Genomic DNA, 123139 nt, shown 5'->3' with positions numbered 1-123139 from the left:
TGGTCCGCGCATGCTCTGAGTACACATCCTGGTAATCCATCTGGCTCCGTGGCCTTTTAAATGTTGACATGTTTAAAGGTCTTGCTCACATCGGCTACGGAGAGTGTGATCACACAGTTGTCCGGAACAGCTGGTGCTCTCATGCATGCTTCAGTGTTGCTTGCCTCGAAGCAAGCATAAAAGGCATTTAGTCCATCTGGTAGGCTTGCGTCACTGGTCAGCTCGTGACTGGGTTTCTCTTTGTAGTCCCGTAATAGTTTGCAAGCCCGTCCACATTCGACGAGCGTCAGAGCAGTTGTAGTAGGATTCAATCTTAGCCCTGTATTGACGTTTTGCCTGTTTTTGTTTTGTCTGAGGGCATAGCGGGATTTCTCATAAGCGTCCGGATTAGTGTCCCGCTCCTTGAAAGCGGCAGCTCTAGCATTTAGCTCAGTGCGGATGTTGCCTGTAATCCATGACTTCTGGTTGGGAAATGTATGTACGGTTACTGTGTGGACAACGTTGTTGATGCACTTATTGATGAAGCCCGGTGACTGAGGTAGTATACTCCTCAATGCCACTCTCTTGTAGATAGTGTGGTCTACAGCTTATCATGAAGTACTGAACCTCAGGCAAGCAATACCTCAAGACTTCCTTAATATTAGACATCGCACACCAGCTGTTATTGACAAATAGATATACACCACCACCCCTCATTTTGCCAAATGTAGCTGTTCTGTCCTGCCGATGCACAGAAAATCCAGACAACTGTATATTATCCATGTCGTAGTCAGCCCTGACTTGGTGAAACATAAGATATTACAGTTTTTAATGTCTCGCTAGTAGGATAGTCTCGAACGGAGCTCATCCAGGTTATTCTCCTGTGATTGCACGTTGGCCAATAGAACGGATGGTAGAGGCGGGTTACCAACCTGCCGACAAATTCTCCCAAGCAACGTGCACTCCTACAGTTGACACAACTTTATCCCCGAAACTCCACAATCCTCTATCCCATGCCCTCCTGCACTCTTCCCACATCTTGGAATATTCGTCCTACACACTACTGTGACATGACCATAAACGTTGCACCTGAAACAGCAGTGGATTTGCCACAAACGCTCAAAGGATAAGTGATATATCCTAACATGAACATGTTGGGTAAAGACTGACTCAAAACTCAAACAGACTGACAGTGACTCCTCTGTTTTACCACGCTCACCATCGCACCAAAACGCGGGCGTCACAAACACCAGGAATTTTCAACTTCAATTGCTCCACCTCCACACTTATCACTACCCCAGAAATCACTCCATTCAATGGTGTCCTGTTCCTAAGAGCAAAGCAAGAAACAGATCTCGACCCAAGTTGCGTCACATGGAGCAATGGAAAACTTAGAGAGCCAATGGACATGAGTTTTGATGACAAGATATTTTGAATTATTTTAATTGGTCAAGGGGCTGTGAAATGTTCTTACAGATGTAAAGGGGAAACAGTTAATCTTATAATACTTGTGTAATATAAAAATACTTGATTGATATATTTTCTAGTTTCTTGAAATACTTTGCAAATGCAACTTATGTCTGAACTTAAATGGTCTATGCATTCCTTTTCCATTTTAGTAGACACTTATCCAGAGTAACTCACTCAGTAGTGATTGCATACATTTTCTTACTGGTCTAGTCCCCCATGGGAATTGAACCCACAACCCCAACATTGCAAGCATGCTCTACCAACTGAGCCACTTCATCACAATCCACTTGATGTCTCAATGTACTCAATTACTGTGTTGTGCATTGTTTTTTTCATGGTGATGGAAAATCTACAGGTGCAAACCTAGATGACCAGCCTATGTACACTATTTATACAAAAGTATGTGGACATCCCTTCAAATTATACTGAACTAAAATATAAATGCAACATGTTGATCCATGTTTCATGAGTTGAAATAAAAGCCCAGAAATTTTCCATCCGCACAAAAAGCGTATATTTCTCAAATTTTGTGCACAAATTTGTTTACATCCCTGTTAATGAGCATTTCTCCTTTGCCAATATAATACGTCCACCTGACAAGTGTGTCATATCAAGAAGCTGATTAAACTGCATGATCATTACACAGGCGCACCTTGTGCTGGGGACAGTAAAAGGCCATTCTAAAATGTGCAGTTTTGTCACATAACACAATGCCACAGATGTCTCAAGTTTTGTGGGAGCGTGCACCAGAGCTGTTGTCAGAGAACTGAATGTTAATTTCTCTACCATAAGCTGCCTCCAACGTTGTTTTAGAGAATTTGGCAGTACGTCCAACCGGCCTCACAACCACAGACCACATGTATGGCGTCATGTGGGTGAGCGGTTTGCTGATGTCAATGTTGTGAACAGAGTGCCCCATGGTGGCGGTGGGGTTATGGTATGGGCAGGCATAAGCTACGGACAACAAATACAATTGCCATCGATAAAATGCAATTTGAATGCAGAGATGCCGTGATGAGATCCTGAGTCCCATTATCGTGCCATTCCTCTGCTACCATCACCTCATGTTTCAGCACGATAATGCACGGCCCCATGTCGCAAGGATCTGTACACAATTCCTGGAAGCTGAAAATGTCTCAGTTCTTCCATGGCCTGTATACACACCAGACATGTCATACATTGAGCATGTTTGGGATGCTCTGGATTGACGTGTACAACAGTGTGTTCCAGTTCCTGCCAATATCCAGCAACTTCGCACTGCTATTGAAGAGGAGTGGGATAACATTCCACAGAACAACTCTATGCGAAGGAGATGTGTTGTGCTGCATGAGGCATGAGATACTGACTGGTTTTCTGATCCACAATCCTACCATTTTTTTAAAGGTATCTGTGACGAACAGATGCATATCTTCCCAGTCATAGATTAGGACCTAACTCATGTAACTCATGAAAATCTTTGAAATTATTGCATGTTGCGTTTATTTTTGTTCAGTGTAGTGGATTCGGCTATTTCAGCCACACCTGTTGCTGACAGACATATAAAATCGAGCACACCGCCATGCAATCTCCATAGACAAACATTGGCAGTAGAATGGCCTTACTGATGAGCTCAATGACTTTCAACGTGACACCGTCATAGGATGCCACATTCCCAAGAAGTCAGTCAGGCAAATTTCTGCACCGCTAGAGCTGCCCCGGTGAACTGTAAATGCTGTTATTGTGAAATGGAAAGGTCTAGGAACAACAACGGCTCAGCCTCAAAGTGGTAGGCCACACAAGCTCACAGAATGGGACTACTGAAGCGCGTAAAAATCGTCTGTCCTCAGTTGCAACACACTCACGAGTTCCAAACTGCTTCTGGAAGCAATGTCCGTACAAGAACTGTTCATTGGGAGACTCATAAAATTGGTTGCCATGCGCCTGTGACCTCAAATTGATTTTGTCCCCCCTCCACACTAAACACGATCACAACACACAGGTTGATACAGTGGGGCAAAAAAGTATTTAGTGAGCCACCAATGGTGCAAGTTCTCCCACTTAAAAAGATGAGAAAGGCCTGTAATTGTCATCATAGGTACACTTCAACTATGACAGACAAAATGAGAAAAAAAATCCAGAAAATCACATTGTAGGATTTTTTATGAATTTCTTTGCAAATTATGTTGGAAAATAAGTATTTGGTCAATAACAAAAGTTTATCTCAATACTTTGTTATATACCCTTTGTTGGCAATGACAGAGGTCAAATGTTTTCTGTAAGTCTTCACAAGGTTTTCACACACTGTTGCTGGTATTTTGGCCCATTCCTCCATGCAGATCTCCTCTAGAGCAGTGATGTTTTGGGGCTGTTGCTGGGCAACACGGACTTTCAACTCCCTCCAAAGATTTTCTATGGGGTTGAGATCTGGAGACTGGCTAGGCCACTCCAGGACCTTGAAATGCTTCTTACGAAGCCACTCCTTCATTGCCCGGGCGGTGTGTTTGGGTGTGTCATGCTGAAAGACCTAGCCACATTTCATCTTCAATGCCCTTGCTGATGGAAGGAGGTTTTCACTCAAAATCTCACGATACATGGCTCCATTCATTCTTTCCTTTACACGGATCAGTCTTCCTGGTCCCTTTGCAGAAAAACAGCCCCAAAGCATGATGTTTCCACCCCCATGCTTCACAGTAGGTATGGTGTTCTTTGGATGCAACTCAGCATTCTTTGTCCTCCAAACACGACAAGTTGAGTTTTTACCAAAAAGTTATATTTTGGTTTCATCTGACCATATGACATTCTCCCAATCTTCTTCTGGATCATCCAAATGCTCTCTAGCAAACTTCAGACGGGCCTGAACATGTACTGGCTTAAGCAGGGGGACACATCTGGCACTGCAGGATTTAAGTCCCTGGCGGCGTAGTGTGTTACTGATGGTAGGCTTTGTTACTTTGGTCCCAGCTCTCTGCAGGTCATTCACTAGGTTCCCCTGTGTGGTTCTGGGATTTTTGCTCACCGTTCTTGTGATCATTTTGACCCCACGGGGTGAGATCTTGCGTGGAGCCCCAGATCGAGGGAGATTATCAGTGGTCTTGTATGTCTTCCATTTCCTAATAATTGCTCCCACAGTTGATTTCTTCTAACCAAGCTGCTTACCTATTGCAGATTCAGTCTTCCCAGCCTGGTGCAGGTCTACAATTTTGTTTCTGGTGTCCTTTGACAGCTCTTTGGTCTTGGCCATGGGGGAGTTTGGAGTGTGACTGTTTGAGGGTGTGAACAGGTGTCTTTTATACTGATAACAAGTTCAAACAGGTGCCATTAATACAGGTAACGAGTGGAGGACAGAGGCGCCTCTTAAAGAAGAAGTTACAGGTCTGTGAGAGCCAGAAATCTTGCTTGTTTGTAGGTGACCAAATACATATTTTCCACCATAATTTCCAAATAAATTCATTAAAAATCCTACCATGTGATTTTCTGGAGAAAAAAAAATCTCCTTTTGTCTGTCATAGTTGAAGTGTACCTATGAGGAAAATTACAGGCCTCTCTCATCTTTTTAAGTGGGAGAACTGCACAATTGGTGGCTGACTAAATACTTTTTTGCCCCACTGTATATCAAAACAAACTCTGCACCAATTATATTAATTTGGGGACAGGTCGAAAAGCATTAAACATTTATGGCAATTTAGTTAGCTAGCTTGCAGTTTCTAGATAATTTGTCCTGGGATATAAACATTGAGTTGTTATTTTACCTGAAATGCACAAGGTCCTCTACTACAATTAATCCACACATAAATGGTCCAAAAACAAATCGTTTCTAGTCATCTGTCCTCCTTCCAGGCTTTTTCTTCTTTGGACTTTATATGGTGATTGGCAACTAACTTTCATAATAAGGTGTATTATCACAACTGACCTCAGTTCATCTTTCAATCACCCATGTAGGTATAACTAATGAGGAGATGGCACGTGGGTATATGCTTCTAAAAGCCAATGAGGAGATGGGAGAGGCAGGACTTGCATCATGTTCTGCGTCACAAATAGAAGCAACATCTATTTTAGCACCTGGCAACGCAGACGCTCATTGGCGTGTGCGAGCAGTGTAGGTGCAATGATTGAATAACATGTATGTGTGCATTTATTTTGCGACTTGTCCGGTTTAGGCACCGTATAAGATCACCATGCACAATGCCAAGTGTGGGCTGAAGTGCTGTAAAGCTCACCACCATTGGACTCTTTCCTGTTTCAGCATGCCAATGCCCCCATCCACAAAGCGAGGTCCATTAAGGGAATGGTTTGTTGAGATCGGTGTGGAAGAACTTGACTAGCCTGCACAGTGCCCTGACCTCAACCCCATCGAACACATTTAGGATGAATTGGAATGGTGACTGCGAGCCAGGCCTAATCGCCCAACATCAGTGCCTGACCTCACTAATTCTCTTGTGGTTGAAGCAAGTCCCAGCAGCAATGTTCCAACATCTAGTGGAAATCGTTCCCAGAAGATTGGAGGCTGTTATAGCAGCAAAGGGGGGACCAACTCCTAATTAATGCCCATGATTTTGGAAAGAGATGTCGACGAGCAGGTGTCCATATAATTTTGGTTATGTTGTGTACAATACAGTCATGTACATTTTATATGAAGTGGTTTGTAAGGATGGTAAATTAATACGGCACAAAAAGTGGTTGTTTTCCATGTTATTTGGTCAAGCATGTTTTGTGGATGCTTTTTGCTCATAATCTTGCACCTGTTTAAGGACAGGGTTTTGTTCTTTCTGGATTCCATTAGAATGATAATCCCAGAGAAAGGGACAGGGCAACAACTCTTACAATTCCAACTGTTGAATGCAAGATTACTGTTCTTAATTATACAACTACCCTTTTAGACAAAGCAGAGATGCTGCTTTTTTTTGTTTGTTTCCCACAATACATACATCTATATCAGTCTACTAATACTAGTAAAAGCCTAATGCACTACTTTTGTTTAGTATATATCTTTTCTATTTAGATTTTTCGGGGGGTGCTGCTGCACCCTCACCACCCCTACCTCCCGCGGCTATGCTAGCGAAATCGTCAGTTTAATAAAATAAAAACAGCACTATTTCGATCTTCTAGATTTACCTTTAATCATTTCGGGATGATTATGAGTACAACTATGTATTCCATCCCTGGATTGAGGTACGTTTTCCCAGCCATATATCGCGCTGGGCTCTGGCTGACCACCGTTCCCGGCATAGCACGGTTCCGACTCAGGATAGATAAATTGAGGAGTCGGTTTCTTTTGGCTAAATGCAATATACCTCTCATTGACTGACTATATATGAAGGTACCTTTCCAGAATCCAAGGCTGGAGTTAAGAAAAGGGCTGAAAGTGCAATGCAGCCTTATCAGTAAAGAATCAATTTTACATCACGTCTATTGCCGAAGCGATGCACTATACTTTATAACACGTCCCCCCTTCTGTAACTGTCTTTGATTGATTGGTTACATTTGCAACTTTTCATTTCGATCATTTTGCACAGCACGCACGCACGCAGACGCGGAGAACAGCTTGACCCGGGGGAGAAGGTATTCGGCCATTTTGGTCTAAAGGGGGCCTTGGCTGTCACCACGTGAGGAAGAAGAGCCCGAAATAGAGCAAGACAACTCCGGGAACTTTGCCTCAAAAAGACCGAGAGGGGAGAGAGAGGAAACGTCGATTCATGCTTGAAGCTACAGAAGAGTAGCCAGTTTACAGAATGCCCTCAATTACTCTACCGCCGAAGGAGAATGCTCTCTTCAAGAGAATATTGGTAACGTTAAGTGCCTAGCAGTCGCTAGCTAAATCCATTTCAAGTAACTATAACGTTAAAGGTTTGATTCGAGTAGCGTTGCTTGTAATAAAACGGCATGCAATCATGTCGTCTTGTTAGCTGACATCTGCTGTTCCTTCCATCGCCTGCTCAACGAACGTTAACTTTAGCTAACTCGTAGACTAACATGTTTCGAGGCACTCGAAATGGCCTGCCGGGTTGTCATTAGCCTGCTAGTTAGCAGTTTGTTTGCAACTGGCAACGTTAGGTAACATGCAACATGGCATATAGCTAGGTAACTTTGGCTTATGTGTGGTCCCAGTTTGTTGTAGAGTGATAGTTTAAAATTAAATGTATGACTCAAAAACACGGTTGGCAAATGCTTGCTAGCTACGGCTATATAAGTTAGCTAGCTACGCGAACTAGCTATCTGCAAACTCATTCTACGTCCAAAAGCACAGGTGTTTCGTCATTACTCAGCATTTTAGCAACACGATTATCTGTAACCATGTACGCGTTACATTTCACATGCACAACGTGTTTGCATGATGTCCCCAACTATATTACTGCAAACTTGGGTGTGTTAGCTAATGCAATCATTTGCCACTGATTGTACAACTACTAGAGTTAGCTAGCTAACAAAACCTTGCTAGCTAGCCGGCCAACTAGCTGTCACTCACGCTTTGCTGAACCACAGATCAGATGGGGACTAATTATACAGTTTGCGTCCTATGATGCCAACGAACTGCACACATTTAGTCGACTTTCTCTGCTGAATATTGAGTACCATTCACACGTGCGTCCTATTTCTGGGCATGGTGTTGAACAATTGTTGTAGTTATTATCCAGTTAGGTGGTGTAATTAGCTCGCCATCTCTTAGGGCCTGCAAATTAAAATAACCCACACCTACAGTGTGAACTACAACCTGTTGGTTACAAACATATTTTTTCATACGACTTATATATTTATTTCAGCAAAGTACACTACATTACTAAAAATATGTGGACACCTACATGTCGAACATCTCATTCCAAAATCATGGGCATTCATATGGGGTTGGTCCCCCTTTTGCTGTTACAACAGCCTCCACTCTTCTGGGAAGGCTTTCCACCAGATGTTGGAACATTGCTGCGGGGACTGGCTTCCATTCAAGAGCAGTGGTGAGGTCGGGCACTGATGTTGGGTTTGGGGGGGCTTTGCTTGGCTTATTGCCCTGCAGGCTGACCTCCGTTGAACAGTGTTTCCGCCGACACATTGGGGCAGCTGGCATCCGGGTTAACCATGCGGGTGTTAAGAAGCGCTGTTTGGTGGGTCACGTTTCAGAGGACACATGACGCGACCTTTGCCTCTCCCATGCCAGTTGGGGAGTTGCCGTGATGAGATGATTGTTATTGGGTCAAATTTAGGGAGGAAAAAGGGGTAAAATAATCTAATTGTATGCTGTAGCATTAAGAGTTCCCTTCCCTGGACTAAGGGGCCTAGCCCAAACCATTATTCCTCCTCCACCAAACTTTACAGTTGTCACTATGCATTCGGGCAGGTAGCGTTCTCCTGGCATCCACCAAACCCAGATTCGTCTGTCAGACTGCCAGATGGGGAAGTGTGATTCTTCACTCTAGAGAATGCGTTTCCACTTCTCCAGAGTCCAATGATGGCGAACTTTACACCACCCCAGGCACACTTGGCATTGTGCATGGTGATCTTAGACTTGTGTGCGGCTGCTTGGCCATGGAAACCCATTTCATGAAGCTCCCGACAAACTGTTCTTGTGCTGATGTTGCTTCCAGAGGCAGTTTGGAACTTGGTAGTGAGTGTTGCAACCGAGGACAGACCATTTTTACAAGCTTAAGCACTCAGCGGTCCCGTTCGCTGCTGAGCTGTTGTTGCTCCTAGATGTTTTCACTTCATAATAACAGCACTTACAGTTGACCAGGGCAGAAATTTGACTAACTGACTGGTTGGAAAAGTGGCATCCTATGACGGTGTCATGTTCAAAGTCACTGAGCTTTTCAGTAAGACATTCTACTGCCATTTTTTGTCTGTGGAGATTGCATGGCTGTGTGCTCAATCTTTGGTTGAAATGGAGGGGTGTCCACATACTACTGTGTGTATAGACTGACTGATGATATTTCTTCAGGGTTTGCTCTATACCAAAATAACACCACTCTGCTGCAAAGCAAACTTGTCTTTACCATATGATCTTTGCTAGATGATTAAACTCAACCCGCAATTTATGATTGAGTTGAGCGGCCACTAGTGTGGGCGGACTCAATCTTGAACTTCACATAAAATCACGTTTTTGTCAAAACTGGTTTCAGCACCACAAGAATAGCCCGCAATTACAAACTACATTGTTCTGTTTAATTGCGGGCTATTCTTTGGGTGCTGAAATCAGTTTTTTTTTTTTTTTTTTTTTTAACAAAACACAATTTTATGTGAACTCTGCGTTTGAGTCTGCCCACATTAGTCACCGCTCAACTCCATCATAAATCGCAGGTTGAGTTAAATCGTCTAGCAAAGATCATATGGTAAAGAGACGTTTGATTTGCATCAGTGGTCTTTTTTTAACCGAGCACACACTGAATAAATATCTTCAGTAGATCTATATATACACAAGTGTGTGGACACCCCTTCAAATTCGTGGATTTGGCTATTTCAGCCAAAAATTGAGTCGGTGTTAGTCCGCCCACACAAGTCGCCTCTACTCCATTGTAAATAGTTGCGTTTAGTCGGCTAGATCCTTGCATAATTTTACTCTGCATATGGGAATATCCACTGCTGTTTTTGGAAGCGCTTAAGGTGATGGTGGGCGGGACTAGTTTCCCTGTTAAATACTCACCACAAGTGTAATGTTTTGCATAGATGTGAATTCTGCTCCCACTCTTTCTGTTTAACATTATAAAAACGTTTGTTTTAGTTGCTGTGTTGAGCACTCCCAAGTTCTATCGTAGCCACTTCCCTCTCCCTATGCCAGTGGGGATTCCTGGGCATTATCTTTGTGTGGGGAGCTGGCAGGCTGGTTACCGGGTTGGTAGGCCACCGCTGACCCAGGCAGATAGGAATCTCTGACCGATTCTCTAATCACTGCATATCAACACCCATCTGACCATACATTCCCACAAAGAAGGCTAGCTGATTTTTTTCAGACTCAATCAAGAGACGTCTTACTGTATTGGGGTTGTGACGTGCTACTGTGCTTGCTTGCTGGATATTATCACCAGACAATCTACCTGCAAGTGTTCATGCACAACCCTATATAGACAGTCAACTAGGACTGGGCGACATGGCCAAAATATCATTTCTTTTTTGGTATTTTTCAAAATCGACTTTTATTAATAAAAGTTCTAAATTTGCTTTATGAGTAGTGTGTGAACCAAGGGTGGCGACACATATATTTATAAATTATTTCAATGGGTCGTTCTCCATTCTGATTGTTTTATACTGTTCAATTCAACTTCAACCTAAAATAATTTCCTGCATTTCCATACATTTCTGCATTTCCTGCACTCATGTAAGATTATTTCCACACTGCCACGATATGGGCAAAAATACTAGTCCTTATTTTTAATCAAAAGTTACGATTTCGATCAAAACACTTGGGTGAATTTTTGGAATCATGGCAAAAGAATGTTTATTCTAATTTTATAGTTAGTATATAAATAATAGTGGGTACTTTCAATACAGTGTTTGACATGACAACGAACGAAAAATGCCATGGACGAGTTATTGTGACAGGGAAGGAACCAAAGTGATCAGTGTTTCCTAGGTGACTCTGATCTTTGCCTACATTAAATCTTTATTCATATAGGCAACATATTCATGCTTCGTCTATTCCTCTTTGATTTAGAAGATACTGTTGTACAAGCAATATGCTGATTTTTAAGCCTCCACCAGTACTGCTATCAGGCTGTATTAGCTAGCTACGTTTGCTCTGACTCAGTACTTTTATTAAGCTTGTTCGCTAACTAGCGATTAGCTTTAGTGGTTAACGATTTAGCTTAACTTGCTAAGAAAATACAAACTAGCCGTTTGCAGATGTAATAAACAAACTAATATAGTATTTATAGAATGCTTGTGGATTTATATTAAGATCAGTGGAAACATCGTTGTCATCAACATTGTTGCATGTGCTGCATTGACCATGCAGACTGAACGAAAGTGTCTCGTGGTCAAGCAACAACAAATGCGCTCCTTCAGTGACAGTGGGTGGGACCATGTCTGTGGGGAGAGAGAGTTGACTGGTAGTGGAGTAAAGTGTAAAAATGGACATTACACACTGCGTATCACATTTAGCAAACCAAACATTCAAATGCTGTTAGATCGGTCTGTGCAAAAACATCGGTATATCGTAAAATACGGTATACTGTCAACCCCTCTAGAATATTTGCGTACATTTTTGTAACCATATATTTGGGGGGTTCCTCAGATCAGAACTCTAAGAACAAGCTTTACAAAAACCTTGATGACAACACCTCTCCCCTGTTGCAGAGATGCTACGAGCACAAGCAGTACAGAAATGGACTCAAGTTCTGCAAACAGATCCTCTCCAACCCAAAGTTCACAGAGCATGGAGGTGAGGCCCGCTTCAACAGCTGCTACTCTCACTTGTCATTCAGTAGTTGGAAAGTGTCTCGTGGTTGTCTATTCCTCTTTGATTTAGAAGATACTGTTGTACAAACAACATGCTGATTTTAAGCCCCCACCGGTACTGCTATCAGGCTGTATTAGCTAATGACTCAACAACCGTCTAGTCCAGGTTTGATATCCAAACTGGGTGACCATGGACATTTTTCATATCCTTTACTCAGTTTAGAACATGAGTGATGGTAAATCCTCTTCTGGTGTAGTGTTTAGGCTGTGACTAACACTAATCCCTCTCTCAATCATCTGTCCCTCAGAGACACTGGCGATGAAAGGCCTGACCCTGAACTGTTTGGGGAAGAAGGAAGATGCGTATGAGCTGGTGAGACGAGGCCTGCGCAACGACCTCAAGAGCCATGTCTGTATCCTTCTATACTAGGGCTAATGAGGTGAGGTTTTGTATGAAGTTCCTACTCAGAGGTGTGAGGACATTCACCAAAGGCTCATAATAAGCCCAAACTTTCTACTCCATCCCACAAGCCCTTACTGCGCCATGTCTACTCCACGTAATTCAGACAGGGAATGGGAGAGAGCTAGATTGGCTCTTATTGTTACTGTTGAGGCTAATAGTCTAGGCCTGGTTGCATTAATACAGGATCCAATATTTTGATTTGTCACCATAAGTATTACGTTCTCTCTGTTCCCATGTCCTTTCAGTCCTCCAAATGTTTTTTTGTTTTTTTTGCAAGGATTTTTTTTTTCCTCCGAGGGTATGTCTGTTTTGCCTCCTTAACCCATCCTCTCCCAGGCTGGCATGTGTACGGTCTGCTGCAGCGGTCGGATAAGAAGTACGACGAGGCCATCAAGTGCTACCGCAACGCTCTGAAGTGGGACAAAGACAACCTGCAGATCCTCAGGGATCTTTCACTGCTCCAAATCCAGATGAGAGACCTGGAGGGCTACAGGGTGAGGACCGGGAGAGAGTCTGTCTCCTCTGAACTATTCCCTCTTGCTTTGTGTATCATTTTGTTCTCGCTCTCTCTGCAGGAGACCCGCTATCAGCTCCTGCAGCTGCGTCCAGCGCAGAGGGCCTCGTGGATCGGCTACGCCGTGGCCTACCACCTGCTGGAAGACTTTGAGATGGCCGCCAAGATTGTCGAAGAATTCCGCAAAACACAACAGGTGAGCTGGCCTTGACCTCTCTCTGACCTCTGTTTTTGAGTCTAAGAAGTATCATTGATTACTCTGTGATGTTCCTGTATCACCTGTCTGTCAATTATTCTGATTGGGCACCCTGCCTGGACCAGTACACCTGATTTTTTAAAAACTTGTCTGTCAGTAATTTATTTGTTGGTTAAGTATTAGTGAATCTCATTCGTCCCCCTGCCTGTATCAGCAAATCTGATTGGTCACACTGCCTGTTTCAGTAAATGTGATTGGTGGTGCTGTGTTTCAGACATCGCCGGACAAAGTGGACTACGAGTACAGTGAGCTGCTGCTGTACCAGAACCAGGTGCTCAGGGAGGCGGGGCTGTTCAAGGAAGCACTGGAGCACCTCACCACCTACGAGAAACAGATCTGTGACAAGCTTGCTGTGGAGGAGACCAGAGGTGTGTGTGTGTGTGTGTGTGTGTGAAAGAATGCCTGTGTGTTGAGTGTTTGCATCTGGGGGGGAAGAGATGTGTAGATCTAACATGATTCTGTATCCCTGCAGGAGAGCTGCTGCTGCAGCTAGATCGCTCGGAGGAGGCCACAGAAGTCTACCGACAACTCCAGGAGAGGAACCCTGAGAACTGGGCCTACTACCAGGGTCTGGAGAAAGCACTGAAACCAGGTAACCTTTGAACCCCCCACTGCTACCCACCCCATTCCCACTGGACCCTCTCACCAGTCCCCTCTTTAGCATGAGTCATCTCACTACGTTGACTAATGTGTTTGGTAGATTTTGTGACCAGAATTGAATCGGTGTATGAATGCCATGCTCTGACTGTTGGCTTGTTGTGTGTCCCCAGCTAGCATAGAGGAGAGGCAGAAGCTCTATGAGGAGGCATGGGTGAAGTATCCCAAAGGACTGGTTCCCCGGAGGCTGCCTCTCACCTTCCTCACAGGTACATAAGCCTGCCATTATCATTACTGTGTAATTATCCCTGGAATGAGGACCTTTCAAGACGACGGTGGGTAGACACAAGCATGTTGAAACGTGTGGTTTGTGGAACGCTGGAGAATGGGGTGTATGAGCTCCATTCACTTTTCTTTTCAGGTGAGAAGTTCCGTGAATGCCTGGACTGCTATCTGAGGACCAACTTCAGTAAAGGCTGTCCGCCTGTCTTCACCACTCTGAAGTCCCTGTATCACGACAAGGAAAAGGTGAGGGCGAACCACCGCCATTCCATTGGCCCATGCAAGTCACTGAAATAACATGCCTGCCCTGGGCTGAGAAGTCTGGGTAATCCTGCGTATCCTTGTTCCCATCCGTGTAGGTGTCAATCGTTGAAGAATTAGTGGTTGGATACGAGACGTGTTTGAAAAGCTGTCGAATGTTCAATCAAAATGGTGAGTGCAATCAGATTTTCATGTGTTATGAAATCTAATCGGAGTAGTATTAGAATGTCATTGTGTCTGTGTAGATGGTGGTAAGGAAGAGCCCCCCACCACACTACTGTGGGTCCAGTATTTCCTGGCGCAGCACTTTGACCACGTGGGCCAGCAGACGCTAGCCCTGGACTACATCAACACAGCCATCGAGAGCACACCTACGCTCATAGAACTGTTCCTCATCAAGGCCAAGATATACAAGGTAACACACACTTTCTAGAGCTGCCATCATGGTGAACATTTTAGTGTGGCTCAACGTGATTATAGCGCTCTTCTCTGCTAAGGTATCTCTGTTGATTTTGACTATTACTCTCCATCTTTGTGTCTCTAGCATGCAGGTAACATAAAGGAAGCAGCCAGGTGGATGGACGAGGCCCAGGCTCTGGACACTGCTGACCGCTTCATCAACTCAAAATGTGCCAAGTACATGTTGAAGGCCGGCCTGGTCAAAGAGGCTGAGGAGATGTGCTCAAAGTTCACACGGGTCAGTCAGTGTGTGTTAAGCTGTCTGTGTAGACTCCACATAATGCTTGTTGCCTTGAAACCCTTTGTGTGTGGCGCTATCTATCTGTCTGTGTTTCAGGAGGGTGCGTCGGCGGTAGAGAATCTCAATGAGATGCAGTGTATGTGGTACCAGACAGAATGTGCTCTGGCCTACAAGTCCATGAACAAGTTTGGAGACGCTCTCAAGAAGTGCCATGAGATCGAGAGGGTACGTTTTCTAACTTGGGTGGGAAGCAGGCACTTATTTTTTTATGATGAAGGTGATTAGTAAGTTAGATTTCCTCCCCCTTAAAATGTGCTCAAATTAAAAAGAGCAATGTGGTCCCTGTTTTTAAAGATGCTCATGCAGATTCACTGAGGGTTAAACCTGTATAGATGGCTCAGTGGTAGTGCAGGTCTGCTCTGTTTGGATTTCATCATAAACCATCTCTGTTCTGTGTCCCATCAGCATTTTGTGGAGATCACGGACGACCAGTTTGACTTCCACACGTACTGCATGAGGAAGATGACACTGCGATCCTACGTGGACCTGCTCAAGCTGGAGGACGTGCTGCGCATGCATCCCTTCTACTACAAAGCTGCCCGCACCGCCATCCAGATCTACCTCGGCCTGCATGACAACCCCCTCACCGACGACAACAAGGAACACCAGGCCGACGCCGGTACGTGTGTGTGTGTCAGCGCCAGTCTGTGCGAGAGGGAGTCTGTCTGCGACACCCCAAACCGCCACTTGTTTTGATTATCACTAATTTGATGTTTCCTACAATGTTTTATTTTTGGGGGGTTTGGTGTAGTTGTGATCTCTGAGTGAACCCATGTGTCGCACAGAGAACCTGAATGACAAAGAGCTGAAGAAGCTGAGAAACAAGCAGAGACGAGCCCAGAAGAAAGCCCAACTAGAGGAGGAGAAGAAGAACGCCGAGAAGGAGAAACAGCTGAAGAACCAGAAGAAGAAGAAAGAGGACGACGACGAGGAGATCGGAGGACCCAAGGAGGAGCTCATACCAGACAAACTAGCCAAGGTGCGTGTGTGGAGCCTGTAGAAGATGGAAGGAATCACTGAGGCCTATCCCGGCAGACTCCTCCCAGTGAGCCGTAGTCGTTGGGAATGTCTCAAAGAACAAACCTGTGGTTTAACGCTTTACCCGCATGGCTACTACCATTAGCCTTGTGGGATATCACTTCTGAACATGGTGATATTACACCAATTAGGAGACTGAGTGTTTGTTTGTTTTTGGAATAAGACCCATTTGGTTTCTTCCCCCTGTAGGTGGAGAACCCACTCGAGGAGGCAGTGAAGTTTTTAACCCCCCTGAAAAACCTGGTGAAGAACAAGATTGAGACCCACCTCCTGGCCTTTGAGATCTACTTCAGGAAAGGTAAAGGAACAAGACGTGGATTGACATTCTGACACAAAGAATCCCGGTACCTTTTGTCAGTGAAAACAAAGTCTCTTTCCCTCTCGTAGAGAAGTACCTGCTGATGTTGCAGTCAGTGAAGAGAGCGTTCTCCATGGAGCCCTCCCACCCGTGGCTGCACCAGTGTCTAGTGCGCTTCTTCAAAGGAGGTACGGTAGAGTAGGTCTTCTGTCACACGGCCAGGCTGAGGGGCCTTGTCATTACCCACAACTCTCTCTGTCTCTGAACCCTTTTGTTGAATAGTTGTCTGTGTTCTGCTACAAAGATCTCTACCACGTTCTGATTCTATGCTGTAATGCAGTGGTCACCAACCGGTCGATCGCGGGGCATTCCTAGTGGATCACAAAACATTTCTGTAGAAAAGCCCATGATAACGGCTCGCGCTCTTTATTTTTTTTACTCCACCAGAGGTACATTCATTTCCAATGGAACGCTGCGTTTGCCTTGCAGCGTTGCTAGAAGAGCTAGTTGCAGTGCGTTCTGGGTGGTGCATACGTTGGATTTATTGAACGTATGCCTCAGACTGTATGCGTACATGGCTTGACAGAAATGGTAGCAGAAGGTGAATGTTGAACTTTTGTTGCACACATCCAGATGATGCTGCGTAGCAATTTGCGCAACAACTCTGTCGGTGTGATCAAGGCATTTATTTGTGTTGCGCTGTTGGAGGTAGGTGCACTTGATTCAGGAACCCTGCGCACCAGGTAAGCAAAGGGTTCCCATGTTGAACCATTTTGTTTTTCTGAAAAGACAAACTCCTCAACTTCCTGGCAGACTGGAAGATCTGTGGCCAAATCGAGTGTGCCTACTGCGCTGGCCAATCGTACGGCTCAAATCACCGTGCCCATGGCCGCTGCCATGACAAAGTTTGATACTAGCCTACATAAGATTTAATAACTTAAAAGTTCATGTTGACTCTTACATCCAGCACTGTTTTTATTCAACACTATTACAAAACAACATGCTTCTCCCTCACTTGCACTGCAATCAATGAGTAGCCAAGTGTATCGATAGCCCTGCGTTGTGCATGAGGTGGAAGACGGGGGCCCCTCTGGTCAGTCTCACCGGAGGAAAGGAAGGAGAGAGCAGGGACTGTGAGAGGCAGACACTCTGCTGCTCTTTCTCTCCCTCTGCTGAGACTGTTCAAAACAAGTGGGACATCTGAAATCTTTGACCTCTGTGCATTCAAGACAACTGGGAACTGGGGGGGGGAATGAGGTCCAACTGGGAAAAATAGTTTTGAACGGTTATACAACTCGGAAACTGGCATCTTTCTAGACCTCTGACCTGAAGAATGTTGACGTAATGTTTTGACCTCGTTTTTTTCCCCTCAAGTTCCATGTTGTCTTGAAAGCACCATGATCCTCAGATGCAGGTACCGTCAGTACAGTAAAATAAAAATCTAATTTAAATTTATGCTCAGCTGTGCCTCGCAAGTGCTATACCAACTGATCTCCTGAGTGGCTCAGTGCTTGAAGCGTCACTACAGACACCCTGGTTCGATTCCAGGCTGTATCACAACTGGCCGTGATTGGGAGTCCCCATAGGGTGGCGCACAATTTGGCCCGGTGTCGTCCGGGTTTGGCCGGTGTAGGCCGTCCTAAATAAGGATTTGTTCTTAACTGACTTGCCTAGTTAAATAAAGGTTAAATCTATTTTCTAATCAAAGCTTGTTTTGAAATATAATCTGGTCTGAGAACAACAATAGACCGGGCATATAGCCAATATGCTGTGATAATGTATTACGCCTACTTTAACAACGAGGTTTGTACAGAACTGTTTTTATTAGGTTAATGTTTTAAAAAATTAAGTTTTAAAGAATATTTAAAAAATGTGTCTGAGCGGTAGATCTAAGCTTACTTTTTGAATGCGAAAGTGATCTTGACTCCGATTGGTGACCACTGTAATGGGTGTGTTCCTCAGTGTCAGACAGTAAGGACCTACCACAGGCTGTGCGGACTGTTTTGAAGCAGGAGATATCGCGGCTGTTTGGGGAGAGCAACCCACAGAGCTTCAACAAGAACTACCTGAGCCAACACTCCAACTCTATACCACACCGTGTGGCTGGTACGTACACACACTACCTGAGCCAACACTCCCAACCAAGCCCACATGAGACTGTACCATTACCACTCACACACAGTGTGAACTTGTAACTGATCAGCACCATGTTGTCCTCCTGCAGCTGCTAAGATGATGTTCTATCTGGACCCATCCTCGGACAAGATGGCCTCTGAGCTGGCTACAGCGCTGGATGAGTCCCTCAATGGGAGAAGCATCACGGTGAGCACTTACCAACTGCGCTTTTATTTGAACAAGTACCTTTTGGCATGGTAGTCCCATAGATGCGGTAAAGAGGTCAATGGAACGTAGACCAGGGGGATAGGACAACAGATTGGTGCACATTCAACAAATCTGATCTAACATAGTAGATATTTGTCATGACTGACAGACCCACAATGTGGTTACTGAAGTCTGATTTGTCTGTTTTCGCTGCATAACATTTATAAGTTGTCACTTTTTAGGTTTGTAAGAAGTGACTGCTAAATGCTAGCTCCTGTTCGTATAAATTGGTTGAATAGCTAGCATACAAAAATCAGTAGCGGTAGTCAGTTGTTGTTTTTAACTGTAATGCAGTTGATTGGTTAAGATGACATGAACATGGCTTGCGGTTGACATCCGTAAAAGCATTTTACTCAGATTTTTACCTCAACATAGGCTAATTTTGCTGGGGAGCAATGGAGATTTGGGATCTTTACCCCAAATGTTTCCATGGCATTTTCCATTGTTTTGGTCGAGTTCCATTGACCTCTTTACCACATCTATGCCTGAAACAGTATTTGGAAAAACAAAGGCAAGGAACAATTGTGAATGTGGTGTGACCCAAGTCTAAGGAGACACCCTATCTTGTCTTTCCTGTCAGATCTGCACAGAGGTGCTGGAGGCGCTGCGTGATGGGAATCTGGGCGACGGGCAGCAGAAGGCAGCGGAGGTGTACCGCGCCGCATGTAACAAGCTGTACCCCCACACCCTGGCCTTCATGCCACCTGGTTACGAGGACAACTCCTCCACCATCAACGCCAACGGAGACCTGTCAGCCGGCGAGCACGACGACATGGCAAATGACATGTGAGAGGAGAGCGAGAGAGTAGAGGAGCACACACGCTGCCAGTCGGCAGTCTGACAAACCCCAGTAAAGGTTGTTTGTTCGTGAATGCCCCCTGCAGTGCACTGACCTGGACTGAGAGCCGCAGAGGGAAGAGGAGGAAAAAACGAATGCCTATTTTACTTTTTTTAAACCCTGTTGACAACTCTATTCTTTAACTGAAACAAAATAAACAGTATGGGAAGAGTGTAAAGTGGTTAGGGTGGCTGCCGTTAAGTCAGGTTTTTACTCCTGTGTTTTCACGCCTGTATTTCTCCTGTATGTGCATCTGCTTCTCACGTTTTTAAAGGTAATTTATATATTAAAAATGACAAAGAATAAAAAAGTTTGCAAAAGTTGAAAGATATCAATTGTAGTAGTGGTGGTGATGGAGGATTGTGGTTGTACTTGTGGGCTGGCGTGTGCCAATAAAGAAAGGTGGAACTTTTAAAAGGAGACATCACTTATTTGGGGGAGGCGTAGGAGCGATGCACTCAAACGGTCCTCTGCTTGGCCACAAGGGGGCGCAGTGGTGGTTCCTGGCGTGGCCTGCAGGAGGGGACAGGACAGCTGATCTGAATGCAGGGAGACAGAACTCAAAGCTCACCTGGACTGCTGTATGACTGACGTGCAGATTTATCGGATTTTATTTTCCGCTCAGTATTTTCCTTTCTAGTTGTACCCATGTGAAAGTCCCATAAAACCACCATGATAAAACAAATGTTTGTTTTGGGATCTGTTTGTTGATCAGATGTTGAAAAAGGCTTAATCCAAGTTATCCCCCTTTTTTTGTGGGGGGCGCCTTCTCAATCATACTGAATTCTGCACATAGACCACGCCAATCTAACACCAAGGAGTTCTCAATAAAACTAAAGTTAAATAAAAATATATTTCCTGATTGTTTTTCCTGCAGAATTTGTATTTTATTGTAGGATTCAGGATCAGCATTCCAAATGCCAAGAAAGACTAAATAGTTTGATCTTCAAGAGGAACACACGCATGGACTGTATGAACTATGAGGGGTGTTTTTTAATTGAACCCTTTGTTTAGCTAGGCAATTCCGTTAAGAACAATTCTTATTTACAATGACTGCCTACAAACCCAGCTGGCGGATGGTGACCTGGGGTCTGGTGACAGCTGACCCAGGAGGTCATGGGGGAGATGAGGGGTGTAAATACCATACTAGGTTGGACGGGGTCTTTGAAGTTTCATTCTGGGCACGTCCCCTACTGCCCCAGCCTTTTGGCTTGTGAGGTGAGGATGGTGTTGTTGGTGGTGAGGAACTCTGGGAAACCTCTCTTCCCCATGTCTGTAGCCGTCAACAACTATTGTTCCTCCTTGGAGGGGGAAGAGAACGGCAGAATACATTTCTAGGATGGTGGAATGTTAAAGGAGTTCGAAGTTATTTTGGAAACCTCAAGCGCTTGTCCTACTCCTACCTGACAGTGTGTGACACGCCTCAGCTTCCCCATGACCTCCTGGGTCAGCTTTGTCACCAGATCCCAGGTCACCACCCTCCCATCATCCTCCAGCTGTGTTTGATGGCAGATCCACTGCCACACCTGGACACAAAATACTACACAGACATCTTTGATGAAATGGACCATGGACTCTGCAATGGCAGAATCCTCCACCTGTCCCCTGTAATATAAGTGACCTCTGCCTAGGGGAGAGCCATGGAACATTACATCAACATTACTCAATCATATATCCGTTCCAAATAAGTACGATGGTTCATCAGGATGATGCATACCCTTGAATTCTCACCTGTGAGCCAAGCATCTATGAACAGGTTTCCTACAGCAATATACTTCAAGCCGGTCAGGGTTACTCCACCCTAGAATAACGTTTTGAGCAGTACAGTACATGAGATGTGGAATTGTATTCCAGAGAAATGTATAGCATTGTGTAGTACAAATATAGAGTAGCACAATGTTATTGAGTAACTATCCGCTGGAATCCAGAGCAGCTCATCAGGGGTAACCAGGAGGTAATCTCTAAGCAGGTGCATCTGGTTGTCACCCTGAGTATGCAACTGGAAGGGCTGAGGAGGAAGTGGGAGAGAAAGAGTGGGGATACAGATAGTGTGAGACTGACAAGTGAGAAGGACAACAGTTCCTTGAAAGGTATAGCTTGTGCACAACAGCTCATTGAGTCAAACATCAAGGACTTACTTTCTGCATGGGCTCTATCAAGCCTAGGTCATACACCATGAAGCCATCAACACCAGCTTTGATCTCCAGTAACTTCAGTCTGAAATGACTGTGTAGAACAGGTCCTTGCCTGGTGATGTTTACCAAGGCTGCTCAATAGGGGTCCTTGTCCTGAGGCAGCAGCAGGGCTGCCATTCCCCCAGTAGCCAGGGCTCCTCTACGATGACACGTCTGGAATAACTTCTCCGTGTTGACGTACTTACTGTGGTCACCTAGGAGAGAATCATACAGCTTTTTGTAAACTAGTAGTTTAGTGATGGAGCACGATATACCCAAAGAGATTACCCATGTTAAAACAATTGGTGCATTCCAGTTTGGGACAGAATGGCCACAATCTAAAAAACAACACTTTTGGTTGAAAGATTGAAATCTGAAAGTTCTCTGCTCTAACATTGCCAGAATAGATACATTTTGTAGTCCCATACAAACCCTTAGTTTCCATGGAAAATACACTACATGAACAAAAGTATGTGGACACCTGCTCGTCAAACATCTCATTCCAAAAACATGGGCATTAATATGGAGTTGGTCCCCCCTTTGCTGTTACAACAGCCTCCACTCTTCTGGGAAGGCTTTCCACTAGATGTTGGAACATTGCTGCGTGGACTTGCTTCCATTCAAGAGCATTAGTGAGATCGGGCACTGATGTTGGGCGATTAGGCCAGGCTCGCAGTTGGTGTTTTAATTCATTCCAAAGGTGTTCGATGGGGTTGAGGTCAGGGCTCTGTGGAGGCCAGTCAAGTTCTTCCACAATGATCTCGAGAAACCAATTCTATGTGGACCTCGCTTTGTCATACGGAAACAGGAAAAGGTTTTCCCCAAACTGTTGCCACAAAGTTGGAAGCACAGAATGGTCTAGAATGTCATTGTATGCAGTAGAGTTAAGATGTCCCTTCACTGGAACTAAAGGGCCTAGCCTGAACCATGAAAAACAGCCCCAGACCATTATTCATCCTCCACCAAACTTGACAGTTGTCACTATGCATTTGGGCAGGTAGCATCTCCTGGCATCTGACAAACCCAGATTCGTCCGTCGGACTGCCAGATGGTGAAGCGTGATTCATCACTCCAGAGAACGCTTTTCCACTTGCTCTAGAGTCCAGTGGCGGTGAGCTTTACACCACTTTAGACGACGCTTGGCTTTTGCATATGGTGATCTTAGGCTTGTGTGGGGCTGATCGGCCATGGAAACCCATTTCATGAAGCTCCCGACGAACAGTTCTTATGCTGACGTTGCCTCCAGAGGCAGTTTGGAACTCAGTAGTGAGTGTTGCAACCGAGGACAGACGATTTTCCCACTTCACAAGAACATCACTTACAGTTGACCAGGGCAGAAATTTGACAAAGGGACTTATTGGAAAGATAGCATCCTGTGACGGTGCCATGTTGAAAGTCACTAAGCTCTTCAGTGAGGCCATTATACTGTTTGTCTATGGAGATTGCATGACTGTGTGCATGATTGTATGCACCTGTCAGCAACGGCTGTGACTGAAATAGCCGAATCCACTAATTTGAAGTGGTGTCCACATACTTTTGTTTATATAGTGTACACTGAGTGTACAAAACATTAGGAACACCTGCTCTTTCCATGACATAGACTGACCAGTTGCATCCAGGTGAAAGCTATGATCCCTTATTCATGGTACTTGTTAATTCCACTTCAATCAGGGTAGATGAAGGGGAGGAGACAGGTTAACGAAGGATTTTTAAGCCTTGTGATGTGTATATGTGCCATTCAGAGAGTGAATGGGCAAGACAAAAGATTTAAGTGCCTTTGAAAGGGGTATGGTAGAAGGTGCCAGGGGCACTGGTTTTAGTGTGTCAAGAAGTGCAACACTGCTGAGTTTTTCACGCTCAACAGTTTACTGTGTGTATCAAGAATGGTCGACCAACCAAAGGACATCCAGCCAATTTTACACAACTGTGGGAAGAATTGGAGTCAACATGGGCCAGTATCCCTGTGGAACGCTTTTGACACCTTGTAGAGTCCATGCCCTGAAGAATTCGAGGCTGTTCAGAGGGCAAAAGGGGGGTGCAATGCAATATTAGGAAGGTGTTCCTAATGTTTTGTACACTCAGTGTGTTTGATCTGACTGAGTGATCAAAGTTACTTACCGAACTTGTTGACAAAGGAGGCTGAGTAATCCCAGATCCCACAGTTGAGTCCAGCGAGTGATCCATGATCTCATACAGTGCCGTCAGAAAGTAATTACACCCCTTGACTTTTTCCACATTTTGTTTTGTTACAGCCTGAATTTAAAATGGATTCAATTGAGATATTTTGTCATTCACCTACACACAAAACCCCATAATGTCAAAGTTGACATATCTTTGAGTCAATAAGTATTCAACCCCTTTGTTATGGCAAGGCTAAATAGGGGTAGGAGTAAACAAGTCACATTATATGTTGCATTGACTCACTCTGTGTGAAATAATAGTGTTTAACATGATTTTTGAATGACTACCTCATTTCTGTACCCCACACATACAATTATATGTAAGGTCCCTCAGTCTAGCAATGAATTTCTAACACAAATTCAACCACAAAGACCAGGGAGGTTTTCCAATGCCTTGCAAAGAAGGGCACCTATTGGTAGATGACAAAAAAAAGAAGCAGACAGTGAATATCCCTTTGAGCATGGTGAAGTTATTAATTACACTTTGGATGGTGTATCAATAGACCCAGTCACTACAAAGCTACAGGGGTCCTTCCTAACTCAGTTGCCGGAGAGGAAGGAAACCGCTTAGGGATTTCACCACGAGGCCAATGGTGACTTTAAAACAGTCACAAAGTTTAATTTCAGTGATAGGAGGAAACTGAGGATAGATAAACAACATTGTAGTTACTCCACAATACTAACCTAATTGACAGAGTGAAAAGAAGGAAGCCTGTACAGAATAAAAATATTCCAAAACGTGCATCCTGTTTGCAACAAGGCACAAATAGTAATACTGCAAAAAAAAATGCGGCAAAGCAATTAACTTTTTTTCTTGAATACAAAGTGTTATGTTTGGGGCAAGTCCAATACATCAAACTTAGTCGTGGCTGCATCATGTTATGGGTATGCTTGTAATCGTTAAGGACTGGGGAGTATTTCAGGATACTAAATAAACGGAATGGAGCAAAGCAAAGGGAAAATCCTAGAGGAAAGCCTGGTTCAGTCTGCTTTCCATCAGACACTAGGAGATGAATTCACCTTTCAGCAGGACAATAACCTTAAACACAAGGCCAAATCTTGCTTATAATTATGTTAATGAGATATTTCTGTATTTAACTTTTAATTCATTTGTAAACATTTCTAAAAACATGTTTTCTCGTTGTCATTATGGAGTATTGTGCATAGATGGGTGAGAAATTGTTTTATTTATTACATTTTGAATTCAGGTTGTAACACAACAAAATGAATAATGGAATAAGTCAAATATTACTTTGGAATATGTATTAGTGCTTTGTATCCTGCCTCTTCATAATAACTTGAGACTAGTTCCTGTAGTGAGATACTTAGCCTTCAACCTTGGGGGGCTCCAGCACCAGGCTTATTACTTGTGTAATAACACACCTCAACTCATGGGTCTATGCAAAGAAATCACTCAACTTGGATATGATAGTGTGTATACAAAGTACTGTAATCTGTGCTTGAATATGTTTTATTTTACCTTAATTTAACTAGGCAAGTCAGTTAAGAACAAATTCTTATTTTCAATGACAGTCTAGGAACAGTGGGTTAACTGCCTGTTCAGGGGCAGAACGACAGATTTGTCAGCTTGTGGGTTTGAACTTACAACCTTCCGGTTACTAGTCCAACGCTCTAACCACTAGGCTACCTTGTTGCCCCTTATGTCTAGTTGGTTACTGTCTGTCGATAATAATGTTACAAACACAAGTTTACATGGTTCAAAAAGTCACTGCAACTCAACATCAATAAAAACAAGGACAGAGTGGAAATTAGTGAACTTTCACCAGTCATGACGATAAAGATAATGTTGTCATTTATAACATTTTTTCAAACTGTAATAGGAGGGAACGAGTACTCATGGACATGTTGATGCCTTTTTCACTACAGGAGATGACTTTGGTAAGGAAGGAGCACTGACCACTGTTTGGCCAGACACAATGTTTGTTTGAAATTGAGGTTAAAAGACACTTTCTGAAACATTAACAGTATTTCACACTTTTATATATTTTCAACCATCTGAATAACTATTATTATTTCATGTTAATTGTATAAATATTTAGTACTGTAGTTCATTTATTTATTCTCACTTGTGTAATGCTTATTTTAGCGTTTGACTGGACTTGGTAGGGAGGTGGGAGGCGGGCTGGTGTTGTAAGCAACGCCCATTGTGTCGAATCTGATCCAATCAAGAAAGGCTTTCACTTTCTTGGTCCCCTCTCGCGAGAGTCTTGTTTTCTGTCAACATTGTACGAGACTGTATATCTAACGTAGGCAGGGAGGGAGTTAGAAGATTGCGTTAGCTAGCAACGTGAAATTGTCAGTACGAAACTAATGCATGGTCATACATTTATATTTGGAGCTCACAGATTTGTCACGAATGTCCAGTTGCATTTGTATTGGCCGAGATTCCTTGTCTAATTTTAACAGCCCATCCAGCTAGCATTTGGAGGGGCAGTTTTGCAAGCCACAACAGCTCTGTTGGTTAGCTAGGCAGTTAGCTAGCTAGTATACCCTCGAAAATTAATAACTAATCAATATGGCAAGTGTGGAGTCGTCAATGGAATTCACCAGTTCGCTGACTGTTTCGTCTCATCTCCCGCCACCACGGACAAGGATTTTCAAGATCATAGTGATTGGGGACTCCGGGGTGGGCAAGACCTGCCTCACCTACCGATTCTGTGCTGGCAAGTTTCCGGAGAAAACCGAGGCCACTATCGGGGTAGACTTTCGGGAGAAACTTATCGAGATTGACGGCGAGACAATCAAGGTAAATTGTTAGTTGACATAAAACATGCAACATTTTTGTTTGGATTATTCTAAAACCGCACAATATTTAACACCATGGGCATGAACGCAGGCAGGTTACCTCATACACATGGGGGGGGGCATCAATGTTGTGGCATCAATTTCATACATCTATATATTTGATCTCAAGGGCAGTGCCTGATTGATGTCAAGGACAGAGAGAACTAGCTATCTGTCTGATGCACCGACTGCTCTCTGTAGAATCATACACATATTACAGTTGAGTTCATCCTCTAGCACCTTCACATTGGACATTAGGTTTAGCTACTGTGTTTCAGTTTTTGAGGACTTTTAATACATCCAAGAAGCTGTTAAGTGTCATTATATTTTTTACTCTCTTTCTCCTCCCTCTCTCTCCCTCTCCAGGTCCAGCTATGGGACACGGCGGGCCAGGAGCGCTTTCGTAAGAGCATGGTACAGCATTACTACCGCAATGTGCACGCTGTGGTGTTTGTGTACGACGTGACCAGCGCCGCCAGCTTCCGCAGCCTCCCGACCTGGATCGAAGAGTGTAAGCAGCACGCCCTAGGCCAGGAGGTCCCGAGGATCCTGGTGGGGAACAAGTGTGACCTGCAAAACTCTGTCCAGGTGGGCACGGACTTGGCCCAGCAGTTTGCAGACGCCCACTCTATGCCCCTGTTTGAGACGTCCGCCAAGAACCCCAGCAGCGACGGTAGAGGAGTCAGTATCCGGGGGAGCAGTGATCACGTGGAGGCCATCTTCATGACGGTGGCCCACAAGCTGAAGTCCCAGAAGCCTCTGATACTTAGTCAGCTGCCCAGGGGGGACACGGTAACCCTGATAAGGGGGAGGGACGAGGGCGAGGAGAAGGTGAGCTGGACCTGCAGCTGCTGAGAGAGGAGGGGTGAGAGAGAGCATCGGGGGAAGCAAGAGAGGGAGGTTAGGGGGAGATAAAGGAAGGACTATTATCATATAACGTAAACATCTCAGTGATATGGGAAAGAAAAAGATCAAAAGGGAACTTGTTTGAAATTAATCTTGTTGACTGGTTCCACTGAACTGTGTTTGAGCTAGAATACTGTGAGTTTGCCTGATTGATGTACAACATACTCGATTTACATGTAGGAATAATGCACACATACCTCTCATAGTTTACAGCAGGCTATATCAGTGCACATCACTCAGGTGTTTCTGTACCAAAATTCCCATCCATAGGGTTTATAATTGTGCCCCTGCATAAAGCAGACAACTATAAAATGGTTTCCTAAGCAAAGTTACATTATGCTGCATGTCTTACATATGTCACATCTATAAAACAACTATTACAAAATACAACAAATACATTTCTAAGTAACCACACACGTATTCAATCCGCTCTACCCTAGTGTGTTGTCATCCCAAATGCCTTTACTATCGTCATCATTTCTTTGTGTGTGTTTGGATCACAGCCGGTCCTGTGGTCCATCGCAAGTGTGTGAGTTTCAGCTTTACGTGTGTGACTGTGAGAAAGATGTGTGGCATAACATCAGAGAAATGTGCAGTAAAGTACTGTGAGTGAAACACAACGTGATGCTGCACTTACCACTCCTCCTGATGAGATCATTGTTGATGTGGGGAAAAACTTTTTCATTATTACCTCTTCATAATCTGCTTTGGTTAAAGCTGCAGTCCGGGATCTTAAGCACAACAAATTTGTAACATATCGTACGAATTGGACCCCCCAAAATGTGTAGATCATTTTTTTTGCAGGATGTAATATCATACTAAATGGATGACGGAGTGCACAATTGGATGACTGCTATCAATGCATCTTTCTCGTTACAATAAGTCTGTAAAATGTGTCAAAAAGAGTTAAGAACAGTACCTGTGTTATTGCCTATTAAGCTTAGCTAATGCACCTGAGGGGTATACGACAAATAAGGATCAATGAATTAGCCAGCTAACTGATTTTTTAAAATATTTTTTTTACAATTTACTTTTTGTTACTTAAAGCTAAACTAAGATAGTTTTAGTTGAGTCATTTAGACCAGGCACATTTCAAGATTATCCTTCTAACATTATTTCAGGATATCTAGGCAAGTTAGCTAGCTAACTCCTTGATCCTGCTTTGTAATACAACCCCTCTGCTTGTTTGGACATGGGACAGTTGCAATGAAAACCCACCAGTGAAATGACCCTCTAATGAAGACTTGTGACTGTGTTTATGTGCTGTATGTCAGATTACCAGTAAGTCTTGTCATAAAATGACTGTAGCCAGTAGAACACAGATGCCGCATCACATTAATCAGCTGCTCTAAAGTACTGTGGGCTCAGATAGATGGCCTTTTCTCAGGATACAGTTAGAAATGAATTACAAGATTAATATTCACTCTGACCTGTTGCGCTTAGATTGGTCTACAACACTAGACACAGAAAATGGTAGGCTTTATAAATTGCCTTGCACTCTTGTTTTACTTTCATATGGTCTTTAGTGTTATTTTGTAATGTGTTGGTGCTCTCTGCAGTTCATACATTTAAGTTTATTTTATTTGGACTTTTTGATAGAGGTATGTGTACTGCGTGACTCTTTTCAAGTGCCCCGATAAGTATGTTTGAGAAAGGCGCCATTTATTGCGTCGAGAGACAGAACACATCAGGTCTGAACTTTTGGGAACACAAAAAGGGAGTGAAGCTTTGCATTACAAATGTTGTGTAGCCTTACAATAAAGCATTCTGTACATTAAGGCATTGTTATTTCATGAAAACATGTCTGTGGTACGGGGCGGTTAAAGAAAGATCACCAAAAAAAACATTTACAGAAGATTTATTTAGTTGAATATAACATGGCATGTAAAAATCACCTATAAAACAGGGCAACAATCCAAATGTGAGCAGCCTCACAGAAGGACCATGTACATTTCAACAGTCACGGGATACCACAAGGCACTTCCAAGCTGAAACTTTGGCAAATTCATTAAAAAAGGCATATTTACACTAACTATGTGTATATTACACAGGGATTTATACACATACAAGTAGATGGGTAATAAGTGGTAAAAAAGAAACATATTTGAAATGGCAGTTTGAAATGTTTGGTATATTGCGTCTGTTATTCTGCCTCTTGGTTCTCTGTTTGGTGAAATGCTAGTGGACAATAATATAATTAGCTACTCACTTAAACATAACAATCTTCTATAGCTGGGTCTGCTGGTTTTCATCCTAACCTTGTGAAGTCCCCTTTCATGAGGTTAGGTTAGGTAACCACTGGCCTAGAGGATTCCTCTCAGGTGAGTCTGCTGTAGGGGGGGAGTTTGGAGGGCGCCTCCTCTTCCTCAGGACATCTGTCGCTGAAGTTCACTGGAGAGTTTAACACACTGTCTTCGCCACCTGCTGGGGGAGAGAGCAACTATCACTACAGTCAATACCAAACAAGTGTCTCAACATACAGTAGCAAACTCTCAGCCTAAGACTAGCCAGAGCTCGACCACCTAGCTTTCCCTCTTCCTCGCTCACCTAGATAACTTACCTTGCCATGTACACACAAGCTCAGTCTGTGGGCTGGGGTCATTCTGAGGGACCAATATCTCCTGAAACACACACATACACAGTCTGAAAACATGGGAGGATTAGGCAGACAACTGCATATGATTAGCAGGTATGATTATCTAGTGCTGTGAAATGGTTTAGTGTAGTTTAGCACTACTACATGTTCTTACCAAGCCAGTGAGACCATCGTAGCAGCCACAGAGGGGCAGACTGCGACAGCCTACAAAGGCGATGAGAGAGGAGAGGACCAGGCTGACGATACAGACCAACAGTATGGTGGCATTGGCCCCTTTCACCATCCGGCTCAGCATAAACCTCTGTAGAGCAGTCAGAAACACACATTATTATTGCTGAACCATCCAAGGTGTGTTTGGGGTGTAAGACAGGTATTTAGGTACCTCCTTGGGATTTAGAGAGAGTACTTTCTGCTTTAGTCAAATCCTTTGTAACCTCATCCCCAGGCTATCAGGGAGGAAGTGTCAGATATACCAACCTGGTCTCAGAGCATTTCGTATTATTCTGTATGTAAATCTGACATTCTTGATTTTGAGATGGTTACTTAAGGCAAATGTACAATGCGAACGTCTAGCAATCCAACTTCAGGATTTCAGCAACTTTTCAACTACTTACTACTTTGCAACTACCTAGCATGTTAGCTAATCCTTCCTTTAACCTAACTTCTAAATGTAACAGTATTGCTTCCGTCCCTCTCCTCGAACCAGGGACCCTCTGCACACATCGACAACAGTCACCCTCGAAGCACCGTTACCCATCGTTCCACAAAAGCCGCAGCCCTTGCAGAGTATGGGAAACAAATACTTCAAGGTCTCAGAGCGAGTGACATCACCGACTGAAATGCTATTAGCACGCACCCCGCTAACCAGCCAGCCATTTAACACTGGTTACATAAACTTAACCCTAACTCCTAACCTAGCGAGCTAGCTAACGTTAGCCACCTAGCTGAAATTCGTAACATAATACTTTTGGCAAATTCGTAACATATTGTACCTTTTGCAAATTCATAACATATAATATGAATTGTAATTCGTAACATATCATACGAAATGGGTGATGGACATCCACAAATTCATAAACACCAGCCAAAACGTAACATATCATACTAAATAGAGCAGGGTTACTCAACTACTATTTGAACCATTGTACACGGGCCTTGAATTAAATGTTTTTTAAATAAAATAAAGTGCATGTTTTCTGGAGAACAAAGGATATTAACAAAAATAATCTGCTTTGAACTTTGGTGCAAATGATGCTAGAGAAACTCTGAGACACTGGTGCAAGTGTTCATTGGGGAGCCTGGTGCTGTATTTTTTTAAATAATAAACTTAATTGTGGAGTAGGCTGATTTACAGCTGTATGTGGAGCTAAACATGGTCAGGATGTATAGTGCCAGTTTCTTGAGAACAGGGACATCAGCTGCTGGCACCATCTTTTCCCAGAATGTGACAGAGTCACAAATCACCAGCCTGCTCCTTCAAAGCCACATCTTCTTGCAGCTCAATCGACTCCATTTGCAGTGATGCAACATCTCCTTATTTAAAGATCTGTTTTCCTTCTTCAGACAACTTCTGGATGAGCAGCAGAAGTTCTCTTCCAACAATAAAGTTATAAAAGCAAGCCTTGAAGTTTTACATCAGCTTCTGGATGTGATCAACATGGTTGGGAACATCTTTGTCTCCCTGCGTTTGCACCAGAAGATTGGGAAAGTGGACACGTTCTCCCTGGAGGTCATTCTTGAAAAGCTCCAATTTCTTCTGGAAAGCCCAGACTGCTGTTATCATAGCACACATTGTGTTGTCCTGTCCCTGCAGCTTAACATTCAGTTAATTAAGGTGTGATGTAATGTCTGTCAAAAATCCAACTGTTTCCATCTTCTCATCTTCCAAAAACTGAGTTGCCATGTCACTCTTTTGCTCTGATAAGAAAACTTTGATTTCCTCCTGAATGGCCCAAAAGCTTTCCAAAACCCTGCCTTTGCTGAGCCATCTGACGGTGTTGTGCAGTAGTAAGTCATCAAAACTGGCATCGGCCTCTGTCAGAATGTCTCGTAGCAAGTGGTGTTGTAGGGATGATGTTGCTCTCAAAAAGGTTTATCAGTTTCATCATCGTTGTCATGACCTCAGAATACTCTTCTCCCAGACTGACACACATTGATGAATGATGTGGTGATATTTCAGGTCAGGGTGGTCCTCTTTCAAACGTGCAACCAGTCCCCTCCCTCTTCCTATCATGGCTGGAGCTCCATCTGTGGTGATGGAGACCAGTGACTTGAGATCTCTCCCCCTTCTTGTCAGCATCCCTTTGATGACCTCATGGATATCCTCTCCCTGTGTGTGTGTGTGCTTCTAGATTTGTTAAGCCCAACAGCTTCTCACAGAATTCCTTTGTTTCGTTATAAAATCTGACAAACACCAGAAGCTGGGCATTATCAGTGTTATCTGTTGATTCATCCACAGCTAATGAAATGCATGGTGCATTCTGAATGGCCTCATCAATTTGTGAAGTTAAATCTTCAGCTTATATTCCAGATCTCCTCATTGCTGTGGAATCTGACAGTGGGATATGGTTGATCTTTTCCCTGAGCTCATCTTTTTGTTTACCTTCAAGCAAGGTGTCAGCAACTTCACACATGCATTATTTTACCATCTCAGCATCTGAAAATTGTTTTCTGTGTTTTTCCAAAACCCAAGCTATCCTCAGTGAACACATTGTTGGGCTGTCAGGGAATTGACAAGGACTTTGGTGGACCTCTCATATTGGGATTTGAGTTGGTTAATCTTGTTTGTTCTCACCTCTGTGTTCAGGGGATACATCTGATCGAATTGACTATGCCTGGTGTCATAATGGCGCTTAACATTGTCACTTTCCAAGAGAGCTACAGACTCACTGCATATCAGGCACATTGGTTTTGTGCTAGTTGCAGGGAAAATTAATAAATACTGTTCCATCCACTCGTCTTTGAAAATACGGTTTTCAGGGTCAACTTTTCTTTTTTTTTAACAAGCCATATAAATATATATACTGGTAACTAAGCTCCTATCTGTGATATTTACAGTTTAATCGAGTTCAAATCTTTGTTTCTTTCTGACGTTGAGTTTGGCTAAAATAGATTGCCTCAAATGTATGTACAGAACTATACAAAATGCTGTGAGACCAGGTTGGATATACCAGACTAAATCATTTGTGACAGAAACTGACTGACACACAGACCAGACTAGGGGCTGTGTGTGAAAGAGTTCGTTGTGTTGATCGTTTGTGGTAGGGTCGGGTATTACCACTTCAAGGTTGTTGTGATGGTGGAACACCTCGTTGTCATTCTCGCCATAGGTCAAAGTTAAGAAGGCGTAACCTGACACCATCACCACGGAAACACAGGAGCACACTGAGACAGCGATCATTACATTCACCTGAACAGGGTCAAACCACGCTATTAGAGGATTTAATATTATTTGTCACCTTTGTGGCATTCAGTCAGACAAAATTAACAGTCATGTTTGGTGTGCTTTAATTATAATTCAATAGGAGGAACGAAGCATCAAGCCAAGGCTACCTTTATCACACTTACCAATACTGGGTTTTTCCTTTGGGAAGCAAAGAGCGCCAGCGCACCTGGGCAGGCCATAATCTATAGGAGGAAGTCATTATGAATGACGACAAAACAGGCACAGTCCAATGTGTCACCACAAAATCAATATAGTCAAGTGTCATCCTCTATATTTTGATGAATCAGTAAATCTGTTTCGATGAAAGAACACTCATACTCACCAAACCCGCCCACACAGGTGCCCTAGTTTCACTGAGTGTGGTGTTTTTCCGAAAAAACGCATCAATGAATCCGCACACCAAGCACAGCGCCGCACATGCTACCTGCAGAATGCCCAGAACGACGACACTGCGCTGGTTAAAGATGAAATACCGGTAGCGGTCCATCTCACGACGCACTTTCACTTTGGCGCTTCCAAAGTCCTTTGTCCTATCGAGTTCACAGAAAAACACCCAGTCCGACTTCCACAATAAGTTCTCTCACTGCAACATTTTTATAATGTATTATACTTTTGTTAAATAGATCAACTGTCCTTTCACCCTGCCCGCTCATTGACTTTCTTCCGGGCTGTTGTGTTGGTTTCTGTTGACTCACGCAGGACAGGTGAACTTCAGCGCGTTAACCATTAACCCGCCCACGCGCAGGTGCACAGCAAAGAAATACAATGCAAATATTTAACCCCTTCTCGGCCATCATTCTGGTAGGAGGTAGTTCCTTCTCGCGATGTTGCGTTTCATGAGCTAATACAAATCTGGTTTTGAATACTAAACTATTGCCAAGAGAGATTAATCAATACATGAATAATTTACACATACTCTTTGTTAAAACTAGCACGTTAGAATAAAGAAATCTTTGCAAGTCACAGTGGGATGGTTCATGTAGTCTTTATTTGTGTTTAGTCTGGGCTACTTCCATCACAGTTGATCTTTTTATCCAAAAGAGAAGCAGTCTCCAAAGATGAGCTCACTTATTGGTCTGAATCATGTGCAGAGTTGACAATAACACAAACCAAAAGGTGAGAAGTGTTGATAAATAAATGTAACTAAATAACTATAGACATCATTGGTTAGTATTTAATGCATGTCAAAAAAAGGTTAGAAAGCCAACCATGTCAATTTACTCTAAGTGGCACAAGAGGCCATTTAAAATCTAATTTATACTATACTCAGGTGATGTTGGGGAAATTATTTGGCAACACCAATGTCTTGAAACCTATTTAGATTGACACAGGAACAAGGTTTAAACAGCCAGTACACATCCTGTCACAGCAGAGTAAAAGGAATAGGGGTCTAACTTCATCACAATTACCAAACTAATATCAAGGACAGTCCACATACCAGTTCATGTCCATAGGTTGTATAAAAGACAGGTTGGTGAGAACAAGACTCACAAAGCAGCAAATACAGCAGTAAACCTTGTACATTACATCTGATTGGTCTCTTGACGTAAACCATTTGTTCCTGTGTTTAAGTGCAAGTGTGGCCGGGTTAGTGCTGATCTCCATAGCACCATAACATCCTCACCCACGTACAGACAGCAGTGTCCCATTCCTATATCATACAAAGCGACATATCACACATTCCACCTGATGCCAAGCTCTGGAACAACCCTTCAATGTTTGGAAAGAGTCTGTGCCATTTGTCCTCAAGGAGCAGCCGTAGCAAGACTGGGGGCTCAGGCAGAGGGGTTCAGTCTAGAGGAGGGCGGTTATCAATGAGTAGGTGGAGGTTGAAACAGGGCTTCATTGAGAGCACTGTTAAGGTAGAGGGTGTTTAGGTGTAAGGGTAACATTAGTTCAGATCGGGAAAGTTGCCCCAACTGGGTCGGTATTTTGAAATTATTTCATTTTTTTACATTTTGGGACTTATTGCTCCTGTGCAAAGGGCAGGGAGGTGGGTAGCAGTTATACGAGTAGTAGTTGTTTGGGTAGATTGACTGGAGTAGTAGTTGTTTGGGTAGATTGACTGGAGTAGTAGTTGTTTGGGTAGATTGACTGGAGTAGTAGTTGTTTGGGTAGATTGACTGGAGTAGTAGTTGTTTGGGTAGATTGACTGGAGTAGTAGTGCGTTTTTTTTTACTGCCCGTTGGTAGCCTGTCTTTGCTGGAAGGCCTGCAGTTCCTGTTTGTACCAGTCTGGTGCTTCTGGACCGCTCTTCCCCGATGGCTCGTGGTCGTAACCATAGGCAACAGTCAGCTCCTCATCCCTCTGCACCGCCTGCAGGGTGCGGACGCACTTGATGGGTCCAAAACGAGGGTGGACGAATCTGAGAAAACAAATGAACAACAGACAGACGCGTTTTTAATAATGGAACATATACTGTAATAGAACATGACAGAATACATTAGGCTCGGACGATATATATCGTTTATACCAACGATATGATTTTCAATACTGTAAAAAAAACATTGTGGGTTTGGGGCACCCACGCCTCACGGGGGCTGTGTGCTACGCCACTGCTTATAATTATAAGTTAAGTATAACTAAGAAATAAATTATATCCAGCAGAGGGCTCCAGCTATGAATTTGGCTTGCTACCTTACTTGCGAAGTGATTAGATGTAAAGATCAAGCTTCATGGTTACAGCAGACATTCAATCTCAAGATCCCTGTTGCCGAAATTGTTTTGTGCGTTTAATTATTATTAATAGCACACCTTGTGTGCACTTTCGGTTACACCGTATACCCCGGTGTGGTACAGAAATGGTATGAAAATCTGCATACCATCCAACCATAGAATACATTACATTTCTATCTTTACTCTTCAAAACATTGTACCCTCCTGAACATCATGTTGCTCTCAAGTTGGGTCATATTTGTTCCTGCTATGCTTGGATTATTCTCACGGGTCGTATTTGCAGTTTGGGGTGAAGGAGTGATTGGCCTTGTGTCCCAGCGAGGCACAGTATCTGTCCATCTGGTGGAAGGGCTGTGGAACGTCGATCACCGTGTCCTCATCCAGGGAGATGGTATTCCCGTTCAGGGACCAATCCCTAGTGTCTACCTGGGAAGCACCGTTGGCAACACCACAAACAACAACAACAAAAACAACAAGTATTTAATTTGAAAATTAAGTTGTGTTTAGCACAGACATCTATATACACAGTATTTGGTTTGCCATGTGAATGATTATTGCCCATACCTGGTCTTTGTGAAAATTTTACATAACATCGACTAGAGCTTAAGCTGGTTTTGCATGAACACACACACACACACACACACACACACACACACGTAAATAGTTAACCAAATAGCTAGCCAGACTATCTGCATTGACCATATTTGCATGAACTATTTTGACTTATCACATACACTGCTATGCATTTTCTATTCGGTTGCCTAGTCACTTTACCCATACCAACAGTGGTTAGTCCTTTAAAAGTTGCAGCGTGCTGCGGCGCAGCTTGCATGTTGCTGCAGAATTCTATGGCATGTTATTTAAGTGTGAACCACTGGTACCATTAATGCTAGTTGGTGCTAGTTTGACCACCAGAGGGCATCTTTGAGAAGCATTTGATAGCCTTCAATAATGACACTACTAGAGAATGCGGACACACGGGAGACAGGCGTTCAATTCCCCGACAGGGAGGAAGGAGTAGGCTGTCCTTGTAAATAAGAATTTGTTCTTAACTGATTCCATACGTGTTATTTCATAGTTGTGATGTCTTCCCTATTATTCTACAATGTAGAAAATAGTAAAACTAAAGAAAAACCCTGGAATGAGTAGGTGTGTCCAAACATTTGCCTGGTACTTGCTTAATTCATTAATATTAATCTATGGTATTTCTATTCCAAGAAAAACCTTCTAGGATGGAACGGAAAATATGGCGCTGTACAATGTGATGGTCAGGAGTACTTTACTGGGCTATTTAGCTGAAGAATCGGTGTCGTGCGGGTAGGGCACGCTCGTGGGAGACCGGGGTTCAATTCTCCAACGGGGAGGAATGAGTAGGCTGTCCTTGTAAATAAGATTTTGTTCTTAACTGACTTGCCTAGTTAAATAAAAGTTACACTAAGAGCATAACATTTCTACACCCTAATTTTGTAATTCTAGTCTAACCAACACCCAAACGGAGATCCAGTGAAAATAATTCTCATTGATTGCTTGTCACAGAGCAGTGCGAAATGGTAGTAAAATTGTTGTAGGCTATTGCTTCTAACGTCAATATGCTCTTTAAATAAATAAGACCTAAACCACTTTTAACAGCACATTACTCAACACTGAGACTCATGTCGCCTATGGTAGGTCTACAGTATATTGAAAAATGTGACTACGCCAACAATTACATATAGAGGATGAGAATATTTCTGTAATTCAGTGATATTTATTCCCATAGTAAATCGTTATGGATCCATAACTAAATAAAAAAATCTAAATGCCAGAGTATTTTTATCATTATTTTATTGATGAAAGCATAAAGATGCCATTATTACACTGCTCAAAAAAATAAAGGGAACACTTAAACAACAATGTAAATCCAAGTCAATCACACTTCTGTGAAATCAAACTGTCCACTTAGGAAGCAACACTGATTGACAATAAATGTCACATGCTGTTGTGCAAATGGAATAGACAACAGGTGGATATTATAGGCAATTAGCAAGACACCCCCAATCTTTTTTCCATCTACGTAACATTGCAAAAATCAGAAACTTTCTGTCCAAAAATGATGCAGAAAAATTAATCCATGCTTTTGTCACTTCTAGGTTAGACTACTGCAATGCTCTATTTTCCGGCTACCCGGATAAAGCACTAAATAAACTTCAGTTAGTGCTAAATACGGCTGCTAGAATCCTGACTAGAACCAAAAAATTTGATCATATTACTCCAGTGCTAGCCTCTCTACACTGGCTTCCTGTCAAAGCAAGGGCTGATTCAAGGTTTTACTGCTAACCTACAAAGCATTACATGGGCTTGCTCCTACCTATCTCTCTGATTTGGTCCTGCCGTAATGCTGGTCACAAGACGCAGGCCTCCTAATTGTCCCTAGAATTTCTAAGCAAACAGCTGGAGGCAGGGCTTTCTCCTCTAGAGCTCCATTTTTATGGAACGGTCTGCCTACCCATGTCAGAGACACAAACTCGGTCTCAACCTTCAAGTCTTTACTGAAGACTCATCTCTTCAGTGGGTCATATGATTGAGTGTAGTCTGGCCCAGGAGTGGGAAGGTGAACGGAAAGGCTCTGGAGCAACGAACCGCCCTTGCTGTCTCTGCCTGGCCGGTTCCCCTCTTTCCACGGGGATTCTCTGCCTCTAACCCTATTACAGGGGCTGGGTCACTGGCTTACTGGGGCTCTCTCATGCCGTCCCTGGAGGGGGTGCGTCACCTGAGTGGTTTGATTCACTGTTGTGGTCTGTCTGGGTTGGCGCCCCCCTTGGGTTGTGCCGTGGCGGAGATCTTTGTGGGCTATACTCAGCCTTGTCTCAGGATGGTAAGTTGGTGGTTGAAGATATCCCTCTAGTGGTGTGGGGGCTGTGCTTTGGCAAAGTGGGTGGGGTTATATCCTTCCTGTTTGGCCCTGTCCGGGGTGACCTCATGGGGCCACAGTGTCTCCTGACCCCTCCTGTCTCAGCCTCCAGTATTTATGCAGTAGTTTATGTGTTGGGGGCTGGGGTCAGTTTGTTATATCTGGAGTACTTCTCCTGTCCTATTCGGTGTCCTGTGTGAATCTAAGTGTGCGTTCTCTAATTCTCTCCTTCTCTTTCTTTCTCTCTCTCGGAGGACCTGAGCCCTAGGACCTGAGCTCCAGGACTACCTGACATGATGACTCCTTGCTGTCCCCAGTCCACCTGGCCATGCTGCTGTTCCAGTTTCAACTGACCTGAGCCCTAGGACCATGCCCAGGACTACCTGACATGATGACTCCTTGCTGTCCCCAGTCCACCTGGCCATGCTGCTGCTCCAGTTTCAACTTCCACCTGACTGTGCTGCTGCTCCAGTTTCAACTGTTCTGCCTTATTATTATTCGACCATGCTGGTCATTTATGAACATTTGAACATCTTGGCCATGTTCTGTTATAATCTCCACCCGGCACAGCCAGAAGAGGACTGGCCACCCCACATAGCCTGGTTCCTCTCTAGGTTTCTTCCTAGGTTTTGGCCTTTCTAGGGAGTTTTTCCTAGCCACCGTGCTTCTACACCTGCATTGCTTGCTGTTTGGGGTTTTAGGCTGGGTTTCTGTACAGCACTTTGAGATATCAGCTGATGTACGAAGGGCTATATAAATAAATTTGATTTGATTTGATTTGATTAAAGGAGTGGTTCTGTTCTGCAGGTGGTGACCACAGACCACTTCTCAGTTCCTATGCTTCCTGGCTGATGTTTTGGTCACTTTTGAATGCTGGCGGTGCTTTCACTCTAGGGGTAGCATGAGACGGAGTCTACAACCCACACAAGTGGCTCAGGTAGTGCAGCTCATCCAGGATGGCACATCAATGAGAGCTGTGGCAAGGTTTGCTGTGTCTGTCCGCGTAGTGTCCAGAGCATGGAGGCGCTACCAGGAGACAGGCCAGTACATCAGGAGACGTGGAGGAGGCCGTAGAGGAGGCCGTAGAGGAGGCCGTAGAGGAGGCCGTAGAGGAGGGTAACAACGCAGCAGCAGGACCGCTACCTCCGCCTTTGTGCAAGGAGGAGCAGGAGGAGCACTGCAAAATGACCAGCAGGCCACACATGTGCATGTGTCTGCTCAAATGGTCAGAAACAGACTCCATGAGGGTGGTATGAGGGCCCGACGTCCACAGGTGGGGGTTGTGCTTACAGCCCAACACCGTGCAGGACGTTTGGCATTTGCCAGAGAACACCAAGATTGGCAAATTCGCCACTGGCGCCCTGTGCTTTTCACAGATGAAAGCAGGTTCACACGGAGCACGTGTCATGGTGTGGGGTGGCATTTCTTTGGGGGGGGCCGCACAGCCCTCCATGTGCTCGCCAGAAGTAGCCTGACTGCCATTAGGTACCGAGATGAGATCCTCAGACCCCTTGTGAGACCATATGCTGGTGCGGATGGCCCTGGGTTCCTCCTAATGCAAGACAATGCTAGACCTCATGTGGCTGGAGTGTGTCAGCAGTTCCTGCAAGAGGAAGGCATTGATGCTATGGACTGGCCCGCCCGTTCCCCAGACCTGAATCCAATTGAGTACATCTGGGACATCATGTCTCGCTCCATCCACCAACGCCACGATGCACCACAGACTGTCCAGGAGTTGGCGGATGCTTTAGTCCAGGTCTGGGAGGAGATCCCTCAGGAGACCATCCGCCACCTCATCAGGAGCATGCCCAGGCATTGTAGGGAGGTCATAGAGGCACGTGGAAGCCACACACACTACGGAGACTCATTTTGACTTGTTTTAAGGACATTACATCAAAGTTGGATCAGCCTGTAGTGTGGTTTTCCACTTTAAATTTTGAGTGTGACTCCAAATCCAGACCTCCATGGGTTGATAAATTTGATTTCCATTAATAATTTGTGCGTGATTTTGTTGTCAGCAAATTCAACTATGTAAAGAAAAAAGTATTTAATAAGAATATTTCATTCATTCAGATCTAGGATGTGTTATTTTAGTGTTCCATTTATTTTTTTGAGCAGTGTAGTTACATTGTTTTAGTTTGAACGTGCAGACTGACACTAAGAACTGAACAGCGGGAACGTTTCCCTAGTCAGCGCCATTATTAGTGCAATACCCCTTAAATATTTTGGAGATTATTTCATTTTCAAATAACGAGAAAAAGGCCATTCTTGGACATGGGGTGAGACATTTACTAATTTGTAAATAAAGCCAGTTAAACAGAAATAGTTATAAATTACTTTATAGGCAGAGAAACCAAAAACCTACAGTCATCTCATGGGTCTCCCAGTCGAGGCCAGCACGGGTATTGAACCAGCATTTGTAGCAACACAGCTTGCATTAGACCGTTGCGCCAGTCAAAAGTAAAATCAGTGCTCTAACTCCCCATTGCGCTGGTCTGGAGCAATGAAGTGGTGATGCAGAGTACCGTACTAAACCACAAATTACCTAAGTCTCACGGTGTTCGCTCGCAACTTTTAAAGGAGGAACCACGGTACATATCTATCTCAATTACATTGACTTGGTACTGGTACCCCATGTATATAGCCAAGTTATCATTACACATGGTCTATTATTTCCTTGCGTTATTATTTCTCTATTTTTTCTCCCTCTACATTGTTGGGAAGGGACCGTAAGTAAGCATTTCAATGTTGGTCTACACCGGTTGTTTACAAAGCATGTGACAAGTAACATTTGATTTGACACACAAACACAGCTCTGTCTCCCTCTTACCTCCGAGTGTGTGATGCGTACTCCGTTGTAAAAGGCCATTACAACATTGGCCTCAACATCCATCTTGGCAAACAAGCCTTCTCCTGCACCTGAGATCAGTGAGTCTGCCACAAATACCCTGTGACACAACAGGGAATTAAGCAGCAAAACTGACTTCAGATCAGCTTCTCCCTTTATACGATAGCCGAAGGTAAACCCATAGGATATGTCTATGCAAAAACAAATGTATTAAAAATGGAAAACAGAAATATCACATTTACATAAGTATTCAGACCCTTTACTCAGTACTTTGTTGAAGCACCTTTGGCATTGATTACAGCCTTGAGTCTCCTTGGATATGACGCTACAAGCTTGGCACACCTGTATTTGGGGAGTTTCTCCAATTCTTCTCTGCAGTTCCTCTCAATCTCTGTCAGGTTGGATGGGGAGCCCAGCTGGGCCCCTCAAGGACATTCAGAGACTTGTCTTGAAGCCACTCCTGCCTTGTCTTGGCTTTTTGCTTAAGATCGTTATCCTGTTGGAAGGTGAACCTTCGGCCCATTCTGAGGTCCTGAGCGCTCTGGAGCAGGTTTTCATCAAGGATCTCTGTACTTTCGTCTGTTCATCTCTCCCTCGAGCCAGACTAGTCGCCCAGTCCCTGGTGTTGAAAAATTTCCCCACAGCATGATGCGGTCACCGCCACACACTCTAGGAACTCAGATGCAAAGATTTAATTACCAACGTTTCGACAGCCAAGCTGTCTTCATCAGGCTACGCTTCATACGTGGCGCTTGGCATCAAGGAAAAGGTTTTCAATTTTGGTTTCATCAGACCAGAGACTCTTGTTTCTCAAGGCGAGCTGTTCCTTTTGGCTTCTGTCTGGCCACTACCATAAAGGCCTGATTGGTAGTGCTGCAGATATGGTTGTCCTTCTGGAAGGTTTTCTCCACAGAGTGGGTCACTCTCTGTCAGAGTGACCTTCAGGTTCTTGGGCACCTCCCTGACCAAGGCTCTTCTCCCCCGATTGTTCAGTTTGGCCAGCTCTAGGAAGAGTCTTCGTGGCGTCAAACTTCTTTCATTTAAGAATTTTTTTATTTTACCCTTAACTAGGCAAGTCAGTTAAGAACAAATTCTTATTTTCAATGACGGCCTAGGAGCAGTGGGTTAACTGCCTGTCCAGGGGCAGAACTACAGATTTGTACCTTGTCAGCTCGGGGATTTGAACTTACAACCTTCCGGTTACTAACCCAACGCTCTAACCACTAGGCTGCCCTGCCGGCCCAGAATGATGGAGGCCAATGTGTTCTTGGGGACCTTCAACGCTGCAGACATTTTTTGCTTCCCTTCTCCAGATCTGTGCCTCGACACGATCCGGTCTCGGAGCTTTATGGACAATTCCTTCGACCGCATGGCTTGGTTTTTGCGCTGACATGCACTGTCAACTGTGTGCCTTTCCAAATCATATCCAATCAATTGAATTTACCACAGGTGGACTCCAATCAAGTTGTAGAAACATCAAGGATGATCAATGGAAACGGGATGCACCTGAGCTCAATTTCAAATCTCATAGCAAAGGGTCTGAATACCTGTAAATAAAGTATTTTTTAAATATATATATATATATAAAAATGTTTTAAAAACTGTTTTCACTTTGTCATTGTGGGGTATTGTGTAGATTGATGAGGACTTTTTATTTATTTAAAACATTTTAGAATAAGGCTGTGACGCAACAAAATGTGGAAAAAGTCAAGGGGTTTGAATACTGTCTGAATGCACTGTACCTACCTTTTGCTTTCATAGGGGTCTGGAAGAAGAGTGTGGGTAGCGATACAGGTGGAAGTGGATTTATCATAGGAGTACACAGGGCCTAAGAAAGAACAGGAAATGCTGAAATTTTATAAACCATATAGCATTATATTTGACTACCAGTTTACTTGTGCTGTGTCTCATGTCACTTACTGTCAGATGAAACGTCAAAGTGTGGTCTGGTGGTCTCCATGGAAACCAGGGCGGCGAGTCGAGCCTCGATCAGCTCCCCCTCCACGAAGCTCCCGTAGAGAGCCGTTTGGCCATCAGGGTAAACATATGCCACTGCTTTACCGGTCATCTCGCCATCCTCGTTCACCTGCCCAAATACACTGCCACGGTCCTGGACACACACAGACAGCAATTAGTTGAGTGTTCAATCAATTCATTCTTCATTATTGAATATGGAAAAGCAACCAACTTTAGTGGTAGGTTCTCCTCCCTATAACATCTCAATGTAACTTGTGTAGTGTAACATAAGTTACAGGCGAGTATGATGACTCACAGGGTAGTAGATCCAACACTCCCCATAGCGGCTGTTGTCTTTGTACTGGCCTTCAAACATCAGCCGGCCCTCAGAGTCAAACTCCTGTGCAGGGCCGTTGAGGTCCCCATCCATATAGGTCCCACGGAGGACCCCTCCATCCTCGTACGAGTATACCCCCTGACCCTGTAACGCATCGTCCACATAGAACCCCTCCAAGGTGCTGTGGAGGGGAGGAAGGGAGAGGGTTAATTAAGGCAAGGCAACGTAGCTTGATAAGAGCCTGACCGAGCGAGTGAGATCAGTCACACTTGAATGGACTGTATGCTTTTCTATCATACCTGCCATCGAAAAAGAAGAACTTGCCCTTTCCATTCTTTTCTCCATGTGTAAAATGTCCTTCAAAGCGATCGCTGGAGGAGAAAGTGACTGTACAGAACCCGTGAGGCTGGTCATCCTCATCCAGAGGGCCTGGATACGCACACACATCAGGATTGGACAGAGGCACAAGACAGTTTACACTGGAGTTCAACAGCCTCCATTGCTACAAATCGTCTCGGAAAAAGAACCACACATTTAGGAGTCTGCATTATTGCCAATTCACTGTATTTGGGCCCAGTTTTTCAAAAGTTATCAGATAGGATTAAATGCATAGAATAAATAGAATGGATGACTCATCGACTTGAATGGGGACACCGGTTCTATTCCTATGCATTTAATCCTATCCAGTTGGCGAAAACGACCAGATAACTTTTGAAAAACTGAGTCCAGATGATAAATGCACCCTTCGCTGTGCTTGCTGTCCTGATCCAGATCAAAGTCTGATGATATTCGGGCAACCTGACCACTTGTGTGCCATGGCAGCACCACTTCAGGGTCGGTAATACTATACCTTGCTTCTCTTGGTTTCCAAAGCGACATTTCTTTCATCAACCAAAGGCACAATCCTAGTCATATAATATGACTAGGTTTGTGCCTCTGGCTAGTGAAAAATGTTGATTTGTAAACCAAGAGAAATGCTGGTTTCAATGGCATATGAGTAATAATTCCCTCAACGTTACTATGGTCGGATTTTGGCTAGGCTACCATGAAGCAAGGTAAGACATGCCTTATTAAATTTGGTAAAACGTCCAGGTTTCAAACAATTACATAGTGTGTGCAGTAAATCATGTGTGGGTTGCGAAATGCACTGGCCTTTCTCTGCTCTTGTGATCATTTTAACTGAATGAGTAGCAGGACCACATCAACTGATATGAATTACTATTTGGGCCATGGAGTAGGAGCTTTAAGACTAGTTGGTTCGGAGGGTGTTGCAGCCGAACCTAACGGTTTTTCTGCTATATTTGATTATTTTAGTTTAACTCAACCCTAAACAAAATAAGTAACCAGGTGCCAGCAGCTACATATGGAATTGTCAACATGTACAAGAACTCGCACGCACGCGGTCGTCTGACCCCTATGCATAACGAATTACCCCTGATATTCCCTAAAAACAATGTTACTGCGTCAGCACATGTTGGCTGTGAATAACAAAAATTTGTTCTAAAAGTAACAATTTTGTGATGTAAAATAAAGTAGGCCTACGGTTAGTAAAGTGTCACGGATTTAGCGCAGCACCTAATATGACAAACTTTAGGTCAAGTCTACAATTTTGGCAAACGTATTGACGTAGCCTACGCGTCCAGAGCGCACGCAAATCGTTTACAGTACAATGTAATCATTTTTCTAACTGCATTTTAACTCGAGTGTCAAAGCACATCAGCCCAGTTTTGTGTCGCTACTGCTGCCTCGCTCGCCCGAAGAGTGGGCTTCCATCGGAAATAAAGTCCCGGGCGCGACGGGCCCACAACCCCTGTCAAAAACCATAATATCAATTTGTTCACGGTATAGTATGCGGAGAGTTTACCGGAAAATGTAACAAATACACAAAAAACGACGCATATGCGTTTGTCAGCCTTTTCCGTACCTTCAACGACTTCTTCCATATCATCATCGCTGTCCATAGTGGCCCTTTCCGTGGATGACACGCGCAGAGAATTGACGTGTTGCGGACGATTTTATAATATTCTGCACTTCTTCAACCACTACACTGCTTCCCTCAGCTCTTTTCTTCTTCTTCTTCTTCTTCTTTAAAGTGTTATGGCAGAATACACCTATAGGTGTATTGCCGCCACCTACTGTACCGGGTGTTGAAAGAAAACAAAAATAATATATTACATTGCGGGGAGACGGAGCATTCATCAACAAGATCCCTTGTAATGCCTCTGCAGAAAAGTTCCCAAGTCCCAAAAAACGCTCAATTGCACTCACAATCATGACAATTTTCTCCGATTCTATTTCCGTTTGCTCTGTGCAGTTGATAACCAAAGTAAACGCAACAAAGTTCACCTTCTTAATTAACATGGAACATGTCAGGATCCCTCTGTTGACAAGGAACATCATCTTGTGTCTCTACTCCTACTACTATTACTTCTTCAACTTCATGCCTTTCTTCCACTCTTCTCAATGCCTACGGGTGGGAGACATTCTGGACAGCCCTTATTCTTGCCACCTCCATCTCCTTCTCCCTAACAGGACACTTCAGAAATTTGGGTGGATGTTTACCAGCACAATTGCAGCATTTTGGCTCAGCTGGTATAGAATACTTCTCCTGTCTACATCCAGTGCATTTGTAAAGTACAGTCCTGGCCAAAAGTTTTGAGAATGACACAAATATTAATTTCCACAACGTTTGCTGCTTCAGTGTCTTCAGATATTTTTGTCAGATGTTACTATGGAATACTGAAGTATGATTACAAGCATTTCTTAAGAGTTAAAGGCTTTTATTGACAATTACATGAAGTTGATGCAAAGAGTCAATATTTGCAGTGTTAACCCTTCTTTTTCAAGACCTCTGCAATCCTCCATGGCATGCTGTTAATTAACTTCTGGGCCACATGGCAGCTGATGGCAGCTGATGGCAGCCCATTCTTGCATAATCAATGCTTGGAGTTTGTCAGAATTTGTGTTTTTTTTTGTTTGTCCATCCGCCACTTGAGGATTGACCACAAGTTCTCAATGGGATTAAAGTCAAGGAAGTTTCCTGGCCATGAACCCAAAATATCGATGTTTTGTTCCCCGAGCCACTTAGTTATCACTTTTGCCTTATGGCAAGGTGCTCCATCATGCTGGAAAAGGCATTGTCACCAAACTGTTCCTGGATGGTTGGGAGAAGTTGCTCTCGGAGGATGTGTTGGTACCATTCTTTATTCATGGCTGTGTTCTTAATAAAAATTGTGAGTGAGCCCACTCCCTTGTCTGAGAAGCAACCTCACACAGGTCTCAGGATGCTTTACTGTTGGCATGACACAGGACTGATGGTAGCGCTCACCTTGTCTTCTTCGGCAAAGCTTTTTTCCGGATGCCCCAAACAATCGGAAAAGGGATTCATCAGAGAAAATGACTTTACCCCAGTCCTCAGCAGTCCAATCCCTGTACCTTTTGCAGAATATCAGTCTGCCCCTGATGTTTTTCCTAGAGAGAAGTGGCTTCTTTGCTGCCCTTCTTGACACCAGGCCATCCTCCAAAAGTCTTTGCCTCACTGTGCATGCAGATGCACTCACACCTGCCTGCTGCCATTCCTGAGCAAGCTCTAAACTGGTGCCCCGATCCCGCAGCTGAATCAACATTGGAAGACGGTCCTGGCGCTTGCTGGACTTTCTTGGATGCCCTGAAGCCTTTTTCACAACAATTGAACCGCTCTCCTTGAAGTTCTTGATGATCCGATAAATGGTTGATTTAGGTGCAATCTTACTGGCAGCAATATCCTTGCCTGTGAAGCCCTTTTTGAGCAAAGCAATGATGACAGCACGCGTTTCCTTGCAGGTAACCATGGTTGACAGAGGAAGAACAATGATTCCAAGCACCACCCTCCTTTTGAAGCTTCTAGTCTGTTATTCAAACTCAATCAGCATGACAGAGTGATCTCCAGCCTTGTCCTCTTCAACACTCACACCTGTGTTAATGAGAGAATCACTGACATGATGTCAGCTGGTCCTTTTGTGGCAGGGCTGAAATGCAGTGGAAATGTTTTTGGGGGATTTAGTTCATTTGCATGGCAAAGAGGGACTTTGCAATTAATTGCAATTCATCTGATCACGCTTCATAACATTCTGGAGTATATGCAAATTGCCATCATACAAACTGAGGCAGCAGACTATGAAAAATAATATTTGTCATTCTCAAAACATTTGGCCACGACTGCACTCTGACCATTTTACTTTTTTCACATTTTGTTACAGACTTATTCTAAAATAGATTACATCTAACAATTTCACAACAATAAACACAAATCTAAAGTAAAGGAATGGAATTAAGAATATATAAATATTGGGCGAGCAATGTCAGAGCGGCATAGACTTAGATTCAGTAGAATAGGATAGAAGACAGTGTATACATATGAGATGAGAAATGCAAAATATGTCAACATAATTATAGTGAGTAGTGCTCCATTATTAAAGTGGTCAGGGATTCCAAGTCTATGTATATAGGGCAGCAGCCTCTAATCTGCTAGTGATGGCTATTTAACAGAATTGAACAGTCTGATGGCCTTGAGATAGAAGCTGATTTTCAGTCTCTCGGTCCCAACTTTGATGCACCTGTACAGACCTCGCCTTCTGGATGGTAACGGGGTGAACAGGCAGTGGCTCGGGTGGTTGTTGTCCTTGATGATTTTTTTGGCCTTCCTGTGACATCGGGTGCTGTAGGTGTCCTGGAGGGCAGGTAGTTTGCCACCGGTGATGCGTTGGGCAGACCACACCACCCTCTGGAGAGCCCTGCGGTTGTGGAGATTCCATAGCAGGCAGTTATACAGCCCGACAGGATGCGAGTTTGTGAGGGTTTTAGGTGCCAAGCCAAATTTATGCTGCCTCCTGAGATTGAAGAGGTACTGTTGCGCCTTCTTCACCACACTATCTGTGTGGGTGGATCATTTCAGTTTGTCAGTGATATGTACGCCGAGGAACTGGGAGCATTCCATCTTCTCCACTACGGTCCTGTCGATGTGGATAGGGGGGAGCTCCCGCTGCTGTTTCCTGAAGTCCATGATCAACTCCTTTGTTTTGTTGACGTTGAATGAGAGGTTATTTTCCTGGCACCACACTCCCAGGGCCCTCACCTCCTCCCTGTAGGCTGTCTCGTCATTGTTGGTAATCAGGCCTACTACTGTTGTGTCATCTGCAAACTTAATGGTTGAGTTGGAGGCTTTCGAGGCCATGCAGTCATGGCTAAACAGGAAGTACAGGAGAGGGCTGAGCACGCATCCCCGTTGTTGAGTATCAGCGAAATGGAGGTGTTTTTTCTTACCTTCATCACCTGGGGGGTGGCCCGTCAGGAAGTCCAGGACCCAGTTGCACAGGGCGGGGTTCAGACCCAGGGCCTCAAGCTTAATGATGAGCTTGGAAGGTACTATGGTGTTTAATGCTGAGCTATAGTCAATGAACAGCTTTCTTACATAGGTATTCCTCTTGTCCAGATGGGATAGGACGGTGTGCAGTGCAATGGCGATTGCATCGTCTGTGGATCTATTGGGGCGGAAAGCAAATTGAAGTTGGTCTAGGGTGTCAGGTAAGGTAGAGGTGATATGATCCTTGACTAGTCTCTCAAAGAACTTCATGATGACATAAGTGAGTGCTATGGGGCGATAGTCATTTAGTTCAGATACCTTTGCTTTCTTGGGTGCAGGAAAAATGGTGGATATCTTGAAGCATGTGGGGACAGTAGACTGGGATAGGGGGAGATAGACTATGTCCGTAAACACTCCAGCCAGCTGGTCTGTGCATGCTCTGAGGACGCGGCTAGGGATGCCGTCTGGGCCTGCAGCCTTGCGAGGGTTAACACGTTTAAATGTTTTACTCACATTGGCTGCGGTGAAGGAGAGCCCGCAGATTTTGGTAGCGGGACATGTCAGTGGCACTGTATTGTCCTCAAAGCGAGAAAATAAGCTGTTTAGTTTGTCTGGGAGAAAGATGCCGGTGTCCACGATGGGGCTGGTTTTCTTTTTGTATTCCGTGATTGACTGTAGACCCTGCCACATACGTCTCGTGTCTAAGGTCAGCTGAATTGCGACTCTACTTTGTCTCTATACTGACGCTTAGCTTGTTTGATTGCCTTGCGGAGGGAATAGCTACACTGTTTCTATTTGGTCATATTTCCGGTCACCTTGCCATGATTAAAAGCAATGGTTTTAATAGTCACCGTGGGTACAACATCACGATGCACTTGCTAATAAACTCGCTCACCGAATCAGAGTATACGTCAATGCTGTTGTCTGAGGCTATCCAGAACATATCCCAGTCCAAGTGATCGAAGCAATCTTGAAGCGTGGAATCCGATTGGTCGTACCAACATTGAACAGACCTGAGCAAGGGCATTTCCTGTTTTAGTTTCTGTCTGTAGGCTGGGGGTAACAAAATTGAGTCCTGGTCAGATTTGCCGAAAGGAGGGCGAGGGAGGGCTTTGTATGCATCACTGAAGTTAGAGTAGCAATGATTGATCCAGAATGCAGAGACTGGACATTAGCGAGTAGTATACTCGGGAGCAGTGAGCGATGTGCCCATCTACGGAGCCTGACCAGAAGACCGCTCCGTCTGCCCATCCTGCGGCGCCGTTGTTTTGGGTCGCCTACTGTGATCCGAACCATTGTCCTGGGTGGTGGTCCAAACAGAGGATCCGCTTCGGGAAAGTCATATTCCTGGTCGTAATGTTGGTAAGTTGCCGTTGCTCTTATATCCAATAGTTCTTCCCGGCTGTATGTAATAAGACTTAAGATTTCCTGGGGTAACAGTGTAAGAACTAATACATTAAAAAAACTAAATAATGCATGTTTCCTAAGAACGCGAAGCGAGGCGACCATCTCTGTCGGTGCAATTCTGCTAGCGCCACCCCAGATATAACACCCTTTATAGACACCCTGCTTCGAAGATCCACACATTACACATTCCAATCTGACATCTTCTTGAGGCGCAAACCACGCTCGTTCTGTTCCATAGAAACACACACCAAAAAAAGCCCATGTCTCGTTATTCTCATCGACGCCACCTCATCCAAAATTTGAATAGGGACTTCAAACGGATCTCCCAGGTAACACAATCGATCCAAACCGTTATTCCAACCAATAAAAACTCATAACTACATTTGGATTTACTACCACTTTACTTCTCTTATTTCTTTTTGCATTCGCCCCTGTAATCAAATTCTTCTCACTCTCATCTCCACTCGACACGTCATCCGATTCAAACAGAACATCCACTTACGCCATTTCCCTACCCAAAAAACAGCTCTCTTTTCATCAGCTAAGAGCTAATTTATGCTTTATCCGAAAATGTGGTTGGAGGTGCCGTAAGGATGGTGTTATGCAAATGTGGAGAATCTGGAGGCACGTACAGGCCAAATTGAGGTCTGTACTGCACCGCCGTGCGCCTCTCAAATTTTGTAAAAATGCGGATGTCTGCTTTATAGTGCGGCATTGACATGATTGGTTGATGGTAGGTGGGGGCGGGAGGTCCTGTATAAACACAAACTCACTTCCTTGACAACTTCCATCACACAGCTCTGCACTGCTCTGCAAAGCGCAAGAAGTATGAATGCCCTGACTTCTGCAGGGCTGTATCACTGCAAATTCTGAATGGTAATGTAGACGTTGGATTTAAGATGCTCTGACATCACCGATATTGAGCTGCATAGTGCCTGTCGATCACTATACAACCAAACCATGCGGTGGGGTCACTGGTCAAAGATCTAAAGAACATCAAATCACAGTGAGGTCATCATGTCACCTCCAACATTATCCAAGTTCTTCTGACAATATAGCCTACTACACTGAATGACTATAGCATTGCATACTGTATATAATACTGAATATTATACATAATGTACAGAACCAGTGAGAGTGTGCAAAGCTGTCATCAAGGCAAAGGGTGGCTACTTTGAAGAATCTCAAGTATAACATATATTTTGATTTGTTTAACACTTTTTTGGTTACTACATGATTTCACGTGTTATTTTATAGTTTTATAGTTTTGATGTCTTCACTATTATTATGCAATGTAGAAAAAAGTAAAAATAAAGAAAAATCCTTGAATGAGTAGGTGTGTCCAAACATTTGACTGGTAATGTATATAGGTCTACTATATATATATTTTTTTTCTATCAGAAGTGGACTTCCACCTGTTTTCACCAAGCTTCCTAAAACAACCTCTCCTCAATATTATGGGCGGGCTATAGACATTTTGCTCTGGGGCATTCATAATACAAGAACATACTTGTTGACAATGGGTGTGACTTGACTTTCCCTAAGGAAGTTACTCAAACCAACCCTGAGTTATAACAGTGGGCAAACCGTATCTCTCTTAGGCTAAAACTATACTCAAATCATGACTACAGAAATATCCGTTCTGCTGGCTGTCGTGTCTCTGTTTTCTGCCCTTCAAATGGGTAAGCAAACTAAACTTTCAGGCCTTACCCTGTAATATGGTTGACTATACGGATATCTATGACCCTGCTTATTGGAACAGACCCATGACGGCCTACATTGTGTAAATATATAATTTTGAGTTTGTAAGATTGAAGTGTTGTTGGGGCACCTTCTTCAGGGTACCTGGCGAGACAGGTGGGGCTGGCGAGAATGACACACAAGGTCATGCCACCCACTGTCACTGGACCACCGGAGTTTGAGAGAACATTCCGGGCACAGTAAGATTTCTAAACGTCATTTTAGATTAAATGTTGTGTCTGCATAACTCAATTCTGATGTGTGTGTGTCCTATTGCATCCCTAGTCAGAACAATGTTGAGTTGTACCCAGTCTTCCTAGTGGTGCTGTGGACTTCTGGACTGCTCTTCAGTGAAGGTAATTCTGCATGTCTGAGAATGTTTTAGAGCATTCCTTACATTTTGCACCATAAAATACCCTTACATACTGTACATTTGTGTCTTCCTAGTGCTTGCTGTTCTTGGAGGTGGTGTGTATATGGTGGCTCGGCACATGTATTTCAGTGGATACGTCATGTCCACTAAAAAAAGGTAGGATTGCTTGAAAAAGTGAGCATGGCTTAATCTGTACCATACCTTCCCCTGTTAATTAATATGTGAACTGGACTCTAATGCAGCTTTCTTTGTATTTCTAGGTTGCCTGGGTTTTACCTGACTTTGGGTGCCTTATTCTTCTTGTCTGTGCTGAGCACCATTGGTATTCTTCATGGCATTCTCCTTGAATACTTTTACAAAATAGTTTCTATGATGGTAACACATGAGCAATGAATATTAACAAATGGATGGGGAAAATGCCATGGTAGTGACGTTTCTGTTTTGTGCTATACAATTGTGAAACTCCTAAATAAAAATAAAAAATATTTTTAAAAAGTGTTTGACCATGCTTTTTCCAGTGTGTCAAATTGTCAAGTCAAAGCAGAGCAATAGCAAATATTGTAACACTTCGAAAACACTGACAAGAGTCTTTGCATTTTGGGACACCAGAATTACAGTAATTTCCAATGAAACGCTGCGTTTGCCTTTCAGCATTGCTTTGCAGAGGCAGTTTTAGTGCATTCGGTGTGGTGCATAGACCGCTTGACAGAATGGTAGCAGAAGGTGAATGTTGAACTTTTGTTGCATACATATCTAGATGATGCTGCATACTATTGTGCGCAAAAACACTGTCGGTGTGTTCGAAGCGTATGCAAATGCGTTAGTAGCTACTGTAGCTCAATTATGCTCAGGTTTTAATAATCAGTCTTACGTCATCCCCCAGCGGACACACGTGGCACGTCATCACACGAATGAGGCGCTAGACACATTGAACAGGATTGTTGTATTTTTCTTGTCATTTTCCATTTCAGCACAACATTCAATCATTTTCTTGGTCTTTGTGGGTAAGTAAGTTACATATTTTCTGTCAATGTCGACTTGTGCTGTTTTAATGGTTTTGTAGAAAGTATTGTTCTGGGTAGCAAATAAGAGGTCTGTCAGGGTTTGTTATTGTTTCGCCAGCTGGCCTCTGTCGGCGTAGCTAGCAAGATTAGCTAACCAGCCAGCTAGCCTGCTAACGTGGCTAACTTTGGTGCTTAGCCTGGACGCCGGTAGAGGAACATGATTTATAACCTTACTGGTAGCATATCACCTTTCGGTGGACAAGTGCTTCTAAATGAGCTGTTTGTGATTGCGGGCAGACGAAAACCATTATTTAGCTAACGCTAGCTAGCTACTATACTTGCTAAGGTAACGTTACCTAGCTAACGTTATCTCGTTATCTGTCTGTTCAAAGCTAGGGTTAGGGTAATAATAGGGTAACGTTAATAGTATTGTAGGCAGCAAGTGTATATTATGTAAATAAATTAAAGGGGACATCTGCAGTTCAAACAACAACAAATCGCATCCCCGCCACTGTTTTGGCAAACAGCTGAGGGATGGGGCTGGAGAAATGTAACCACTCTCATATTCAGAGACGGAGCTATGCAAGGACTGACCATCCATGATATCCTTGGCACAGTTGGTAGAGCATGGCTCTTGCAACACCAGGGTTGAGGATTTGATTCTTGTGGGGACCAGTACGAAACAACTATCAATGTATGCACTCACTCTGGATAAGAGCATCTGCTAAATTACTCAAATGTAAATTTAATGCAAGGACTGACCGTCCAATAATTAAAGGGTTTTCCATATCATTACATTTTAAAATCCAAAAATTGATGTAGCAATCCCAAGAGTGCCCCTTTAAAGCAGCTGAAGGGAAATGTTGAAATGTTGCCTATAACTAACTTAAACAGAAGTGGAAGTGTATCACTTGGCTGGCAGATTGAATGGAGCAGTGGGGGAACAGTGCCATCAAATTTAGCCTACGAGTAGAGACTGTTGCATTGATTGGATTGAATCATTTACAGCAAGTCAATCAATCCTAAAACTGTTATTAATCAATCCACACATGCAGGCACCATGTTGTCACAAACCTCTACTTTTCTGAACTACATAATAGAGTTGAAGAGGTCAGTCATGGGGTCATTGAACCTTGCCTTACGTCCCATTCCTTCACATTTTTTGTTGTCCACTTCCAGTGTCCTTGTAAGTTGCAGCCCTGCATTCCAAAAAGGAAGACGAGTACTTTGCCATGAGCTCCGATGGGGACGGTAAGAGACAAACACTTCTGGGAAATGTGCAATGCCAGCAGCATTTGATTCCTGTGGACGTGTTTGCAAATAAATTCACTGTGTGTGTGTGTGTCTGTTTGTAGGTGACATGGAGAATCAGGCTGAGCTGGAAGAAAAGACTAGGCTTATAAACCAGGTGTTGGAGCTTCAGCATACTCTAGAAGGTGAGACATCTGGATGTGTGCAGACCGACAGGCGAAAGCAGCAGTAAATTGTTAGATATTGCAGTTCCTTGAAAATCATTGTTGTCATTGTCAGACCTGTCGTCGCGTGTGGACGCGGTGAAGGAGGAGAACCTGAAGTTGAAGTCTGAGAACCAGGTTCTGGGTCAGTATATCGAGAACCTCATGTCTGCCTCCAGCGTGTTCCAGACCACTGACACCAAGACCAAACGAAAGTAAGCGACCAGCCAGGAACCCCCCCCTTAACCAACCCACCTCCCCTGGCCCCCTCTACCTTCAACCAAATCCCTCATAACCCATATACCACCCCATAACCGCCCCCGAACTACAGCTGGTAGAGTTTATGCCTTTGTCATCATGACAACCCTAGACCCTTCCCTCACTTTGCTCCCTGTAAGATTTTTTCAGTGAAGCTCAATTTTCCATTTTTCCATTGGGTTACTTTTTCCCTTTTGTATTTGTTACAGTATTGCTGTCATTGTTGCACAGTTGTTGTATCCAAAATTATGTTATTTGGTGGTGTATACGTTTATTATCTGTTACTACACAACCTCACCTGGAGGAAGAGACAAGGGAACTGTGTCATTTCAGATTGCCTTGTAGTTTAGGTTGCAAAATTCTGTTAACTTTCCCCAAATTCTCAGGTTTTCCATTAATTCCGGTTGGAGTATCCCCAGATTTCCTGCTTAATCTTTTTCTAGAAAACCAGGGAATTTGGGGAAAGTTGCTGAAATTTTGCAACCCAAAGGCTAAATAATTTAATTTAGATTGTCATGTTTTAATATTGTTAGTCATCAATATTATTAGACTATGGTTTTAGATCTAGGCTCAATTGCAATGATGATTACTTCTCTCCAATGCCAAAGTTTTCCTCAAACAATTTGTTAAAGCAGAGCTCAGCCCTTGTATTGTCTCACATATGTTGTCATTGGTGGATCAAATATGTGTCACTGGTGGATCAAGTTAATTCATTGCATTTGTGATCCAGAGGAAGTCAGCCTAAACCTGCCGTGTATGTATTGCGTTGCCGGTGTGTACATTTGACCATTATGTTGCTCTTTTCAAATACATTTGTTTTAATAAAACTGTTTTATTTGCCTTTTTGATGGAGTGCCTGTAGTGGTATTCCTCTCCCCTGGTGTAGTCTCTTCATAGTCCTCTCTCACTAAACTATATCTCCATCTTCCACCCTTCCACAGGGGCTCTAAGGGTGCCCGGAAGGACAAATGAGGCACAGCCACCTTTTGAGTTTTGATATTCTGCATGTCATTGTTAGGTCATGCTGTAAATGTATCTGTTGAAATGTAAAGGTATTGTATGTCAGCAGCTAACAAGGCTCAGTATCTCACAACAATCTGGAACATGTTCTGATAGTTAATATTATATTTCAAATTCTGGCACACTCTGCTGGGGCCTGTTGTAGCCTGATATTCAGTTGACATACAAATCCCTAGATTGAGAGAGTAGAGGTAACCTGTGTTTTTTGTCTGCTGTAAGGGTTGGGAAAAAATGAGAATTTGCGAAGCAGTTAAATTCTTATACACATTCAATAATGCTTTCATGTTTGTTCTTTATTAACAGCACATAGTAACACACGTACTGTATATACATTTGGAGTGGCTGCTCTTCAGTGATCCCCATTGAAACTAGCAGAAACACAGTACCAGAAACACAACAGAAGATTTACATAGAAATCTACTTGAGGAATGAACCTGATCTACAGCATTTTGGCCAGAGACATGAACTCACACACACTTGCGCAAACAGTGTCAATAATACACTAATACAAACAATTGCACCAGTTCATAATTTTTCTCACACACAATACAGTACATTGCATCCATTACTCACCGAGGGTATTAATCCATTCACCTCTCACTGAACCTATCTTTCTTACACGATCATAGCCCTGTACATGTCACTCATGTTTTCCCTCCAGAGAACTGAGACTAAAGCCACAGCTGAAAGCTGGTGCCCAGTACAAAGTCTTCCACAAATGTAGAAGTGCTCAAGTTGATTGACAAACTCATTTAGGAACAGAAAAACACACTTTCTCCTCCAGATTCACAGTATAGTCAAAGGTTGAACAATTCTCCGTTGTGCGTAAAGAGAACATCCATAGTGTGTGTGTGTATGTGCTTCCATACAGTAAAAGGTGAGGCGCTTGGAGGAACTGCATTGACTGTATGTCCAATAGAGGTCACTGTTTATCCAGGTGTGGAGTTACATGCGAGCAGCGCATGCCCTCCAAGGTGTCTCCTATCTCTTCCCCTTAAAGTTGAATAAATATCTGACAGACAGAGAAGCATGAGCGTTAACCAAACCTTAGCTGATGTAATCCTGCAGTGTGTTCAATTCAAACTGTCACCACTCATTACATAAGTACACAGACACACTCTTGTATCCCTAACCCCCCCAAGTTATTACTAATTAACATAATGAATGCTTAACATATTTATGTTTTCCCATTCTCTACTTGTGACACTCACTTGTGTACGGGTGGTTACTTGACTAGTTACTGAATGTTATGGTTTGTTCTCATATCTGTTTATAGCGGTTGACGTCAGAGCTACTGAAGGTACCAAGGACACATTGTTATTGTGAATAAGTTCACAGAGATCCCTCTAAGTTTAGAGAGGGAACTAGGTAGGAATGTGACATGTTTTTCTAGTGAAACAAGTCCTCTTCCTCTTTCGGTGGAGCACCTAGAAGCAGTTTCAAAACACCTTTAAATCTATTCAATCATTGAGACTGACTAATAAAACAACTATTTCCTGTCATTTCCTCACACACACACACACACACACACCTCACCTCGCTGAGCAGAACCCACATGTCAGAGTCGCTTTGTACCAGTAGACGTAATGCAGAGATGGGCTGCATCTGTGCGTCTATCTGTCCCTCAGCCACTCCATCCACAAAGCAACCTACAAACATGACTCAAACATTTAAAACATATCAGTTACCTGAATGTAGCATTATTCTGAACACCTGGCAGAATATACAGTATATTATAACAGTACAACCAGTCATGTACAAAACAGCCCACAGTGGGACATAGCCCGTTGGGCATAGAAATAGCATTCATGGCATGGGTACACTCATTATAGCTGCTGATCGATACATCATGGTACCTTGACTTGAAGGGGAGTGATCATTTCTAGTCATTGCATTTCTATGATTCATAATCATCCTGATACACAGAACAACACTTTGATGGAGCTGTGTCTGCCTCTGACAAGTGTTTTGGGTAATAATATGAGATGGGAGTATTTCCCCTTACGCTGGGCCCTAAATAGTTTTTCCTGGTCACGTCATATGTTCAGTAAAACTCCTGTCCTAGTAATGATATAGAATATTGAAACTCATGTACCAATCACTATGAAGCCTCCATAAGATCCTTTGTATTGAGGAGACTGGCCACCCACCAGTCTGTCTCTCACTGAGCTCTGGAGAGGAAAAACACACGTTACAACATGTTATAATAAATGTTCTCTCTAAACTGTGCACGCTTGCAGTATCCCAGAGTTTGCTGCACAGTCCCCCGGGACTATCAGCCCACAGAGAGAAGCACGAGATTGAAATTCACTCAACTTTAAACAACAGTGGTCACCAACCGGTCGATCACCAAACAATTCTGTAAAAAAAAAACAACGATAAAGCCTTATGTTCTTATTTTGTTTTTATTCGTCTCGGGCTGTTGGTGATAGGTGCACCCGATTCAGCTGCCCTGCGCACCAGGTAGGCGAACTGTTTCCATTTTGAACTATTTCATGTGTCTGAACTCTGCCTTCCCGGTGGGCCCAGAGAGCAAATCAAGTGCACTATTGAGTTAGAGTGGCTTGCGAAAGTATTCACCCCCTTGGTATTTTTCCTATTTTGTTGCCTTACAACCTGTAATTCAAATATTTTTGGGGGTGGTTTGTATCATTTGATTTACACAACATGCCTACCACTTTGAAGATGAAAAATATTTTTTATTGTGAAACAAACAAGAAATAAGACAAAAAAACAGAAAACTTGAGCGTGCATAACTATATACCCCCCCAAACTCAATACTTTGTAGAGACACCTTTTGCAGCATTTACAGCTGCAAGTCTCTTGGAGTATGTCTTTATAAGTTTGGCACATCAAGCCACTGGGATTTTTGCCCATTCTTCAAGGCAAAACTGCTCCACCTCCTTCAAGTTGGATAGGTTCCGCTGGTGTACGGCAATCTTTAAGTCATGCCACAGATTCTCAATTGGATTGAGGTTTGGGCTTTGACTAGGCCATTCCAAGACATTTAAATGTTTCCCCTTAAACCACTTGAGTGTAGCTTTAGCAGTATGCTTAGGGTCTTTGTTCTTATGGAAGGTGAACCTCCGTCCCAGTCTCAAATCTTTGGAAGACTGAAACAGGTTTTCCTCAAGAATTTCCATGTATTTAGCGCCATCCATCATTCCTTCAATTCTGACCAGTTTCCCAGTCCCTGCTGCTGAAAAACATCCCCATAGGGATAAGGTTCTCGGGGTGTTGAGAGGTGTTGGGTTTGCTCCAGACATAGCATTTTCCTTGATGGCCAAAGAGCTCCATTTTAGTCTCCTCTGACCAGCATACCGTCTTCCATATATTTGGGGAGTCTCCCACATGCCTTTTCGCGAACACCAAATGTGTTTGCTTATTTCTTTCTTTAAGCAATGGCTTTTCTCTGGCCACTCTTCCATAAAGCCCAGCTTGGTGGAGTGTACGGCTTAAAGTGGTCTTATGGACAGATACTCCAATCGCCACTGTGGAGCTTTGCAGCTCCTTCAGGGTTATCTTTGGTCTCTTTGTTGCCTCTCTGATTAATGCCCTCCTTGCCCGGTTTTGGTGGGCGGCCCTCTCTTGGCAGGTTTGTTGTGGTGCCATATTCTTTAAATTTTTTAATAATGGATTTAATGGTGCTCTGTGGGATGTTCAAAGTTTCTGATATTTTTTTATAACTCAATCCTGATCTGTACTTCTCCACAACTTTGTCCCTGACTTGGAGAGCTCCTTGGTCTTCATGGTGCCGCTTGCTTGGTGGTGCCCCTTGCCTATTGGTGTCCCTTGCCTAGTGGTGTTGCAGACTCTGGGGCTTTCAGAACAGGTGTATATGTACTGAGATCGTGTGACAGATCATGTGACACATAGATTGCACACAGGTGGACTTTATTTAACTAATTATGTGACTTCTGAAGGTAATTGGTTGCAGCAGATCATATTTAGGGGCTTCATAGCAAAGGGGCTGAATACACATGCACGCACCACTTTTCTGTTTTTTTAACATTTTTTACATTTAATTTAATTTTTGAAGCAACTTAATTTTTCATTTCACTTCACCAATTTGGACTATTTTGTGTATGTCCATTATATGAAATTCAAATAAAAATCTATGTAAATTACAGGTTGAATGCAACAAAATAGGAAAAACGGCAAGGGGGATGAATAATTTTGCAAGGCACTGTACCTCTGGCCAATCGGATGGCTCAGATGACTATGTCTGTCTGCAGTAACAAAGCAGGCATAAAAGAAAGCTACAGCAAAGATGATACTGTGAGTTTTCAAAATGTTTCAAACCAAGACCAGAGAGAGACTGTCAACTAATACAGCAAAGAGATGCTGTTTTTATGAGGGAGTTCATGTTTATGTTCTTACTCAGCACTGTCAACAATTTGTATTTAACACTTTTATAAGCCATAAAATGCGTGTTCTTCCTATTTCCACTCAGCGCTACAACAAGCACTGCAGCAGCAATAGCAGTAATAAATGAGTAGCAAAGTGTATCTATAGGCTTGCATTGTTATTATTATTAGCGCTGTTATTATTAATAACAACATGAATTTGTGCATGAGGCAGAAATAATGCGGTGCGACTTGAGTTTCGCCATCAGCTGGAAGACTGTGTCCCTTTTTGGTCAGTGTCAGTGGAGGAAAGGGAGAGAGGAAGGATGTTGAGAGGCGAACCCTCAGTCTGCTGCTCTCTCCCTCCACTGAGCCTGACCATCAGATCGAGGCACCATCAGCCCAGTAAAATAAAAAGCAAATTATTTAAATGTATGCTCACTCAGCTGTGCTTCACAAGTAATACAACAATGAATCTATTACCAGTGTGATCATATGCTGTAGCCTACCTCAAGTTTTGAAATATATATATTTTTTTAAATGTCCCGAACAACAATGCATTGGCAGGACAATTCAAACAAAGCCAATATGTGGTGATAATGTATTGTGCCTAAAGCTTACTGCACAAACCTCATTGCTACTGTACGGATAATGTAATGTTAAAAAAAGAGCGGTAGATCTCGGCTTGCATTTTGATTCAAAGTGATCTTGACTCAGAAAAGGTTGGTGACCACTGTTCTAGAGTTTTCCCTGTTAATACTATCAATGTTTCCTTTTACTGTGGCAATTGTGATCAAATCATTGCAATATTAGCCACTTTCAATGCAAAATACCGAAACAAAACTAACTATTCAAAAGATTTTGTTGTAGGCAGAACACATCGGAGTAGGATTCTATTGCACTGACACGCACTACTCAGCCTGTACTCTACACAGACCGGTGTGGAATAAACAAATCAGAGTTGCAGTAGCCCTATATGCAATTAGACCAATGCCATAAATGGATCTGTGCCATATACTTTGAACTGGACTGTGTTTACAGCATGAGCGGTCGTGAGTAGTTGCGCTTGTTTTAGGATCAAAGCTAAAGCTGCACGTAGCTACGTGTGCACATTTTATTCATATCCTTTGCAAGTTAGTGAGTTATTAGCCCAGTTATAGATCATTTGTAGTCAGCAATAGGGGAGTGACTGCTTTCTACAAGTGCCCAAAACGGGTACATTTCTAGACACATTTGAAAAGCGAGTCAGATAAAGAGCGGTTTTTTTGGTCTTAAAGGGGCAGTGTTGTATTTTCAGACCGGCTTGAATAAGCCAATAGGCAGAGGGTAGCATAATTTGTCTGATTCTCTGTAATAATGCTATGGGAATAATAATGCATTTTATTTTGTAAAGTGGTTTCTTGTATCAAACAACACAACAACATGTTCAGTCACCTCCTTGTCTGAACGATGTCAAGACCTGCATGATTATTTTTTTAAAGTCTCATGGAATGTAGACCTACATTGAACACCACACATTAGCTGCTACTGTAGGCTGAAGGATATAACAGCTATTTCCATGTTAAAATGGTTGAACAAATTGTTTTTGATGGTACGCCACTCTGGTAGACCTACATTATGATCAAATAGCCACAGTAGCCTACTTGACCACTGTTGAAACTAACTTAAAGCGGGTACAGACTCCGTGTAAACACGCGCTGGATGTTGCACAGAATTTTCACAATTTTCACATTTGTGCTGAGCAGACCTGAAATTTGCTTGGTGCTGAAAAAGATTAGAGGGAACATTGTTACAATGTATTTTCTTCACTATCCCATTAATCACTGAACTATGGACCAGATCTGCAACAATTGCATAGTTCTATGGAAAACAACCATTAAGAAAGACAAAGTTCTAGGGAGCACAGTCATTGAATTAGTATACTTTCAATGTAAATAGCCACACAATATGAACAGAGGTCTATGGAACACATTCAATATAACCCTGGCACTTTGTGACACAACCTGTATCTACTAGCATTAGTGCATAACGCCGTTGTCCTCCAAAGGCATACGGCGATCGCATAGGTTTACATTGAGATTACTCATGGGAATATTTAAGATGAATAAAGTTCACATTCAGTTAAGAGTAATTAACACAGTGCTTAGCATATTTATACATGATGTCCCGTGCTCTATTTGTGACACTAATTTGCATGCGGGTTGACGGTCACTAGCCTAGTTACTGAACGTTATGGTTGGTTCTCATATCTGTTGATAGTGATTGACATCAGAGCTAACGAAGGTACCAAGGACACACTTGATTATTATTCTGTTGATGACACTATGAACACTGTGTGATTCTGTAGCAGCCTCCCGGGCTGATGTTTACAGAACATTTTGGTACAGTCTGATTAGGATATAAAAGGGCCTGTCTCCAAGAGGCTGTTAGACATGTTCTATGCTTCTGTTCTGGGAGTGTCGTACTGAATTTAATCAATGGCAGTTAACCCACTGTTCCTAGGCCGTCATTTAAAATAAGAATTTGTTGCCTAGTTAAATAAAGGTAAAAAATAAATATATTTCTAAAAATGACTGCTCTCCTTTTTGTTCACCTGGAAATTCCCATTACATACATCATTACATACACAGGCCATCAGCGTGTTAGCAGATAGCATGTAGTGGTTGGCGTTTCCTGTCAACTTGTTACTTTGTCTCCAGGACCTAACACCTGAGAGCCAGAGTCTCTTAGACCAGCTCCATGACACACACTCGCGCACACACAAACACTGTTGGCAGTTAGTGTGACCTCCATGGCACTTACATCACTAGGGAGCACCTCCACAGTGGTGTTATAAAAATGGTCTCTGTTGTTCTCAATGTTTCCACTGCGAAACAGGTACCTGGAGAGACAAAATCACCTATTTATTACCAGTTGGTTTGGCCAACAAAGAATATCCCTCTGTCATATATCCCTCTCATGCTTTAAATCATCCCACTGAAATGTAGAGCTTTACACTAAATTGCACCTTTTAAATGTCAAGTCATTACCTTAATCTCTATTGTTTTAACCCTTATTTTACCAGGTAAATTAACTGAGAACACATTCTCAATTACAGCAACGACCTGGGGAATAGTTGAAGGGGGGTGAATGAAACCAATTGTAAACTGGGGATGATTAGGTGGCCATGATGGTATGAAGACCAGATTAGGAATTTAGCCAGGACACTAGGATTAACACCCCTACTCTTATGATAAGCGCCATGGGATCTTTAGTGACCACAGAGAGTTCAGACACCCTTTTAACGTCCCATCCGAAAGACAGCACCCTATACAGGGCAATGTCTCCCATCACTGCCCTAGGGCATTGGGATATTTTTTTTTTAGACCAGAGGAAAGGGTGCCTCTTACTGGCCCTCCAACACCACTTCCAGCAACATCTGGTCACCCATTCAGGGACTGACCAGGACCAACCCTGCTTAGCTCAGAAGCAAGCCAGCAGTGGGATGCAGGGTGCCGCCTTTGAACATGCTCATGAAGATAGTCACTGGGTGTCTAATCACAGTGTGTTGATGACGATCACACACGGCCAAACGTGTTAGTCTAGAGGGTTAGGAAACAACACTGCTCTGTGGTATTAGGGCAGGGCAAACATGACCCACTGGATTCCATCTTGATAATGACTGTGACAAGTGGGAAACACAGTGACAACCCACAAAGTCTGTTCCACAACCTTTATACAAGCAGGTACACAGGTGGAACTGGGGGTCAGCGTCAAGTAGGCAATATTTAAAATGTGACCTGTGGTTGGTGTTTTAATTCCTGTGTGTGTGTGCGACATAGGAGGCTGCGGAGGGGAGGACAGCTCATAATAATGGCTGGAACGGACTGGTATGGAAAACATGCTTGATTTGTTCGATACCATTCCAGCCATTACTATGAGCCCGTCCTCCCCAATTGAGGTGTCACCGGCCACCTGTGGTGTCCACTGACCTGGTGACAGTGCGTGGCTGTGGGAAGCTGAGCAGTATGAAGTCCTTGGCGGTAGGGGTCAGGCTCCAGAAGAAGTCCTGGCCAATGTAAGCCCTCTCCAGGGTGTGCTGCTGGTAGTGCTTCAGACTACTGCTCAGCTCTGCAGGAGGGTTGGTGTGGGCTGTGAATAGTGGCACTTTCCCAAAGTCCTTATCCTGGACAAACAGACACTTTAATTATAACTTCCGCTATATGTCTTTATCCTGCACAAACACACACCAGAGAGGGGGTAGTACAAGAGGGATGGAGAGAGAAAGGGGGGGAGAGAGAGAGAGAAAGAGAGGGGTTAAGAGAGAAAGAGAGGGGTTAAGAGAAAGAGAGGTTAAGAGAGAGAGAGTTTAAGAGAGAGAAGAGAGAGAGAGAGAGAGGGGTTAAGAGAGAGAGGTTAAGAGAGAGAGAGAGGGGGGGTTAAGAGAGAGGGGGGGTTAAGAGAGAGAGGGGTTAAGAGAGAGAGGGAGAGAGGGGTTAAGAGAGAGAGGGGGTTAAGGGAGGGAGGTTAAGAGAGAGAGAGGGGGTTAAGAGAGAGAGGGGGGGGTTAAGAGAGAGAGGGGGGTTAAGAGAGAGAGAGGGGGGGGGTTAAGAGAGAGAGGGGGAGGTTAAGAGAGAGAGAGAGGGGGGGGGTTAAGAGAGAGAGGGGTTAAGAAAGAGAGAGAGAGAGAGAGAGAGAAGAGAGAGGGGGGGGTTAAGAGAGAGAGAGAGGGGGTTAAGAGAGAGAGAGGGGGGGTTAAGAGAGAGAGAGAGAGGGGGGTTAAGAGAGAGAGAGAGGGGGTTAAGAGAGGGGTTAAGAGAGAGAGGGGTTGAGAGAGAGAGAGAGAGGGGTTAAGAGAGAGAGAGGAGAGGGGGGTTAAGAGAGAGGGGTTGAGAGAGAGAGAGAGAGAGAGGGGTTAAGAGAGAGAGAGAGGGGGGTTGAGAGAGAGAGAGGGAGAAAGTGCTTACTTTCAGTTTCTGTAGTTTCCCAGGCAGAGAGGAGTGAAGGCCTACATGTTGAAACAGAGAGGGTTTATATCTCAGCTTGAGCAGGCCCTTCTGCAGGTTGCAGTCTTTCTGGACGGGACAAAATATGAAAAACCCATCAACTCTCAATTGAATAAAGGCATAGTTCACTCACAAACTCAAGTTTGATAAGTTTGGACATTATATAATAATTTTCATTTTATTCTCTTGAGCAAAATACTTTTGTTGTGCACAACTCACAGCATCTTTTTCTGGGTTACAAGCCTTCACCCACAGGATGTGGTCCAGCAGCCAATCAATGGGCTTGTCTTTGTAGAACATCAGAAAGAATTCTGCTATCATTGGTAGATCACTGGCTCGGAACATCTTGCCTGACAAAGATATAAAACACACACACATAATAAATAAAGTAAAATTACCTAAGACATTGTGGGGAGAATAACCAAAGTGAAGAAGAGTCTATAAAAGTGTATTGGTCACATACACAGATTTTGAAGATGCTATCGCAGGTGCAGTAATATCTAGCTCCAATGGTGCAGTAATATCTAGCAATACAATAACAATCCACACATAATCCAAAAAGTTAAAAAACAAACAAGAAATTAAGAAATATCAGAACGAGCAATGTCAAAGTCGGGAATATAATGAGCCATGACTATAACAGTATATACATATGAATTAGGTAAAACAGTATGTAAACATTATTAAAGTGACCAGTGTTCAATTACTATCTATGTACATAGGGCAGCAGTCTCTAAGGTGCAGGGTAGAGTACCGGCTGGTAGCCGGCTAGAACAGTGGCTAAGGCTCAGGGCAGGGTACCGGACGGAGGCCGGCTAGTGGTGACTGTTTAGCAGGCTGATGACCTGGAGATAGAAGCTGTTTTTCAGTCTCTCTGTCCCAGCTTTGATGCACCTGTAATGTCTCCACATTAGATGGTAGTGGGGTGAACAGGCCGTGGCTCGGGTGGCTGAGGTCGTTAATGATCTTCTTGGCCTTCCTGTCACACCGGGTGCTGTAGATGTCCTGGTAGGGCAGGCAGTGTGCCCCCGGTGATGTGTTGGGCTGTACCAGGCAGTGATACAGCCCGACAGAATGCTCTCGATGGTGCATCTGTAGACGTTTGTGAGGGTCTTAGGGGCCAAGCCAAATTTCTTCAGTCTCCTGAGGTTGAAAAGACACTGTTGCGCCTTCTTCACCACGCTGTCGGTGTGAAGGGACCATTTCAGGTCCTCAGTGATGTGCACGCTGAGGAACATAAAGATTTTGGATGCATGCTCTCTCTGCTGTCACCTGTAGTCCACGATAAGCTCCTTCGTTTTGTTGACGTTGAGGTAATTTTCCTGGCACCACTCTGCCAGGGCTCTCACCTCCTCACTATAGGCTGTCTCTTTGTTGTTGGTAATCAGGCCACTGTGTCATCAGCAAACTTGATCACTGAGTTGGAGACGTGCATAGCCACGCAGTCATTGGTGAACAGGGAGCTGGGAGCTGAGCACACAACATGGTGGGACCTTAGTGTTGCGGATCAGTGTGGCAGAGGTGTTGTTTCCTACCTTCACCACATGCCGGGGCTCACTTCGGTGGCTCTGTTGTTTTCCTCGAAGCGGGCAAAGAAGCTTGTCTTTCCCTTTATGATCCATGATTGTCTGGAGTCCCTGCCACATGTGTCTTGTGTCTGAACCGTTACGACTCTACTTTACCCCTGTACTGTCGTTTTGCCTCTTGATTGTCTTATTGAGGTCATAGCCGGTCTGTTTGTACACGTCCATGTTCCCAGTCACCTTGCAGTGGTTAAAAACGGTGATTCACGTTTTACAATTTTGCGTGAATTCTGCCATCTATTCACTTTTTTGTTCTAATCGTCACAGTAGGAAGATGCTGCCATCTATCCAAGTTATAATTGTCACAGTAGGAACAACATCCTCTATGCACGTCCTGATGAACCTGGTCACCAAATCAGTGTATACGTCAATACTATTCCCAGAGGTGACCCGGTACATTTCCCAGTCCGCGTGATCAAAACAGTCTTGAAGCATAGATTCCGATTGATCAGACCAACGTTGAACAGTCCTTACCATGGGTGTTTCCTGATTAAGTTTCTGCCTATAAGTGAGGAGGAGCAGGTGGTGTGTGTGACCCGATTTGCCGAAGGGAGTGCCTTGTATCTGTCCAGGAAGGGAGAGTCATGAGTCTATTGTATCCACATACACGTGTACATACTCTCATCTGTGAGAGTCAGTAACTTCCCTCATTAAATAAAGGTAATAAATAAAGTGTGTGTTCATCTGCTTTAGTTCCCACAGTTGTCTTACTACTAACTACACCCTCCTTTTCCAGAAGCCCTGAGAACAGACACTTTCGCAGAAGAGCATAGACTCACCGATGAAGCCGAGCTGAGAGAACTCCAGGAACATCCAGTCATCGGTGGCCAGCTTTCTGACGTATATTTTCATGGTCTGAGAGTAACCAGGATTAGCCACGATGTCATCCTCCAACTGACAACACACATTTTTAATGAGGATGTGTTAATACATGAATATGATTTCAGACTGACTGACCAATCAGAGAGGTGGAACTCTGACCCCACCTGTACATAATAGGTTCCCTTCTCCTGGGCGTAGAGCATCAGGAAGCTATAATCCAAGTTCTGCTTTGTGCGCCATCTGAAAACAACCACAACCACAACACAAACCACTTACTGCAGGTGCACATGATGTGACGTGTTAGACTTCGATTTCAGTTTTTTTCTTAATTTTTTTCCCATGGTTGTAAGACCACGCATCTGTATGTGTTGGACTGTGTTGGGTTGTGCATGAGTCCGTTTCTCACTTGACTCTCTCCTTGGAGTCTCCGAAGGTTTCCCTGAGTCTGCTGAAGTTGGGGTAGAAGTACTGAGAAGGGGACACTACCTCCAGCAGGCCTGAGTGCACATCCTTAGGAAAACTACAGCCACACACACACCACAGGTGAACTACTAAACACAGTGAAGAAACAGACAAACTACAAAACAAAGTCAAACTACAAAAAAACACAGCAAAACATGTTTAAACTACAAAACACAGCCAACAACAGTCAAATGACAAAACACAGCCAACAACAGTCAAATGACAAAACACAGCCAACAACAGTCAAATGACAAAACACAGCCAACAACAGTCAAATGACAAAACACAGCCAACAACAGTCAAATGACAAAACATAGCCAACAACAGTCAAATTACAATCACAAATGACCAAAACTTCTCACTTCTTCTCTAGGAGTTCTGCTACACTGTTGACGTATTCTGTATCCGTCTGAAATAAAGATACAGAGAGAAGAGGAATAAATGAGAGAAGAGGAATAAATGAGAGAGAAGAGGAATAAATGAGAGAAGAGGAATAAATGAGAGAAGAGGAATAAATGAGAGAAGAGGAATAAATGAGAGAAGAGGAAATCCAGTGAAAGCCCACCTGAAACATGAGGTAATGTTACTAGAGGGGTGTGTGTGCAGTAGAATCAATGTAGATGAAACATGAGGTAATGTTACTAGAGGGGTGTGTGTGCAGTAGAATCAATGTAGATGAAACATGAGGTAATGTTACTAGAGGGGTGTGTGTGCAGTAGAATCAATGTAGATGAAACATGAGGTAATGTTACTAGAGGGGTGTGTGTGCAGTAGAATCAATGGTTTACAGTTTTACTTTAGTGCCTTATTGCAAACAGGATGCATTTATTTAGGTTAGGTTAGTATCGTGGTGTAACTACAATGTTGTTTATCCATCCTCAGTTTCCTCCTATCACAGTCACCATTGGCCTTATGGTGAAATCAATGAGCGGGTTTTCTTCCTCACTGGCAACTGAGTTAGGAAGGACGCCTGTATCTTTGTAGTGACTGGGTGTATCGATACATCATCCAAAGTGTAATTAATAACTTCACCATGCTCAAAGGGAAACTCATTGTCTGCTTTTTAAAAATTGTAATCACCTATCTACCAATAGGTGCTCTTCTTTGCAAGGCATTGGAAAACCTCCCTGGTCTTTATGGTTGAATCCATGTTTGAAATTCACTGCACGACTGAGGGACCTTAAAGATAACTGTATGTGTGCGGTACAGAGATGAGGTAGTCATTTAAAAATGAATGTTAAGCACTATTAATCCACAGAGTGAGGCCATGCAAATTATTATGTGACTTGTTAAGCAATTTGTACTCCTGACCGTATTTAGGCTTACCATAACAAAAGGGTTGAATACTTACTGACTCAAGACATTTCAGCTTTTCATTTTTAATTCAATTGTGTCTATGCCAGTGACACAGAATTTGAAATTAATTCCTTTTAAATTCAGGATGTAACAACAAAATGTCGAGAAATTCAAGGGGTGTGAAAATACCTTCTAAAGGCACAGTCAATTGATTGCATTAAAACCGATTCATATCTTTGGTTTGGTACTGTTGATTTTATCATACACACCTGTCCATCCCAGGACTTCAAAATTCAGGGTGCTCTCGTTATGAAAGCTGCTAGCCACAAACAAATACATGGATTGGACAGTCAAGCTATCACTCAAATGAGAGGCAATCCATGTCACTTTTTAGAACTTCCTGTGGAGAGATGATTTGTTAAAAATTATCCAGTCAAAAGTGTGTCCTTTTTCGTATTGGCCATATCTACTATAAACACTGTCCCACAAGGACATGAGTTGACAAATGGCTACTACAGGTTTATGTATCGAGAGTTATACTGTTTATGTAGTATACGCAAGTTCGTTGTGGTTTGTCTTTCAGAGGAGGGCCATTGGCACATGTAACGGCAGCAAATTGTCCTGGTTCCATTGATTTTCATACAATATCGATGTGACAGATTAATATGCGCACGCTATTGATTACAGTAGATTTCAGTCTGGAGTGACCGCTTGGTAAATGTCGATGCGTGGGCAGTTAAGGTACTAATTTAGCAAAATACAAGCAATCTGAACACAAGTGTGACACCTGTGTATAGGGAGTAATTTGTATTTATCCGTCTTCAACATATTATCATATCACTTATTTCAAAATATGGATTATAAACTTGCACATTAAAAATTGGTGTTTTAACACACAAAAATACATGACGACAGGAAGCAGCAACATTATACTTTTCTACTTATGTTTTAGGAATATTAATGGTACTATTAACAATATTTTTCAACATGATTAGACCTAAATCAGGTAAAAACTGCTGAATGAGCCCAAAAAACGTGCAATGATTTATTGATTTGAATAATATTTGTGAAATTGTGAAAATGAGTGTGTCCTGGCTAGCAAGATGATCATTTATTTTTGGCGCCTACTATATACCAGAAGTATTCAAATCCTACCCTATGAGTTCCAGACTACTGCTGGTCTTCTGTTCAACCTGGTAATGAATTGCAACCACCTGGTGTGCCAGGTCTAAATCAGCCCCTGATTAGAAGGGAAGAATGGAAAAAAAGCAATGCAACTGGCTTCAAAGTACAAATTTGAATTTGAGGGCTATAATAAGAGCCATGTACTTAGATAGACATGTGCTTTTGGGCTACATAGTTTGATCTGAGGTCTTTAGAATGAGTTACTTAACTGGGAATCTAGAACAGGCATTTCTCGTAATGTGCTCGTCCATTCCTGTAGTTTAGGTGTGTAGTGTGATAACATACATACTGTACCTAGGCTTCTGAAAGGCACGGTCACACAACAGGTTTAGCAGGTCTTTCCTTGAAAATGAATCACTACATTCTTTCCATCATAATCAGTCGATATTCTGCGTTAATAACAATAGGTTGATTTGTCCCGAGGCAGAGACCAGACCGCAGTCTTCCCACCTCAAGCTACATTACCCCAACTAAAAAGTAAATTATTTTTATGATTACCATCTAAAAAAGGCACTTTAAGTAACATGATGTGGGCCTATTGTTACTGTCAAGTGTTTTGTTTTAAAAGCAGTTTGATTGGCTAAGACCATCCCATTCTATACGCCCCTATCAGGGTATCTGAGCAGGTTACCTCGGCAACAAAGATGATGATGACGGTGTCGTTCCGTTCAGAAGGTGAAAGGTCGTAGAGGAGGGACTTCAGGGTGCTAACCAGGTAGCTCTGCTTCTGACGCTTCACTGTAGGGATCCCCAATACCAGGGACACTGACACACACACACACACACACACACACACATACACACACTAAAGTAAACCATTCACTGGAATAAAGTCAACACTGAGCAGGGTGGGTGAGGTGGCAGGATAGGGGTTACAGGCTGCGGGCCACAGTACAGACTGACACTAGCAAACCACACCAAGCTTTGTAGCCTCTCACTTTAACACCCCTCTGGTTTGTCAAAGAGGACACGTTTACCAAGAGACATTTTTACATGCCTCGTCGCTCACCTCCAGTTCGGCCTTGTCCCAGGACCACGTTAGGAATCAGGCTGTCTGGGTGATCCCGTAAGTGGGGCAGGTAGAGGTAGGCGTTGGGCAGTCTGGAGGACAGCAGACTGAGATTTCTCTTTATCGGTCCTTCTACACTCCACATCACCAAAAACCAAACCAAACACACAAGTAACGGTCAGACATAAAACAATCATTTAGCTTTGTTGACACTGCTTACAGTTTTATCTTGACTTCTCAAAAGTGCAGCGAGAGGGGGTGAGAGAGAGAGAGTGAGAGAGAGAGAGAGAGAGAAATCGGGAAGATTCCACCATTGTTCTAAAGTATGTATCCATTAAGATCTAAGGCCCTCAAGTTCTACCTTAATGAATGTCCCCTTAATGCTCTCCTCAGCACCAATTGTATTGTGGACTTGACTGAACTGGTACTAACCTCCAACTATTTTCTCTTCAGAGGAGACTTTTCTCTTCCAGACCAAAGGGACAGCGATAGGGAGTACTATGGCTCCTAATTATGCTAACCTGTATCTAGGAATGATTGAAAAACAGGTGGTGCTGAATCCAGACCTAAACCCATTTCTCCCCAATATTCTCCTCATTCGGATATATTTGGATGATATTTTTCCTGATCTATACAGGGACTCAGGAAGAGCTCTTGGAATTCACCATTGGGGAATGTATTTAAGGACATTATCAGAAAGCACTGGTACATTATTGACACTGCCCTAAATATCCCCTAAGTATGGTCTTTAAAAGTTCTTGAAATATTCCGGATTGACTGACCTTCATGTCTAAAAGTAATGAAGGACTGTTGTTTCTCTTTGCTTATTTGAGCTGTTCTTGCCATAATATAGTATTTTACAAAATAGGGCTATGTTCTGGATACCAACCCTACTTTGTCACAACACAACGGATTGGCTCAAAAGCATTAAGAAGGAAAGAAATTCCACAATTTAACTTTTAACAAGGCACGCCTGTTAATTGAAATGCATTCCAGGTGACTACCGTATGAACCATTCAATTCTTGTGGGCCGGCTAAGGAGTATTGGTGTCTCTGAGGGGTCTTTGGCCTGGTTTGCTAACTACCTCTCTCAAAGAGTGCAGTGTATAAAATCAGAAAATCTGCTGTCTCAGCCACTGCCTGTCACCAAGGGAGTACCCCAAGGCTCAATCCTAGGCCCCACGCTCTTCTCAATTTACATCAACAACATAGCTCAGGCAGTAGGAAGCTCTCTCATCCATTTATATGCAGATGATACAGTCTTATACTCAGCTGGCCCCTCCCCTTATTTTGTGTTAAATGCTCTACAATAAAGCTTTCTTAGTGTCTAACAAGCTTTCTCTACCCTTAACCTTGTTCTAAACACCTCCAAAACAAAGATCATGTGGTTTGGTAAGAAGAATGCTCCTGTTCACACAGGTGTTATTACCACCTCTGAGGGTTTAGAGCTTTAGGTAGTCACTGCATACAAGTACTTGGGAATATGGCAAGACGGTACACTGTCCTTCTCTCAGCACATATCAAAGCTGCAGGCTAAAGTTAAATCTAGACTTGGTTTCCTCTATCGTAATCGCTCCTCTTTCACCCCAGCTTCCAAACTAACCCAGATTCAGATGACCATCCTACCCATGCTAGATTTCGGAGATATAATTTATAGATCGGCAGGTAAGGGCGCTCTCAAGCGGCTAGATGTTCTTTTCCATTCGGCCATCAGATTTGCCACCAATGCTCCTTATAGGACACATCAGAGAACAATATACTCCTCTGTAAACTGGTCATCTCTGTATACCCGTTGCAAGACACACTGGATGATGCTTATTTATTAAACCCTCTTAGGCCTCACTCCCCCCTATCTGAGGTATCTACTGCAGCCCTCATCCTACACATACAACACCCGTTCTGCCAGTCACATACTGTTAAAGGTCCCCAAAGCACACACATCCCTGGGTCACTTCTCTTTTCATTTCGCTGCAGCTAGCAACTGGAAGAGCTGCAACAAACACTCAAACTGGACAGTTTTATCTCAATCTCTTCATTCAAAGACTCAATCATGGACACTCTTACTGACAGTTGTGGCTGCTTTGTATGATGTATTGCTGTCTCCACTTTCTTGACCTTTGTGCTGTTGACTTTGCCCAATAATGTTTGTACCATGTTTTTGTGCTGTTACCATATTGTGTTGCTACCATGCTGTGTTGTCATGTGTTTCTGCCTTGTTATGTTGTTGTCTTTAGGTCTCTCTTTATGTAGTGTTATGTATCTCTTGTTGTGATGTGTGTTTTGTCCTATATCTATACTGTATTTATTTTTTTAATCCCAGGCTCCCGTCCCCGCAGGAGGCCTTTTGGTAGGCCGTCATTGTAAATAAGAATTTGTTCTTAACTGACTTGCCTAATTAAAACCAAACTGGAAGTCTTCCGACTAGCTTGGAAAGACAGTACCATGCAGTACCGAAGAGCCCTTACTGCTGCTCGATCATCCTATTTTTCTAACTTAATTGAGGAAAATAAGAACAATCCAAAATTCCTTTTTGATACTGTCGCAAAGCTAACTAAAAAGCAGCATTCCCCAAGAGAGGATGACTTTCACTTTAGCAGTGATAAATTCATGAACTTCTTTGAGGAAAAGATGATGATTATTAGAAAGCAAATTACGGACTCCTCTTTAAATCTGCATATTCCTTCAAAGCTCAGTTGTCCTGAGTCTGCACAACTCTGCCAGGACCTAGGATCAAGAGAGACGCTCAAGTGTTTTAGTCCTATATCTCTTGACACAATGATGAAAATAATCATGACCTCTAAACCTTCAAGCTGCATACTGGACCCTATTCCAACTAAACTACTGAAAGAGCTGCTTCCTGTGCTTGGCCCTCCTATGTTGAACATAATAAATGGCTCTCTATCCACCGGATGTGTACCAAACTCACTAAAAGTGGCAGTAATAAAGCCTCTCTTGAAAAAGCCAAACCTTGACCCAGAAAATATAAAAAACTATCGGTCTATATCGAATCTCCCATTCCTCTCAAAATTTTTAGAAAAGGCTGTTGCGCAGCAACTCACTGCCTTCCTGAAGACAAACAATGTATACGAAATGCTTCAGTCTGGTTTTAGACCCCATCATAGCACTGAGACGGCACTTGTGAAGGTGGTAAATTACATTTTAATGGCATCGGACCGAGGCTCTGCATCTGTCCTCGTGCTCCTAGACCTTAGTGCTGCTTTTGATACCATCGATCACCACATTCTTTTGGAGAGATTGGAAATTGGTCTACACGGACAAGTTCTGGCCTGGTTTAGATCTTATCTGTCGGAAAGATATCAGTTTGTCTCTGTGAATGGTTTGTCCTCTGACAAATCAACTGTAAATTTCGGTGTTCCTCAAGGTTCCGTTTTAGGACCACTATTGTTTTCACTATATATTTTACCTCTTGGGGATGTTATTCGAAAACATAATGTTAACTTTCACTGCTATGCGGATGACACACAGCTGTACATTTCAATGAAACATGGTGAAGCCCCAAAATTGCCCTTGCTAGAAGCATGTGTTTCAGACATAAGGAAGTGGATGGCTGCAAACTTTCTACTTTTAAACTCGGACAAAACAGAGATGCTTGTTCTAGGTCCCAAGAAACAAAGAGATCTTCTGTTGAATCTGACAATTAATCTTAATGGTTGTACAGTCATCTCAAATAAAACTGTGAAGGACCTCGGCGTTACTCTGGACCCTGATCTCTCTTTTGAAGAACATATCAAGACCATTTCAAGGACAGCTTTTTTCCATCTACGTCAGAAACTTTCTGTCCAAAAATGATGCAGAAAAATTAATCCATGCTTTTGTCACTTCTAGGTTAGACTACTGCAATGCTCTACTTTCCGGCTACCCGGATAAAGCACTGAATAAACTTCAGTTAGTGCTAAATACGGCTGCTAGAATCCTGACTAGAACCAAAAAATTTGATCATATTACTCCAGTGCTAGCCTCTCTACACTGGCTTCCTGTCAAAGCAAGGGCTGATTTCAAGGTTTTACTGCTAACCTACAAAGCATTACATGGGCTTGCTCCTACCTATCTCTCTGATTTGGTCCTGCCGTACATACCTACACGTACGCTACGGTCACAAGACGCAGGCCTCCTAATTGTCCCTAGAATTTCTAAGCAAACAGCTGGAGGCAGGGCTTTCTCCTATAGAGCTCCATTTTTATGGAACGGTCTGCCTACCCATGTCAGAGACGCAAACTCGGTCTCAACCTTTAAGTCTTTACTGAAGACTCATCTCTTCAGTGGGTCATATGATTTGAGTGTAGTCTGGCCCAGGAGTGGGAAGGTGAACGGAAAGGCTCTGGAGCAACGAACCGCCCTTGCTGTCTCTGCCTGGCCAGTTCCCCGTTTTCCACTGGGATTCTCTGCCTCTAAACCTATTACAGGGGCTGAGTCACTGGCTTACTGGGGCTCTCTCATGCCGTCCCTGGAAGGGGTGCGTCACCTGAGTGGGTTGATTCACTGATGTGGTCATCCTGTCTGGGTTGGCGCCCCCCCCCCCTTGGGTTGTGCCATGGCGGAGATATTTGTGGGCTATACTCAGCCTTGTCTCAGGATTGTATGTTGGTGGTTGAAGATATCCCTTTAGTGGTGTGGGGGCTGTGCTTTGGCAAAGTGGGTGGGGTTATATCCTTCCTGTTTGGCCCTGTCTGGGGGTGTCCTCGGATGGGGCCACAGTGTCTCCTGACCCCTCCTGTCTCAGCCTCCAGTATTTATGCTGCAGTAGTTTATGTGTCGGGGGACTGGGGTCAGTTTGTTATATCTGGAGTACTTCTCCTGTCCTATTCGGTGTCCTGTGTGAATCTAAGTGTGCGTTCTCTAATTCTCTCTTTCTCTCTCTCTCAGAGGACCTGAGCCCTAGGACCATGCCCCAGGACTACCTGACATGATGACTCCTTGCTGTCCCCAGTCCACCTGACCGTGCTGCTGCTCCAGTTTCAACTGTTCTGCCCTATTATTTTTCGACCATGCTGGTCATTTATGAACATTTGAACATCTTGGCCATGTTCTGTTATAATCTCCACCCGGCACAGCCAGAAGAGGACTGGCCACCCCACATAGCCTGGTTCCTCTCTAGGTTTCTTCCTAGGTTTTGGCCTTTCTAGGGAGTTTTTCCTAGCCACCGTGCTTCTACACCTGCATTGCTTGCTGTTTGGGGTTTTAGGCTGGGTTTCTGTACAGCACTTTGAGATATCAGCTGATGTACGAAGGGCTATATAAATACATTTGATATGAGGTTAAATAAAAAATAAAATAATTACATAAAAAAGCTGGTTGAGAAAGTGGCAAGAAGAATCTCAAAAATATATATATATATATATATATTGATTTGTTTAACACTCTTTTGGTTACTACATGATTTAATGTGTTATTTCATAGTTTTGATGTCTTCACAATTTTTCTACAATGTAGAAAATAGTAAAAATAATGAAAAACCCTGGAATGAGTAGGTGTGTCCAAACTTTTTCCTTGTACTGTATATTCTGTTGGTTCAACATAATTTAATTAAAATGACGTGGAAACAATGTTGATTCAACCTGTGGGATGGCTGTACTGTCACCTGTGATGCGACTGTACACTGATGATAACATGATAACTCTGTCCCCTCACCTGGGATATTAGTGGAGGAGCTGTTGTTAGGTATGGTGAGGTTCCTCAGGCTGGTCAGAACACTGCTGAGCTCCCTGGACAGCAGCTCCCCCTTGAACTCTGCAGCCAGCAGACGTTCATACAGCTGGATCATAACTGGGTGGTTGGGGGGTTCATCCCCATCTACACATACGCACACGCGTGTACACATACCGACAGGCACACACACACCCACCCATACAGTTGCATGACAGAAAGAGATAAGAAGAGATAGAGAGAGTATTAACAGTTACAAGTCAATGTTTGAAAGTGTGTATTTGAAAAAGCTCCATCGACATCAAATTTGCAAATGTATTGAGGAGTTGGGTGCAGGACAACAATAGGTATAGGCTAATCTTCCCATAGTCCCGTTCCACTGCTGTGATTTCCATGACAACCCCATTCATAACACATAGTTCCTCAAACAACAAACCCTGTGTTTTAGTTACTGGGTTACACGTCTAAAGCAGAAAAATAATGGTGTTTCCCAGACAACAAGGAACTCACACGCTAGTGGTTTTTAAGTCATTGAATCAAAATCAGTCAAATTGTTAGTCACATGCTACGTAAACAACAGGTGTAGACTAACCGTCAAATGCTAACTTACAGGTCCTTCCCAACAATTCAGAGAGAAATGGAAAAATAACACAAAGAATAAATACACAATGAGTAACGATAGCTTGGCTATACAGTACACATGGTACAAGTACCGGGTCGATGTGCATGGGTAAGAGGTAATTGAGGTAGATATTTACATATAGGTCTGAATAAAGTAACTAGGCAACAGGATAAATAATAAATAATAATAAACAGTAGCAGCAGCATATGTGAGGAGTCAAAAGAGTTAGTGCAAATTCGGGCAGGTATTTGGTTAACTATTTAGCAGTCTTATGGCTTGGGGGTAGAAGCTGTTCAGGGTCCTGTTGGTTCCAGACTTGGTGCATCAGTACCACTAGCAGCGAGAAAAGTCTGACTTGGGTGGCTGGAGTCTTTGACAATTTTTAGGGTCTTCCTTTGACACCACCTGGTATAGAGGTCCTGGATGGCAGGGAGCTCGGGCACCAGTGATGTACTGGGCCGTACGCACTACCCTATGTAGCGCCTTGCGGTCGGGTGCCCTGCAGTTGCCATACCAAGCGGTGATGCAGCCAGTCAAGAGGATCTGAAAGTCCATACCAATATATTTCAGCCCAAAGGGGAAGAAGAATTTGTCATGCCTTCTTCATGACTGTGTTGTGTATGGACCATGTTAATTTCTGAGTGATGTGGACACGGAGGAACTTGAAGCTCTCTACCTGCTCCACTACAGCCCTGTCGATGTGGATAGGGGTGCGCTCGGACCTCCATTTCCTGTAGTGCCACAATCAGCTCCTTTGTCTTGCTGACGTTGAGGGAGAGTTTGTTGTCCTGGCACCACACTGCCACATCACTAAACTTCTCCCTATAGGCCATGTCATCATTGTCAGTGATTAGGCCTATAACTGTTGTGTCGTGAGCAAACTTAATGATGGTGTTGGAGTCGTGCGCAGCCACACAGTCGTGGGTGAACAGGGTGTACAGGAGGGGACTAAACACGCACCTCTGAGGGGCCCCCGTTGAGGGTCAACGTGGAAGATGTGTTGTAGCCTACCCTTACCACCTGGGGGAGGCCCGTAAAGAAGTTCAGGATCCAGCTGCAGAGGGAGGTGTTCAATCCCAAAGTCCTGAGCTTAGTGATGAGCTTGGAGGGCACTATGGTGTTGAACGCAGAGCTGTAGTCGATGAACAGCATTCTCACATAAGTGTTCCTCTTGTCCAAGTGGGAGAGGGCAGTGTGGCGAGCATTAGAGATTGTGTCATCTGTGGATCTGTTGGGGTGTTATGCAAATTGGAGTGGGTGCAGAGTGTCTGGGATGATGGTGTTGATGTGAGCCATGACCAGCCTTTCAAAGCATTTTATGGCTACAGATGTGAGTGCTATGGGGCGATAGTCATTTAGACAGGTTATCTTGGGCACAGGGACTTTGTTGGTCTGCTTGAAACACGTAGGTATTACAGACTGGGTCAGGGAGAGGTTAAAAATGTCAGTGAAGACACTTTCCAGCTGGTCAGCGCATGCTCCAAATATGCATCCTCGTAAACAATGGTTCTGTGTTGCTTGCCTTGAAGCGAGCATACAAGGCATTTCGCTTGCACACATTCAACAAGTGTCAGAGCCGATGTAGTAGGAATCCACCTTTGTCCTGTATTGCTGCTTTGCCTGTTTCATGGCTTATCGGAGGTCGTAGAGGGATTTCTTATAAGCTTCCGCATAAGTGTCCACTCCTTGAAAGCGGCAGTTTTAGCCAATAGCTCAGTGTGGATGTTGCCTGTAATCCATGGCTTCTTGTTGGGATATAAACGTACGGTCACTGTGGGGAAGAAGACGTCAAAGCACTTACGAAAGAAGCCAGTGAATGATGTGGTAAACGTCTCAATGTTATCGGATGAATCCCGGAACATATTCCAGTCTGTGCTAGCAAAACAGTCCTGTAGCTTAGCATCATCGGACCACTTCCATATTGAGCGTGTCACTGGTACTTCCTTTTTGAGTTTTTGCTTGTAAACTGGAACCAGGAGGATAAAGTTATGGTCAGATTTGCGAAAGGGAGAGCCTTGTATGCATTTCTGTGTGTGGAGTAAAGGTGATCTATAATTTTGTCGCCTCTAGTTGCACAGGGGACATACTGGTAACGGATTTCAGTTTCCCTGCATTAAAATCACCTGCCAAGAGACACACCTCTGGGTGTGCATTTTCTTGTTTGACTATGGGCCTATACAGTTTGTTGAATGCGGTCTTAGTGCCAGCATCAGTTTGTGGTGGTAAATAGATAGCTAGGAAAAACATAGATGAAAACTCTCTCGGTAAATAGTATGGTCTGCAGCTTATCATAAGGTGTTCTAACTCAGGCGAGCAAAAATGTGAGACTTCCTTAAAGATTGTGTACCCCTCCTTCCTTCTTCATACCAGCGTCTGCTATCCGGTCTTGACAATGCTTAGAAAAACCAGCAAGATGTATATCCATGTCTTCATTCTGCCACGACTCTGAGAAGCATAGGATATTACCGTTTTTCATGTCCCGTTGATAGGATAGTCTCGAGCGGAGCTCATCCAGTTTGTTCTCTAGTGATTGTACGTTCGCCAACAGAACGGAGGGTAGAGGAAGTTTATTTGTTCATCAACCTAGTCTTGTCGGGGTGCCATCTGCAGCGCCATCTTGAAGTATTACATAATGTAAAACTGGTACCGTGGTATAAAGTTATCATGACTTTTACTCTGTGTGCTTCACTGGTGTGGCATACACCCCTGCAGGCCCCACGAGAGAGCAAACTGAGTATTTGCTGTTGCCTGATGATTCAAACTGAATTATTCTGCTGGTCTATTGTTTCACTACATACTTCATTGCAGAGAAGAAACTAACGTCCGTGGGCATGGTGCAGCATTTGGCCAGAGCAAGGAGTTTGAGTGGCCAATCAATGTTTGTTGTGCAAGGTATACATTTTTGATTTGCAACAGTTTGACTGATCTATTAAAGTTCTGTCTGCTCCATTTCTGAAAAGTCTGTAAAAAAAAAAGGAGAGATTTCTAAACTTGGTGCACGCCATACGCATGTCTCCCGTTATAAATCAGACCTGTGGTAAAACTGTGCGCACGTGAACGAGCATTAAAACTCGCAACTGGAAAACGTCTCCATTCATCTTTTGTGGTGACAATGGACTGTCTGAATTCTGAAACATTGTAGGGCAGGCTAGTCAAAGAATGCAATTACAGTACTTACACTATACAGTTCTATTTACAAGACGGATTTCTAATTATGTTTTTTGTGCTACTTGACTATTTTTTTTATAGTACTACTGATATTAATTACTACATTGTTGGGAAAGAGCAAGCAACAAAGACATTTCACTGTACTTGTGCACATGACAAACTTGAAACTTGATACTTAGGCATACTTCAATATAAAATATAAGCTCTTAAAATAGACTGTATAACGGTATTATAAACCATGCTGTCTATGATATTGCAAAACTTGAAATACATATATCTATTTACCAGGCTACTAGGTGCAATTAAATGAGAGATACGCATGGTTGTATGGGTCCTTGGCGAATATCATGGCCAGAAAAGGTGAGAATATATTCTGCATTGGTTATGAAAATAAAATAGAAAAAAGATTCCTGTGTCTAATTATTTTAGATTCTAAAAAAACAACAGATTGTGGCTTTTCTCACTAATGGTGCATTGTTAATAATGTTTTCCTGTTTTCCTTTTATTTATTTATTTACTTGCCAGCTTTCAATACAATAATGATTTCAATCACTAACAGATGTGCTTACACATGGTCTAAGGTTTGCAGGGAGGTGAGCACATTCTCACATGAAGATATCTTTTTAAATAAATGCCAACTTTTGCATTAAAACTGGCGCATGCACATTTTAGGGTATATTTTGTACTTATGCAATGTTTATAAATGCGGCCCCTGGTGTTGCAAAATCATGGCAATACATCTAGATGAGAACCATTCAAATTCTAGGTAGACCTATATGATTCAATATATTTAAGCAATAAGGCCCGGGGAGGTGTGGTATATGGTTAATATACCACGGCTAAGGGCTGTTCTTATTCACGACGCAATAAGGAATACCGGGACACATCCCTTAACCGTGGTATATTGGCCATATACCACAAAGCCCCGAGGTGCCTTATTGCTATTATAAACTGGTTACCAACGTAATTAGACCAGTAAAAATACATTTTTGTCATACCCGTGGTATACATTCTGATATACCAGGGCTGTCAGCCAATCAGCATTCAGGACTTGTACCACCCAATTTACAATTAAGTGATAACTGGGCGGATATAATGGCACGGGGGGTTATTGGCACCGGGCCGATATATCCTCCAAACACCGGCTTCGAGGGCATTATCACTTTCATACAATGGCTTACCAACATATTCAAATAATGATTTACATATTTTCATAAAAAATGTTATTTATTCATACTATTTCATCCTTCCACAAGATATAGTCCCGACAAAAATATAGGGTTGCTACCCAAGCCGGCTGGTCGTTCGTTCTATCGGTTCGATTGCCAGAGACGTAACCCAGTCGTTCGTTCTAAATTTTCCATTGCCATACTGGCTGGCAACGTTCTTATCCCTTGCTTGCTAGAAAGCCAACTACGGCTAACTTACAGTCACGTCAAAAAGCCCAGCGAGAATAACAACAGTAGCTGATTTTGCATTAGTTTAAGCTGTTTTCTAGTGACATTTATTTGGATACATCCATAACAATGAGCTAGGACTCTGAGAGTGTGATGTCAGGAAAATAACCTCTCACTCAACGTCAACAAAACAAAGGAGATGATCATGGACTTCAGGAAACAGAGGGAGCACCCCCCAAGCTTCTATCTCAAGGCCATCAGACTGTTAAATAGCCATTACTATCAGAGAGGCTGCAGCCTACATACACATACTTGAAATCACTGGCCACTTTAATAATTGAACACTATTCACTTTAATAATGTTTACATATCTTGCATTACTCTTCTTATATATATACTGTATTCTATACTATCTTCTGTATCTTAGTCTATGCTGCTCTGAAATTGCTCATCCATGTATTTATATATTCTTAATTCCATTCCTTTACTTAGATTTGTGTGTATTAGATATTTGTTGTGAAATTGTTAGATATTACTTGTTAGAAATTGCTGCACTGTTGAACTAGAAGCACAAGCATTTAGCTACACTCGCAATAACATCTGCTAAACACGTGTATGGGATCAATAAAATTTGATTTGAATTGATGAGGCGCAATTTTTCCTGGCATAGAAAATGTGCTCACTTGTCAAGACACTGTTGTTCAGAGGAGCTAGCCGACAACACAGCTAACACAATCACTTCAAACTGAAGCTGCAGAGAGTGCAAACTAGCTGCACTTCATTTCATTTGACCTTTTTTCAATTGACAAGTCTTTGTATATATCCATAAAAATTATGCCGGACGATTTATGATTTTGATTGGCTAAGAAATGCTGCCTGCCTGTCTGTCTCATCCTGGAGATCGAATTTGAATATTAAAACAATGTTGCAAATGTCGGAGAGACTGAGAGCAAGGTTTCTACAAATCTCTGCTGTTGAACACTAAATGTTAGTCTAAAAGAAATGTGAGATAATGTCTAGATGCTCTTTATAGTGGAGATAAAGTTTATAAATTGCCTGGCTGGGCTGATGAGACAGCGGATTGCGCAGTCAGATGGAGTAAATGGGCATTTTCATGTCATGGATTTAGTCTGTGGTAACTTTTGGAATAGACACCGGCTGGAATGCAGTTTTAACCAATCAGCATTCAGGATTAGACCCACCCATTGTATAATTAAGCAATAATATATGAGGGGGTGTGGTATATGGCCAATATACCACGCCTAAGGACTGTTCTTAGGCACAATGCATCGCGGAGTGCCTGGACACAGCCCTTAGCCGTGGTATATTGCTCATATACCACAAACCCGCGTGCTTTATTACTATTATAAACTGTTTACCAACGTAATTGAAGCAGTAAAAATAAATGTTTTGTCATACCACTGCTGTCAGCCAATCAGCATTCAGGGCTCGGACCATCCAGTTTATAATGTTCAATTTATCATGTATTTAGCTTCCAGTATTAACATTTGAAAACAATAGAAAACTGAATTCAGTTATGTACAAGGTTTAACCTTTTGAAAAAAGTTTGTAGCCTAATACATCATAATGTAAACAGAATAGTGTGACATGTGCGACACCTTACCATTTCCATTATGAGCGGTAAACCAGGTTAGAGAGAGAAAAGCACAAGCCAGAATACATCCAAGTTTTAAATGGGTGAGCCTCATCTCATCTCTCAAACTGTCAATAGAAAACTTCCGTCTGACTTCGGTTTATGCTGAAAACAGTGCTGCCGTTCAAATGAATCCACAGGTGATAGTCCACTCAGTTTCTTCTCACGTTTACTCCATGACTGCGCCAAGGACATTCTATGATGAAAAGCCTGAAAGTCACTTCCTTATCTCTTCATAAAATAGATTGACATACATGACAACCCCTGGTTAGCCTACAACATTTCCTTGAAAAGGTGATGCGACAGTTGAGATGCGCCTGTCTCAGCGCGGTCTCATCCCCACCTACTTGCCAATTGTGGGACTGCGTGATTTCAAAATCAAATGTTATTGGTCACATACACATGGTTAGCAGTTGTTATTGCGAGTGTAGCGAAATGCTTGGGCATCTAGTTACGACAGTGCAGCAATAGCTAACAAGTAATCTAACAATTCCACAACAACTACCTAATACAAACACATCTAAGTAAAGGAATGGAATAAGAATATATACATATAAATATATGGATGAGCAATGACTCAGCGGCATAGGCAAGATGCAATAGATGGTATGAAATAGAGTATATACATATGGGATGAGTAATGCAAGCTGTGTAAACATGATTAAAGTGCATTATTAAAGTGCCTGGTGATCAATTTATTAAAGTGGTCAATGATTTCAAGTATGTTTGTAGGCAGCAGCCTCTCTGTGTTAGTGATGGCTGTTTTACAGTCTGATGGCCTTGAGATAGAAGCTATTTTTCAGTCTCTCGATTTGAATTTGAGTTCAACTCAACACACTGATCGGTTTCATCTTTCTTTATGCTTGTCTCCCCCTCTAGGTGTCGCCCATCTTCCCCATTATCCCCTGTGCATTTCTACCTGCGTTGCCTGTTTGTCTCTTGCCAGTTCTTCTTGTCTTACCAGTGTGCTTTCCAGTCTTCCTATTTTCTCAAGATTCTGTTTCCTAGTTTCCCCGGTTCTGACCATTCTGCCTGCCCTGATCCCGAGCCTGCCTCCCGTTCTGTACCTGCCTGACTCTGACCCGATTATGAACCTCTGCCTGCCCCTGAGCCTGCCTGCCGTTCTGTGCCTTATTGACTCTGCCCCGGATTACGGACCTCTGCCTACCATTGACCAGTCTTTTGCCCCCCCCCCCATTTGAGTCAATAAACATCTGTGATTCTAGCCGTCTGCATCTGGGTCTTATCCTGAGTTCTGATACTTAGCAAAAGTATTTGAGTTGAGAATGCCTTGGAGATGCGCATGGGTGTTTGTCTTATTCATGTATTGAATAGTATACAGTCCTACAATAGGCCTAGTTATAACAAACATGCAGGCCCAAAGAGTCCAAGCTGCATGGACAAAAACAATGTCCAATATAACCAATTGCTTTACCACTGAGACCAGCTTTTGGTGAATCTTTAATATCACCAGTAGCGCTGATTGAAATTGGCACATTGGTTTTTAAGGACACACCTTGAATACTTCCACCCCTACCACCTCAGCACAAGTGAGCTGATATAAGACAGGTAAATTACCAACCCTGGCATTCATTGGGCATTGGGTGACGTCTGTATAACTGGATCACGGACTTCCTGTTCGATCGAGTCATATGGGTGAGTGTGGGGTCAGAATTGTCAACGTGGTTTGAAGTTGACAATGGTACTCCTCAGGAAAGTGTGTTGAGTCCAGTGTTGTTCACCCTGGTCCCTGATGATATATTACATATTTAAAGAGGTAGAACAGGGAGTGTGTGTCTGCCTGTTTGCGTGCGTGCTTTACTGTGTTTGTGGATGAGGATGCGTTTCAAAACAAGCAGTCAGTATAAGAGTTGAGCCATTTTATTAATGCAACCATTCCATCCTCAATAGCCATATCACTACGAACCATCCTTCACATCTTGTGACTCAACAGTGTGTGAGCTCTCCTTTTTCTCAGCGCAAAACTCTGCAGAGAGAAGAGAGGAGACGTTAATGAGAACTTGGACAAGGTTTAAATGAACACAGGACTCATGCAACAGGGATCTATTCTAAACTGATGATTGACAACATAAATGAATAATAACCTTTTTTTAAGCTTTAAAATTGCAGGCAAAATGTGGCTTCTATCAATGTAATTGTCTGCATAATTCCCAATCTCCTATATATATTCTTTGGTAAATATATATATTATTTAATATATTTTTCTTCAACCCTACCACCATAATTCTAAATGTTGCCTGGTGTTCTTTTGATGAATAGGTTAGGGTTAATAATGACCTGTAACTCCATCGTAGGAATACTGTGCAGGCTGAGGATACTGGAGGCATTCTGCCTGCTTCTGGAACTGTTTCAACTCGGCCTCCGGCAGTGTCCTGGTCTTCCCTGGAAATAGAAGAAGAAAGAAACTGGATGATTCTATGACTTGATTGACCAAGGTTTCCACATTTCTGTTGGGTAAATGTTGGTTCTGGCCATTGGAGGGATCTCAAAAGCACACACACACACACACACACACACACCTACCAAAGATATAGAGAGATCGGATATGCACTTCGTCCATGGTGCTATTGAAGTCCATGACGAGACAGTCAGGGCAGGATAGTAGGAAGTGTCCAGTGGTAGTCATATTATTCTCTATGTAAGAAAATAAAAGACAGTAACTCACAGTACTTTAACAGCCTATTTTCTAGCAGATCATGGATGGCTTGCCCGTCAATAATGTTTGACTTACGTGAGATTTGCAAAATGTTTTTGGAAAAGGTCATGTTGGCAGAGGAGTCAAGACATTTTCCATCACTATCAGAGGAATGAGATAATCACTAGAAAGATATTTTTCTTAGAGCTGTAGAATGTCTATTCACATAGCATAGCTACTGTGTCAAATGACATATGACGAGTGGTTAGAGATAAGGCTGTAGAGAGTTACTATCACTTACATCAAGTTTCCCTGGTTCAAAAGGACTGTCTCAGTGTGTGAACTGGGAAGGATTTCAATCCATGAGCTGTTGGTCTTTCTCAGTACTACGTTGAACATCTCATGGTTCGAGAAACCCTCGATGAAGATCCACTTCCCAAAGATCTGTGGGAAAATGTATTGGTCTGTCATTTAATTTCACACATTTCCGTTTTATAGCACTATTTGTCTGTGAAGCATAGTGCCTGAGGGCAGAGGCTTTATACTGCCTATAAGTTGGAGTCAAATGCCTTTTAAACTCCATTAGATTCAATACAACACAGTTCACAAATTGGAAATCATCACTATTTCTAACACACCCCAACACCTCTATTGAGGTCCACTCTATAGATAGGCGATGTACTCACAGTATGTTTGTCTTCCGGTGCGAGCAGTTTCACCAGATGTCCACAATCCTCTGGCGCCGGTGCTGCTGTTCCCACTGACAACAGAGCAAGGAGAGGGGCCAAGTAGAGGACACACATTGTGTAGATCAAGGTAAACTGAGCCTTCAGAGAAGTAAGTCTTAGCAAGAGTAAAGTCTCGGTTGTCAATGAGCTGAAACACCTTCAATATATACAGAGGTAAGATGTGGAGTGTTTTAAGATAATGTTTCTCCCCAAGTTACATAATACTGAAGTTACCCAAATTGGCATGTGGTTGAACGCTAGGGTGCAGGGAAATTCCAAAACTACCCCAGTGACTGCAAGATTAAACAATTGGACCTCTACAACTATTAATTATTTATAGTTTGTTTGGTTTGGTCAAGGACCTATAGGGCAGCACCCCAAGAGGCACGTTTTGACGGTGACTATGAACCTAATGGTGCCGTTTATTGCTGTTAGTATCAAAATATAATTTAGTAGTCTGCGGTTATGGTTTAACAATGAAAACTGACGGCAATAGTGTTGTTTTTATTTTATTTGGTCAGATAAAATGTTCTGAAATCATCAAGTGTAGGCTGTACAACAAGGTGCTATGGGATACATTTCACAGACAGACAAAGAGGTACACCAGCAGCAGATAACTTTTCATAATTCATCTGAAATGTCCAGGACAAACATTCCTCCTTTGGGGTGTAGGGACTTCTTGGTTGTGTCCCAAATTCCTAGCTTCTCCTAGCCCAACCCCTATACCACAGCCCTAAGGGTAGGCATGTGGAATGGATTGTAAGGGTGCATGGCAAACTTTGTCATAGTGGAAGGTGAGAAAGGACCTAGCACCATTGACAACAGCAGCCACAACCTGGAGGGAATGGGGGGGGGGGCATTGTTGAGTATTGGGACGTAGCCATGGGATAGAAGGGGGTGAGAGGAGGACGCCGTGGAGAGTATTGGGACGTAACCTAACATTACACAGTTATCAGGGAGAGGAGAGTCAACAGCAGGGCACATATGAACAAAGTCATGCTCACGCTGCTAACTTTTGCTCCATTCAGGCAAGTGCAGGGCCAGTGCTGTAGTCCCTCTCTGTCTGTGTCTCTGTCCAGGCCATGGCCGCTCTGGCCCCCCCCCTCTTCTCTCCCCCTCTCCTCCTTCCCCCTCTCACGGAGCTCCTGTCGTCCAGTAGAGGGAGAAAGAGAGCGAGAGAAGTCGTCTAGGACAGGTGCGGAAGGGTGAGGGCAGTCCAACCAATCGGTGGCCAGGGATCGAGGGTATCCTACCTCTGGGACAGAAGCTGGGTCGGGGAACTTCCAATATAAATCTCCTTTGAAGAGGTAGATGGAGCCTGAGGAAGGGATCAGACTTCGTATTTCAATTACTTTCAATACATTTCAAAACAAGTATTCTGATAACATTTATTATAAAAAATGAAAATACTCAAATACACTGACTCCAATACATTTAAACCAGGTATTTCAAGATAGTATTTGAAAAAAGTATTTTGAAATACTTTCAAATACATTTTGGTATACTATTTGGTTTTCTACAAATAACCATTCAAATATTAAAATAAAAGTACTTGTTTGGGCTGTGCATTTGAAGATATTAAAATATACAGAAAAATAAATACTAAAATACACATGTATTTGAACCCATATCTGGAAGTGATATATAGCATGGGGCTTAATGTTTGTTGACAAACATTCACACATGTACAGTATTGTACATTGTGAGGTGTCTCACATATAATCTTTCACAGTCAGTCTCATAGAATCTCACAAACTCTCGTTCATCTCTCTCACACTCACTCTCGCTCTCACCGTCTCTCTCTGTCGTAATCCCGTTCACTCCTCCTCTGATGAGCTCGGTCCAGGTCTCACTCTCTTCTTCCTCTCCTCCTGCTTCCCCTTTTCCAATGTCCCCCCACATTGGTCCTTCCTCTGGGTCCCACATCAGGCCCTGCTCCTCCTCTCCTTCCTCTCCTCTCTTTCCTTCTGTCTCTCTCCCTTTCCTCAGTTCTGAGAGGGGGCGGGGGTAGCCCTCCTGGAGAGAGAGGTCATTGAACAGCCAAAACTGGGATTCTAAAACACAAAACAGAAAGAGGTAATAAAGAGTCTTCTCAAGGTTCAGGTTTGGTTTACAATTCATAAGGATATATGAATATGGGTGGAGAGAGAAACTAGAATCATGTTCATTTTTCTAAATTGCTAAGACACTTTTAATGACAACACATCCGCCACGCTGATCCTCAACACAGGGGCCCCTCAGGGGTGTCGTGCTTAGTCCCCTCCTGTACTCCCTGTTCACTCATGACTGCACAGCGAGGCATGACTCCAACACAATCATTAAGTTTGCCGATGACACAACAGTGGTAGGCCTGATCACCGGCAACAACAAGACAGCCTATAGGGAGGAGGTCAGAGACCTGACCATCCAGGACCTCTATACAAGGCTGTGTCAGAAGAAGGCCCTAAAAAATGTCAAAGACTCCAGCCACCCTAGTCATAGACTGTTCTCTCTGCTACCGCTCGGCAAGAGGTGCCAGAGTGCCAAGTCTAGATCCAAGAGGCTTCTAAACAGCTTCTACCCCCAAGCCATAAGACTCCTGAACATCTATCAAATGGCTACCCAGAATATTTATGTTGAGCCCCGCCCCCCCCTTCTTTTACACCACTGCTACTCTCTGTTGTTACCATCTATGCATAGTCACTTTAATAACTCTACCTACATGTACATATTACCTCAACTAACCGGTGCCCCCACACATTGACCCTGTACCGGTACCCCCCTGTGTCTGGTCTCGCTATAATTATTTTACTGCTGCTCTCTTTTGTTACTTTTATTTCTTATTCTTACTCATATTTTGAGAACTTGTGTTGGAGGGCCAGTAGGAGGCACCGTTTCCTCTGGAATAAAAAAATATCCCAATCCCCCAGGGCATTGATTGGGGACATTGCTCTGTGTAGGGTGCTATCTTTCGGATGGGACGTTAAATGGGTGTCCTGACTCTCTGTGGTCACTAAAGATCCCATGGCACTTATCATAAGAGTAGGGGTGTTAACCCTGGTGTCCAAGCTAAACTCCCAATCTGGCCCTCATAAAATCATGGTCACAGTTTACAATTGGCTCATTCATCACCCCCTCCTCTCCCATGTAACTATTCCCCAAGTCATTGCTGTAAATGAGAATGTGTTCTCAGTCACTTTCCATGTAAAGTAAGGGTATTTATTGGGCCATTGTATAATGATTGATTGAAATGATCAATCAAATGTGTTTCTAAAGCCCTTCTTACATCAGCTGATGTCACAAAGTGCTGTACAGAAACCCAGCCTAAAACCCCGAACAGCGAGCAATGCAGGTGGAGACTTTTCAATTCATAACTTTTCATGACATAACAGGCTGTATGTTTTGATGGAGGTAGTTGATCTTGTGTAATGTATTTAATGATTTGAGTGTCATTTTGACAAATGTGCTCAAGCAACCGAGAAACTTTAACAGTTTAGTCAGTTGAGTAGCACTAATTTTCCTCTGTTGATAATGCGTCACTGATGCATTGAGATGCTATGTGGAATAGAATAATCAGATGAATCTGAGGTCAGTTTATAATTTTCCTTCTAATTGGTTAAGGTTAGGAGTCAGGAATATAATACTGATCCTAGATCTGTGGCTTAGGGCAAATTCTACCCAGAGCTATCTGTGTGGAGGTCTAGTGTGTGGGGTGGCTGGGGTCAGAGGTTACCTACCAGTGATGAAGATGATGGCGTGGTCCAAGTGTCTCTCCAACACAGCCTGCAGAGGGGGCAGGTTAGGGGGCAGACCCCCCCACAGCCTCCTCACCGAGGCCCCCCGGCCCGACACCAGCCCCCCAGTACTGACCCGCCACATACTCAGCCCTGCCAGAGATGGAGGTTGGTAAGGATGAGATGAGAAGATGAGAAAGGGGGAAAAAATAATGTAGACGGTGAAGGAGGGCGGGAGCGAGGTGAGGAACAGAGAGGAGGAAGGCACGGTAGGAAAGGTAGAACGAGAGAAATTAGGATGAAGAAAGGGGTGAAGAAAGGATGAAAAGAGGTGAGACAGAGAGGAGTTCAGTACACAGCCCTGTAATCGTGGATATATCCACCAGGGGGCGATGATGCCAGTAGAATAATGAGGGAACCTGGGGACAATAGTCACAGCAGAACCCAACCAATAGGCAGCCTACCTACACCACACTCACCTTTAAAGAAGAACATCTCTCCCCTAATGTTAGCCACTGCATCAAAGCTAGTGTTACAGCGGTCTACAGAATGTCTGAAAGAGAAGGAGAGAGCATCAGAGAGGGCAGGAGTGAAATGGAGGGAGGGAAGGCCAAGAGAGTATTATTTGATGAGATGCTAACCCTTATCCTCTTTTGTTTCCCTGTCTGTGTCCTTATGTCTAAAGTTTGTCAGTACCTGTGTCTGTGTCGGTGTCCGTGCCTGTCGCGATGCCGCAGCTGAGGTTCAGGCGCCAACCGGGGAACGTCTGTGACCATGAGACGATTTCTATTACCTGCAAACACAACACCGTCGTTTCAGAACCAATCACACACACACATATACACACACAGACAGATAAACACACACAGAGACTGACCGTAGAGCCTGGTGATGTGCTCCAGGTCGTGGGGGCCCAGGCGGTAGTGTAGAGGATCTCCTACGGGGCTCTGGTAGTAGGGTCTCATCACAGAGCGCCTGGCAGACGAGTGGGACAAACCCAGGGCATGGCCAAACTCATGCACCAGGACCGTGAACAGGTCAGTACCCTCAGAAGCTGGGGTGAGGCGGGAGAGGGGGGTTGGTTCAGGTTAGGGTGATTGTTAGTCGTGTGTTGACTGCGTCCATAACATTCTCCAAATTGAAAACTTACATCCAAACCCATTTCTATTGTGAACCTCAGGGGAGACTCAAACTTAAATTCCACCTACCTTACCAGAGGGCTATCAGTGCAATACGAATACCTACCCTTAACTTTCAGATCTACTGTTGATTTGGAATCGGGCCCTTGAATCCCCCAGTACCTCTCTCTGCTGTCTCTGGGTCTTTTTGTTGTCACTCACCTGGCTGGCGGAACGCCCACTCCTCCTCAGCATCCAGGTGTACTCCGCCCGCTCTAGCAGGGTCAGAGGGGAAAAAGGCGTGGCCAACAGCTCCCCCTGCCCCATCGAAGGGGTATCTGTCACCATGGAAACCGTGGAGGAAGTCCACCTGCATGTCTGCCCCTTCTGAGCCTCCCACCTGGTAACAGGATAAACAGGAAGTGAGGTCAGAGAGAGAGAGTGAGAGAGAGAGAGAGAGAGAGAGAGAGCGAGAGAGAAAGAGGGGGTAATCTTTGTATTCAACTAACACATCCAGAGAAAGAGACTGACCTCGTGGAACTTCAGTGGGGTTGGGTCCGCCCACACCCTCAGGGCGTAAAACACCAGGGAGCGAATCGTCTCACGGGAGAGGGAGGAGGAGGTGGGGTATGAACGCAACCTAGGAAGAATTAGAGATGTATTGAGAGTGAAAGTGACAATGGGTTGATTAGTGAGATACAGAGATGAATGAGGAATAGTGAGCAGTTGTCTAATGAACCTCCAGTTGATGTTTCTTCGTGTCCATGTGGTCACAGCCCTCTTTATCCTCAGGCTCTGCCCCTCCTGGAGCTGATTGGCCAGTGGTTTTGGCTCCTCCCCTTCATCTGGCAGTGAACATCGTGGGGCTCGCATCAGAGCCAGTGTCTCCTCATCTGAGAGAGGACAGAGAGAGAGGAGGTCAACAATAGGTCAGCAACACAGGAGTGAAGGAGAGAGAGAGAGAGAGAGAGAGAGAGAGAGAGAGAGAGAGAGAGAGAGAAGAAAGCCAGATCTGGAGAGAAAAAGAGACAGAGACGGAGGAGTGAGAGAGACAGCAACACAGAGAGGATGGATATAATCAACCTAATTTTCCCAACCCTATTTCTATTTTCTCACCTGCAACTCCTGTATCCTCGAGGCCTGCAAACCTCTGCATGGCTCTAACAGCATGAGTGACAGCTGTCCAGGCCTGTAGCTGTCCAGTAGAGGGGTCTGAGGGCGGGAGGTAGCCATACCTGGTCAGCCAATCCTGGGACAGGAAACAGAGGCATTGCATTGAGAGGCATTATCGTAGGTCAGTCCTAAAACGTCACTTGTGCTGCTTAGAGACATATGTTGAGAAGCAGAAGTCAACGTTTTGAGAGGGAAAGAGATCACTAAGCTAAGTGAAGATTAGATAAGTGAAAATCAGAGTTTGACTGCTCTTCAAAGTGTGTCTATGTACAGTATCTAGACTAATCCTGTGAAGGTACAGCTCCATGTCCATGTGAGCCCAGTTTCACAATGAAACATATAGGCTCAACACTCTGGCCTTGCAGGCAAAGTGAAAAAAATGTATGATACAAAATCAGATAAGGGCAAATGATTTATCACTTTGGTAGTGAATTTGTATTCACATTTTTTTCTATTCACTATTTCACTCTTTTTTTTACTATTTTCACTTCAAAGGCCATCATAAATGATAGCAACTTGCTGAAATAAATAATCCATGCTGGATGAATAATAAAATAGCCCTAGGGTATTGTACGCCTCTGCATTTTTCCTCACCACCAGTCCAGTGCTTTGGTCGTCAGTGGGGGTAACAGGAGCAGAGGAGGTGGATGCTGTTTTGTCCGTTGGGGCAACTGTCGAGCCCTGGATCCTGGCGACGGACACGGTTTGCGTGCACGCGCACAGCAGGAGAAAACTCCACGCTGCTGCCTTCATCCCGTTGGCGCTCGCATATTCCAATGAAACTCGCAAAACAAAATTGGAGGGAACATTTATCGCTTTAGGTCAGTTCATCCAGGCGAGGGGTATGGGTCTCCGAAGTGTCATCCGTCCTTCATGGTCGGGTTGACGTGATGAGTGTAGATAAGCTGTGACAGGACCAGTGCTTCTCGAGACGTTTTGGCACTACTGGTAAAACGCTCTGGAGATGGGAGAGCACCGATTTACATGTTAGTTTTCTGCTGTTGTTGCCAAAGAAAACTTTCATGCTATCTCTGATCATGCTGTCATTACATTACACACTTTATGTTAAAGGATTTCAATGGCCTTAAAACGCTTGGCCTTTGCACTATATGTCGCAAATCCTTTAAACATGCAGAGGTATATACATTATCATAATAGCCCAGCACTGTACCGCAACGAAGCTGTATAGCCTAGTTTTTTACTCAGCATAAAAGTGAGTAAATCTCCGTTATCATTGAGAAGATTGAAATATGTAGCCTAAATAATGCAAAGAAACACTATTATTCTGAAAATAATGGCGAATGAAAACGTCAATGAAGATAGTCAGTAGATGTAGGCTATATACAGTTGAAGTCTGAAGTTTACATACACCTTAGCCAAATACATTTAAACTCAGTTTTTCACAATTCCTGACATTTCATCCTAGAAAACCATTCCCTGTCTTAGGTTAGTCAGGATCACCACTTTACTTTAAGAATGTGAAATGTCAGAATAATAGTAGAGAGAATGATTTATTTCAGCTTTTATTTATTTCATCACATTCCCAGTGGGTCAGAAGTTTACATACACTCAATTAGTATTTGGTAGCATTGCCTTTAAATTGTTTAACTTGGGTCAAACGTTTCAGGTAGCCTTCCACAAGCTTCCCACAATAAGTTGGGTGAATTTTGGCCCATTCTTCCTGACAGAGCTGGTGTAACTAAGTCAGGTTTGTAGGCCTCCTTGCTCGCACATGCTGGTTCAGTTCTGCCCACAAATTTTCAATAGGATTGAGGTCAGGGCTTTGTGATGGCCACTCTAATACCTTGACTTTGTTGTCCTTAAGCCATTTTGCCACAACTCTGGAAGTATGCTTGGGGTCATTGTCCATTTGCGACCAAGCTTTAACTTCCTGATGGATGTCTTGAGATGTTGCTTCAATATATCCACATAATTTTCTTTCCTCATGATGCCATCCATTTTGTGAAGTGCACCAGTCCCCCTTGCAGCAAAGCTCCCCCACAACATGATGCTGCCACCCCCGTGCTTCACGGTTGGGATGGTGTTCTTAGGCTTGCAAGCCTCCCCCTTTTTCCTCAAAACATAACGATGGTCATTATGGCCGAACAGGTCTATTGCTGTTTCATCAGACCAGAGGACATTTCTCCAAAAAGTATGATCTTTGTCCCCATGTGCAGTTGCAAACTGTGGTCTGGCTTTTTTATGGTGGTTTTGGAGCAGCGGCTTCTTCCCTGCTGAGGTTATGTACTTTGTACCTGTTTCCTCCAGCATCTTCACAAGGTCCTTTGCTGTTGTTCTGGGATTGATTTGCACTTTTCGCACCAAAGTACGTTTATCTCTAGGAGACAGAACGCATCCCCATCCTGAGCAGTATGACGGCTGTGTGGTCCCATGGTGTTTACGCTTGCGTACTATTGTTTGTACAGAGGAACATGGTACCTTCAGGAGTTTGGAAATTGCTCCCAAGGATGAATCAGACTTGTGGAGTTCTACAAAAAAATTCTGAGGTCTTGGCTGATTTCTTTTGATTTCCCCATGATGTCAAGCAAAGAGGCACTGAGTTTGAAGGTAGGCCTTGAAGTACATCCACAGGTACACCTCCAATTGACTCAAATTTTATCAATTTGCCTATCAGAAGCTTCTAACACCATGACATCATTTTCTGGAATTGTCCAAGCTGTTTAAAAGGCACAGTCAACTTAGTGTATGTAAACTTCTGACCCACTGGAATTGTGATACAGTGAATTATAAGTGAAATAATCTGTCTGTAAACAATTGTTGGAAAAATGACTTGCACAAAGTACATGCACAAAGTAGATGTCCTAACCGACTTGCCAAAACTATAGTTTGTTAACAAGACATTTGTGGAGTGGTTGAAAAACAAGTTTTAATGACTCCAACCTAAGTGTATGTAAACTTCTGACTTCAACTGTGCATGTTCAATAGGCAGATGAATCAATAAATATCTAATCAGGAGATGGAAGATCATTTAACATAAAATAAGTAGGGGAGGGTTGTGTTAGTGTGCACAAGAAGACACTCAACTTAAATGCAGAGGGAAAGTGGATGGGATGGGTGTAAGGGGGCTGAGAAGAATGTGGTGCTTTAATTAAATTAGCTGGTGTCATTTAGTTAAAGGATGGGGGCAAAGAGGGCGGGATGGATGGAGGGATATAGCGATGCTGGAGGACAGTTGTAAAGTAATGAGATAAAGTGGAATGGGGGTTCAGTCCTTTTCTCAAGGGACAGATAGAAGGAGAAAGGGAGGAAATAAAAGCTGTGGTGTCTCGGCCTTTGTTTCAAGGTTGAAGGGAGATAATAAAGGGATGAGAGAGAGAGAGAGAGACAAGAGGGAAGGTAGGATATACAGAAAGAAAGAAAGAAAGAAAGAGAATAAGGGAGGGGTACAGTAAGGAGGGTGGCATGTGATGGTTGAGACATGAAAGTGCAGCGAGGGTCAATGGGTGTTAATGAATGGATTCTTTAATTATGTTGGGTTCTAAACACGCACTCTGGACTTGGACCCAGCATCTGGTTCAGTGCATGTACATCACGCACAATTGGTTCTAACACCCTCTGTCAGACAATATGGCAAAGAAACACATGAGCTAAAAAAAATATTCTGTACATGATAATATACATACTGCTAGTCTACTAATGAAGAGAGGGTGAGAACCATATAATACCAGTTAATGCTAAATACACCAATACTGGAAACATAACAAACTAGTGCATACACAGAAACACAGTGTGTACACACATACGATAGTTAATGATTGACAGAGCAGCATTAGGCAAAACAATATAAAATGCAGTTTATCCTATGCTTACCAGCTCTTCTTCCCGGACTTGTATGTCCTTCTTTTGCTGATCTCTTGCACTCTCTCTTCTCTGACTCGCACTCAATCTGAACAGATGTGTCCCTCTCTCCCTCTCTCATCCCTCATGCTAACCCAACCCCCCCCCTCTCAATTTTCTGAGCTCTCACAATGGTTTCCTCCATACAGCCCCCACCACCCCTACATCAAAATCTGTGTGCGTGTGTTTGTGCGTGTGTTTGTACGTGTGGTGTGTATCAATGGAGATAAAGCCTCTTTCCATCCCGTAAGAAGATTGACAGTTTCCCTTGCTCTCTATCACTCACTCACACCATATGGCTGCCAGTGCTTTCCAACTGTACAGCTCCTAATCAATGGTGAGAAGTTCCTATGTAGCCTAGAGCAAATTCAATATGAAAACCACATTCTGAATGAATCCATGTTTTTAAAGTAAAACAATTAGGCTCAGAAACATGTTTGGCACTGCGTATACAAATGTATTGTATGTGTAACTAAAGCCTCTCCCTGTTGGATTAGTGAGAACGAGACAGCGTAGATTGTGTGTGAGTGTGTGTGTGTGTGTGTGTGTGTGTCCACATGTTTGACTGTGTGTAGTGGGGGGGGTAGTAACATTTTGATGAAATCCTCTTAACGACAGGATTAAAAAAATTAAAGACAAAAATTTGAACAGATCTCGCTCTCTATTTCACTCGTTGGCTCTCTGTCTCTCTATTTCTCTCTCACTCACTCCCTCTCTCTTGCCCTCTACAGGGGTATTATTGAAGCCAACTGACCTCCTTCTGGAAATAATACTGATTAAGACAGACAATTCCAAAGACAATCACCAAACAGTAAGAGAGAAATAATATATACCAGACGCTTTTATCCAAAGCGATTTACAGTCATGCATGTGTAGCAGTGTGATGTTGTTCCCCTAGATTATGCACCAAGTTGCACACATGGACCAATTCAAATAGGCCAGGTCAAGAGGGGATGTTAATAATTTGATAATAATAATAATAATTCAGTGTATTTTTTAAATTTAATTACAGCTGCTTAGATAATGTTTTCTTTGGTGTACAAACTTTTTTATATCAATATTGTACATACATGTGATTGTAAAAGTTTTGTATATTTTGATTTGGCCCATCGCGGGTTATTTGTATTTCCGTACCCCCTTATTGTTCTCTTTTGCCTGACCTTCGGCTAGCAAGGTGCTTGAGAGCTGTGACTGTGCAAAGGGTTAACATAATGTGTGTTGTCTCTTCGTGTGCAGGGCAAATAAAAATAATTCAACCAGCAGACCTTCTGTTGTGGCAGCGTCCTAATTAAAAGTACACAACACAGAACGAACCACACTACAAACTGGTGCCGCGACTTGCCGACTGGTCAGCTCAAGCCGACCACCGGAGCTGTGCATTGCTATAAGTGAATTTATACTGTAAATAGTGAAGGTGAATGTAGCATATTCACTAGATAATGGAATTTGTGTTTATTTGCTTGTTTTGAAGGAATTTGTTTATTGCATTTTTTGGGGGTATTTGTCTGCAGTAAATTACATTGTATTTTAGTGCTCTATTGAGCCATGGAAGACTCTCAAATCCATAAAACGAGTTATGCTGGGGATTATAGTGTGGGTAGAGGGAGGGGTGTTCTTGCATTTACACCATTTGTACAGTCAGCTCCTGGGAGTAGAGTGTTTGCTAGTCCTGAGTTTACAAGCACTGGGAGGGGTAGGCTGTTTACTCCACCTGACCAGGGTATCCCTCCTCTGTCTCTTGATGTACCATCATCCCCAGTCCTCAGTAAAAATGTGACACCTCCGAGTCAGTTCAGTGACCTTATTAAGCAGATTGGTTCAGAGATAGGAGAATCTATCAGAGCGACTTTACTGCAGCCTGGGACTTAGAGTCTTTCTCCAGCCCATTCCCCTGCCCATTCCCCTCAACAACCCCAGCAGTTTTCCCTGTCTGAGCAATGTGGGTAAACTTTTATTGATGCATCCAAGCTGAATCTGGTTGTGAAGTCAGATGTTAGTGCTCCACCTTTCTTTAGGGGTGATGGCTCAGGTAAGTACTCTGTCCTGGAGTGGGAGGAGCTGATGGGAGTCTACCTAGAGAAGAGGGGTTGCACTGGGTCTGAGAATGTTGGGGAGGTGATGTCTAGGCTCGTGGGGAGGGCACGGAATGTGACCAAAGTCTGGATGCGTAACAACCCTGTTGTCAGATGTTGAGGCAGTGTTCAGTGTTCTCAAGCAACACTTTGGGGATACTGTCTGCTCAGGTATGCCATTAGCTGATTTCTACTCAATCAAACCATATGCTAATGAGGGCCCACTAGATTTCTGGATTAGGCTTAACAAAGCTGCAGAGGCAGCTGAACAGTACCTTGTAAGTGAGGGTAGGACCTTGCCCAATCAGTGCTCAGAGTTGGCAGCCACGCAACTGTCCTGATAAAGAGTTGGCCCAAGTTTTCAAAGTGTTTGTTTTACACCACGGTGCTGGTACAGGATAAAGTTGAGCTGAAGGGGATGTTAGATAGTGGGTCCATGGCTACTACTCTGCGCGCAGATATTGTACCTCGGTTGAGGGAGGTGGGAGTGATAGAGGGGAACTTTCTAGCTCCTTCAGACATCATCCTGGTGGGTTGTGGTGGGACGCAAACTAGCCCAGTGGGCATGTGTTACTTAAAAATACAGCTTTATGGCTTCAGTTATGTAGTCCCAGTGCTTATTGTAGATGGGCAGGTTGATGAACTCATTGTGGGCACTAACGTGTTGAAGTCTCTGATTAGACAGTTCAAATCGAATGGCAGCTACTGGCGGGTGGTGGGTACGCCAGGTCCTTCTGGCCAGTGTGATGACCGCTATTGGCGGGTGGTGGATACGCCAGGTCCTTCTGGTCAGTGTGATGACAGCTACTGCTATTGGCGGGTGGCCAGTGGACCGCTACTGGCGGGTGGTGGGTACGCCAGGTCCTTCTGGTCAGTGTGATGACAGCTACTGGCGGGTGGTGGGTACGCCAGGTCCTTCTGGCCAGTGTGATGGCAGCTACTGGCGGGTGGTGGATACCCCAGGTCCTTCTGGTCAGTGTGATGACAGCTACTGGCGGGTGGTGGTGGATACGCCAGGTCCTTCTGGCCAGTGTGATGACAGCTACTGGCGGGTGGTGGATACGCCAGGTCCTTCTGGCCAGTGTGATGACAGCTACTGGCGGGTGGTGGGTACGCCAGGTCCTTCTGGCCAGTGTGATGACAGCTACTGGTGGGTGGTGGGTACGCCAGGTCCTTCTGGCCAGTGTGATGACAGCTACTGGCGGGTGGTGGGTACGCCAGGTCCTTCTGGCCAGTGTGATGACAGCCACTTCCTGCATCTCCTATCAAATCTGGAGAGATGGAGAAGAGACTCCATCCAAGATAAAGTGGGCACCATTAAGTTGAAGAGAGCAGTAAAGCTCCAACCCATGAGTGAGCATCTGGTGTGGGTCCGCCTACCCCCAAAGACAAAACTCTCTGTGGGCAGTACTGTTGTTGAGCCCAGCCCGTCTCGTTGTGTGAATCGACACATATTAGTAGGGAGAGTAGTTACACCTCTGTGGGGGGGTGGATGGCTCCCTGTGAAGATTGTGAATCCAACAACTTCGCCAGTTACCCTGAGATGAAATGCTAAAGTGGCAGATGTGTACCCTTGCATTGCATTGGAGGATTTTGATGATGTCAAACAGCAAGCAGCTTACCAGAACTTGGCAAAAGTACAATGTGACTACTCACATGGCAGTCTTACAGCTAAGAGTTCAGTTGGTGGCAGTGTAGTTAATGGCAACAGTACACTGAGCAATCTTGGACTTCAAGGCCTGTCTGTTGAGGAGTGTCCAGTTTCACAGTTCTGGAAAGACAAACTCTTCGGTTTGATTGAGAAGTATGACACAGTGTTCTCTAGACATAGCCTGGATTATGGAGAGGCAAAAGAGTTCTGCCAACGCATACGGCTGACTGATGACCGCCCATTTCGATTACCCTATCATAGGCGTTCTCCAGCTCATTACCAAAAACCGACTGACAAGAATTCCATATGATGTCCTGCTGGAGGAAGCCAGAGGTTTTCGAGTGGATGATGTCCAAGACATGTTCCGTCTCTCCTGTGAGCAGCCAGAGGCTGGCTGTAGAATGTCTATGGCTCCTGGGAGTGAGTTGAGTAGAGCTGGTAATGATGTCAGCGGGTTGGTTTCCTGTGAAGAGGTGTCTGCTGTCCTCCATGCCCATCGCCGATGGGATGATGGTGTCACAGTGAGGACCGTTTCACATGTGCAGCACCTTGAGAAGTTGATGTCCATGGGTCAGAGCCCTTTACCCGTCCTTACACACAAGGAATTGTATGATAACCAGTCACTGGATCCTATCATCAGCAGAGTTATGCTCTTTGTAGAGCGAGTCTTTGAAGCTAAAGAAACCGTTTATACTCTAAGACAGTGGAGAAAACTCACCACGTGGTTAGGGATTCTGTATCGTGCATTTATGGGTTCGCTGATTGTATCCATTCTGACAGGGGTGCTAACTTTGAGAGTTCACTTATTGCAGAATTGCTTCAGTTATCTGATGTTGAAAAGTCCCACATCACACCTTATCATCCCATGCGTAACAGTCAAGCAGAACGTCTCAATCGCACACTGGGTGGGATGATTAGAGCTCTGCTAGCTAGGTCCAAGGCTAAATGGCCTCAGATGTTGAACACATTGACATTCTCCTATAACTGCACTGTTCACGAGAATACTGGGTTTCCACCCTTCTTCTTGATGCTCAGACGCACCCATAGGTTGCCGGTAGATGTCATGTTTGAAAGTGTGCTGTTGGATGGGGACACAGTAGATGTGGATAAGTATGTCCAGTCTCTGGGTGAGGATCTGAGAGAGGCCATGACATTGGCCCAGCAGCATGCCAGTAAGCAACAAAAGAGACAAGCCGAGGTCTACAACAGACGGTCTAAGGGTCACTCGGTGCAGAAGGGAGACAGAGTTCTACTTGCAAACAAGGGGGAGAGGGGCAAGAAGAAACTGTCTGATCGCTGGTAGAGTGTGGTGTACATAGTGGTTAAGAAGAACAGCTCACTGAACACATATCGTATCCAACACCCTACCACTGGACGCATCAAAACTGTGCATAGGAACCTGATTATGCCAGTCAACTTTCTGCCTTTGCCTTCGTGGGAGGAACCTGAGGGTCACGGATCTCTATCGAGTGGTGACGTGATCTCTGAGATGTCTGCAGAGTCCAGCCAAATGGATGGGAGTGACGCCAGGACTGTCCACTGGGTAGCAGGCCTTCCTGAGTCTTCTGGGAGGATACTCCAAGAGGATGGTGATGTCCCAGCTGATGGAAGTGAGGTGGAACAACCGTATGAAGTCCCCTTAAGTGAGGTGTGCTCAGCAGAAGTGGACCAGAGAGATATCCCCGAAGCCTACAAGAGTTCTGATTGCGAAACTCCATTCAGTGTGGATGATGCTGTGACAGATGATGTTACCTTGGTTGAAGATGCTTTGTCAGTGTGGTCTGTGACAATCTACCAGGATTCTGATCAGTCGTCTGACACTACTAGTGTTGAGTCGGTAACTGAAAGTGTGCTGGCTCCAGATATGCGGATCTGTAGTACTCCCCATCCTGAGGTCAGACCTCTGAGTAGGGTTAGTGCTGTCTGTGACATTTCTGCTAGGTTTTTGGGTGAGGGTGTTCAGACTAGACTAGGTAGATTTATTAAGCCAGTGGATAGGCTTATCCAAACTATGTCTACACAGGAAATGAAACAGTTCCTGGTTTCTCGGTGACGGTCGGATATTGCCTACATTTTCTTGTTTATATATATATATGTAGTAATCTAAGTGTGTCTTAGAATGATTTGTGGATTTGTCTAATATACTTGACAATTCGTGTAACTTTGTGTAGTCCATCGGCATTAAAATGTATATAGCATTTTTCGTATACGGTTGAATAAGGGGATTAGCTACCCCTTATTTTTCCTAATCCTTCACGGGATAGTTTTCCAGCTGATCGACCATTTGTGGGTCTAGAATTAAGGGACTACACTGGGTTACTCTGTCGTCCTGTGGGTGTGAAATGTCTTTTTCTTTCCTTGCTTCGTTTCCTTCGAGGTAATGTGTTTTGTGCCTATAATCTAGTGTAAAACAGTGGGGATGAATGTAGCAGTGTGATGTTGTTCCCATAGATTATGCACCAAGTTGCACACAAGGACCAATTCAAATAGGCCAGGTCAAGAGGGGATGTTAATAATTTGATAATAATAATTCAGTGTATTTTTTCAATTTAATTACAGCTGCATAGCTAATGTTTTTCTTTGGTGTACAAACACTTTTTCATATCAATATTGTGCATACATGCGATTGTAAAAGTTTTGTATATTTTGGTTTGGCCCATTGCGGGTTATCTGTATTTCCGTACCCCCTTATTGTTCTCTTTTGCCTGACCTTCGGCTAGCAAGGTGCCTGAGAGCTAGGACTGCGCCAAGGGTTAACATAATGTGTGTTGTCTTTTCGTGTGCAGGGCAAATAAAAAGAATTCCACTAGCAGACATCCCGTTGTGGCAGTGTCCTAATTAAAAGTACACAACGCAGAACGAACCACGCTACACGTGCATACATATGGGTGTCCCAGGAATCAAACCCACTACCATGGCATTACAAGCACCATGCCCTACCAACTGAGCTACAAAGTGATACAGAGACAAAAGTAAGCAGATCTGAGTGACAATGCAGGAGAGGAGGGCTAGAGAACAGAGTACTTTTCTAGATGCACCAGTAGAGATGCACCGTCTCTCTTTCTCCTTCATTCTCTCTGTCTCAGGGGAAAATGTATGATTGAAAAGACATGCATAGATAGGACTCCCTTTTTTATCTACAAGGAAACTTGGTCCCCCTGATCTTTCACCATAACCTGTCAAAGCAGAGACAAAAATGGATAAAACGCAGCAAAATTATCACCACCACTCTTCGTTTAAATCCCTCATTCTGAAACTCAGCCACTCAACACAACAGCACCAACGTCACCCCATTAGTCTGTGGTTTAACTCCACTGACAATATTCAAATTCCTTAAATCTATAGAGTTGGCTGTCAAACTAAAAAAAATATAGTAAAATAGTTAACCCTGCTGTCTTGACAACGGGGCCGACCATAAGTGTATGTGGTGGTTGGGCGGGGTCAAAGGTGATGTGTGGAGGGGGAGATGGTTAATTCATGGAGGCTGTATTTTTGGACCCCTGAAACAGGCAAGGGGGTATAAGGTTGAATGTGTGAATGGGGTAGTGTGTCTGGGAATCTGTGAATGCCCAAATTGTGGGGCTGAACTTATGGTTCCTCAGGCAACTGAGATAATTTTTGGGCACTCAGTATTGCATGTAGTCTTTGTTTTTCACTCAACATGTAGCATACCTCACAACTGACATCTCTCAGATGTGCTGTTTTTTTACACTATTGAACATGGAGGATATCAAATCAAATTGTATTTGTCACATACACATGGTTAGAAGATGTTAATGCGAGTGTAGCGAAATGCTTGTGGTTCTAGTTCCAACCATGCAGTAATATTTAACAGTAATCTAACCTAACAATTTCACAACAACTACCTTATACACACAAGTGTAAAGGAATGAATAAGAATATGCACATGAAAATATATGAATGAGCAATGGCCGAACGGCATAGGCAAGATGGAGTAGATGGTATAGTAATGTAGGGTACATTATATACATATTGAGATGGCTAGTAATTTATTACATATGTAAACATTATATAACGTGGCATGGCTGTTTAACAGTCTGGGCCTAGATGAAGCTACATTTATTTTGACATCAATACTGACTCTGGATGATAGAGATGGCTGGTGGTTGCTGTCCTTGATGATCTTGTTGGCCTTCCTGTGACATTGGGTGGTGTAGGTGTCCTGGAGGGCAGGTAGTTTGCCCCCGGTGATGTGTTGTGCAGACCTCACTACCCTCTGGAGAGCCTTACGGTTGTGGGCGAAGCAGTTGCTGTACCAGTCGGTGATACAGCCCGACAGGATGCTCTCGATTGTGCATCTGTAAAAGTTTGTGAGTGTTTTTGGTGACAAGCCAAATTTCTTCAGCCTCCTGTTGCGCCTTCTTCACCACGCTGTCTGTGTGGGTGTACCATTTCAGTTTGTCAGTGAAGTGTATGCCGAGGAACTAAAAACTTTCCACCTTCTCCACTACTGTCCCGTCAATGTGGATAGGGTGCTGCTCCCTCTGCTGTTTCCTGAAGTCCACGATCATCTCCTTTGTTTTGTTGACATTGAGTGTGAGGTTATTTTCCTGACACCACACTCCGAGGGCCCTCACCTCCTCCCTGTAGGCCGTCTCGTCGTTGTTGGTAATCAAGCTTACCACTGTAGTGTCGTCTGCAAACTTTATGATTGAGTTGGAGGCGTGCATGGCAACGCAGTCATGGGTGAACAGTGAGTACAGGAGAGGGCTGAGAGCGCAACCCTGTGGGGCACCAGTGTTGAGGATCAGTGGGGTGGAGATGTTGTTACCTACCCTCACCACCTGGGGGAGGCCTGTCAGGAAGTCCAGGACCCAGTTGCACAGGGCGGGGTCGAGACCCAGGGTCTCGAGCTTAATGACGAGTTTGGAGGGTGCTATGGTGTTAAATTCTGAGCTGTAGTCGATGAACAGCATTCTTACATAGGTATTCCTCTTGTCCAGATGGGTTAGGGCAGTGTGATTGCGATTGCGTCGTCTGTGGACCTATTGGGGCAGTAAGCAAATTGGAGTGGGTCTAGGGTGTCAGGTAGGGTGAAAGTGATATGGTCCTTGACTAGTCTCTCAAAGTACTTCATGATGACGGAAGTGAGTGCTACGGGGCGATAGTCATTTAGCGCAGTTACCTTAGCTTTTTTGGGAACACGAACAATGGTGGCCCTCTTGAAGCATGTGGAAACAACAGACTGGGATAGGGATTGATTGAGTACGTCCGTAAACATACCAGCCAGCTGGTCTGCGCATACTCAGAGGACATGGCTGGGGATGCCGTCTAGGCCAGCAGCCTTGCGAGGGTTAACACGTTTAAATGTTTTACTCACGTTGGCTACAGTGAAGGAAAGCCCACAGGTTTTGGTAGCGGGCCGTATCAGTGGCACTGTATTGTCCTCAATACGAGCAAAGTTTGTCTGGGAAGTTTTTTTTTTTTTAAAGTTAAGGAAAAGATAGATGAGTAGAAAATAGAAAATAAAAGTAACAAATAATTAAACAGCAGCAGAAAAATAACAAGCAAAGCTATACACAGGCGGTACCGGTACAAAGTCAACGTGCTAGTCGAGGTAATTGAGGTAATATGTACATGTAGGTAGAGTTAAAGTGACTATGTATAGATTATAAAAGAGAGTAGCAGCAGCATAAAAGAGGGGTCTGGGTAGCCCTTTGATTAGTTGTTTAGGAGTCTTATGGCTTGGGAGTAGAAGCTGTTATGAAGCCTTTTGGACCTCGACTTAGCGCTCCGGTACCGCTTGCCATGTGGTAGCAGAGAGAACAGTCTATGACTAGGGTGGCTGGAGTCTTTGACAATTTTAAGGGTCTTCCTCTGACACCGCCTGATATAGAGGTCCTGGATGGCAGAGAGCTTGACCCCAGTGATGTACTGGGCCATACGCACTACCCTCTGTAGTGCCTTGCGGTCGTAGGATGAGCAGTTGCCATAGTATGATGTACCAGTGCAGCTGTAGAACCTTTTGAGGATCTGAGGACCCATGCTAAATCTTTTCAGTCTCCTGAGGGGGAATAGGCTTTGTCGTGCCCTCTTCACAACTGTCATAGTGTGATTGGACCATTATATTTTGTTGGTGATGTAGACACCAAGGAACATGAAGCTCTCAACCTGTTCCACTACAGCCCCGTCGATGAGAATGGGGTGTGCTTGGTCCTCCTTTTCCTATAGTCCACAATCATCTCCTTTGTCTTGACCACGTTGAGGGAGAGGTTGTTGTCCTGGCACCACATGACCAGGTCTCTGACCTCCTCCCTATAGGCTGTCTCATCGTTGTCGGTGATCAGGCCTACCACTGTTGTGTCATCGGCAAACTTGATGATGGTGTTGGAGTCGTGCCTAGCCATGCAGTCATTAGTGAAAAGGGAGTACAGGGGGGGACTGAGCACGCACCCCTGAAGGGCCCCCGTGTTGAGGATCAGCATGGCGGATGTGTTGTTCCTTACCCTTACCACCTGGGGGTGGCCTGTCAGGAAGTCCAGGGTCCACTTGCAGAGGGAGGTGTTTAGTCTCAGGGTCCTTAGCTTAGTGATTAGCTTTGAGGGCACTATGGTGTTGAACCCTGAGCTGTAGTCAATGAATATCATTCTCACATAGGTGTTCCTTTTGTCCAGGTGGGAAAGGGCAGTGTTGAGTGCAATAGAGATGGCATCATCTGTGGATCTGTTGGGGCTGTATGCATATTGGAGTGAGTCTAGGGTTTCTGGGATAATGGTGTTGATGTGAGCCATGACCAGCCTTTCAAAGCACTTCATGGCTACAGACGTGAGTGCTACGGGTTGGTAGTCATTTAGGCAGGTTACCTTAGTGTTCTTGGGCACAGGGACTATGGTGGTCTGCTTGAAACATGTTGATATTACAGATTGAAAATGTCAGTGAAGACACTTGCCAGTTGGTCAGGGCATGCTCGGAGTACACGTCCTGGTAATCCGTCTGGCCCTGCGGCCTTGTGAATGTTGGCCTGTTTAAAGGTCTTACTCACATCGACTACGGAGAGCGTGGTCACACAGTCATCCGGGACAGTTGGTCCTCTCATGCATGTTTCAGTGTTACTTGCCTCGAAGAAAGCATAAAAGTAATTTAGCTAATCTGGTAGGTTTGTGTCACTGGGCAGCTCATGGCTGTAATAGTTTGCAAGCCCTGCCGCATCCGACGAGCGTCGGAGCCGGTGTAGTACGATTCAATCTTAGTCCTGTATTGACGCTTTGCCTGTTTGATGGTTCGTCGAGGGGAAAAAGCGGGATTTCTTATAAGCTTCCGGGTTAGAGTCCCACTCCTTAAAAGCGGCAGCTCTACTCTTTAACTCAGTGCGGATGTTGCCTGTAATCCATGGCTTCTGGTTGGGGTATGTAAGGTACGGTCACTGCGGGGAAGACGTTATTGATGCACTTATTGATGAAGCCAGATACTGATGTGGTGTCCTCCACAATACCATCTGAAGAATCCATGAACATATTCCAGTCTGTGCCAGCAAAACAGTCCTGTAGCTTAGCATTTGCTTAATCTGACCACTTTCTTATCGACCGAGTCACTGGTGCTTTCTGCTTTAGTTTTGGCTTGTAAGCTGGAATCAGGAGGATAGAATTAGGGTCATATTTGCCAAATGGAGAGCGAGGGAGAGCTTTGTATGTGTGTCTGTGTGTGGAGTAAAGATGGTCTAGAGTTTTTTCCCCTCTGGCTGCACATTTAACATGTTGATAGAAATTTGGTGAAACTGATTTGAGTTTCCCTGCATTAAAGTCCCCGGCCACTAGGAGCGCCACCTCTGGATGAGCATTTTCCTGTTTGCTAATGGACGTATACAGCTCATTGAGTGCCGTCTTAGTGCCAGCATTGGTGTGCGGTGGTATATAGACAGCTGTGAAAAATATACATGTAAACTCTCTTGGTAAATAGTGTGGTCGACAGCTTATCATGAGATACCTCAGGCGAGCAAAACCTCGAAACATCCTTAGATTTCGTGCACCAGCTGTTGTTTACAAATATACAAAGGCCCTCCGCCCCTTGTCTTACCAGAGATCACTGTTCTATCCTGCCGAAAAAGCTTAAAACCCGCCAACTGTATGTTAATCATGTCGTCGTTCAGCCACGACTCAGTGAAACATAAGATATTACAGTTTTTAACATCCCCCTTGGTAGGATACACGTGCTCGTAGTTCGTCTGTTTTATTATTGATTGATTGTATGTTGGCTAATTGGACCGATGGTAAAGGTAGATTACCCTCTCGGCGACGGATACCCGGACCGTTGTCCACAATATCTCCGTATTTTCCTCCTGCGAATGACGGGGATGAGGGCCTTGTCGGGTGTCTGGAGTAAATCCTTCCCATCCGACTCGTTGAAGAAGAATTCCTCCAGTACGGGGGGTGAGTAATCGCTGCCCTGATATCAAGAAGCTATTTTCGGTGACAGAAACATAATGTACAAAATAAGTTACAAATAACGTGACAAAACATTTTTTAAATAATAATAATCTTAATTTAAAAAATAAAAGATCTCACTGCGCTAATTGTAACATCCTGTCACATACCTGTAGTTATAGAAGGAAAGGTGTTCAGTGCGCTATACCAGTCTGCTCAAATGATAAGAACAGGTTTGGGAAGGTTGTTGAAATCACCAGATCATCAACTGACACAATCTGATTGATGTCATTTTTCACTGTAAAGGCTCTTTAATTCAATTAAATTGAAACTAGTATGGTATACTGGCAAACATCTTAGTGCTGAAACAGACTGATATCATGTCTAGGACAACTGGAGTTAGACTTACAGTAACTGGTGTCAAGTGAGGCCAACTCCATATTTAACTTGAAGGACAGTACAGATTCATACTGTGACTATGTAGGTCCTGCTGTTAGCTGGGTATTGCAGGTCACAATAAGACTACTGTGCCTCCAACATTCCCCTGTTAACTAGATGTCTAAAGGGAGCATAAACATTGGGTGTTGCACAGACACCAATGCTACAGTTGAGAAGTGTGTGTGCGTGTGGCTAAAATAGGGTATTATATTACTGACAATCTACACATTACAAGCATAACCTAACCTGTAGCAGACATTTTCATGCCTTCAGAGAGACATTCTAAACAATAAAATATATCAAGTTTCACACCAAAACACTGATGTTTGTTTACAAAACATTCTCAGTGAGCACATGCAGAAAGCTGAGACTATAGACAACTCAACATCAGACTGTCTGTTGACATCAGACTGTCTGTTGACATTTGTTCATAAGAATAAGTGCAGCACAAATCCTTGACTATCACATAATAAAATGGTCGTGAAAATGTTATAAATCCAATCCAAATAAAGTTGATTGGTCATATGCACAGGATATAGTGTAAACGGTGCAATTAAATACAACAGCGTAATGTAAAAAAAACAACAGTAAGCAAACTACAAGTGAATACAAATACTATATAAATACAAGTAGTAAAAAGTAACAGAATGTGATGAGAGAAGAATAGGGCTCCAGAATATACTATGAATATATACTATACTATATGCTAAGTTAGGCTATTAGGCTCAACCAATGCCATGTGTATCTGAGTTCTTGAATTAACTTGGGTTACTGAGAACGTAGATAACAAATAATAGCCTACTGGAAGGAAAATAAAACATCTTTAAAATTTCCATCAAATTAAATCTAATATGTCATTTATTTCTGTTGATGAGAAACACTTTGTTGATTGGTGAATTTCTTCATTTATCCGGGAATATGTATAGTCAACTTCATCCGCTTCATACAATTGTAACACCAGAAAACATCTTTATCAAAAGGTGTGGAGATGCCGGGGATTGAACCCGGGGCCTCATACATGCAAAGCATGCGCTCTACCACTGAGCTACATCCCCTACATAGTCAGTAAGTGAAAAGCACACTAGTTATACTGTATATTAAGCACAAAATCAAGTTATAGTCAGTGTCGGAAGTGTGAAACTCTTTTTTATTGCAAGTGCCTTCGTTTCATTCCATGTCTTTCTGCTAAAACATGATTTTTATAGTGTATCTGGTATGTACTACTTACTAGCGCAAAATTGCTACATTGTTTCGTCACGCTCTGACAAACGCAGTCTTGAATAAACTGCGACTGTGTGGTCCGTGTAGGTATATCATCGGATCCCAGCTTCCGTTCTTCGAGGAAGAGTTAGCAGCAGTAGCACATAGATATTCCTTCTAGTTTCTTTGACATTAGACACAACACAATGGCCGATAAAGCGCAGATACAAGATGCAATTAAAACACAAGGAGAAGTCGTGCGGAAGCTAAAGACAGAGAAAGCAAGCAAAGAGCAGGTCAGTATTCACGACGTTCAGTTTTATTGACATTTGGTGGAAACTTAGACTCTCGTGCCATACGCGATAAACTAGCGGTAGCAGTGCCAAGACACCGGCCTCGACGGTTCTCTATCAGATGAATGAATCGCAAAATCGCTAGCTAGCGTTAGTTCAATTAGAAGTGGCATTCATGTCATGGTCATTGCTAAGTAAATAATGAATTATATTCTGATGCACGTGGCTAAGGTAGCTAATAATAGTGACCCAAATTATTCAGCAAAAAATAGCTGTCAGGCATCACGGCTGATGATGCAATCTCCCTGCAATTTGGCATAATTAGCAAGATAGCTGTCATAACATGCGCAATTGTTAGTGGGCTGGTCAATCGTACATTTGTTTTCCAGCCTGTGTGAATACATAGTTCCTTTCAATGGCAGAATGTTGAGCTTCTTGCTCTGAGTCTGTCTCCACCTTTAGTCTCTCTATCCTCAACTGTATTGTTCTCTCTACCTCTCCCTACCTGTTTCTCTCTGCCTCTCTTTCTCTGTGTTTCTATCTTTTTAATTTGATTTGAATGCCAAGGAGCTGGAGCTCAGACCTTCCTACATCACCGGATCAGGTCGTGTTCAGTAGGACACACAGTTTAATTATTTTGTTTTTATATCCAGATTTGTTCCTTGTGAACACAGCTCAGTGCTTGTCTGGTCCAGAGATAGGCCTAGTTCTGATTCCAGGGGTAAGTTAAGTCCTGCGCCCACCCATGTCTCTGGGCTGTGATAGGCCAGTTAGTTGGTTTAATTCTGGGCTGTGATTAGGCTTGATGGTTTGATTGACCCCTGCCTCTCGTGTTTTGTCCTCCATGTTGTGATGATGCGTTATGCCTGCCCTCCTCCCTAGTGATAGGGTTGCTCACCATTTTTCTCCTGTTCTTCCTGCTCGATGCCAACCACCCTGCTGGGGCCAAATCTACGTCCATCATCATCTACCTCCTCCACATGTCACTACTTGGGATCCAAACACTTCCACTGGATATTCCTGGATAACCCTGCTTTTGAATTGGATAACCCCTCACCTGTCTTGGTGGATGTTTTTTCTATTGGACTGTACTGCTGATGTGATGCCGCACTCCTGAACGGCCATTTGTGGTTGTTTTTTGGTTGCTTTTCCTGCTGCAATAAATACCCTGGGTATGGCATCCCTGTGTCTGTGTACGGGGTTGGCGGGCCATCGGTCTTGATTGTGTGACCGCTCTCTACGCACCCTTTCTGGGATGACTGTGTCTCAGGTAAGACCCATATTCTGGAGGGTGGAATGGGGGAGGATCGGTTCAAGGTCCTGGTGAACACTGATTTTTAACCTTGTTTCTTTCTTAGATTGATGAGGAAGTGGCCAAATTGTTAAAGCTGAAGGCTCAAATTGGAGGAGATGAAGGCAAACACCAATTCACGCTCAAGACTGCTAAGGTATAGACTGCCACCATGGAGAGTGCATCTCACAGGCAGTGGATGATCATTAAGAGAACTTGTTGTGTAATATGTTTACTACTTGTCTTTTTTGAAAGTCCAAATCACTAGGTGTTGTATTGCTTATGCACTATTTTTCTCTCTCTTGCCCTCCCATCTCTTAATCTCCCTCCTTCTCTCTCTCAGGGCACCAGGGACTATAACCCTAAGCAGATGGCCATCAGAGAGAGAGTCTTCAACACCATCATTCGCTGTTTCAAACGCCACGGAGCCGAGACCATCGACACGCCCGTCTTTGAGCTGAAGGTGTGTGTGCGTGGCAAATACACACACACAAAACACACCGTTGACGAAGAATAGAAAGAGATGAACTAGCCCCTCGATTTGTAATACATGATGTACTCAGGTTGACCATTTTCTCCCATCTCTGATTTTGTAGGAAACGTTGACGGGAAAGTATGGGGAGGACTCTAAGCTCATCTATGACCTGAAGGACCAAGGAGGAGAGCTGTTGTCCCTTAGATATGATCTCACTGTATCCTTGTATTAGTCCTGATGCATACATTGTTAAGTGGGATAGCTTGCAGGTTGGTAAGTTCATTCCCAAAATTCCCCTAAAGCAAACCAGCTGTATATCCCCTTGTGGGTTTTATCCACGTTGTGAGCCAATCAGGTGTCTACAAGTCCTTGACCCTGCCCCCTCTCAGGTGCCCTTCGCCCGTTACCTGGCCATGAACAAGATCACCAACATCAAGCGCTACCACATCGCCAAGGTCTATCGCCGTGACAACCCTGCCATGACCCGCGGCCGCTACAGGGAGTTCTATCAGTGTGTAAGCATCCAAGCGATCGGGTTATTGGGTGAAACGTAAACCCTGGTGTTAGACTTTCAACATCAACTTTAACATTGGAATAGTTCTTGGTTTCTACTACATCCAGGTGTTTGTGGATACACATGACCCATTTTCTAGCTCTCTATGTGCGTCTCTCCCCCTCACAGGATTTTGACATTGCAGGCCAGTACGACCCCATGATCCCAGATGCTGAGTGCCTGAAGATTGTCCACGAGATCCTGAGTGAGCTGGAGCTGGGAGACTTCCGCATCAAGGTAGGTCAGAGACGCATCCACACATACAGCACCCCCGGTCAAACATCTTGAGATACAATCTGAAGCAATGAATTTGTGGACGTACTCCTCCTAACTCTCATCCCCACCATAATATCCTCTCTGTGCAGGTGAACGACAGACGTATTCTAGATGGGATGTTTGCAGTGTGTGGTGTTCCAGATGACAAGTTCCGTACTATCTGCTCCACAGTGGACAAACTGGACAAGGTAAATCCACTGCACTCAACCCAACTCTTATGTGGTTAAGGAAATGGAATGCAGAACAATAAACCTGAGCAATATCTTAATATGCAAAACAAGTTGATAGGGATAAAATGTTTCTTTATTCTCTCTCTCTATAGATGTCGTGGGAGGATGTAAAGAGTGAGATGGTGAATGAGAAGGGTCTCTCTGAGGAGGCAGCTGATCAGATCGGACAATATGTCAGTATGCAGGGTGAGGACAGATCACACACGCAGACTGACCTTTGACCTTTCCCCTGTCTGAACTTGTCTGGTTGGTGTGTGTGTTCCAGGGGGAATGGACCTAGCTGAGCGCCTACTGCAGGACGCTAAGATGTCGCAGAGCAAGCAGGCGTGTGCCGGCCTCACAGACATGAAGCAGCTCTTCAGCTACCTACAGCTCTTCCAGGTCACAGACAAGGTGAGAGGTTGTCTGGTGACCAAGGTGATATGACTGAGGTAATCTGTACATCAACAGATTACTCTGTAGAGGCATTTAGTTTAACAGAAATAGTTTTGGGGGTCAGCGGTTATACAGATATGATCAGATGAAATTAGCCGGATAGGTTGCAGTCCTTTTGCCATATCATTAATCTTGTGTTCCTTCCTCTCTCCTCCCCCAGGTGGTGTTTGATCTAAGTCTGGCCCGTGGGTTGGACTACTATACAGGAGTGATCTATGAGGCCATTCTGACTCAGAACTGCCCGGTCAATGTGTCTGCGACCCAGAATGGGGTGGACGAGAAGGCAGAGGAGGGGGTGAGCGTGGGCAGCGTGGCGGGTGGCGGGCGCTACGACGGCCTGGTGGGCATGTTTGACCCCAAGGGCAGGAAGGTGCCGTGTGTGGGGGTCAGCATCGGCATCGAAAGGGTCTTCTCCATCATGGAGCAGAAGGCTGAGGTAAGGAAGGGGCATTATCAAACTGTCTATCAGCTGCCAGCTCTACACACAGGCTTGTTTATTCATAAGTGCATGAGAGAGCCTGTGTGTCTGACTGGTGTGTTGGGATCTGGCCCCCCAGGCATCGGCCCGGAAGGTGCGCACCACAGAGACCCAGGTCATGGTGGCCTCGGCACAGAAGAACCTCCTAAACGAGAGACTCAGACTGACCGCTGAACTGTGGAACGCTGGGATCAAGGTGTGTGTTCAATCTAAGTTTGATTACAGCGAGTGATGTGTATATAGAGTTAATTTCCACTTCTGAAAAGGCTTTGTGTGACTATTCATAAGAGGAACCTTTAATAGCACTGATATGACCGTGTTGTCAGACAGAGGTGATGTATAAGAAGAACCCCAAGCTGCTGAGCCAGCTGCAGCACTGTGAGGACTCTGGGATCCCCCTGGTGGCGATCCTGGGGGAGCAGGAGCTCAAGGACGGGGTGGTGAAACTCCGAACAGTCCACAGCCGGGAGGAGGTGAGTCACACACACAACTCCCTCTTTACCTCTGTCTGGTCTCCTTCACCATTAGTTACCATACCTGGTACGCTAGGTGGTTGCTAGTCCCCAGGACATTCAGTATTAGGCAAGACTGCCTTCTCTTCTTGTGCACCAGATGCATGGAGTAGTCTACAATCCATACTTCATATGTTAGTGCCACTGAATGAATTGAAAATATTGATGGGAGTGTAAATGCATTGATTGTTGCTGCCTTGGCCACCAATGTGCTTTTCCTGGTTGGATAAAACACCACCCCTCAAACATGTTTCTCTCTGGTCTGGTTCTCAGGTTGACGTATCGAGAGCAGAACTAGCAGAGGAAATCAAGAAAAGGACCTCAGATGTCTAAGTCATGGTCCAAAAAGTTCACCACAGGCAAACAGGGCTCACTGCTGCCTTCAACTGTGGAATTTGTTCCACTCGTCCAGGCTGCTCTCATTATATTAAGGCAGTGGTTTCATGCCAACTACCCAGACACCTGCGTAGCCTCAAGGACAATGAACATAAGACATACTGTTGCAAGTCACTGCATTACAGCTTCAGTCTGAGCACCAAGGTAAAATATGCCTGTTCTTTTAACCCACAAATAAACAGATTCATCTGGTATTTGCTTGATTAGTTCAGTTCAATACATGAGCATATTTTTTATACCACACAACTGCTAGACATTTGACAAATCTCATTTTATTATGAGAAACAATTAAATGGTGCAGAAACATGCAAAAGTGGTTCAAAATAAAAGTAAAATCATGCATCTACTTACTAAGTATAAAAGAGTGCAAAACATTAAGTATTTTCATAATTAAAACAAAGTATGGAATCTGTGCTTCAACACTATCAGGCCCTGTACAGAGCGCTGAGGACCTGCTGGGCTGTAGCTCTGCGAGCCTCTTCCTGTATGGCTCCAGGGGTGGGGCCGGGCAGAGTCTGCACCATCCCGGTGAAGGGTGTGGCCAGCCCCGGCACATACACCCGGTAGCTGAAGCACAGGAAACCGTCAGGCCCCATGTGGCGGTACTGCAGGTCATAGAGGGGCTTCCCCTGCCCGTACACCTCACACACACCCTGGAGCAGGGCTGCTGCATCCACAGGAGGCACCATGGTCACCTCCCTGGGGGATTCAGGAGCAGCGTGCACCATGGGAGGGGGTGCCCTCACAGCCCGGGAGAAGGCAGGGAGCTGACGCTGGGCGAGGCGCAGGGGAGGCCGGGGGCTGTCGAGAAGGGAGCAGCGGGGAGGTTTGGGAGAAGGAGGAGGCGTTTTGGAGGGTCTGGGAGGCTCTTCGTGCTTGGGCCTAGAAGAGGACTGCCACTTCAAAGTGATGGCCAGCCCAAAGCGTTTCTTAAAGGCTGCAGAGAGAGGAGAAAGGCAAACGGAACACATTAAAAGGTCAGATGGGAGCATTTCAAATGTAAGAACTGCTAACAGAAAGCTGTGTGTGCGCTGATCAGTACACTGAATCTCCATGAGAACCCTGGCCTACCTTCAATCAGCACCTTCTTGGCCATGGAAGCTGCATGGTGGGAGGCATAGACCACCACTGCAGACATCCCCTGTTCCCGAGGCCCTGCTCTCAGGGACACGCCCTCTACCCCCTCAGAGAAGTCCAGCAGCACCTGCAGGTGGGACACAAGAATTACACACAGACCAAACATCTAAACTGTAAAGTTCTGTTTCTACATGCATCATTCCCACCCCACAAGTCCCTCCACCTGAACCACCCACCCCTCCCTCCTGACCTGCAGCAGTTGCTCCCTCCTTGTGCTGGTGGGCAGCTCCCCAAGACAGAGCTGTCGTTTCTCTGTGCTGCGCCGTACACTGAGGCGTGCCCCTGACTCCAGGGCACGGCCATGCAACGAGCGGATGGCGGCAGCGGCCGAGGCAGGGCTGTCGTACTTGGCGTAGGCAAAGCCACGGTTCTGTCCGCTGAAGTTCATCATGAGGCGGAACTCCCAGAGAGGGCCCACCGCACGGAACAGCGGAATCAGCTGGTCCTCAAAGACATCCCGTGGGATCTGGCTGATGAACACCTCACAGCCCGGCCCAGGGGGGGCGCCAAGCCAGTCTAACCACCAGAGGGAGCAGTGGAGTCAGGAGTGGCTTTAACTTGCAAGTTATTCTCCCCCTAGCCTTTCTCCTAACTTTTTGATGTTTACAGATCTGAAGGGTATGGATAGGTATAAGCAGTGTAATGGAGGAACTTTTTCCACTTTACAGGTAAGCAAACATCGGAGGTGCCCAGGGACGTATTTCATTACGCGGATTCTGTTGCAAAACGTTTCTTAAGCGGAGGCAAATGGAACAGTGAGGGACCTACCGGAATGTTCAATAGAAACGGTTTGCTTTAGTTTGCTTCTGAAATAGTTACGTAATGAATACACCCCTGGTGAATTTGCCTTAATTCCAATTGGCTTGCCAGTCTTTTCACTGTAGATGAGTAAGTTCTCCATGTGTGAGCTGATCACTTCACCAACAGGTGTGTGCTGTTAGAGTGATTAGGTAAAATGGCTACTGCCATGCAGGAGATGGAGTAGGCATATAGATTTTGCCAAAATTATCCACAACTCTACAGTTCTTCATACATTGAATATACTTCCAGTGGTGGAAAAAGTATCCAATTGTCATACTTGATTAAAAGTAAAGATACTTGTGTGGTTCATTTTCTATTAAGGTAACCCTGAGAAAGTCTAAAAGTATTTGGTTTTAAATATACTTAAGTATCAAAAGTAAATGTAATTGCTAAAATATACTTAAGAATCAAAAGTATGTGTAAATGTTAAAATTCCTTATATTAAGCAAACCAGAGGCACAATTTATATTTTTTGGGATAGTTAGGGGCACACTCAAATATTATTTGCATACAGAGCATTTGTGTTTAGTGAGTCCACCAGATCAGAAAGATTACCAGGGATGTTCAATTAAGTGCATGAATTGGACCATGTTCATTTCCTGCAAAGCATTAAATGTAAGTACTTTTGGGTGTTAGTGTACTTTTTACTCCATACATTTTCCCTATTTTCTTTCAGAATGTATTTAAGTAAAAGTTGTCAAATATATATAGTAAAGTACAGATACATCCAAAGACAACTTAATACTTTACACCACTGGATACCTCAAACTGTCTGATGCCTACCACTGAAAACATGAGCATTTACAGCACCATAGGCCATTTGGTTCCAATCATACATACCATCTGGTGGACCTCCATATTTTCTCTGGCCATTGACTTGGGTCAGTTTTACGTCAGTCTCCTGCAGCCACATCTCCAGCGCCTTCATTCGCTCCGGGTTCAACACCTGCTAGAACAAAGATTGACACGTTTATCTTTTCAATCTACTTTATGAAGACACGTCGTGAGAGTATTATTAATCTGTCAATATATAGTCCAATTTTGAAAATGTGCTTTTTTGTTGTCCAACGGAGTGGGCAGTTGATCAGAGGCCTCTACTTGACATGTGAGTTTTGTAGATCAATACTAAACAATTAACCGCTTTTGCAAACAAACCTACAGAATCAGTTAACATTTTGCGACCTTTATAATACCCGAGAACGGCTCTCTTGTTTACAACTAGAAACACTTCGGGTGATACTAACAGAAGTAGGCTACGGGTGTTGAATTGTATGAGCAAATGTTTTGTGAAACAAGCAACATTTCGAGAACTTCACTTGCAAAAGGCATTAATTGCACACCATTGTCCAGTGTGTGAATCATAATACATGAAGGCCAGCAACTAGTGAACTGCTTTAGATACACGTCCATGGCAAGTTATCGGTGTCATGTTAATAAACAACGCTTTAAAACAAAAACGGTGTTATGCTATTTTAGTTTACCTGACTTGAACGCTCCTCCATTATCCTAGGTCTCGAAAAAATAGCAACAATTACCGAATCTGCTTTCTAGTCATTAGTGGTACCACGGTGAAATCCCGTGACCTTAGGTAAAAATCGATTGGATCACGGAGGAGGTTGGGGGCGTGTGCAAAGGTTGTTAAATTAGTCACGTTTGAAGACGATGGTGATGGAACGGCCACTTGAAGCAGTGCATGTTGAAAGTAATTTAGAGAAGAAGCCTCAAAGTATTTGAACTGCACTGGGATTCGACAGGTAGTTCTAGGTGCATTTTCAACAGGTGCATCCTTCGCTGATCCTGAGCTGAATGAAACATTTAAACGAAACAACTACACGTTTCAAATGATGACTTTGGTCCCTTACGGAGAGGGGTGCGACTACACCTTTCTCTCACAAGATGTCAGCCTGTCCCGCGGTCTGCTGTATGTAGGCCTACGTATGTGTCATCATAATGATTACGCTCTCAATACGACCTTGTGAACTTCTCAGTACACACGAATTGACCACATCCCCAAACGCAGTTTGCACACGGCCAGTCGTTCTGGATTGTGCAACAAAGTTTTTTTTATTTTATTCCTGCAGTGGTGTTATTGGTAACTCATCTGTAGGCCTATGGCATATAATGGAGCTACATCAGGGGAGGGAGTATGGGGTTTTGTAGTATTTTGTAGAGTATGAGGCTGGATTGGACCATGGGGTTAGGCTTGCTTGACTGGGTTTGGTGTGGTTCTGCTTTGTAGTGTGTTGTAGCCAGGTGTCACTGGGGCTGCTGTGTCTGTCTACAGGACTACAGGAAGAAATCCAGCCCAGTCACGGACCAGGATGTCTTGCTCCCAGGCAGACTAAATAACTTTTTTGCCCGCTTTGAGGACAATACAGTGCCACTGACACGGCCTGCAATGAAAACATGCGGTCTGTCCTTCACTGCAGCCGAGGTGAGTAAGACATTTGAACGTGTTAACCCTCGCAAGGCTGCAGGCCCAGACGGCATCCCCAGCCGCGCCCTCAGAGCATGCGCAGACCAGCTGGCCGGTGTGTTTACGGACATATTCAATCAATCCCTATACCAGTCTGCTGTTCCCACATGCTTCAAGAGGGCCACCATTGTTCCTGTTCCCAAGAAAGTTAAGGTAACTGAGCTAAACGACTACCGCCCCGTAGCACTCACATCCGTCATCATGAAGTGCTTTGAGAGACTAGTCAAGGACCATATCACCTCCACCCTACCTGACACCCTAGACCCACTCCAATTTGCTTACCGCCCAAATAGGTCCACAGACGATGCAATCTCAACTACACTGCACACTGCCATAACACATCTGGGCAAGAGGAATACCTATGTGAGAATGCTGTTCATCGACTACAGCTCGGCATTCAACACCATAGTACCCTCCAAGCTCGTCATCAAGCTCGAGACCCTGGGTCTCGACCCCGCCCTGTGCAACTGGGTACTGGACTTCCTGACGGGCCGCCCCCAGGTGGTGAGGGTAGGCAACAACATCTCCTCCCCGCTGATCCTCAACACTGGGGCCCCACAAGGGTGCGTTCTGAGCCCTCTCCTGTACTCCCTGTTCACCCACGACTGCGTAGCCACGCACGCCTCCAACTCAATCATCAAGTTTGTGGACGACGCAACAGTGGTAGGCTTGATTACCAACAACGACGAGACGGCCTACAGGGAGGAGGTGAGGGCCCTCGGAGTGTGGTGTCAGGAAAATAACCTCACACTCAACGTCAACAAAACTAAGGAGATGATTGTGGACTTCAGGAAACAGCAGAGGGAATACCCCCCTATCCACATCGATGGAACAGTAGTGGAGAGGGTAGCAAGTTTTAAGTTCCTCGGCATACACATCACAGACAAACTGAATTGGTCCACTCACACAGACAGCATCGTGAAGAAGGCGCAGCAGCGCCTCTTCAACCTCAGGAGGCTGAAGAAATTTGGCTTGTCACCAAAAGCACTCACAAACTTCTACAGATGCACAATCGAGAGCATCCTGGCGGGCTGTATCACCGCCTGGTACGGCAACTGCTCCGCCCTCAACCGTAAGGCTCTCCAGAGGGTAGTGAGGTCTGCACAACGCATCACCGGGGGCAAACTACCTGCCCTCCAGGACACCTACACCACCCGATGTTACAGGAAGGCCATAAAGATCATCAAGGACATCAACCACCCGAGCCACTGCCTGTTCACCCCGCTATCATCCAGAAGGCGAGGTCAGTACAGGTGCATCAAAGCTGGGACCGAGAGACTGAAAAACAGCTTCTATCTCAAGGCCATCAGACTGTTAAACAGCCACCACTAACATTGAGTGGCTGCTGCCAACACACTGACACTGACACTGACTCAACTCCAGCCACTTTAATAATGGGAATTGATGGGAAATGATGTAAATATATCACTAGCCACTTTAAACAATGCTACCTTATATAATGTTTACATACCCTACATTATTCATCTCATATGCATACGTATATACTGTACTCTATATCATCGACTGCATCCTTATGTAATACATGTATCACTAGCCACTTTAACTATGCCACTTTGTTTACATACTCATCTCATATGTATATACTGTACTCGATATCAGCTACTGTATCTTGCCTATGCTGCTCTGTACCATCACTCATTCATATATCCTTATGTACATATTCTTTATCCCCTTACACTGTGT

At 43.9% G+C, this 123139-nt stretch overlaps 11 protein-coding genes and 2 non-coding genes across 19 annotated transcripts; 6 read left to right on the top strand and 7 right to left on the bottom strand.

The window, feature by feature from the left end:
* The first annotated feature begins 6733 nt into the window (after positions 1 to 6733).
* On the top strand, positions 6734 to 20353 carry LOC112220933 (N-alpha-acetyltransferase 15, NatA auxiliary subunit). Its single transcript, XM_024382917.2, has 20 exons — positions 6734 to 7211; positions 11701 to 11785; positions 12111 to 12215; positions 12602 to 12759; positions 12841 to 12975; positions 13250 to 13403; positions 13508 to 13627; positions 13806 to 13901; positions 14054 to 14160; positions 14274 to 14346; positions 14421 to 14590; positions 14720 to 14872; positions 14972 to 15100; positions 15341 to 15554; positions 15721 to 15914; positions 16163 to 16271; positions 16361 to 16459; positions 18234 to 18377; positions 18496 to 18593; positions 19234 to 20353. Exons 1-20 carry the CDS (start codon positions 7158 to 7160, stop codon positions 19441 to 19443), a joined length of 2607 nt encoding a protein of 868 aa, XP_024238685.1. The 5' UTR covers positions 6734 to 7157; the 3' UTR covers positions 19444 to 20353.
* On the top strand, positions 15951 to 16086 carry LOC112221300. Its single transcript, XR_002949009.1, has one exon. It is a non-coding gene; the product is annotated as a small nucleolar RNA SNORA18 (small nucleolar RNA).
* A 5740-nt stretch (positions 20354 to 26093) lies between the features above and the next one.
* On the top strand, positions 26094 to 29334 carry LOC112220931 (ras-related protein Rab-33B). The gene is made up of 2 exons (XM_024382914.1): positions 26094 to 26612; positions 27017 to 29334. The coding sequence occupies exons 1-2, from the start codon at positions 26382 to 26384 to the stop codon at positions 27503 to 27505; spliced, it is 720 nt and encodes a 239-aa protein (XP_024238682.1). The 5' UTR covers positions 26094 to 26381; the 3' UTR covers positions 27506 to 29334.
* A 64-nt stretch (positions 29335 to 29398) lies between these two features.
* Positions 29399 to 34315, bottom strand: zgc:113425 (uncharacterized protein LOC541425 homolog). 2 transcript variants are annotated; one of them, XM_024382916.2, is made up of 6 exons: positions 33920 to 34315; positions 33720 to 33779; positions 33430 to 33561; positions 30307 to 30453; positions 30117 to 30177; positions 29399 to 29977 (listed from the first exon to the last, which is right to left on the bottom strand). In XM_024382916.2, exons 1-6 carry the CDS (start codon positions 34082 to 34084, stop codon positions 29874 to 29876), a joined length of 669 nt encoding a protein of 222 aa, XP_024238684.1. In that variant the 5' UTR covers positions 34085 to 34315; the 3' UTR covers positions 29399 to 29873. The 2 variants fall into 2 exon arrangements, with proteins under 2 accessions (XP_024238684.1, XP_024238683.1); XM_024382915.2 differs by having other exon boundaries at positions 29399 to 29980; positions 33920 to 34314.
* A 251-nt stretch (positions 34316 to 34566) lies between these two features.
* On the bottom strand, positions 34567 to 46384 carry setd7 (SET domain containing 7, histone lysine methyltransferase). 2 transcript variants are annotated; one of them, XM_024382910.2, is made up of 8 exons: positions 46229 to 46384; positions 44604 to 44733; positions 44284 to 44485; positions 43932 to 44121; positions 43758 to 43839; positions 41994 to 42111; positions 36542 to 36699; positions 34567 to 35962 (listed from the first exon to the last, which is right to left on the bottom strand). In XM_024382910.2, exons 1-8 carry the CDS (start codon positions 46263 to 46265, stop codon positions 35773 to 35775), a joined length of 1107 nt encoding a protein of 368 aa, XP_024238678.1. In that variant the 5' UTR covers positions 46266 to 46384; the 3' UTR covers positions 34567 to 35772. The 2 variants fall into 2 exon arrangements, with proteins under 2 accessions (XP_024238678.1, XP_024238679.1); XM_024382911.2 differs by lacking the exon at positions 34567 to 35962 and having other exon boundaries at positions 36602 to 36728.
* Positions 46385 to 52556: 6172 nt separating this feature from the next.
* mgst2 (microsomal glutathione S-transferase 2) lies at positions 52557 to 53663 on the top strand. Its single transcript, XM_024382907.2, has 5 exons — positions 52557 to 52734; positions 52893 to 52992; positions 53078 to 53148; positions 53240 to 53321; positions 53426 to 53663. Exons 1-5 carry the CDS (start codon positions 52674 to 52676, stop codon positions 53556 to 53558), a joined length of 447 nt encoding a protein of 148 aa, XP_024238675.1. The 5' UTR covers positions 52557 to 52673; the 3' UTR covers positions 53559 to 53663.
* Positions 53664 to 54010: 347 nt separating this feature from the next.
* LOC112220928 (short coiled-coil protein B) lies at positions 54011 to 56729 on the top strand. Its single transcript, XM_024382908.2, has 4 exons — positions 54011 to 54169; positions 55349 to 55420; positions 55525 to 55605; positions 55700 to 56729. The coding sequence occupies exons 2-4, from the start codon at positions 55402 to 55404 to the stop codon at positions 55840 to 55842; spliced, it is 243 nt and encodes an 80-aa protein (XP_024238676.1). The 5' UTR covers positions 54011 to 54169; positions 55349 to 55401; the 3' UTR covers positions 55843 to 56729.
* A 444-nt stretch (positions 56730 to 57173) lies between these two features.
* On the bottom strand, positions 57174 to 85371 carry LOC112220929 (alpha-1,3-mannosyl-glycoprotein 4-beta-N-acetylglucosaminyltransferase B-like). 3 transcript variants are annotated; one of them, XM_042303083.1, is made up of 15 exons: positions 85065 to 85371; positions 78239 to 78400; positions 72590 to 72721; positions 72212 to 72345; positions 69462 to 69508; positions 69044 to 69157; positions 68802 to 68877; positions 68595 to 68709; positions 66452 to 66582; positions 66194 to 66301; positions 65219 to 65412; positions 64050 to 64128; positions 58997 to 59072; positions 58438 to 58562; positions 57174 to 57913 (listed from the first exon to the last, which is right to left on the bottom strand). In XM_042303083.1, the coding sequence occupies exons 1-15, from the start codon at positions 85147 to 85149 to the stop codon at positions 57896 to 57898; spliced, it is 1596 nt and encodes a 531-aa protein (XP_042159017.1). In that variant the 5' UTR covers positions 85150 to 85371; the 3' UTR covers positions 57174 to 57895. The 3 variants fall into 3 exon arrangements, 2 of the variants coding, with proteins under 2 accessions (XP_042159017.1, XP_042159018.1); XM_042303084.1 differs by having other exon boundaries at positions 58438 to 58550; positions 85065 to 85370; XR_006079554.1 differs by lacking the exons at positions 57174 to 57913; positions 64050 to 64128 and having other exon boundaries at positions 58477 to 58550.
* A 1588-nt stretch (positions 85372 to 86959) lies between these two features.
* LOC112220636 (saxitoxin and tetrodotoxin-binding protein 2) lies at positions 86960 to 88631 on the bottom strand. Its single transcript, XM_024382477.2, has 6 exons — positions 88437 to 88631; positions 88052 to 88194; positions 87847 to 87911; positions 87639 to 87749; positions 87393 to 87497; positions 86960 to 87081 (listed from the first exon to the last, which is right to left on the bottom strand). The coding sequence occupies exons 1-6, from the start codon at positions 88551 to 88553 to the stop codon at positions 87014 to 87016; spliced, it is 609 nt and encodes a 202-aa protein (XP_024238245.1). The 5' UTR covers positions 88554 to 88631; the 3' UTR covers positions 86960 to 87013.
* Positions 88632 to 88988: 357 nt separating this feature from the next.
* Positions 88989 to 98387, bottom strand: LOC112220635 (matrix metalloproteinase-17-like). The gene is made up of 12 exons (XM_024382476.2): positions 98314 to 98387; positions 95077 to 95440; positions 94426 to 94558; positions 94049 to 94202; positions 93841 to 93949; positions 93532 to 93709; positions 93069 to 93245; positions 92888 to 92984; positions 92671 to 92744; positions 92195 to 92344; positions 90272 to 90532; positions 88989 to 89796 (listed from the first exon to the last, which is right to left on the bottom strand). Exons 2-12 carry the CDS (start codon positions 95233 to 95235, stop codon positions 89420 to 89422), a joined length of 1869 nt encoding a protein of 622 aa, XP_024238244.1. The 5' UTR covers positions 95236 to 95440; positions 98314 to 98387; the 3' UTR covers positions 88989 to 89419.
* Positions 98388 to 111865: 13478 nt separating this feature from the next.
* trnaa-ugc lies at positions 111866 to 111937 on the bottom strand. Its single transcript has one exon. It is a non-coding gene; the product is annotated as a tRNA-Ala (tRNA).
* A 236-nt stretch (positions 111938 to 112173) lies between these two features.
* On the top strand, positions 112174 to 117215 carry LOC112220925 (histidine--tRNA ligase). 2 transcript variants are annotated; one of them, XM_024382902.2, is made up of 13 exons: positions 112174 to 112378; positions 113734 to 113823; positions 114010 to 114129; positions 114263 to 114358; positions 114531 to 114656; positions 114824 to 114931; positions 115060 to 115158; positions 115293 to 115386; positions 115466 to 115593; positions 115796 to 116071; positions 116193 to 116309; positions 116440 to 116586; positions 116899 to 117215. In XM_024382902.2, exons 1-13 carry the CDS (start codon positions 112289 to 112291, stop codon positions 116956 to 116958), a joined length of 1551 nt encoding a protein of 516 aa, XP_024238670.1. In that variant the 5' UTR covers positions 112174 to 112288; the 3' UTR covers positions 116959 to 117215. The 2 variants fall into 2 exon arrangements, with proteins under 2 accessions (XP_024238670.1, XP_024238671.1); XM_024382903.2 differs by lacking the exon at positions 112174 to 112378 and adding an exon at positions 112408 to 113645.
* A 58-nt stretch (positions 117216 to 117273) lies between these two features.
* dnd1 (DND microRNA-mediated repression inhibitor 1) lies at positions 117274 to 121160 on the bottom strand. 2 transcript variants are annotated; one of them, XM_024382905.2, is made up of 5 exons: positions 120441 to 121160; positions 119800 to 119908; positions 118349 to 118674; positions 118093 to 118225; positions 117274 to 117958 (listed from the first exon to the last, which is right to left on the bottom strand). In XM_024382905.2, exons 1-5 carry the CDS (start codon positions 120459 to 120461, stop codon positions 117447 to 117449), a joined length of 1101 nt encoding a protein of 366 aa, XP_024238673.1. In that variant the 5' UTR covers positions 120462 to 121160; the 3' UTR covers positions 117274 to 117446. The 2 variants fall into 2 exon arrangements, with proteins under 2 accessions (XP_024238673.1, XP_024238674.1); XM_024382906.2 differs by having other exon boundaries at positions 119800 to 119905; positions 120441 to 121156.
* Positions 121161 to 123139: the final 1979 nt, after the last annotated feature.

Source organism: Oncorhynchus tshawytscha, linkage group LG21 (genome assembly GCF_018296145.1).
Source record: "Oncorhynchus tshawytscha isolate Ot180627B linkage group LG21, Otsh_v2.0, whole genome shotgun sequence".
Lineage (NCBI taxonomy): Eukaryota > Metazoa > Chordata > Actinopteri > Salmoniformes > Salmonidae > Oncorhynchus > Oncorhynchus tshawytscha.
Note: the sequence above shows the minus strand (reverse complement) of the source record. Positions and strands in the feature narration are given on the sequence as shown.

Bases quoted from the DNA above. Each gene is read 5' to 3' on its own strand.
- mgst2 (XM_024382907.2), top strand. From the start codon at position 52,674: ATGACTACAGAAATATCCGTTCTGCTGGCTGTCGTGTCTCTGTTTTCT. The intron at 52,735-52,892 runs GTAAGCAAACTA...CACCTTCTTCAG, and splicing joins GTTTTCTGCCCTTCAAATGG to GGTACCTGGCGAGACAGGTG. The intron at 53,149-53,239 runs GTAATTCTGCAT...GTGTCTTCCTAG, and splicing joins TGGACTGCTCTTCAGTGAAG to TGCTTGCTGTTCTTGGAGGT.
- LOC112220931 (XM_024382914.1), top strand. From the start codon at position 26,382: ATGGCAAGTGTGGAGTCGTCAATGGAATTCACCAGTTCGCTGACTGTT. The intron at 26,613-27,016 runs GTAAATTGTTAG...CTCCCTCTCCAG, and splicing joins TTGACGGCGAGACAATCAAG to GTCCAGCTATGGGACACGGC.
- setd7 (XM_024382910.2), bottom strand. From the start codon at position 46,265: ATGGACAGCGATGATGATATGGAAGAAGTCGTTGAAG. The intron at 42,112-43,757 runs GTAGGTACAGTG...GTTGTGTCACAG, and splicing joins GACCCCTATGAAAGCAAAAG to GGTATTTGTGGCAGACTCAC. The intron at 36,700-41,993 runs GTAAGAGGGAGA...GGTGCTTCCCAG, and splicing joins TACGCATCACACACTCGGAG to GTAGACACTAGGGATTGGTC.
- dnd1 (XM_024382905.2), bottom strand. From the start codon at position 120,461: ATGGAGGAGCGTTCAAGTCAG. The intron at 119,909-120,440 runs GTAAACTAAAAT...TCTTTGTTCTAG, and splicing joins TGGAGGAGCGTTCAAGTCAG to CAGGTGTTGAACCCGGAGCG. The intron at 118,226-118,348 runs GTCAGGAGGGAG...TCCCACCTGCAG, and splicing joins GGAGGGAGCAACTGCTGCAG to GTGCTGCTGGACTTCTCTGA.
- LOC112220929 (XM_042303083.1), bottom strand. From the start codon at position 85,149: ATGAGGCTCACCCATTTAAAACTTGGATGTATTCTGGCTTGTGCTTTT. The intron at 69,509-72,211 runs GTAACCTGCTCA...TCTTTATTTCAG, and splicing joins TCATCATCTTTGTTGCCGAG to ACGGATACAGAATACGTCAA. The intron at 65,413-66,193 runs GTAAGCACTTTC...CTGTTTGTCCAG, and splicing joins GGAAACTACAGAAACTGAAA to GATAAGGACTTTGGGAAAGT.
- LOC112220933 (XM_024382917.2), top strand. From the start codon at position 7,158: ATGCCCTCAATTACTCTACCGCCGAAGGAGAATGCTCTCTTCAAGAGA. The intron at 12,216-12,601 runs GTATCCTTCTAT...ATCCTCTCCCAG, and splicing joins CGACCTCAAGAGCCATGTCT to GCTGGCATGTGTACGGTCTG. The intron at 13,902-14,053 runs GTACATAAGCCT...TTTTCTTTTCAG, and splicing joins GCCTCTCACCTTCCTCACAG to GTGAGAAGTTCCGTGAATGC.
- LOC112220925 (XM_024382902.2), top strand. From the start codon at position 112,289: ATGGCCGATAAAGCGCAGATACAAGATGCAATTAAAACACAAGGAGAA. The intron at 115,159-115,292 runs GTAAATCCACTG...CTCTCTCTATAG, and splicing joins CAGTGGACAAACTGGACAAG to ATGTCGTGGGAGGATGTAAA. The intron at 116,587-116,898 runs GTGAGTCACACA...TCTGGTTCTCAG, and splicing joins CAGTCCACAGCCGGGAGGAG to GTTGACGTATCGAGAGCAGA.
- zgc:113425 (XM_024382915.2), bottom strand. From the start codon at position 34,084: ATGGACCGCTACCGGTATTTCATCTTTAACCAGCGCAGTGTCGTCGTT. The intron at 33,562-33,719 runs GTAAGTGTGATA...GACCCTGTTCAG, and splicing joins AAAGGAAAAACCCAGTATTG to GTGAATGTAATGATCGCTGT. The intron at 29,981-30,116 runs GTAAGTTATCTA...TCTCTCCCCCAG, and splicing joins GCTTGTGTGTACATGGCAAG to CAGGTGGCGAAGACAGTGTG.
- LOC112220635 (XM_024382476.2), bottom strand. From the start codon at position 95,235: ATGAAGGCAGCAGCGTGGAGTTTTCTCCTGCTGTGCGCGTGCACGCAA. The intron at 94,203-94,425 runs GTGAGAAAATAG...GTCCTCTCTCAG, and splicing joins CGAGGATACAGGAGTTGCAG to ATGAGGAGACACTGGCTCTG. The intron at 89,797-90,271 runs GTGAGAGCGAGA...TCCCTTCCTCAG, and splicing joins GATTACGACAGAGAGAGACG to GCTCCATCTACCTCTTCAAA.
- LOC112220636 (XM_024382477.2), bottom strand. From the start codon at position 88,553: ATGTGTGTCCTCTACTTGGCCCCTCTCCTTGCTCTGTTGTCAGTGGGA. The intron at 88,195-88,436 runs GTGAGTACATCG...ATTTTCCCACAG, and splicing joins CACCGGAAGACAAACATACT to ATCTTTGGGAAGTGGATCTT. The intron at 87,498-87,638 runs GTAGGTGTGTGT...TTCTATTTCCAG, and splicing joins CCGATCTCTCTATATCTTTG to GGAAGACCAGGACACTGCCG.
- LOC112220928 (XM_024382908.2), top strand. The intron at 55,606-55,699 runs GTGAGACATCTG...TGTCATTGTCAG, and splicing joins GCTTCAGCATACTCTAGAAG to ACCTGTCGTCGCGTGTGGAC.